At 44.5% G+C, this 144,179-nt stretch overlaps 2 protein-coding genes and 1 long non-coding RNA gene across 4 annotated transcripts; 1 reads left to right on the forward strand and 2 right to left on the reverse strand.

Annotated features, from left to right (window-relative positions):
* Positions 1 to 260: 260 nt before the first annotated feature.
* LOC142071381 (uncharacterized) lies at positions 261 to 4,210 on the reverse strand. The gene is made up of 2 exons (XR_012667413.1): positions 3,719 to 4,210; positions 261 to 1,256 (listed from the first exon to the last, which is right to left on the reverse strand). It is a non-coding gene; the product is annotated as an uncharacterized LOC142071381 (long non-coding RNA).
* Positions 4,211 to 7,168: 2,958 nt separating this feature from the next.
* MEP1A (meprin A subunit alpha) lies at positions 7,169 to 29,870 on the forward strand. The gene is made up of 13 exons (XM_048846249.1): positions 7,169 to 7,235; positions 7,342 to 7,395; positions 8,593 to 8,633; positions 8,759 to 8,834; positions 9,901 to 10,018; positions 12,926 to 13,101; positions 18,446 to 18,667; positions 19,339 to 19,488; positions 22,425 to 22,640; positions 24,882 to 25,355; positions 26,601 to 26,774; positions 28,932 to 29,136; positions 29,723 to 29,870. The coding sequence occupies exons 1-13, from the start codon at positions 7,169 to 7,171 to the stop codon at positions 29,868 to 29,870; spliced, it is 2,121 nt and encodes a 706-aa protein (XP_048702206.1).
* A 16,882-nt stretch (positions 29,871 to 46,752) lies between these two features.
* ADGRF5 (adhesion G protein-coupled receptor F5) lies at positions 46,753 to 104,428 on the reverse strand. Of its 2 annotated transcripts, none has more exons than XM_075126377.1 (21): positions 104,317 to 104,428; positions 98,631 to 98,772; positions 81,724 to 81,787; positions 80,985 to 81,152; positions 78,872 to 79,051; positions 76,885 to 77,000; positions 74,465 to 74,523; positions 73,964 to 74,100; positions 73,096 to 73,308; positions 72,455 to 72,670; positions 69,509 to 69,670; positions 69,127 to 69,339; positions 68,159 to 68,371; positions 65,648 to 65,797; positions 62,616 to 62,821; positions 60,903 to 61,082; positions 58,383 to 59,774; positions 56,426 to 56,467; positions 56,267 to 56,326; positions 52,940 to 53,024; positions 46,753 to 47,562 (listed from the first exon to the last, which is right to left on the reverse strand). In XM_075126377.1, exons 1-21 carry the CDS (start codon positions 104,370 to 104,372, stop codon positions 47,483 to 47,485), a joined length of 4,134 nt encoding a protein of 1,377 aa, XP_074982478.1. In that variant the 5' UTR covers positions 104,373 to 104,428; the 3' UTR covers positions 46,753 to 47,482. The 2 variants fall into 2 exon arrangements, with proteins under 2 accessions (XP_074982478.1, XP_074982477.1); XM_075126376.1 differs by having other exon boundaries at positions 80,985 to 81,155.
* Between the last annotated feature and the right edge of the window lie 39,751 nt (positions 104,429 to 144,179).

A 144,179-nucleotide genomic window follows, 5' to 3' on the forward strand; every position in this document is an offset into this window, starting at 1 on the left:
ACCTAGGCCTAAAGGAAAATGGATGAGTTTTACTTACTAGGCTGGGAGTAGTGCAAGCAGTATCATACTGCAAAGGTTCACTGACATCTTGATAGTAACATACATATGTTGATTCATTTGCAACACAGCTGAAAGGCAATATCCCGGAAATAAATGCAGGTAAGCAAAAAAGAGGGGTGTTGCCGGCACGCAGTGCCGAGAGGCAAAACAACAGCAGAGGTTCGTTACCTGGCGTGTTTCACTCAATAATCACAACGGGGTGGAGAAGCAGAAAAGTTTATTTGAAGCTTCAAAAAAAAGGTACAGGGAGAATAAAATCTCAAATCCTGCACACCAGAGCAGGTCATTACACACACTTTTATATTCCTTAATGCTACTGCACTACACATCAGCCAATTAAAACTTTGCACAAATACTCTGCCTTCCTTATATGGGTTACAACAATGTTTATTTCCTGCAACCTCTTACAAGCATTCCTAGCAACTTAAACAACCAGCACATCCTGCCTGGCCTTGTAACTATCTCCTATTATTTTTAACTTGGCGTCAGCAAACCTTACACTATAAGGCATTATCTGCGGCTGCAACATTGTTTTAAGAGCAAAAGAGCTTACTCAAACCAGCCAGGCCTGAATTCTATTAAGGGGGGTTAAGAAGAAGCCCTTAGGCCTTCAGCAGGGAGACTTCCTCAACCCTTATGGCCTTCCATCCCCTCGACTTAACTAGTGGCCATGCCCTGGGGTCTCCAACAGGGGGAAATAAAAATAATACGGCAGTGTGATGAAAACTAACATTAGATCAGAGCTTGCTTTTGGGACCTACAAAACCTGCAGCCAGGAGGAGGACAGACAGCTCCTCCAATATGTTGGAAAATCCCACATTTAACACAGATGAAGTAGGTCCTGCAAAGGAGATGAAAATGTGTGTGATGTTTATTGGCTGCTTCCGTGGAGAAAGGAGAAGATCTGACCTTTCAGTCATGGTAAAGGAGAGCCAGTAAGGACGATGTAGAGCTAAGAGAAGAGGAGGAAGGAGAGGTTGACAGGGAGATGTTGGTTTAAAGGCAATCGGAAGCCCTCCAAGGATAACCATGCAGGGAGCCCATCACATCGTAAAGTTTGCTTCTCTAAGAGTACTCCTGGGCAATTAGTGGTCTGCAGAGCCTGTTCATAGATGTCCACAGAATGAAACCGCAGCCTGAGGATTGGAGAAATAGTCATGTGGGTAGTCCAAGCATGGGGTCTGTTCTAAAGTGTCCTGCAGAATGAAATGGTAGGGGAACCTTGTGGGGTGAATCTAATTTAACATCTATTTAGCTCATGAATTTTACACTTACATGTATCTTAAGTAAGTTACTTGGTATTGGACTCTCCTTTGACAGAGATATAGGCATGAATCTTTCTGCAGCTTAAATATCTTCAGCCCTGCACTGGGACTTTGCTCACACTCTTATTGTGAGAGAGATTTTCCATTTCCTGCCATCGCTTGCTATCTATCTTTTGTGGTGTGCCTGGCTTCCTTACTGATGGAGGATGTTGTGCTAGTTCTTACAGTCTTCTCTTGTGATATTTTGTTTATCAATGTGAACATTTTAAAAGTAGGGCTGTTAACTAAGAACATAAGAATGGCCATACTGGGTCAGACCAAAGGTCCATCCAGCCCAGTATCCTGTCTACCAACAGTGGCCAATGCCGGGTGCCCCAGAGGGAGTGAACCTAACAGGTAATGATCAAGTGATCTCTCTCCTGCCATCCGTCTCCACCCTCTGACAAACAGAGCCTAGGGACACCCTTCCGTACCCATCATGGCTAATAGCCATTAATGGACTTAACTTCCATGAATTTATCCAGTTCTCCTTTAAACCCTGTTATAGTCCTAGCCTTCACAACCTCCTCAGGCAAGGAGTTCCACAGGTTGACCGTGCGCTGTGTTAAGAACTTCCTTTTATTTGTTTTAAACCTGCTGCCCATTAATTTCATTTGGTGGCCCCTAGTTCTTATATTATGGGAACAAGGAAATAACTTTTCCTTATTCACTTTTTCCACACCACTCATGTTTTTATATACCTCTATCATATCCCCCCTTAGTCTCCTCTTTTCCAAGCTGAAAAGTTGTAGCCTCTTTAATCTCTCCTCATATAGGACCCATTCCAAACCCCTAATCATTTTAGTTGCCCTTTTCTGAACCTTTTCTAATGCCAGTATCTTTTTTGAGATGAGGGGACCACATCTGTAAGCAGTATTCAAGGTGTGGGCATACCCTGGATTCATATAAGGGCAATAAGATATTCTCCATCTTATTCTCTATCCCTTTCTTAATGATTCCTAACATCCTGCTTGCTTTTATGATTGCTGCTGCACACTGCGTGAACTATCCACGATGACTCCAAGATCTTTCTCCTGATTAGTTGTAGCTAAATTAGCCCCCATCATATTGTATGTATAGTTGGGGTTATTTTTTCTAATGTGCATTACTTTACATTTATCCACATTAAATTTCATTTGCCATTTTGTTGCCCAATCACTTAGTTTTGTGAAATCTTTTTGAAGTTCTTCACAGTCTGCTTTGGTCTTAACTATCTTGAGCAGTTAAGTATCATCTGCAAACTTTGCCACCTTGCTGTTTACCCCTTTCTCCAGATCATTTATGAATAAGTTGAATAGGATTGGTCCTAGGACTGACCTTTTGGGAACACCACTAGTTACCCCTCTCCATTCTGAAAATTTACCATTTATTCCTACCCTTTGTTCCCTGTCTTTAACCAGTTCTCAATCCATGAAAGGATCTTCCCTCTTATCCCATGACAACTTAATTTACATAAGAGCCTTTGGTGAAGGATCTTGTCAAAGGCTTTCTGGAAATCTGAGTACACTATGTCCACTGGATCCCCCTTCTCCACATGTTTGTTGACCCCTTCAAAGAACTCTAATAGACTAGTAAGACTAAGACATGATTTCCCTTTACAGAAACCATGCTGACTTTTGCCCAACTATTTATGTTCTTCTATGTGTCTGACAATTTTATTCTTTACTATTGTTTCAACTAATTTGCCCGATACTGACGTTAGACTTACCGGTCTGTAATTGCTGGGGTCACCTCTAGAGCCCCTTTTAAATATTGGCATTTCATTCGCTATCTTCCAGTCATTGGGTACAGAAGCTGATTTAAAGGACAGGTTACAAACCATAGTTAATAGTTCCGCAATTTCACATTTGAGTTCTTTCAGAACTCTTGGGTGAATGCCATCTGGTCCCGGTGACATGTTACTGTTAAGTTTCTCAATTAATTCCAAAACCTGTTATAGTTACCTCTTGGACCAGATCCTGCGCCCCACTCAGGACTAAATCGAGAGTTGCCTCTCCCCTTGTGGGTTCCTGTACCAGCTGCTCCAAGAAGCAGTCATTTAAAGTATTGAGAAATTTTGTCTCTGCATTTCGCCCTGAGGTGACATGTACCCAGTCAATATGGGGATAATTGAAATCCCCAGAGTTCTTTATTTTGATAGCCTCTTAATCTCCCTTAGCATTTCATAGTTACTATCACTGTCCTGGTCAGGTGGTCAATAATAGATGTTATACTTATAAGAAGCACATGGGATCTTTATAGGGGAGAAGGCAGCATGCTGCATTTATTGAGAATACAACAGTTAGCATATGCTTTTCAATCACACACACACACACACAATGCACACAGTCCTGCCAACTGATGTTTATAGTTACCAGTCCAGAGTCTGGATCAATCTAATGGCCAGCCAGAATGGTCGCAGGGGGGAGCAGGGCTCTGTCAGTCACGATCCGATGCTCCTGGAGTGTGGCAAGATGAACCCAAAGTCCCATGACCGAGCATCCTGTTCTTATAATCTTTTTTCTCTGTTGAAGTCTATGGATTTTGCTGTGTCAGTTTGTGACCGGTTACTTCTTAATTGGTGTTTCTTTTGATGTTAACATTCCAAAACACCTCTGAGAGGGTCATCCTGTCCTGGTTTCAATTTAATCAATTGTCTTGTCTTTAGGGGTGCCAGCCTCCACCTCAGGGTCGTCAATCTGCCCTTCCTTCATTATGGATGCATGTTGATGGTTCTCTGATGTCAAGTCTCTTCACTCCTTCTTCCTTGACCATCTAGCTATAACAATGACCTTCACGCCTTATCTTTTCCTGATGCATGCATTCCTCATTCACACAAACAGTCTTTTACAGAGACCTTTGAGAATACAAACAGTGTCAGTTTATACTGAGCAAAAGACATTGTAAATTAAGCCTTCCTAAATCTTATAATCAAAACAATTCACATTGGGGCCCAGACCTTCAATGTTCCTCTAATCTCCTTAATATAGACACAATATAAGATCCTGTCTCTTACTTACTAAATCTTAAAACAAAGAAATGTATATTTAACTAGAGTGCCTAATTTATAATACATGTAGGAAACCATAGTAGACATTATAACTTATCCTAAAACAAAAGGGTGACCATAATCAGTCATAAGGATTGTTCTGGTCTGTCCCTGCCTTAACATCAGTACAGACACTGGCAGTCTGTCAGAAGCATTTCTACCAATGTCCCAGAGGGTCATTCCTTTCTGCTATTCAAAAAAGGTGGCTGGCAGGATGATCAAATCATACATTAATTCTTATAGTACAAATATAAAATCCTGCTCCTACATATATCCCTACTGTTATATTGTTGTACCAATAAATTAAAAACCAGCAGGATCTTATTAAAGGGAAAAAGGCAAAATACCACATTTATTGTGAATACAGAAAGAATCATAGTAAGCAGTTAGTTATAGCTATAACATTCCATTCAATTTCATATTTATTCACACATTCATTCATACACACACACACACACACACAGGTTCTGCAAGGTTGTTATCATAGTTACCAGCCTTAGAGTTGCTCATGCCAAGCCACTGGCCAGGTGGCCTGGACATGAGGAGAGAGCAGGGCCTTGTCAGATGCTCATCTGATGCTCCTGGAAGTTGGTTTGCAGAATCAGACCCCAAAGTTCTCACTTTTTAGAGTCTCTTTTTATAGGAATTTCTTCCTATGCCAGTCTATGAATCAATCAGCAGATAGCACATTCCTGACGGCTCCATGCAGCTAGATGTTATCTTGTTCTTTGGTTCTCCCATTCTTGAGGCTGTTGGGTGGATTCCAGTCTGCCCTCCGGGGGGGGGGGGGAGGGGGGGGGTCCTCTGGTTATTTCCACTTGACGCCTTCTTCAGCCGATGGACACTGGATTCTTAGGCTGGCACCTCCCTGATCATTCAGTTATTATCCACACCAAGCATCCATCCACATACATCCTCTATTTCTATTTTAATCACAATTGTTAATACAACAAAAGGGCGGGGAGTCTCTGGGTGCTGTTTCTGTTGTTAGAGTATTGCTTTGAGTCTCTCTTTCTGTGAATTGCTTTGAGAACAGACTGTCTTAAAATGTACTAACACAATTAGCAGCTTGCAAGTTTCACACATAGAGGGAGAGAAACAGTACCAAAAACCAAGAGACCTCCTAATTAGTAATACCCTGGAATTTAAACTATGGGGACTCAAACTCATTTGTGATTTTAATACAGAACTTCTTTAATATGATCCAACAACAACGGATTTCGATTTCACTGTAAAAAGTGCACAGAGCAAGAAGTGGCCAGTGTGGCTTCTTCAGGGACTTGCTCCAAGATTTTGTTTGAAATATTTTTTATTGGTTTTCAGTAAAAAGGAAACTTTTAACCAAGTTTAAATAAATGTGTTTGCCAGGCCCTAAGACAAGTTTGCCAGACCCTTAAATTCCATAAGAAGTCAACACATAAAGAGAACCTCACGGAACCTGAGTCTCCGTTCACTTACCCCAATTCTATACCATCTAACACCACTGATTTAAACTGAGTTGTTTTTGGCTCAGTGTGAATGACAGGAGAATCAGAGAAACCTGAAGAAGAGCTCTGTGAAGCTTGGTCCTTTCCACCAACAGAAGTTAGTGCCATAAAAAATATTACCTCACCCACCTGCTCTCTCTTAGGAGAATCAGACACATTTATTTCAATTCACCCTCACTCGGAAATCAGACCTGGAAAAATTCAATTCGGAAGGTTGAAAGCTTCAGAAAGCCGTGAGAAAATGAAAAAGTGTTAGAATGTACACATTTAGGGAACCTTAACTATAGCTATCACTGATTCTTTGGCTATAATAGACACATTAATTGACAAGTACAGAGCAAAGAGTCTGCAAGAAGAAGAAAGAGGTAGCTTGGGAAGCCAACCACTGTTGTATGAAGTTTGAGCCAGGAGCTCATCATACATACATTTTCCACTGTTTGTGTGCAGACTGTCTTAAAACAAGGCTGTTGTTGTTATGTTACAGGTATATTATATCATCCGGTGGTAAAACCTATAGGGAGAGACAGAAGGACCCTATAGGGGAGGGATAGCTCAGTGGTTTGAGCATTGGCCTGCTAAACCCAGGGTGGTGAGTTCAATCCTTGAGGGGGCCATTTGGGGCAAAAACTGGGGATTGGTCCTGCTTTGAGCAGGGGGTTGGACTAGATGACCTCCTGAGGTCCCTTCCAACCCTAGCATTCTATGACCAGGAAATGCCACAAAGTTCACCTTGCCGAGTTTACAGTGCATGTTTCTTGAGCATAAAGCAAATGGAGCTAAATTGGATTTTTGCTAGAGTAACTGAGATTAGAATTGGCCCATAATGTTGACAGAGTGAACTGCAGTCAGCAACGAGATAACTTCCTTAATCTCTGGGCCGAATTCAGACCTGGAAGCCATACTTGAGATCGGAGTCTGGCCCTTCAGCTTTTGGAATGAAGACAGAAAGATATCAGGCTGCTCAGTTACGTGTTCTTGCAAATAGACTTAGGTGAACAATGATCATGACACCATCTCATGTCACTGAAAAAATCTTTACTATTTTAATAATTCTCCTGGTGAAAAGGATGGGTTCAAAGTTTCTTTCCTGATGATAAGTGCAAAGTTCAAGGAACTGCTCTATAAAATGTGAAAGTTGTAAATTGTAAATTACTCTGTTTTCTCTCTCTGCTGCAAGAATGGTTTCCACTTACTTTTCCTCATGCCTATGTCTCATATTATGCTTTGCCTATTGCAGTACATTCTCGGTAAGTCTAACTCTTGTATTGCCAGATCCTCTCTTTCAGCACATGTTACACAACTTCTACAACATGTACTTTACTCTCTTTCAGGTTAGACACCTTCCGAAGGGAGAAGGTAAGGACTCGGTAAACTATTTCTAGGGTTGAGATATTTTCTTTTATTTTTTGTGGGTGGAGCGGGGGATGCATAATGTTTTCTTCTTAATTTGCTTTTCTTACAGCACGCGATGCTGATGCTGGTGAACTGAGGGAGGACATTCCAGCAATAAACTTAGGTGGGTTGCATTTCTAATTCCCATGCAGTCCTTTTGAGATGGTTGTAAGCAAAATGCTGGTGCAACCTTCTAATATTTAGAAGCTTTAATTTTTTTTGTAGTCTTTTTTTTTTTAAACTGGGTGACATGGTCAGGCAGGGCAGGCAGTCAGATCAATGGACATAAACAGACATAATGAAGGCAGGCTGGGACTGACCATCCTCCTGCACCACCAGTGTTCCTGCATCTTAGCCCTGCCACAATCCTGCTGTCCAAACCTTGGGCTTCTCCTGCATGAAAACCAGAGGTCATACTGACCTGTGTGGTAATTCTGTGATGTTAATGAACAGCCACTAGGGCTGAGAGCCTTTCTCTCCTGAAGACTCAGAGCTATTGGGCCAGATCTATAGCTGAGGGGAATTTACATTGAAGTGAATGATACTATTCCAATTAACAGTATGGCCCAGAGTGGGGTGCCAATTAGGAATGGCTTTAGAAGCCAGTTAGCACTCCCCCCCCACCCGCCATAACAGCTGGTTCTAGAGAGTCGGCAGTAATTTAGTGGTTTACTGTGTTTCTGTCTGAACTGTATAGAAATTACATGGAAAAACACGTAGCAAAATGAACCCACCTCATTTAATTTTCTATTTTTTGTAATCTGATTTTGATTATATATATATAAAATCTATTCCGTTCTTGTCAGTGCAGCAGCTTACCGAAGGACATAGTGGATTCTCCATCATTTCAAGTCTTTATATCAGAACTGGATCTCTTTCTAAAAGAGATGCCGAAGCCCAGACACAAGTTCTGAGCTTGATGCAGGAATCAGGGGGTGAAATCCTATGGCCAGTGTTATGAAGGAGGTCAGACTTGATGATCGGAATAATTAGAATAGTTTCCTCTAAACTTGAAATCTATGAAGCTTATATGAAGATTATAGTGAAGCAAAGACATTGGAGCATAGACAGCCATAAGGCAGAGTAAACCTCTCGTAACATGTGTTTTAGAAACCTGTCAAATCAGGTAGCAGCATCTGCTGTTAATTTAGGGACAGAGCCATTACTTCAGTGAGACTAGAAACAGGCCCTTCATAATTATCCATAAATGTCGCTTGTGGACTTCAAACTTCCATGATTCTATAAACTCAGCATTTTTCAGGATATAAGATACAGTATTTGAGATTCCATTTAAATAATCTGTTCCTAAATTGCTTTTCAGCTGCTGGCCTGAACCTATTTCAGGGGGATATCTTACTGCCAGTAAGTATTTTGTAAATGCATGGATGTAATTCGTACACATCATATTTGCAGTACTACTATTATCCCTCTTCCCTATTCCAAGGGATGCACCACTGACTGTTAATCTTTCCCTCTTGTTTCAACAGAATGAGCGTAATGCACTGAGAAATGAGGCCTACAGATGGAAGTTCCCCATTCCCTATATTCTGGGTGATGACTTAGGTAAAGCAGACTATATTTTATTCTTCAAATTTTACGGCCAAATGCTGGTCTCATTGGAGTTAACATGATACCAGAATTTGACCCTAAGAGAAATGACATTATGACATTCAAAGCTTTAAAAAATACACTAATAAGCAGGCCCATCAATTACACTTAAGATCAAATTCCACAGCATCACAAAGATATAGCAAAAAATGTAATTTAAAGTGTTTGTCTCTGACTGCGATATAGCATAATTCAGTGGCTTTCAAATTGTGGGTCGCGACCCAGTACTGGGTTGCGGAATATAAGGCTCTGGTCAGCACCGCTGACTGGGCACTTAAAAGTCCTGTCAGCCGTGCTGCCCAGCTAAGGGAGGCTAGTTCCTACCTCTTCTGATACCGGAAGCGGCCAGCAGCAGGTCCGGCTCTTAGGCAGGGGCCGATAGGGGGGCTCCACACGCTACTCCCACCCTGAGCACCGGCTCCACACTCCCATTGGCCGGTTCCTGGACAATGGGAACTGGCGGGAGGATGGGGGGGTCTGTGCCTGTGGGCGAGAGCCACGCGGAGCTTCTTGCACGCCTCCGCTTAGGATCCAGACCTGCTGCTGGCTGCTTCCAGGGTGCAGTGCGGTCCGCGGTGCTAGGACAGACAAGAAGCCTGTCTTAGCATCCCGGCTGTGCTGCTGACTGGGAGCTGCGAGAGGTAACCCTCCGCCCCAACCCCGTGCCCCAATCCCCTGTCCCAGCCCTGAGCCCCTCCCCAAACCGAGAGCCCCTTCCTGCACCCCAAACCTCTCATCCATGGCCCCACCCTAGATCCTGCACCCCGAACCCAGAGCCCTGACCCCCTCACACCTTCACCCCTGCACCCCAACCCTCTGCCCTAGCCCTGAGCCCCTCCCACACCCCAGACCCCTCATCCCCAGCTCCGTTGGGTCACGGGCATCAAGAATTTTCTTCTACTGGGTCACCAGAAAAAAAGTTTGAAAACCACTGGCATAATGTATGTACAGCATATAGCTTATCTCCACAGACAAGTGATCTACAATATATTAATGGTACTTTTTGAAATATATTTTCCAGATCTGAATGCCAAGGGTGTCATACTTGAAGTGTTTGAAATGTTCCGTCTTAAGTCTTGTGTGGATTTCAAGCCATATGAAGGAGAGCGCTCCTATATACGATTTCAAAAATCTAATGGGCAAGTATTATGATAACCTCCTAGATTCTTGTTTAATTTTCTTTGGGTAGATTTGCTGCACACCCTTAAACAGTCGCCACCTTCTTCCCCAGAGATGTTTCCATTTCAGTGATGGGTGAAGTGATCCCTATGTACGCTCCTTACCTATTTTGCAGGGGTGTTGGGAGGCAGAATTTGGGCTTTGAAATCTTTGGAAGAAAAGATGCCATGAAAGCTCAAGTTATTGAAACACAGTTTTTATTTCCTGTGTATAAACTATCCCCAGATCACTGAGTACAAAGGAGGCAGCTAGAAAAAGATAAGAATCTTATCCAGTATATCACTTATGTATGTTTCTTTTATCTCATGGTTTCTTAAAGGACTTTTCAGAGTCAAAAAGATTATTATATTTTCCCCTGTCCTTCACTCTGCCTTGGCTCATTTATCCTCCAGACTGAAGAGACTTTTTCTGGATCCCATCAGGGCCAATTCTGAGTCATCCAGAGAAGTCACCAGTGAATGACATAAAGTGTTCCCTTCCCTTAAATGCTGAGCATGCTGCCTCTGCAACACTCTTAACTCCTGCTGGCCCAATCAATAGCTCAGATCCCAGCACATTACATACTCCCTCATAAGATGCCTAAGTGCCTCTCATCCTAAATCCCACTAGTGACAAATTCTTTAGCACAAGAGGTGGAAGGTTCAGTCTTCACTGATGAGGATGGTGTCTGTATGTGTAATCCAGTCTGGCCATGTGTTTCATGGCAAAATGGCACCCATAATGGGACTATAGGAGGAGAGATTAAAAAGATTCAGACTGTTCATTTTAGGAAGGAGACAATTAAGCGTTGTGTGTGTGTGTGTGTGTGGGGGTATGATAGAGGCCTATACAATCAGGAATGGTGTGGAGAAAGTGAATAGGAGAGCGTCATTTACACCTTTGTCATAACACAAGAACTAGGGGTCACTTGATTAAATTGATAGGCAGTAGCAATAAAACAAACATAAGGAAGTACTTCTTCACACAGCACACAGCCAACCTGTGGATCTCGTTGCCAGGGGATGTTGTGAAGGCCAAAAGCATAACTGGGTTAAAAAAAGAATTAGATAAGTTCATGGAGGATACATCCATCAGTGGGTAGTAGCCAAGGTGGTCAGTGACACAACCCTATTCTCAGGGTGTCCTTAAACTTTCAACTGCTAGAAGCACCTGGCATTGGCCACTATTGGAAGACAGGACACTGGGATAGATGGACCATTGGTCTGACCTAGTATGTCCGTTCTTATGTTTTTAACTCTCGTAGACCTAAGACAGGTTTCAGAGTAACAGCCGTGTTAGTCTGTATTCGCAAAAAGAAAAGGAGTACTTGTGGCACCTTAGAGACTAACCAATTTATTTGAGCATAAGCTTTTGTGAGCTAAAGCTCACTTCATCAGATGCATACTGTGGAAAGTGTAGAAGATCTTTTTATATACACACAAAGCATGAAAAAATACCTCCTCCCACCCCATTCTCCTGCTGGTAATAGCTTATCTAAAGTGATCACTCTCCTTACAATGTGTATGATAATCAAGGTGGGCCATTTCCAGCACAAATCCAGGGTTTAACAAGAACATCTGAGGGGGGGGGGTAGGAAAAAACAAGGGGAAATAGTAAGGAGAGTGGTCACTTTAGATAAGCTATTACCAGCAGGAGAGTGGGTTTGTGTGTGTGTGTGGGGGGGGGGGGGGGGGTGAGAAAACCTGGATTTGTGCTGGAAATGGCCCAACTTGATTATCATACACATTGTAAGGAGAGTGATCACTTTAGATAAGCTATTACCAGCAGGAGAGTGGGGTGGGAGGAGGTATTTTTTCATGCTTAATGTGTATATAAAAAGATCTTCTGCAGTTTCCACAGTATGCATCCGATGAAGTGAGCTGTAGCTCATGAAAGCTTATGCTCAAATAAATTGGTTAGTCTCTAAGGTGCCACAAGTAGACCTAAGACATTGTGAATGAGCTTGTCTAACAGGCATAACTTGTCATATACTGGCCTCCTGTGATAATGTCTTCAGAGCCAGGGACTGCCTTTATTCTGTGTCTTGGTCAACACTGAGCACATTGTCAGCACCGTAACAAATAATAAATAATAACATTGGTTATTTAGTTTATTTGAGCATAAGCTTTCATGAGCTACAGCTCACTTCATCGGATGCATTCAGTGAATGCATCCACTAAATGCATCCGATGAAGTGAGCTGTAGCTCACGAAAGCTTATGCTCAAATAAATTGGTTAGTCTCTAAGATGCCACAAGTCCTCCTTTTCTTTTTGCGAATACAGACTAACACGGCTGCTACTCTGAAACCTGTCATTGGTTATTTAAATATTTATGTGAACATTTTTTTCAACATCATTTTGGATAAAGTAAGTAAATTGAGTCCTTAAATACAGACCTCCAAACTCTTCTCAAGTGACAGCAACAAAAATGATTAAAGGTCTAGAAAACATTACCTGTGAGGAAAGATTGAGAAAATTGGGTTTGTTTAGTCTGGAGGAGAGAAGACTGCAGCAGGACTTGATAACAGTTTTCAAGTACATAAAAGGTTGTTACAAGGAGGAGGGTGAAAAATTGTTCTTCTTAACCTCTGAGGATAGGACAAGAAGCAATGGACTTAAATTGTAGAAAGGGTAGTTTAGGTTGGACATTATGAAAAACTTCCTAATTGTCACGGTAGTTAAGCACTGGAACAAATTACCCAGGCAGGTTATGGAATCTTCATCATTGGAGGTTTTTAAGAGCAGGTTAGACAAACACCTGTCAGGAATGGTCTAGTTATTACTTAGTCCTGCCTTGAGTGCAGGGACTGGACTATATGACCTCTTGAGGTGCCTTCCAGTCTTACACTTCTATGGTTATATGACTGTGCACTCTCTCTCTTTCTCAGGTGCTGGTCCATGGTCGGTGATCGGCAGACAGGACAAAACCTTTCCATTGGGCAGTGGTGTGACCATAAAGCTATTGTAGAACACGAGCTCTTACATGCGATGGGATTTTATCATGAACAGTCGAGGACAGATCGGGATGATTACGTGAACATCTGGTGGGATGAAATTCTTTCAGGTCAGTTTTAAATATCAATACAGATTTTGGGAAGTACAGAGAGTATTTTATTTTTTTCACTAATACACTAAGATTTTAAAGCCTCTTGACATGGAATTTTAGAGCCAGATGAGAGTCAAGGGTGCAGCGTCAGACATCTCTAAAAGCTGATACTCGTGCAGGTTTAGATGTAGTAGATAGTCCGACATCATTTTATCTCAGCTCTGCTTTTTTTTCCCCCCCTGAGGGATAACACAGATCAGAGAGGCAGCATTGCCTAGTGGATAGGGGACTGGCCTAGATGTCAGGAGCCTTGGGTTCTGCTCCTGGCTCTGCCAGTAACCTGCTGTGTGACCTTAAGCAAGTCATTTTACCTCTGTTTTCCCTCTCCCTATTTCTCTGTATTCTCTTTTTGAATTAGAAGCTCTTTGGGGCCGGGGCAGTGTTTTACTATGGAGTTATACAGTACTTAGCACATTGTGGTCCTAGTGCTAGAGGTTAATGTGATATAAATAATAATAAGGAAAGGAGAACGCACACATAAAAGTAGAAGAATGGAAGAATTGAGGTTCAACAATAACCTGTCCCATGTGACCATGTAATAAATATCACCTCCATTGGCATCCTTATTGCTAATCTCAGCATCAAGACCATGAGCCACTCTTTTACTCTTAGAGGAGGTTCTTTTTGCTCAGTGTTGAGGTACATTGGTGGGACTGTATAGGGAAGCTTGCGGTGTTGTTGCCCATGGCATATGTGATAAACAGATGACTTCAATGTTCAGGGCTATCCACTCACCACCTTTCACAAGCACTAAATAAATGCAAGACAAACAGAAAGAAAATGTACCAAAATAATTCAGTTATCTAATTAACTGATGGTAAAAATACTCTCTTCTGTCCTCCAAACTGAATAGCTGTCATTTTGTACTAAACGGATAACAGTAGTATATGCATGCTCTCTCAGCTCTGCCCCAACATGTGTCTGACCCGTGTGGTGGCAGAAAGGTCTCTGGAAGCGAGAGAGGAGTTGAACATCCATGCCAATTCCTTCCTTAACGTCTGTGTTGGGACTGCCAACATGGCATGACTGGGATGGGCAACTCTTGATGTGGGCTTTACATACCATGTTTTTCATCATTAAACTGAACTAGGAACAACTCGCCTCACTTAGATCACCAGTCAGTCATCAGATGGCAATAATTTTCAGACGATATTAACTTGAGCTGGATTTAAATATAAAATACAATAATAATATTAAATGTAGGGCCTACATGCCTCAGCTGAGTTTGGGGTTCCACTGTGCCAGGTGCTGAACAAATACATAGTAAGAAACAGTCTCTGGTCCTTACAATAGACAAGACAGAGAGTATAATTATCCCCATTTTTCAGATGTGTTGAAAGGCTCCACAACCCATTACCAATAGTAGAATCATAGAAAGGCTGGGCTGGAAGGGACCTTGAGAAGTCCTTTAGTGCAGTCCCCTGTGCTGAGGCAGGACCAGGTCCTAGACCATCCCTGGCAGGTGTTTGTTAAACCTGTTCTTAAACACCGCCAGTGATGGGAATTCCACAGCCTGCCTTGGAATTCCACAGCCTCCCTATTTCAAACTGAAATATCCTTATAGTTAGAAAGTTTTTCCTAATATCTAACCTAAATATTTCTTGGTGCAGATTAAGCCCATTGCTTCTTGTCCTACCATTAGTGAACATGGAGAACAACTGATCACCATCCTTTTTATAACAGACTTTAACATATTTGAACCTTAGTCTTCTTTTCTCAAGAGTAAACATGCCCAGTTCTTTTACTCTTTCCTCATAGGTCAGGTTTTCTAAACCTTTTATCATTTTTGTTGCTGTTCTCTGAATTTTTCCAATTTATCCACATCTTTCCTAAAGTGTGGCACTCAGAATTGGACCCTACTCCACCTGAGGCCTCACCAGTGTCACACAGAGCAGGACAATTACTTCCCTTGTCTTACATATGACCCTTCTGTTAATAGACCCCGGAATGATTTTAGCCTTTTTGGCATCTGCATTACACTGACTCACATTCATAGAATCATAGAACCATAGAAGATTAGGGTTGGAAGAGACCTCAGGAGGTCATCTAGTCCAACCCCCTGCCCAAAGCAATTTGTAATCCACTATAACCTCCAGATCCTTTTCAGCAGTACTGACATCTAGCCACCATTTTGTGCATGTGCATAACAATATCCTAGTTATTTCTCATTTTGTAGTTTACATTTGAATTTTCCTTCCTAAGTGTAGTACTTTGCACTTGTCTTTATTGAATTTCATCTTGTTTCATTCAGACCAATTCTCCAATTTGTCAAGGTCATTTTGAATTCTAATCCTGTCCTTCAAAGTGTGTGCAACCCCTCCCATCTTGGTGTCAGCCACAAATTTTATAAGCATACTCTCCACTCCATTATCCATGTCATTAAAGAAAATATTGAACCACACAGGACCCAGGACTGAATCCTGTGGGACCCCACTAGATATGCCCTCCCAGTCTGACAGCACACCAGAGATAGCTCACTTTGACTATGGTCTTCAATTGGTTGTGCACCCATTTTATGCTAATTTAATCTAGACCACATTTCCCTATTTTGTTTATGAGAATATCATGTGGGATTGTGTCAAAAACCTTTCTAAAATCAAGAGATGTCATAGCTACTGCTTCCCCCCTAGGCCAGTAACCCCATCAAAGAAGGAAATTAGGTTGGTTTGGCATGATTTATTTTTGAAAAATCCATTATGGCTATCCCTTATAACCCTATTCTTCTCCAGGTGCTTACAAATTTATTGATTAATAATTTGTTCCAGTATCTTTCCAGGTATCAAAGTTAGGCCGACTAGTCCATAATTTCCTGGGTCCTCTTTGTTCCCCTTTTTAAAGACAAATGCTGTGTTTGCCCTTCTCCAGTCCTCTGGGACCTCATCCATCCTTCATGAGCTCTTGAAGGTAATTGCTAATGGTTCTGAGACGGCTTCAGCCAATTCCTTAAGTACCTTAGGGTGAGTGTCATAAGTCCCTGCTTACTTGAATACATCTGATTTATCTGATATTATTAACCTGTTCTTTCCCTAATTTGGCTTGCATTCCTTCCCTCTTGTTGTCACTATTAATTGTGTTGAGTATCTGAATGCCATTAACCTTTTTAGTGAAGACTGAAGCAAAATAGACATTAAACACATCAGCCTTCTTGATCCCTGGAGCCAGCCAGTCATCAGTTTTCTTTATTCTTTTCACATGATCAATAACACCCCTCTCTGCCTCCTCTCAGCCCAAATATGACACATGCAATAAAATGGTAATTGACTGGGAGCATTATAACATTCTCCTGCCTAATGCAAAAAAGGAAAAAATATAGCAAGTGCATGTTAGCGTAACTTTACTGCAGGTACGATGTTCTGCAGGTGTCATTACAAGCTATAGATCCCACTTCCCGCTGGGATAAATCCTGCAGGCCTTACTGAGGGAAAACACTTCTTAAAGTTTCTTAGGGGAGTTGAGAGACTGCAACTCTAGCTGGGCACTGCACGGGGGATACAGTGGAAGGTTCCGCATGCCCTCCTCATATCTTGCATCTGCATAAAGACTGGATAATCTCTGGCTCTGAATCACTGGCAATATTTGTGCAACCTGCCAGCTGCTTCTTCTATTGGCAGCTAGTGCCATGCTCGTCTTAGAACGGATCTTCATCTAAAAGTTAGAACTGATTTTCTCGTAGACTACCTGCCTCCAAGCTATAAGAAGCTATAGTGCTACCCTGGGAGGAGTGACATCCTTTCTGATAATTAATCCAGTCAAAGTCTCAATTCAAATCTCTAAAAGGAAATAAACATAAACTTTCAGATAATCCTCAGCCTTGAATCCCAGACCATTGTGTTGAGCATGTAGCTGCTTACCCCAGTAAGCTACACTGGGAAATAGTACAACTGAGGCTATTTAGTAATAATTGTTCATTCAGTGCGGCCACATGCTATTTCTAATTAAGAAGAATAAGAAATTTCATAGCAGTGAGAAGCAGCCAAAACATTCACAGTATAGTTTGAAATGTTAATTTTTTCCCTCTCTTTCCCTCAAACTCTGCAAGCTTGAAACTGGTCCCTTTTGTGAATTATTTGCACTAAATAGAGACTATTTTCATTGAAAAAATAGGTCTTTCCTTTTTTTATAGCAACATTGTTTTTAGGAAAATGATGGAAATGTTACGATTTCATGTGCTTCTGCAGCCAAATTAACGTTTTAGTGTCATAGGGATGTGAAAATGGATAAAATTGCAGCAAATGTTATATCTAGTGTGGCAAAACTGCATTTTCACTCAGCTCTAAATGGAAGATGTAATTTGTCCCACAGGCTAGCGGGGGCTGGGAGCACTCTACAGACTAAGGGTGCATGTTGCATCCATCCCCCTCCTGAGAAGAAGTACCCCTGGTTGTTCTACAGTGAACCGAATACCCAGGCAAACATTTGCATCAGTAATTAAAGACTCCAGAATGAGGCATGCTCATCATTCCTTAGGGCTTAATCCTGCGAGGTGCTGAGCACTCTGGCCCCAATTCTTGCAAAGCACTTAAGCTTGGGCTTAACTTTTAAGTGTGTGAGTAGTCCCACTGAGGTCAACAGATTTACTCACATGAGTAAAATGGAGCAGTTATCTGCATGCTTTGCTGGATTGAAGCCAGAGAGTTTCACACTTTGCAGGATCAAGGCCATAGCTAGAAGAAGACTAGCTGTAATGTGAGGCATAAAGGAGGCAGAGAAGGGAAGCAAATTAGACAGAAACAAGGAGATGCCTGAGGACCTTCAGAAAAGGAAAAAACATTCAGAACCACTTTTTCAAAATGTGGCCTTATATATACGTGCACCATTTCTGAGCACTGTTACTAGTGCATGCCATCTCATGTGCTCAAGTCCAGACTCTGCTCTCACTGAACTAGTTTACATAAGTGTGAGTTAGGGAGAAGTTGGCTCTTACGATCTATTTACAGGTGCAAGCTGAGTGACCGTCAAGCACAAATATAGTTCATGCATGAAAATTCCATCATTTGCCTTCACAAGTGAAAGCTCTCAAAAGCTGAATCTGGCAGTTATTTAAATGTGCACAAGCAGAAGACACGTGAAATGAAAATTGGGATCTAAAATATGAGGACTTTGTTGTCAAAATTGCTTCATAAACCAATAATGTAAGATTCTAATTCTAACCATATGGTATTTGTCTTTGAATCCACCATATCCGCTCTGCATTAATATGTTGTAACTTTTGAGCTTTAGTATGTCCATCTCAGGGACATTTTTGCCTTGGGAAAGATTCTGACCATTTTAAAAATGAATCACTCATTTGTTCTTTCACCAGGCCAATCTCACAACTTTGTGAAGTACGACGACATGTTAATCTCCGACTTGAACACCCCCTACGATTATGACTCAGTAATGCATTATGAGCCGTTATCCTTTAACAAAAACGAGAGTGTCCCAACAATCACTGCGAAGATACCAGCATTTAATGACATTATTGGGCAGCGCTTGGATTTCAGCGCCGTTGACTTAGAAAGACTCAATCGCATGTACAACTGCAGTAAGTCCATACTGAGCCATTGTCAAGTGATCCACATTTTTGGACTTTAACAGGATTTCTTTGCTCCCCCTTCATTTTTATGTCTAAATAAATAAATAAAAAGATGAGAGAGCCAAATTGGGAGGAGCTATAGAAAACTTGTCCTCAGTTTACCTTACTGTGGGGATGAGTGATGTGTGGAGCAGGTTATTTTCCCCATCCCAATCCCTTTCTAGGTCTCTGCTAGCCATTACTGCTTTTGAAGCAGTCCAGCAAGTGAATGAAAGACTTACACTCATCCAATTCTATGCCTCCTTTCATGTGTGCTTTATTCAGGGATCCCCCTCAATGAATTAACCTCTTCGTCCTTCAGATCCTTGCAGTTGTGATAACTCCAAGAAATCAGCCAATTGTCAGGCTGTGCATCAGTCAGGGATAGCTGATTTTATTTGCTACCTTCAGGAACCAACAAGTTGTGTAATAGCTCCCTAAGGAATGATTTTGACTACTCAGGGAGGGTAAAGGTTGCAGGATTGTATATGGGCCGTATGATGTGTTGCATAGAAATGTATCCCTCAGGAAAAGCGTACAGAAGGGAAAAATAATTTGAACAGCATTATCCCAGTCTTCCTTAAAACACATTTTATTTACTAGAGTCTTCTTTGGATTTAACCATATGCATGTTCTTTCAGCTTCAACTCACACCCTTTTGGACCAGTGTGCTTTTGAGTTTGCCAATATCTGTGGCATGGTTCAGGGCACCGGAGATGACGCAGACTGGGTCCATAAGAAGAGCAGCCTCATGGGACAAGAAGACCACACGCTCCTCGGACGCTGCAAAGGTAAAATAAAAAATAAATACGGACCTGAGTACAAGTTAGGGACCCCAAAGGTCACTTTGTTCATGCCTTAGCGAGGGTGACAGCTGTGTTTTAAAGACAGCTTCAGACTGATGGTAACATTGCAGCCAACACTTGGAAAAACTTGGCAGCTGATCAAACTGAAAGGTACTTCAAAGCCAGGAAAAGCATGACTATCTTGGAGGATCCTGTTCTAAAGAAGGCTTGTTTGTTATGACCCTGACCATGCTAGCACCCTTTTCCCTTTTCCCAGCACCTTGGCAATGTGCTTCCTTTTGATAATGAGGAACAAAGGTGCTGATATTACCAGTGCCAAATCAGAAGCTTTTTGCAACATACACTGCATTCTCTAGACCATATCAGCAATATCAAAGAGGACAAAGAACACTTTTTATGGTTTAACTAGAGGCATAATAAATATATGCTGGAATGTGACCTACCCTATCTACCTCTGTTTGATTAACAGTGATTTTAGCACAACATAAGAGTGAAGAGTTGCACGCAAATCTCTGATAACTGTTACATTTGAAACATAAACGAAGTGTGAGGTGTGTTGAGGCTGGTACAGTCTCAGGTCAATATTTGGTTTCCTAAAGAATCAAACAACAATGATTTTTAAGGTCCTTCTATTCATGTGTTGAATGACAATTTTACACAAAATCCCCAGTTTTCTGTTTTTCAAACGAGTGGCATCACAAAAAAATGCAAAGTCAGTCCCTAGCATGAGCCAGTCACAGAGCCCGGCAGTGTCAGTCCAGGAAGAATTTGCTCACACATTAAAGTAAAGAAAAATTCTCAAAGGCTTGTTTGACAACTAAGGACCTGATTTTCCATTACGTAGTCAGGCAGAACTCCCTCAGACTTTGGGAAAATATGACTTCAGCGGGAATTTTGCCTAAGTAAGAAGTGCAGGTGTAATGACCCTAAGCATGAGCCGCTATCATTTGAGCTAAAGGAGCAATTCCATTTGCTGGCAGCTGTGGTACACTCTTATCCCCTTATGTGGACCAGCCACAAAAGTGAAGAAGACACGGAGACTCACACTCTCTCAGGAATGGTTACACAGGATCAGATACAATTTAAACAAGGAATGGGAAATGATACTTGGAAGCAATCTAAGGGTCACCAATAGAACAGCCTGCAGGCTTTCTTTGAATTCTTTCCCCTCCTGTGACAATCAATGTCCAGACACCCCAGGAGAGAACAGGGGGCTCTGAACCCCAAGGGATAAGCAATTGAATCAGCGGGTTCTACACAATGTTACAGAGTAGAACTGTAGGTTAAGTAAGTGTAGGTTAAGTAAGGTCTTTCATGAAAAGCATGTAATGTCCGAAACTTGATGGTCATTAGGAGGTCAGCGAGGAGTCCAGTGGCACCTTAAAGACTAACAGATTTATTTGGGCATAAGCTTTCATGGGTAAAAAACCCACTTCTTCAGATGTGAGAGGGGTAGCCATGTTAGTCTGGATCTGTAAAAGCGGCAAAGAGTCCTGTGGCACCTTAAAGACTAACAGATGTATTGGAGCATAAGCTTTCATGGGTGAATACCCGCTTTGTTGGATACCACAAGTACTCCTTTTCTTTTTCCGACGAAGTGGGTATTCACCCAGGAAAGCTTATGCTCCAGTACGTCTGTTAGTCTATGAGGTGCCACAGGACTCTTTGCCACTTCTTCAGATGGTTATGAATGTATGCGTGGAGATATGTATAGAACATTGTCCTAGTAACGAGGGTGCAGCTGCCGTGTCGCCTCCCACCAGGCAGGCAGGCAGGGCACCTCCCAGGCTAGCTGTTTACATGAAACTAACTCCAAGATGATGGTTGGTGGACTAAGGCAACCTGGAGGGAGTTTCCCCACTCTCTGTAACCATGAATTCTCATAGCCTGAAAGGAAGAGGAAAAAACTGCAAACCCCCCAGCTAAAAGGGAAGGAGTTTGAAGTGCAGGCTATGCAGAAACGCAGGGCCAGCATCTAAGCAGGGTGCTGTTCCTTAAAAACTGGATCCCCTCTAGGACAGAGAGCATGCTGGGAAACTGTTCAGCGGCAATAGGTAACTTGTGTTAGAGAAGGGGATTTCGCTAATATTGAAGTGTAAAGTCTGAGGTTGTGTCTCTATGGTTAAGTTCTGTGTAACTCGTTATGTGTTTTCTTTTCCTTGTGATTTCATCTCTGAATCTGTGATTTTTCTATTAAATAAACTTTTTATTTATTTTTACCCTGAGCAGTTATCTGTTGACTGGGTCCGGTTGCGCTCCTTCTGGGATGATGATCCCAATGGAAAAAGTCCAAGTGTCTGGTTGTTAAGAACTCAGGGGATGGATATGGGGAGGCTCGGGAGCAGACGGGCTATTGGGGTCACCCTACAAGGAGTAACTAGGTGGGTGGAAGCCCTTTATGCTTGAAGGCTGGCTGCTGGTATCGGAGTGCTGAGCTATTGCAGCATAGCATTAAGGCACCCAAAGTTATAAGGCAGGCAGTGACAGAACCCTTTTCCTGTCTGTGTGATCCCCAAAATGTCACACCCCTATTTTTTATTTCACAGGTGTAACTAAAGGGACTTTCGCTGTGTGACAGTACAGTCTAGTGACTAGAGAAAGTATCCAGGGGCTGGACCCCAGTCTATTCCTGGGTCTTCTGTGTAGCCTCTCTGTGCCTCAGTTTCCCTGTTGGTGACATGGGGATATGAGATAATACCTAAAAAGATGATGGCATTGTGAGGCTTAAGAAAAGCACCACTAACTGTACATGCAGCTGTTTTATCTGCACTGCACATACATTTATGCAATCACAAGTCATATGCAGCAGGCAGAAAGATTAAGAAGAGGCAATAATTAATAATTAATTTATTATGATTATGTGTTAATTAATAACTAATTAATTAATAATTAATAATAATTAATACTCACTTTCTCTGTAGATGCTGGTTCTTTCATGTACTTCAGCACTAGCTCTGGCCAGGCAGAAGATATGGCTCTCCTAGAATCCCGGATCCTTTACCCAAAGAGAACTCAGCAGTGTCTCCAGTTCTTCTATAAGATCTCCGGAAGCCCCTTGGACAAGCTTGTCATCTGGGTTAGAAAGGATAATGGCACCGGGACTGTTAACATGCTGGTTAAAGTCAAAACCTTTCAAGGTATTTTTGAAAATATTAGACTACAAAAAATTGGGGTGGGTGAGGGATACCATAGTGTGTTCAGAAATGAGACAAACTGGTTCAGAAACACAAGAGTTTTCCTAAACCAATCAGGTCAGCATCTTGCTATCCAGGTAGGTATTCTGGTATCTGAGCACAACATACCTACTACGTGGATGGCTGTATGTAAGCCCTGGATGGTGAAATTCGGATGGTCCCAAACAATATAGGACACCATTTTAATGCTTTGGGTAAGAGCAAAGCAGGACTGTAAAAGATTTACATTTGCACCATGAGGGGTAATTAATCACTGTTCTCATGCAAATAGGAGCAATGATCCTTGGCATTGTTAATGCAAATAAGACCTTTCATTCCTGACAAGTTGCACATGTATTTGTTTCTAGAGCATTTTCCATGCAGAAAATTCATTAACTCCTTATTGCTTGCCAGTAGAACATGGTTCCAATGATTCACTGAATTTAAGTGGTTTCAGAGTAGCAGCCATGTTAGCCTGTATTCACAAAAAGAAAAGGAGGACTTGTGGCACCTTAGAGACTAACCAATTTATTTGAGCATAAACTTTTGTGAGCTACAGCTCACTTCATCGGATGCAGTGAGCTGTAGCTCATGAAAGCTTATGCTCAAATAAATTTGTTAGTCTCTAAGGTGCCACAAGTACTCCTTTTCTTGTTGTGAATTTAAGTGGCACCATCTAATACAAGTGCTTTGACATCAAACTTTAAACTTGTGTCTGAACAGAGAACACTTAGAGCATCCTGGGGTCAGCCTGGAATAATAGGGAAGGGTGAAGGGTTAGCTAACGAATGGTCTCAGAATGGACCACACAAAGTCAGAGACCTAGTAGTCCATATTCTGATAGTATGTCAGTCATACTAAATAACACCTGACTTCATGAGCAATCCTGCTGATTTCAATGCACCTGACACGTAGAAATCAATTGGACTTCTCAAGGAGTCTTGTGCTTCTCAGTGTGAGTAAAGGTATCAGAATCCGGCTTTCCTACAACAGAAAGGGCAACATTCAGCCCTTGTGTCACTCTAACGACTGCCATAGAGTCACCTTGAGAAAGGATCTGACCCTGATGGTTTATTTTGAGATCACTTTAGACCAAGTTAAAAAAATGCAAACCCAAACATTGTTGAGAGTTGCCACTTTTTGTGGGTTTGCTCAACAGCACAAACTCAGCTATCGTGAAATGGTGCTGTTGTGGTGGCAATACCCAGGGAGTTTGGGGGACCTAGAAATATCCTGCAGGTGGGATTTTCAGGATGAAGGACTGTACCTTGGCAAAATCAGGGTGATATTGGGACAGCTGGTGCCAGCCTCCCTGAGCCTCTTGTTTGTCTCATTGACTTCTTATCTCTTGTCTTTCAAAGTGTAAGCTCTTTGGGTTAGAGTCTACCATTTACTAAATATTTGTATGGCACCTAGCACAATGGGCCCCTGGCCTAGCTGAGCTCTGGTGATACTGAAATATAAATGTATAATAGCAACAACCTGAGATCTCCACCCTGAGGGGTTATGGGGGAATCCACATGTCTTAGTATGCGGTTTAAATAAGTGGTTGGAGAACAATAAATGTGCTACTAAAGACTTGTCCATGCTACAAAATTAAGTCGACTCAAGTCACTGTATAGATACCACTGTAATTCACGTCCACACTTCTTCTGTCGGTGGTGCGCGTCCTCACCAGGAGCGTCCACTGACTGAAGTGGGGCATTGTGGGACACTGTCAGCTGGAGTCTGGCAGCCCTGCATGGGGATAATATCTGTCCCCTGCCCCCCACATCACCTTGGTGCTGATAGCCCAAGCTGTCAGTTGGATGCCAGGCTCACAGCTGGGTCCCCTCCCTCACTCCAGCACTGACAGCTGCCTTGGCACTGACAGCCCGAGCTGTTAGCCGGGGACCAGGTGAGCCATGTGCTTGGCTGACAGCTCAGGCTGTCACGCCAGGGTGTGGGAGGAGGCGACTGACAGTCAGTGGTAGGGCAGGGGTGGGGCCCTAACTACATCGACATAAGCACTGTGCCTCTTCTGGAGGTGGAGTCATGATGTTGGCATAGTGGGCCACTTACTTTGGCGGAAGCAGCATTCTAGTGTAGACATTGACATTATTAGGTCAATGTAAGCCACCTTGTGCTGACCTAACTCTTTAATGTAGACCACGCCTAAGGTATATTGTTATTAATTGTGTCCCTTTTTCTCATTTCTTCCGGTAGGAGATAGCGACTACAATTGGAAAATTGCCCATGTGACCCTCAATGTTCAAGAGAAGTTCAGATACGTCTTCCAAGGACTCAGGGGCAATCCCAGCAACTCATCTGGTGGAATTTTTATTGATGATGTCACCCTAACTGAGACACCATGCCCCCATGCTGTGTGGCTCATTCGGAACTTCACCCATATTCTCCAGACTTCTGTTTCAGGCTCTGTGATGCGTAGTCCCCGGTTTTATAGCCCTGAGGGTTATGGTTACGGTATATCTTTGTATCCTCGTGGCACATCTAATTCCTACTTTCCAGATTACACCCGCATTTCTTTTCACTTGTGCAGTGGAGAGAATGATGATGCTCTGCAATGGCCTGCTGAGAACAGACAAGCTATTTTAACGGTGCTAGACCAGTACCCTGACATCAGGAACAGGATGTCCTCAAGCAGGACCTTCACAACAGACAAGAGCCAAGTTTTGGCAGGTAAGTGGCTTTTGCATGAAAATGACTGAAACAGCATGCACAAGAGAAAGGGAGTGTGATTCAGTGGAGAGGGCATGGGACTTGGAGTCAGGAGGCCTACTTTCAATTCCCAGCTGTTCTATTACTTGGTCAGGTGACCTTGGGCAAGTCCCTTCCCCTTTTCTGTGCCTCAGACTCCTTATCTGTAAAATGGGAATAGTGATACAAGCTCACCTGGGATAACAATGTGCTCTATAAGTGTTAGGTGTTTATTAATAATTATTATTTATTATTATAGGGGCGAATGAGCCCAGAGATATATGAGTTTGACTCTAAATATAAAGTTCTTCAAAGCCAAGTCAAGACCCAGAATTCTGCCTGTGTTCTTAGAATGGGCTCAGGGAGATCAGAATACTTCCAAGCTAGTGACAGGATCTGATGAGTGGTGTGTCAAAATGTGACATTGCAACACCACAAGAGCATCACCTTCCCGCGATGCACCTGACCAACTGAACATGCAGATTTTGCGGTTTGGCAAACTTGAATACAGACAGCTTGGTTGCATTTAGATTGTCATCCAAAAACCATCATGCAAAGCATCCAAAACATTTTATTTAACGAATAAAGTAGTTGGAAATCTGTGGGAGTTCTGAGTTACCATCATCCAGAGCACATCCAGTAATCCCCCGCCCCATCCATATCTCTGTCTCCATCAATTGCCTCTTGCCTTACACTTAGATTATAAACTCTTTGGGGAAGAGTAACAGCCGTGTTAGTTTGTATTCGCAAAAAGAAAAGGAGTACTTGTGTACTCCACAAGTACTCCTTTTCTTTGGGGAAGAGGCAGTCTTTCTGTTCTATGTTTGTACAACACCCAGCTGGTCCATGACTAGAACGTCTATGTGATATTGTAATAAAATTAAAAATAAGAACAATAAAGAGTTTGATGGTAAAGTAAAACCGCAACAGCTGAGTCCCCATCTCTCCATACCTTTCTCAGTATGATCTTTTCTATATTAATGTTTTTAATTACAAAGATTTTTCACAGAACAATAATGATGGATAAAATCCAGAACCTCTAAACTCTCACACCTCTAAACCTCTAAACTTTCAAAATCTGAATCTTACTTTGTGGCATGACTTCACCACTAGTTTTTTAATGCAGAAAAAGTCCTTGTAATGCTTTAACATCTATCGCTGAATAGCATTTGGTTCTAGGCTTTTTGCTGATTAAAACAAGTCATGCATAATCCTATTATTTTGCAGATAAAAATGATACTTCAATGTGGGATAAACCATCTGTTGTCGGAACATTCGACCCTTCATGCAACTGTAATAGAAGCTTAGACTGGGGGTGGAGTAATTTCATCTCTCACAAACATCTGAGACAGAGGAATTTCCTGAAAAATGATGATCTCATTATTTTTGCAGAATTTAAAGGTGCAGAATCTTTTCTTTCTCTTCATAGAATCATAGAATATCAGGGTTGGAAGAGACCTCAGGAGGTTATCTAGTCCAATCCCCTGCTCAAAGTAGGACCAACCCCAACTAAATCAAACTGAACAGGCTCTTCCTTCAATGTCAGTTCAGATGGCTATTCCAATAATGATTGTCATCAATCCCTGAGCCCCTTCTATTTTGCAGGGCCAGATTTTTAATGGTGTTTAGGTACCTAAAGATGCAGGTAGGCACCTTGTGTGATTTTTCAAGAGCTCCTAGGTGTCTAACTCCCATTGATTTCAATAAGAGTTAGGCACCTAGGCATTTTTGAAAATCCCAGTGGGTGCTTATCTGCATCTTTAGGTGCCTAAATACCTTTAAAAATCTGGCCTGCTGTGTCTGTTTGGAAAAGGATGTCTGGAATTGAACACAGTATTCCAAGTAAGGATGCATAATTGATTGATGTAATGAGCTAGTATATTTTCAATAATCACCCCTGCTCCTAATTTCCGTTTTATGTCTTGATTGCTTATTTTTGGCTTGGGTGTCCATTTTTGGAAGGATATCTCTTTGATTGAATAACCTCTTGAACTTTGCCATTTAATCTTCTGGGGTAACATTTTCAGAATAGCTTAAGTGATTTAGGAGTCTAAATTTCATTTTCGAAAGTGACGGCATTTTAGATCCAAAGTCCCATTGACTTTCAATGGAAAGGAAATCAAAATCCTTAGAAGACAAAATCATTGACTTTCAATGGGACGTAGGCTCCTAGGCCCCGGATCCTCAAAGGTATTTAGGCACCTAATGCCTACCAATTTCTGTGGGAGTTGGGTGTCTAAATGCCTTTGAGGTTCTGGGCCCCAGAGTTCTAATTTTCTTGAAAATGAGATTTAGTCTCCTATTTTGCTTGGACACTTGAAAATTTCATCCCCAATCTTCTCTTACATGCCTGCATGCTTCCTTTTCTGTTGAGGGGTATGCTTTCCTTCTGGGACACTCTGCGCAGGTTGCTTGAATAGCCTCCATCATGAGTCTAAAGATTTTAATTTCCATTCTTTTGTCTTGGGCGGTCAGCTAACTTCTTTACCCATCTCCAGTGTATTACTAAGGGCTTGTCTACACTTGAACGCGACAGTGCACCGCTGCAGTGTTTTAAGTGTAGACACACCCTACGATGAAACTAGCCTCTCCGCCTCTGTTCTTGTCCATTCTCTTTCCAAGAAGCAATCATTTAATATGTCGAGAAATTGCCACTCTAAACCGTGTTCCATCAGGACATTTGATCTGTTTATGCCCAGCTAACTGAAAGCACCGTTGATTACTGTTTATTGGAATTCATTGCTTCTGTGGCCTCCCTCAGCACTGCGCACTCCGTTCTAACCTTTCCCGGGCCTGGAAGCTGGAACAACAACCCTGTTAATATCTTTCTGTTGTTATTACCTGGGACTTGTGTCCATACAGATTTGATGTTGGTCACTCCACCATGATTCCGCAGAGCCCTTTATATTCCAATTCACCTATTTCTGCTTTAAGGTCTTCCTTTAAAACTCCATCAACTCCAAACTTCATCAACTTTCTGTGCCAGCAGTCTGGTTACGCTTTTTGGTTAATGTGGAGCCTGAAAATTCCCCAGTGCCTAATAAAATGAAACTCCTCCTGCTTATGCCATCTTGGCATCCATGTATTAAAACCTTGAAGTTTCCCCCTTTTAGCTAGCCCCATGTGAGGGCATTTCAGAGAAAGCTACCCATAGCAGCCTTGCACTGAAGTCATTTGCCAAGTAATCTCTATTATTGGTGAAGTGATTCCTATATGTGTTAGTGGTGGGTTCAGACTGTAAAATGTGGATCTGGATTTCAAGCATCCCAGGCTGTGAGGTTTTAGTTTGGTCCATTCTATAATATATATATACAAATATACATATAGAAAGTATATGTATATATACATGGATATATATTATACGTATCAATGTATATAGCAGGGGCATGTTCTCCTCTTTTTATACATGCAGAGCTTCCTCCAATACAAGTGAGAGCTCCCTGTGTGGAGCAAGGAGAGATAATATGCCATTGCTGAGATCCTTTCGGATGAAAAGTGCAATGTATAATAATGTCAGTCGCTATTAACCACTGTCTCTCTTTTTTTCCTTTTCAAAAGATCTCACCTATCTCAAAAAGACTGAAGTCCCTATTAAACCTGCTCAATCCATCACCAAAGACCTTATTCTTGAAAGGCAAAGGAGATCAGCTCTGAACACTGGCTCCCTTGAAGACTGGCCATCCTACATGAGAGACCCGTGTGACCCAAATCCTTGCCAAAATGATGGCGTCTGTGTGAATGTGAAAGGGAAAGCAAGCTGCAGGTACCACAGGCCCCTTTCATGCCAGCCGCAGATTTCTCATGCACTAGCTGATGCATCTAATAGACATTCAGCTCATGAGAAGATAAGACTCTCCGTTCACTGCTACAGACATTAGTATCAAATCCTCCACATTGTCAGGCACAGTGATAGGAACACAGCACTCCTTTGCTCAGCTTTTGGGAATTCTCTTACTAGCAGTCCTCAGGGCAGTGCAGGGACTGCTCCCTTTGTGGGTGCTCCCAGGGGACATAAATTACCCTAAAGGAAGTGGGGATGATGTGGGAGACTTGGCCTGAACCCCTCTACTGGGAACTGCCCCATGCAACCCAGCCATCTTGGTGGGGAAGGAGCCTCCTTGAGCTCCCTCTCCTTCTCAGCTCTGGGAGGGGATGGTTCCCCATAGGACCCTGCTCAAGGCTGTGTCTAGATGGAACATCCTCTCTCAAACCAAACAGTCCTCAATCCACAGCAGACAGGCCCCTTAGTTCTTTCAGGAGTTCTGAATGTAGATGGATGATCTTGCAATGTCCCTGCAGGGCAGGAAAATACACACCAAGCCTTTACATTTGTTGCCTTTTATTCCCAGGTGTCCCTCAGGCAACACCTTCTTCTATACAGGTGAGAGATGCCAGGCTGCACAGGTCCATGGGAATCTCCTTGGAATGATGGTTGGTGGAGCCGCCGGAACAATAGTATTAATTATCGTAATTGTTTCCATGCTAACTAGAAGATAAATGCTTCAGCATGATTTTTTTCCTGGAGCTTGAGAGCATTTGGTTTTTAATTAAAACAGATGCAGGAATAAAATATGTAGAAACTCTCAAGATATGGATATAGAAATGTTCTACTAAAATCTCAGTGACAATGCGTTTGCTCTGCAGGGCATAGCATTTAAAGATCCTTCACCTAGAACTTCTGTTTAATAAAGGTTTATAACATGAGAACAACCTGGAGAATCTTTTCTGCATGTTCTTTTATCAGATTGTTGTTTCTTCTAAGACAAGCAGGAATGAGGAGATCCCATGTATTTGATCTACCCAGTGGAAAATAGCCAATGTTCAAACTCAGGTAAAGTAGCTGGAAGAACTTTTTAAATGACTGAGATAAATTCCCTTGTGGAAAAAGCCCATAGAATTCAACAGGAACAGACCCAATGGGCTTCTTTAGAAATATAATGAACCTCTATAGCAATTACTCTAAAAACTTATTGGCCTAAATCCTCAGCTGATGTAGCTCCACTGATTTCTATGGAGCTATGCTGCTTGAAACCAGCTGAGAAGCTGGCAAACAGCATGTAATACAGCATAAGCTCCTTTCTAGGAATCTTTGAACCATTCTATGGATTCTATATCAGGGATGTAATTTTATATTAAATTCTAGTTATCATTTTATATTAAATTCTATAGGACCCTTCCATATGGAGTTATCAAATATTTCAGTGCTGGTCTGCTCTGTGGGCCCAATCCAATGCCCCTTGAAGGCAAAGGAAAACTCTCAATGACTTCAGGGGGCATTGGATCTGGCCTTAACGAGCAAAACACAGCATTAAAACATCAACAGAATGGCAATAGGGATGGATTGGCCAGGGTCTCCAGCAGGGGGCCTCAAAGGGTCAGGTATACCCCATCACATTTCCCCTTAGCTACAGTTACTCTATCGGGTGTCCGATAAATATTAGGTGGTGTCATTCCGATTGCTATTGTCTGAGCTTCCATTGTCTTCAAAAGTTCTGTATTCTGCCTACATGAAATTGCTCTCGGATGAAACTTGGGAAATAAAGTCTCAGATGTAGAAAATAACTGGAACCCCGCCTGATAATATATGATCCTAGTTGTTACTGAACACTTCCTACCACCATCAATAGGAACTAAGGGTGCTCAGCATTCACCAGATTCACTCAGCACCTCCCAATATCAGGACCCACAGTCTCCTTTATAAAACATTCCCACCCCTCTTCCATGAGTTCCATAAGACAGTGACTTTGTTGTGTATTTCCATGTGCATTTGAATTTAGCACTAAGCGTTGAAAGGCCAAATCCATCCCTATTGCCATTCTGTTGATGTTTTAATGCTGTGTTTTGCTCGTTAAGGCCTGATCCAATGCCCACTGAAGTCATTGAGTGATGTTGCTCTAGGGATCCTCTTCCTCCGCAAAGATCTCTTTTCTCTTGTTATTCCCTCACTTTCTCCTACCTCCCTGATCAATACACTCAGGTGAAATTCACCCCATGCAGAGAGCCAGCATAAAGGCCTATGAAGTACCACTAGTGATGTTCCACCAAAGTAAGGCCATGAGTATGATTTCATTGGTACCTTGGCCTTATGCTGGGCTTCTACACAGGGAGGAATTTCACCCTCAATCAGTAACAGGCACCAAGTTTCCATATTGGAAAGCACTGTCATTGGCTGATTACACACAGAGGGCATGATGCTGCTGCTAGCTATGGGTGGGAGCCGCAGCCTTACAAAAATTAATCCTTTCAAGGATGTTATGTGTACCATAACTTACAAAATTCCCAGTACGATGATGTGACCAAAAGGGCTAACCCCGTGATCATTGGATGTACAAACAGGGGAATCACTAGTAGGAATGGAGAGGTTATTTTACTTCTGTATTTGGCACTGGTGAGACTACTAGTGGAATACTGTGAGTTCTGCTGGCCACAATTCAAGAAGGATGTTGATTAAATTGGAGAGGGTTCAGAGAAGAACCATGAGAATGACTAAAGGGTTGGAAAGCCTGTCTCAGTTATAGACTCAAGAAGCTTAATTTATTTAGCTTATCAAAGAGAAAGTTAAAGGGTGACTTGACCACAGTCTGTAAGTACCTACATGGGAAGAAAAAATTGACAATAGAGGGCTCTTCAAACTAGCAGACAAAGATCCAGTGGCTAGTAGTTGAAAGCTAGACAAATTAAGACAAGAAATAAGTGCAGATTTTTAATAGTGAGGGAAATTAACCATTGAAACAACCTACCAAGGGTTGTGGTGGATTCTCTATCACTGAACATTTTAAAATCAAGTTTGGATTTTTTTTAAAGTTATACTCTGGTTCAACCACAGCTATTGGACTTGAAACACGAATTAATTCGGGGGAGCTGTGTTAAACAGGATGTAAGACTAGATGATCACAGTGGACCCCTTCTGGCGTTAAAACTCTATGAATCTATGAAAAATGGACTTGTAACTTAGCACTGGCAGATAACAATCAGTTACTTCGCTATGATGGGTTAAGTGGGAAACAGTAAACAGGGACTAGTGCACATCAAGTTGTCAATTTCATGCCATCAGCATTCCTGTCGGAACATCCTTTTTTAAAATGAAATTCACGCTGTAGGGCAGAAACTCTCCTGTGGACCATATGGAATTTTATGGCTCCCTCACTGTATGTACAGGAGGAATTTCAGATCTGTGCCTTATTGGTTGACTTAGGGTGAGTTGACTAAACAAAAAATAACCTATGGTGCTGAGCAGCTAGGAATGGGTTCAATAGATAGAGGAAAAGAAATTAACATTGTAGACTAGGGGAAGGAATGTGTTTCGAGGGAGGGGGTGAGAACTGCTCTGCCAGTCCGGGGCTGAGGAGCAGTAACGTGAGAATTTTGTTCTCAGTCCATATAAATTTAGTGCTGGCATGACAGAGCTGGAGGCCAAAGTCTTCTACTGAGCCAGAAACTGACTAAAGCAGAGGGGGAGGGGGGTCACACTGGTTTTCCCCACAAAGTCCCTGATTGCAGGGACTACCTCTAGGAAAGAGACTGTAGTTCAGTCTCCAAATACTGATACCTAGTTGTTATATAGTTCTTTTAATCAGTAGATCTCAATGTGTGTTACAAAGGAAGGTCACCATCATTTCCCCCATTTTACAGATGGGGAAACTGAGGCACAGAGAGGGAAAGTGACTTGCCCAAGGTCACCCAGCAGAGCAGCGGCCAAGGCAGGAATAGAATCAGGTCTCCTAAGTTCCCGTACAGCATGATCAGCCCTGCTGAGTCTGCCAACAATCGCGCCCAGTCATTGTGGAGGCTTCTGTGATATTGCCATGTGTCCATTGGGAACTGGACGGAGACCACTACGCTGGTTGGAGTTGGAAGGAGGCAGTGCGGCAGGCTTGCTTGCTTGTTTTCTCTGGTAGGCAAAGTGTAATTTGACTGGTAACCATAGAAGGAAATGTGAGGCTCCCCTGTGCTTTGCATTCTGTCCCATTTTCGTAAGAGGGGAGGTGAAATGTGTCAGGTCACACTCCAGGCCTGCAATACCCTTTGGAATCACTCTGGCAATGCAGAGGTGCTCTAACTTATTCAGCACTGCACCACCCTCTTCCAGGCTCCTCATCTAGGGAGCAAGTGAGGGATATGTTGGGGTGGGAACTTGGCCAGAGGGCACTGTGTTCCAGCAGTTCCTTGAGGGCCATTACAAGATGGAGTCAGTTAGAGCAGCCTGTGGAGGGTTTGATTTAAATTATAGATCAATAAGCCATCAGATGACTCAGCTCAATCAGTTTATTAACGCCAAATAGATCAGCACTATACAGAAAGGGATAATACTTGACCCAATCTGGGAACAGGTTTGCAGCTTACATTTTCACTGTTCCAAAGGTATGAGCTCATTTTGGCTCATGTTTATACCAGATTTCACTGTCTTATTACAGACCTTTATTTTCCTTTCTCTTATCTAGTTCCCCAATGATTTCTAGTACCTGCACCAATTATTTGTTTCCTACAGAAACCAGGAACAGAGGTCATGCACAGTTTACTGTAAGCCTGGCATGCGTTCAAAACACACTGGGAGTTTGGTTTATAGTTAGCATAAAGCCTTCTAGAAATTTGGATAACAAGCCCCAAGGATGCTTGTGACATACCAAGGTACAATCCAGCTTAATGAGCAGCTGTGTCACTCCTGCCCTGCAACGTTGGGTGCTTTACAGTGCCTTGCTGAAGTAGCTCCCACCTGGGCTGCTCACAAACAGCCTTCCAGCATGCCAGCCACACCCAGAGTTCTGTGGGTAATGGCAACCTGCCAGCCACACACAGGTTACACTCTGTTCTCACCAGCCTGGGTTATACTGCAGGGTGACCCCAACACAAACCCAGTCCTAGTTCGCCCCCCACCCCCCCCCGCAAGAAATGTATGTCCTGCAATGCCCAGCTCTCTCCTGGACAGTACAAAATATTTTGAGTCCGTTATTCTTTAAAGGGAATAATATGCCATTTTATCTCAAATAATTATTGAGATGCTTCAATTTAAATACACTGGATTAGATAAAACAGTAAAACAAGTTTATTAACCACGAAGAGATTTTAAATGAGTACAAGGAATGAGGCCTAAGTCAGAAATGATTACAAGAAAAAAAAGGACAAGACATTTACTAATACCTAACTTAAACTACAGTGGAGCTGATCCATTTATCTGATCAAACTGGGACCAGGGCCAGATCGGATCATCAAAAATGTGGATAATCAGGAGAATGGGTGGGGCTCAGGCTGTTAGTCTGAGCCCGGCTGCCTGGTTCGGTTAATAGGGAGAGCTGGATAATGAAGGCTCAGATAAACTAGGTTCTACTGTATATTAGAGTCAAGCAAAGGTTCTCCCCACATGCTTTGAGCAGTCTTACTAACCAAACCCTCTAGGTCAGGACCCAACCCCTAAAGTCCAATGAATGCTTCCTTTGCCACATCATGAGCAGTGAATGCGATGGGCGTGATGTGGGGGAGAGGGATACCTGGGGTGCTTGTCCTGCTTTTTTATAGTTTCTTTCCCTCTCTTGGAAAGACATTTCCAGCTGGGCACTAGGAATCTATGTGGAAGGACGTTTCCTGCTGGATTTTTCTCACCTGTTTGGCTTTTGTTTGTTTCCCTTCATGCTTGATGACTCTGTCTAGTGATTAAATGCCAATAAGCAGAGCGCACATTCCTTTGTTTAGGACAGACCTGTTTGCCAGCCTCTGTTTGGACAGGGCTGTGGGGTTTGGAATGTGTGTTACTAACACCAGACATTGGCATGTTATAACTTCACATATAATGTTGCCACACACATTTTGCCAGGACAGTACCAGCAAATTATGTGTTTTCCAATGATACTTTACAAGGCATACTTTGTACAAAGATTATTATAATAGTGTGTAGGGTGAGGATCCAGGGGTACATTCTGTCACGGTGCTCTAATTTATACTGGGGGCCAAATTATCCCCTGATATCCGAAGAGCTCATGGGGAGGACAAAAGTGGCATTCAGCCACCTTTGCCACCCCTCTTCAGGTCCTACATCAAGAGCAGCTCAGCCCCACTTGAGGATCAGGACCTGTGCTGTGAACTCTGCCTTTTGATTCAGCTGCTGAACTGGGAGGCACTTGTTACCATCAACATTCAGAGCCCCAAAGTGAAATGTTTAGTGCGGAGCAATGTGCATGAACTAATAACCATTTGGCTAAGAGCAAGGGCATTTCATGACATTAACCTGCTTTATTCTGGTACCCTTATGTTAATGAATATATCCATGGACACTCCCTTGAGAAAGGGCCTGGAAACCTAATGAGGAGCCTATAACCAAGGTGATTTGGCCTCTGTTTTCATTCCTTTTAACTGTTTCTTCCACACTGATACAAGTCACGGTAAAGTCAAAAGTTCCCCCCGTTGCTATCAATGGCTCTGCTGCAGTGGGGGAAGCATTTTTATAGGTAAGCTTTTTAACCAGTATGTCATGTAGACCTGCTCTGAGGCTTACGATGCCGGTGGCTGCCTGGAGACTTGTTTACGTGGGTGCTCCCACTGTTGCTAGCACCAATGCAGTGATAGCTGTGGTGGGAAATTTTTGCTGTGTAAGCCAAATACAGAGACCCCCCCCCGATAGTATGCAGTCCTGGTGGTTAGCCTGAGATAGAATTTTGGGTTTGATTTTTTTTTATATTCTTACATCCTTACTAATATGTGTGAGCAAAGAACAAAGACACTGTGTGTTGCTTCTGGCCAAGCAGATGGGTTTGTTAGTATAATCAGAAAAGAGAAGGACTAGAGCTAAAGTGTTGCTGGGTAGAGTGGGAGTTTAATAGATGAGAGTATACCTGAAGGACGGTCCTGCCTCAACTCCTCTCCCACGATAAGGTCAAGCAACCAGTCGGGAGGGGTGAGGAGGATGTGGGGGAAGGCATAAGAAACACCAAAAGCCAAAGAAAGGCCAGTCCCTGACCAAAGCACAATCTCACTCGTTATCCCTCCCGTGGGATACAAAAGAGGTGGTACCAAAGGATCCAGACTCACGAGCCTCCAAAATGGAGCATGACCATAAATGGTCAGGGGTGGGACCGGGGCATGCATTACAGGTATAGTTATGCCTGCTAAGAAGGAGGAGGTGGGAACGGGGACCCCGATAAAGACTCTGTGGCATCAGAGCTATGGATAGGCTTGCTTGAAACTAACCCAGTAAACATCACATTGCCTGCACTTTGCAGTTCCAGGCTTCTGATCTCTGTCTGCGTGACAAGAACCAGGGGAGGGGTGAAGAGAAAGCCCCTAACAAGGATCTGAGCCCCTGAAGTTTAGGAAGGCTAAGGCAAAAATTAACACACAGGGAAGTGAGACAGAGAACTACTGCTTCAGACCAATAGTTCACCGAGTTGTGGGAAGACACTCTTCAGTAATGTTGCTAAATCTTGTTTAATTGAAATGGTGATGGGAAAAATGAGTTCTTGCTGTTACACTATCAGCCTTAATAATGCAGGTGTGACCTATGATAACTTTTAAAGCAGCTGAAGGAGATAAGCTATGTAGAAAGTTCTACTGTGGACAAAGTCTACGTGATCAGTCACTTTCTGATATCTCACATACAGCTGCTGATCAGACAGGATATTACATGTGGCTCAGAGAGATAGGATCCCAGCTGTAACCTGATTTAGCACCTACTTGGTCTTAGGTCATGGCTACACTACAAATCAAGGCTGACACAAGTTATATGGGAATATAGCTGCCACTTGGGCACATGCATACTTGGTGGCTTCTGTTGGAACCACATACTCACCAGGTGTCAATTTAAAGCATGATGCACCACACCTAGGTATCTCAGTGGGCCACACACCAGCTTCGGGTGCAATACCTTTTGGGACACTTTCACAGTGTTTTATGGGACAGTAATGACTCGCCCTGGGATCTCTGAGAGCTAGGAGTCAAGTTCCCAGTATGTAACTTTGTCCATCCCATAAAACCATCCATATCCCATAACTGTCATGCCATTTTTTAAAAACACCCATAAACCCGCATGGTGCTTTTCAGTCTCTGTCACATCTGGCAGAAGCATGGCGTATGCAGAGGTATGCACTGTTCTCATGAATGTTGCAAACACAGGACACATGATTCTCCTGTATTTGCAGACTCTCAAGAAGAACTGCAACAACTAGGGCCATGAGGATATCTTCGAGGACAGTTTGCTGAGAGGCATAGTGGAAAAACAACTCAAGGTTGTTGGTGGTGTTCACGGAACAGTTGCAGCTGGTTGAGCGCTGCTTCTGGGCCTGAGAAGTGAGCACTGACTGGTAGCCTTGCATCGCAATGCAGGTTTGGGATGACGAGCAGTGGCTGCAGACATTTCAGATGCGAAAGGCCTCATTCCTGGACCTGTGTGTTGAGCTTGCTCCAACCCTCCAGCGCAGGGACACCAGAATGAGATCTGCATTGATGGGAGAAGTGCGTGGTGACTGCACTCTAGAAGCTTACAATGCCAGATTGCTTCTGGTTAGTGGGAAATCATTTTGGAGTTGGAAGGAAGAGCCATATTGGGGGCTGTTGTCATGCAAATACAGGGCCATTAATTGTCTTCTTCTGTGGAAAACTGTGACTCTTGGCAATGGGCAAGTAATAGTGGATGGATTTGCAGCAATGGAATTCTCATACAGCATTGCGGTGACAGCTGGCACACACCTTTTGGCACCAACCCACCTTATCATGGAGTATATTAACAGAAAGGGCTAGTTTTCTATGAGAGCGACAAGGTAGGTGAGGTAATATTTTTTACTGGACCAACATCTGCTGGTGGAAGGTACAAGCTTTGGAACTACACAGAGCTCTTCTTCAGGTCTGGGGAAGGAAGCAGAGTGTCTCTTCTAAATGGAAGTAGAGACAGATTGTTAAGCAGAAAGGGTATTACATGTTGGAGGTGGTCAACTGAAACAAAGTGGGCAACTGGGGACAGATTGTTATGCATAAAGGGTTTGAAGTTGGTAAATATAGGTAGCAGGCAGTGTGATGTGTTAAATTGTTGTAATGAGCCAGAAAACCAGTGTCTCTGTGAAGTCCATTGGTTTGTTATGTTATGAATGTAAGTTCCCAAGCTCACCTTTGAAAGCTGCACAACACCTGTTCTCCCTCCTCTTCCTGCTCCTTGTTGTTCATCCAGGCATTTCTGTCTCAGGTGCCTCCGAGACACTCATGGTGGTCTGCATAGGCAGCGTGTGAGTCTTCTGTTTGGAGAGGCTTACACGCGAGTGCCAGAAGCTCCCTAGAAGTAGGGGGGCACCAGTACCTGGACCATAGCCCCGTCCCCTGGACCATGGCTCCATCTCCTCCCCTGAGACCCCCCTCTGCCGCCGCTCCGCCTCTTCCCCTGAGGTGGAGAGGAGCGAGTGGTGGGTGGAGGGTGCCTCGGGGGAAGATGCCGAGCAGGAGGGGGGGCCTCGGGGTGGAGCACGGGCGGGGCTGGTATCCTCCTCAATGCTGGGGAGCTTCGCTTCCTGCGCTCCAAAGGGAGGTCACACATACATAAATAGGTCGATGTGAGGTACCTTGCATCAACCTAACCTTGTAGTGCTTTGTAGACCAGGCCTTGCTTTGTAGACAAGGCCTTACTTTGTAGACCAGGCCTTAGTTACAGCCTTTGCTGTTTTCTCACAGTAGCTATTTCTGCATCTACCGGCTCACAGAAGCACAAGTCTGTTCCATCAATCCGTTCAGGGGCCAGATTTTCAAGTGCTCAGCACCCACCATTGGGACGTGTTCAAAAGAGCTAAGCTCCCATTTCAAAACCTAAGCAATGTTCAGCATTTTTGATTGTCTTCCCTGTTCTCTACTTTCATTTTCCCACAAGGTGGCAGTAGAAAGCCACAGCTGAAATATTCAGGTCATGTGTCTGAGATCCTACGCTTGTTCCAGATGCTCCCTGAGATGCTCATCCATCTGGCTTTCACTGCCATATATTTCTGCACTGCAATATATAGTGAAGAGATATTAACAGGCTGAGACCCTAACCGCTGCCTCTTGCATAGTTTTCTGTTTTTGTCAGAATTGACCTGGAATAGGGTGACCAGATGTCCTGATTTTATAGGGACAGTCCCAATATTTGCGGCTTTTTGTTATATAGGCGCCTATTACCCCTTACACTCTTTCCTGATTTTTCATACTTGCTATCTGGGCACCCTAACCTGAAACCACTAGAATCCTGCATCCAAACCCCTTTATTATGAAGTATTAATATTGCCCTAGAGTGCCGGGATCCATTCCTTCTCCTGTGGTTCTGAGTCCAGCTCAGATCCAAGACTCAGAAGGATCCGATTGTCCAGTTTATTTTGGAGGGGGCAGAATCTTTTGAGCTAGCTGTGCTGTTGGATCTGAACTGCAGCCCTGATTCAGGACCCGCAACCTCATTTTAACCCTATTCCAGAGCTGAAAGCTTCCTTTACAGCCCATCTCTAGAGGAAGCTGCTCTGTGCAAACTCAGATGCCCCTCCCCCAATCCGCCAGGCAAGCATTATGGTATCAGCCCAAACAATTCTGGGGCAGGGTGGTTCTTACGAGCCACGCGCTACACCTGCTGTTATGTACACTAGCATCAGTCATTAACCACCCACACTGGAAAGGCTCCAACGTGGTCTCAATTTAATATGCCTTTGTCAGAGGGTACAGGAGTGATACAAAGTCTCCAGTAAACAAAGGGTTAACTCTGGCTGCCATCCCCTTGCTCAGGATCAGGCTGCTGTGAGAGGGAGAGGCAAAATGGCTGTGGGACAGCAGGGTCCACGCACAGGTCCTCCCAGTATGGATTAATCTCAGGCTTGGAAGGGGTTTCTTGGTTATATTTGTCTGGCTTAAGGTAGACCCTGCTGCAAACTGCTGGGTTATCTCATCAGCTTACATCACTCTGCGGAGCTGGATTTATAGCCTGTCTTCGTAGAGAGACCGATTCAAAGATCTCTGTGTGTTTCCCATCCCTACCTACTAGGATCCTATCTATGCAGCATGAGGAATAGGACTCAAGCCTTCCATCAAACCCCTAGAAAGGGCCCTGGGTCAAAACCCTGGATCCAGACTCCCCTGCACTGTATATTTCAGTATTGTGGACCAGGAACATTAGACACAGTGGTGGAGAATGAGGGCGTTACATGTAGTATTTTTGATAAGGAGTCTATGCCCCTCAGGTTATGTTTCATACTCACCTGCCTGAATGCCAGGAGTTAAATCACAGGAGACTGTTGAGTGAGAAGCCCACCGAAAAGGAAACAATGACACAGATGGGTGTCCTGGAGGAAACAACGGAAGAACAGTTTACTGGGCAATATCCCCCATCCAGCTCCATCCAGGCTGGTGTGATCTGCGCTTTCCAAGGCTGAGTTTGGGATCAAAGGACCCTAAATCTACAAAATGCTGGCCGGAGGAGGAGAGGAAGGTGAGGTATCAGTAAATGAAAGCTGACACCTTCCTTGAAACACGGGGAGCATGTTGTGAGCAGGAGAGGCTGGCTCTCCCAGCTCAGAGACGGGAATAAACTGGACCTCCCTGAGCTATGGATAGAGAGAGGCTAAGCTTAGGAAAGGAAATCTGTGTCTAAGCCTTTTCTTGAATTGACCCAATTTCCTAAATGCTTTGTACCGTTGAGGAATGAATAAATAATGCTTTGGTTTGATTATGCAGTTTCATTGTCACTGCAAATGGATGTTGTAGCGGACTCCTGAAGGGGAACTCTTACAGGGGCCAAAACTGAGTTGGGCCTGGTTCATTAACAGGGTTGGGAACCAGAGGGGCTGCAGCCCAGAGATCCAGTCTGAGAGTGATTGGACAGTGTGGTTCCACCCAGAGAGAGATACAGGGAGCCAAGTCTGTCACCTATGGGGCACACTCAAGAGGGACTAAAAGGGGTCTAAGGCACAGTTCACCTAGTAGCCCTGACAGCTGTCATCTTTAAATAACACCCATCTTTCCTTGAGTTACAAACATGGGACCAGTGCTTTCCTGACAATAGTTTACTTTTATGATGCTGAACGTTCCAAGACAACACACGCCAGTCTCCTTTGAGCTATATGCAAACAGATTTTATTAACAATTAACAGTGAAAGATATAGATGTGCACAGTAAGCATGCATGCTTTTGCGTTCTTTTACACTTTTGAGATATAAACTGTAAACAGTAACGCCTCGCTTAACACTGTAGTTATTATAAAACAGTATAAGTTTTAAACAATTTAATACTGTACACAGCAGTGATGATTGTGAAGCTTGGTTGAGGTGGTGAAGTCAGAGGGTGGTATGAACTAGCCCTCAAAGGTGAACATGTTGTTAATGTAGCCTCACACTCTACAATGCGTTGCCTAGGGAGGTGGTGGAATCTCCTTCCTTAGAAGTTTTTAAGGTCAGGCTTGACAAAGCCCTGGCTGGGATGATTTAGTTGGGGATTGGTCCTGCTTTTGAGCAGGGGGTTGGACTAGATGACCTCCTGAGGTCCCTTCCAACCCTGATATTCTATGATTCTATGATTCTAAGGCAGCACGAATGGAGGGAGGGGAGACAGCATGGCAGAGAGAGACAGAGACGCGCATTGCCCCTTTAAGTATGCTGACCCCAATCTAAGTACATTGCCTTTTTAAGTAGATTATCAAATTGAGACAGCAGCTGCTGCCAGCAAGCACCCTCCGTCCTGAGCCCTGTAGAGTCGTGTCCCCTCCCCGCCCCCCAGGGGAGATACGGTACAGAAGATGGGGGTACAGGAGTGGGGGAAGGGGGGCCACCTGACATTAGCATCCCTCTTCATCCTCACTCTGCAAGAAAGCAGGAGGCTCCGGGGAGCAGCTCCAAGGCAGAGGGCAGGAGCAGCACATGGCAGTGGGGGTCAGGGACAGCTGAACTGCCCGGCAATTAATAGCCTGCTGGGTGGGGAGCTGATAGGGGGGCTGCCAGTCCACCCTGGTTCCAAGCCCCACCAGCTAGCTCCAACCGGCTGCTCTTTCTGTAAGCAGTGGACAAAGCAGGCGGCTGCCAAATGACGTTAAAAGGGAGCATTGTGCAACTTTAAAGAAGCACGTTCCCTAATTGATCAGCAACATAACAACGAAACAATGTTAACCGGGACGACTTTAAGTGAGGAGTTACTGTATTAGGAAGAAAATCATAGTACAAAAATAAAGTGCTTTCATTTGTAAAGTACTATAGATGTTATCCTACAAATGGAAGACATTAACAATCACTTCTTCTAAAAAGGAAGGGTTGTAAAATAACACTGAAAGAAGCTGCATAGAAATTATCAGAATTTGCCCCAAAGAAAAATCTTTTAAGCAATAGAATGGGAAGTGGTTAAGGGAAATTCCCCTAGATTTTGAATACACTTTATTGTACGTTTTTGAATTCCGAATCCCCATCTAGGGAAAGAAGACTGGATTATCCAGACAGATGTTAGATAATGTTGTTTAGATAACCCGTTAGCTTATGTCAATCCTTAAGAGACTGTGTGACTGTTAAACATGGGGTTTATTTTTCTTGACAAACTTACCTTTCTAAAATGCAGCTGTTGCATAAATGTATCTTCCTTGGGGCAATGTAACAAGCCTACTCTAAGCTGTGATGGCTAGCACATGACAGAGTCATGAAAAAATCATGGCACAACAGTTTTCGTAGTTCACAGAAATGAAATGTGAATTTTACAGTGTATAAACTCCAGAATTGTTGAGCAATTACTAATTCTGCAAGTCAATTCTATGTAGGGAAATGTCAGCAATCACAGTTATAAGGCTTACATTTATCATATGTGATGTAGCGCCTTTGGAGGATCTCAAAGCATTTTACAGATATAGGCTAAATCTGCACTTTAGGCATACGCAGGTAGCACTGGGGAACACAAAGGATACCCCTCTGAGTCACAATTCCCTCCTTTGCCACCCTTCGTGTGCTGGCTCTGCTACTGTGGCCAGCAAGTTGGAGCGGTAGAACCAAGGCTCTGAGCATTCGAGGCCACCTGCTCCAGAAAAGGAGGGAGAGTATAATACTGCTTGCTCTTATGCATTTGGACCCAGACTGCAATCAGCCCATGTGCAGGCCAAAGGGAGTTCTCACGACCCCTTTCTCCCTTGCACAGCCATGTAGTGCAAATCAGAATTGTTCCCTCCACTCCACCTTCCCAAAGGTCCTGGACCATTAATCAGTGAAAAAGCATTTTGATCCCATGCTTAACCAGGCATATGCAGCTGCTCTTGCACACTCAGATTGATGAGGGCATCGGGATCTGCTATAAAGTCCCATTCCCAGTGGACAGAAAACCCGTATTACACAATCCACCTTGCAGAGAGGCTGCGGAGGAACTGGCGAGGGGCACATCTCGAGGTGGATGTGGTTATTGACAGCCGTTCAGTGTCAAAAATTTAGCACCACAGGGCAGGGTTGATGCTTTCACTAGGGCCACACCTTGGCACTGCTCTTGCATAGGGGAAGTGCTCAGCTGCCCGTTTGAGACAGCTTTAGGGAATTTAGGCAGGGCTGAGAATCTTGACTGCAGTCTTATCGCACATCCTTGTGCTGGGTGTTAGGATATAGATTGTCAGGCCTGTCTGTAAAGGCCTATACTCTAAGAATTTAGGTGTATTCTTATCACTTAGCTAGTTATAGAGGTATAAAAGAAAGAATCAAAATCACTGTCTGCCGGTGTAAGGGCCTTCTCTTACTGTGACAGACTGAGGCCCTGTTCTTAGGCTAAGCAGCAGAGGCAGCCCTAAGCTGGGAAGCGACCAGTCACATCCTCACATTTCAAACTAGTCACATTGAAATCAGGTGCTATTGGGCTGCTAGGACTACAATCCTGTCCTGATACTGCCTATCACCTCCAGAGAAAGGGAAGAGCCTAGAAGATGTAAAAGGAAACTTAGTTTGATAGCATCCTGTCTGGCAAGAACTCACTTATCAATAGCTGGGATGTGAAATCCTCACTTCTGTATTGTTTTGTCATTATAATTCCCACTTTGCTGTTGTTTATTTGCATGGTCTCTGTCTGGTTCTGTGATTGTTTCTGTCTGCTGTATAATTAATTTTGCTGGGTGTAAACTAATTAAGGTGGTGGGATATAATTGGTTAGCTAATCATGTTACAATATGTTAGGATTGGTTAGTTAAATTTCAGGAAAATGATTGGTTAAGGTATAGCTAAGCAGAACTCAAGTTTTACTATATAGTCTGCAGTCAATCAGGAAGTAAGGGGGGGAAATGGGAACAGGGAATGGGGGTGGGGAAATTGGAATCATGTTTTGCTAAGGGGGGGAATGGGAACAGGGACATAGGTAAGGCTCTGCGTTGGGAAGGGGGACACTAAGGAAGGAAACTGGAATCATGCTTGCTGGAAGTTCACCCCAATAAACATCAAATTGTTTGCACCTTTGGACTTCGGGTATTGTTGCTCTCTGTTCATGTGAGAAGGACCAGGGAAGTAAGTGGGTGAAGGAAAAAGCCCCCTAACACTGGGGATGTGCTTGTTACGTATTCCCCATTAGGTCCCTTTTCAGCAAAGCACTTAAGCACGTATTTAAATCTGTCCCTGCTCAGCAAAGTCCTGAAACACATTGATATCAATGAGACTGAAGAAAGCCCCTGAAATGAAGCACATGCTTTGTGCTTTAGCAGCATAGGGATGGACTCCTCTGAAGTAGGATCTTTGTCCTCATTCTGAGGCCGGAGTCATTCGGCAAGCACACCACAGTGCTCTCATTACTGCAGGATCCATTTCCTGTTAGCCATTGAAGCTACAACCCATTTACAATATCTCACACCTATCCTAAGCTCTGAGAATAAGGAGGTCATTTCAAAGAAGAACTTTCACACTGGAGGAGACTTTAAAGCAAAAATAAATTGCTGGCAGTATAAAGAATTTGCTTGACCAATACTTCTCTATTTCCCTTCTGCTACCATCCCACACCCTTGTAACAGTGACATCTCTCTCCCCACAACACAGGTTTCATCCTACAGTGCAGTCACAGGACCAAATTTGCCCCATGCACACGTGGGCCTAATTCCACTGAGGCCAAATGGAGTTGCACCCATTGATAATGGTGGTGAATCTGGCCCCTAATCCAGAACTGGGTGAATTTGTGAAATACCTTATGCCAAATTTTGCATGAAGAGTTCCTTTGATTGCAAACAATGTTGTCTTTGGCCATGACTGTTTTGCAGGCAACTCTCATAATCCTGTGCTTAAGACATCAAAATCTGCAGCCCTGGAAACAATTGTGAAGCTACAAATTCAGCACTGTAATAATAATTTACAAACCTTTCATCCTGCCTGGCACTCAAAGTGTTTGACGGTAGTACTGATCCTGCAAGCCCTCCGAGTTTGGGCCTACCATTGTTGTCAATGGAAGATCTCTGAGCGCTTACATGATGGGACCTTATATACATAAACCACAGGAATGCAGCCACCTGTAGGGTGGAGTGCAGCAACCAACCATCTCTAATACATAATATACCAGTGAGAAAGGGGGAATTTTAGCTAAGGATATAAGGTAAGCCATCATGTTCTTACAAAAGTCCCATAGAGGCCCTTCAGTGTTAAACCAGAGCAAGAAACACTTAGGTTGTTAAGTCACATCTGACAGACCTCCCTGTAGTAATCATCAGGGTACTCCAGGTCTCAGAAGGTCAGCACTCTGAGCTAACCCATCTGGGGTTTGAACCTGTCATTCCAGGAAGTCTAGATAGCTCAAGCAAGAAATGTAAACTACTAAACCATCTGCCCCCTTGTCATAAATATAAAGGGAAGGGTAAACCCCTTTGAAATCCCTCCTGGCCAAGGGAAAGCTCCTCTCACCTGTAAAGGGTTAAGAAGCTAAAGGTAACCTTGCTGGCACCTGACCAAAATGACCAATGAGGAGACAAGATACTTTCAAAAGCTGGGAGGAGGGAGAGAAACAAAGGGTCTGTGTCTGTCTGTATGCTGGGTCTTTGCCGGGGATAGACCAGGAATGGAATCTTAGAACTTTTAGTAAGTAATCTAGCTAGGTATGTGTTAGATTATGATTTCTTTAAATGGCTGAGAAAAGAATTGTGCTGAATAGAATAACTATTTCTGTCTGTGTATCTTTTTGTAACTTAAGGTTTTGCCTAGAGGGGTTCTCTATGTTTTTGAAGCTAATTACCCTGTAAGATATCTACCATCCTGATTTTACAGGGGGGATTTCTTTATTTCTATTTACTTCTATTTTTTATTAAAAGTCTTCTTGTAAAAAACTGAATGCTTTTTCATTGTTCTCAGATCCAAGGGTTTGGGTCTGTGGTCACCTATGCAAATTGGTGAGGCTTTTTATCCAACATTTCCCAGGAAAGGGGGGGGTGCAAGTGTTGGGAGGATTGTTCATTGTTCTTAAGATCCAAGGGTCTGGGTCTGTAGTCACCTAGGCAAATTGGTGAGGCTTTTTACCAAACCTTGTCCAGGAAGTGGGGTGCAAGGTTTTGGGAAGTATTTTGGGGGGAAGGACGCGTCCAAACAGCTCTTCCCCAGTAACCAGTATTAGTTTGGTGGTGGTAGCGGCCAGTCCAAGGACAACGGGTGGAATATTTTGTACCTTGGGGAAGTTTTGACCTAAGCTGGTAAAGATAAGCTTAGGAGGTTTTTCATGCAGGTCCCCACATCTGTACCCTAGAGTTCAGAGTGGGGGAGGAACCTTGACACCCCTACACGAGCAAGTAAGAGAGAGAGGGCTTGGATGTATATATGCATGCATTTGGCATCATTCAGAAAATTGGCAAAGCGAAACTATTAAGACCATGTGAAGTTTAGTGTAGTCTCATGGCTCAATCCTGTACAGTGCCAAGCACCTCCTCGTTGATGCTGACCGCCTTCAACTGTCACTGAGATTAGGGGGAGCCCATCATAGGATTGGACCCTATGTGGAATATTTTTAAATTTCTTTTAGCATTAGTGGTCTCTTTAACATTCCACATCATGAACTTTCCATACATGTTAAATAGAAGGGATGCTTGTTAAAAAACACGCCAAGGCACAGTGCAATCTGGGTGATATCCACTTCTCTATGATTCAGAGTATTTTTTCATTCTTTTGATGTATGGCTTGCAAAAAGACGCAGGTCCTTTCTCACATTCTTGGTTCAACATTTGCAACACATCAGTGAAGCAGAGAATATGTGTTGGAGGTGGGCTCACTAAATGAACCTGTTGTTTCTGTGGAAGAAATTTTGTATTTTCCTGAAAAGAAAAAAAACATGTTTTGGAGCTGAACACACAATAGCCTTGAACTGGTTGATTCCGTCTGGACTGTGGCTACATCATGGACCACAAAAACAACATGACTTGTGATTTGTATCACATGCTAACACATATAGATTATGTTGACTTGCATTAGATTAGATTGTTTGACAGTGACCCCTGACTTCCATTACAGAGTTCCAGATGCTGATGTAAATTCTGTTCTCCGTTATGCCTCTGCAAACCAACTGAGGCCTGGATTCTAAAGTCCGTGCTCAACGATAAACTCGTACATTCATATTCAGGTAGGTCTAGATGATCTAATTGTCCCGTCTGGCCTTAAAATATATGAATACTTAGGTAGCTAAAGAAGTGACTCGATTTTCAACGTGCTGAGCACCCAGCAGCTCCCATAGAAAGCAATCAGGCTACTTATTGAGGGGCCTGAATACGAATGTGGGAGTATGACTTTAAACACCCATTTGGGAAAATCGCGGCCTGGCTTTTTAAAAATATCGGACAAATTCTGTTCGGTTGTCCTGATGCAATCTTTTTGGCTTCAGTAGGTTCTGGCACTAGATTTTGCCCCAATATGTGGTTAAAAAGACACTTTTAAAGCATAATTGTTTTCTATCTATTAAGATCCCTCATTTGCTGCTTTCAGCCCAAACCTTTTCTCATCTCCTCTGAGCTATAGTTGGATTAAAAAGACCACAGCTATAGGGACCAATTTATTCTGAGTTTAATTTAGAATGATACCTCCCTAAGTATCAATTAATAAGTTAGCCTTAGTAAAACAGCTACCCCGTGCCAACAGGTGCTGCTTTCAAGCAACAGCTCAGATCTTCTCACTCCTAGGTGGTACAGTGTAGTTCAGAACTATACTAATTGTGCCATGTCATGAGCATAAAAATGGCCATGCTGGGTCAGACCAATGGTCCATCTAGCCCCATATCCTGTCGATGATTTTGTGTCATCTACAAACTTTGCCACCTCAGTGTTTAGCCCTTTTTCCAGATCATTTATGAATATGTTGAACAGCACTGGTTCCAGTACAGATCTTTGGGGGGCCCTGTTATTTACCTATCTCCACTGTGAAAACTAACGATTTATTCCTACTCTTTGTTTCCTGTCTTTTAATCAGTTACTGATCCATGAGAGGACCTTCCCTTTTATCCCATGATTGCTTACTTTGCTTAAGAGCCTTTGGTGAGGGACCTTGTCAAAGGGTTTCTCAAAGTCCAAGAACTCTCTGTCCACTGGATCATCCATGTCCACTTTTGTTGACCCGCAAAAGAATTGTAATAGATCGGTGAGGCATGATTCCCTTTACAAAAGTTGTGTTGACTTTTCCCCAACATATCGTATTCATCTATGTCTGATAATTCTGTTCTTAACTATAGTTTCAACCCATTTGCCTGGTACTGAAGTTAGGCTTACTGGCCTGTAATTGCCAGGATCACCTTTTTTAAAAATTCAATGTCACATTAGCTATCCACCATCATCTGTTGCAGAGGCTGATTTAAGCAATAGGTTACATACCACAATTAGTAGTTCTGCAATTTCAGATTAGAGTTCCTTCAGAACTCTTGGGTGAATACCATCTAGTCCTGGTGAATTATTACTGTTTAATTTATCAGTTTGTTCCTGTATTGACACCTGAATCTGGCACAGTTCCTCAGATTTGTCACCTAAAAAGAATGGTTTAGGTGTGGGAATCTCCCTCACATCCTCTGCAGTGAAGACCGATGCAAAGAATTCATTTAACTTCTCTGCAATGGCCTTGTCTTCCTTGAGTGCTCTTTTAGCACTTCGATTATCCAGTGGCTGTATTGACCGTTTGGCAGGCTGTTATCATGTACTTAAAAAAATTCTTGCGGTTAGTGTTCGTGTCTTTTGCTTGTTGCTCTCAAATTGTTTTTTGGTCTACCTAATTATATTTTTACACTTGACTTGCCGGAGTTTATGCTCCTTTCCAGTTTCTTCAGTAGGGTTTGACTTCCAACTTTTTTAAAGGATGACTTTTTGTCTCTAACCACCTCTTTTACTCTCTTGTTTACCCATGGTGACATTTTTTGGTACTCTTACTGTTTGTTTTTTTATTTGGGGTAATACATTTAATTTAAGTCTCTATTATGGTGTTTTTTAAAAGTTTCCATGCAGCTTGCAGGTATTTCACTCTTGCAACTGTTCCTTTTAATATCTGTTTAACTAACCTCCTCGTTTTTGTGTAATTCCCCTTTTTGAAGTAAGATACTACTGTGGTGGTTTTCTTTGGTATTTCCCTCCTATAAGGAGGTTAAATTTAATGACATTAGGGTTGATATTACCAAACAGTTCAGCTACATTCACCTCTTGGATCAGATACTGTGAGTCATGTAGGACTAAATCAAGAATTGCCTCTCCCCTTGTGTGTTCCTGGAATAGATGCTTGAAGAAGCAGTCATTAACGGTGTCTAGAAATTTTATCTCTGCATCCCATCCTGAGGTAACACACACAGTGTGACATTATCTGATTACAATGACCATATAGATCATTGTTGCAACCACCGTTATATATTTGCAGTAACTATTGTACAAAGTTTGTCAAGTAAGGTGACTATGAAAAGGTTCTGATTTGCTGGTTATGATTATGCTATCTGTATGCACGCATCATTTTTGTATGTGAAGTTATAAGTATTGGCTCTATACTTGGATTTCAAATATTTGCCCCTTGGGTAACACCCATGAAGTAATTAGCCAGCAATTCTTGGAGGAACTATTCAAATTGACAGGTTTCAGAGTAGCAGCCGTGTTAGTCTGTATTCGCAAAAAGCAAAGGAGTACTTGTGGCACCTTAGAGACTAACAAATTTATTTGAGCATAAGCTTTCGTGAGCTACAGCTCACTTCATCAGATGCAAAAACCTTTAACTGACAATGACCATGGAAGACGCCTTTCTACAGGTAATGGAATTCCCTGCTGTGACTAGGCGAAATGCATGAACATGTGACTTGCCCATGTGACTCCGAACTCCATCTTGTTGTTGTAATTTTTCACAGTAAGAACAACGGGATGCCCTTCACAGGGCAAAAGCCATAAAAGGCCCTGGAAACACCTCCATTTTGTCTTCAATACTGCTTCTGACCTCTAGAGGAATTTTGCTACAAACTGAAACTCTGAACAATGGACTGAATGACCCATCCAAGCTGTGGATGTATTCCAGAGGCTTGACTTAAGCCAGCAGTTTATTCCATCACTTTTATAAGCCTAAACCAAGAACTTTGCCATTACTGTATGTAATTGATTCCTTTAACCAATTTTAACTCTCATCTTTCTTTCTTTCTTTTTATGAATAAACCTTCAGATTTTAGATACTAAAGGATTGGCACAAACGTGATTTTCGGGACAATCTAAGTTATATATTGACCTGGGTGTGTGGCTGATCCTTTGGGATCAGAAGAACCTATTATTTGATGAGACTGGTTGAAAAGACCCACTCATCTCTGAATCCAGTGTTTCTAGTGGTGATATAAGAACTGGACTGCCTGAGGAAACTGCCTTTATGTTTTCTTGTTAGCCAGTGTGGTGAAATAGGAGTTTAATTTTGTGGCTGGTTTGGCATATCTTATAAAAGAATAGCCACCAGTTCTGGGTTGTGTTTGCCCTATTCCTCAGAAGTTTGCCCTGAATTTGGCTTTCTCAGTTATGATCCACTAAGGCACGGTTACACACAGACAAATGGGAATAGTTGAAATCCTCAATATTATTGGGTTTTCTGTTTTTGTAGCCTCTCTAATCTCCCTGAGCACTTCACAATCACTATCACCATCCTGGTTAGGTGGTTGGTAGTACATTCCTACTGCTATACTCTTATTATTCAAGAATGGAATTTCTATCCATAGAGATTCTATGGTACTATTTGGTTCATTTAAAATTTTTACTATGTTTGACTCTGTTTTTTCACATATAGTGCCACTCCCCCAGCAGTGCAACCTACTCTGTCATTCCTAAATATTTTGTACCTTGGTATTACCATATCCCATTGATTATCATCATTCCTCCAAGTTTCTGTGATGCCTGTTTATATCAATATCCTCATTTAATACCAGGCACTCAAGTTTACTCATCTTAGTATTTAGACTTCTTGCATATGTACACAAGCACTTATAAAATTTAGCAGTAGTTAGTTGTCGGGCTTCATGTGATGTAATTGAATGAGACTGTTTTTCATTTGACTGTTTCTCTTCAGTTTCTACCTGTATTTTATCAACTTCTATCCTCTCCTCTTATCTAGGATATAGAGCATCCCCTTTAATAAATCCTCCCCTAAGGGATGTGTCTGTCTGAACCATGTGCTTCTCTGCACCTGTCGGCTTTCCCTCAGGCCTTACTGTAAAAACTTCTCTATGACCTTTTTAATTTTACATGCCAGCAATTGGTTTGAGTGGAGCCCATCATTCCTGTATGGGCTCCTCCTTTCCCAAAAGGTTCTCCAGTTCCTAATAAACCTAAATTCCTTCTCCAAACAATTGAGACCCTGCAGTTCTGCCTGTCTAAGTGGCCTTATGCATAGAACTGGAAGCATTTCAGAGAATGTTTCCATGGAAGATCTAGACTTTAATCTCTTACCTAGCAGCCTAAATTTGTCCCCATTACCTTTCTCTTACTTTCCCTATATCATTTGTACCTACCTGTTCCACAATCACTGGCTCCTCCCCAGCACTGCACATAAGTCTGTCTATATATGTTGAGAGGACTGCAACCTTCACACCTGGCAGGCAATTCACCATGAGATTCTCCCAGTCATCACATACCCAACTACCTATATTTCTAAAATCAAATCCCCCATTACTATTGCCTGTCTCTTCCTAATAACGGAGGTCCCCTCCCCGGAAGGGGTATCCTCGGTGTGAGAGGATACCATGGCTTCATCTGGAAGGATGGTCCCAGCTACAGGATCAATTCTCTCTTCTGCAGCTTGATGTTCTCCTTCCATAAGAATTTCATTCTCCTTAACAGCATAGACACTGTCAGACTGGGGGTGGGACTGTTCTACTGTCTCCCACAAAGTCTCCTCTATGTACTTCTCTGTTTCCTTAACTTCTCGAGTTCAGTCACTCTGGTTTCAAGAGCCCGTACTCTGTCTCTGAGGGCCACTAACTGCTTGAGATGACTGAGTTTTTTAGAAAAACCTAATCTAATGAATTTTTAAACAAACTTAATAGGCCAGCTCTAGCTCCCAGTTATACTGCTGTAAATCTAGTCATTCCACTGCCTTCAGCTACTGGAAAATGGAACTACCATTTTAGAGAGAGAGACACTATTTGAAAAGGATTTGAAAGGACACAAAAATCCTGTCTGTTGTCCTTGTTATCATGTAGCCATTGTCACATACCTGTTTTGCCAAATAAGTTGTTTAGTGCTCCTGAGACTTGAGAGCTCATGGAGAACACGGGGGCAGAATCACCCAGGGACATTGACTGTAAGATAGAAACTGGTTTTAGTTAAAAGTCAGGAACATTTTCTGCAGCTACATTTTAAAAGAGATTGTGTGAACAGAATGCTGTTCAGTGGAGCACACAGGAGGCATATAAATGGGGTGTTGGGCAGGCTAGATAAAGGAGCTTTTTAAATCAGTGGTTCTCAACCAGGGGTACACTATCCCTGTGGGTTCACAGGGGTCTTCTAGGGTTTACAGCAATTCATCTAGATACTTGCCTAGCTTGACACCAGGCTACATAAAAAGTACTAGCGAAGTCAGTACAAACTAAAATTTTGTACAGACACTGACTTGTTTATACTGTTTTACATGTTATACACTGAAATGTAAGTATAATATTTATATTCCAATCAATTTATTTTACAATTATTTTGGTAAAATGAGAAAGTCAGCAGTTTGTCAGTTACAGTGTGCTGTGACACTTTTGTATTTTTATGTTTGATTTTGTAAGCAAGTCGTTTTTAAGTGAGGTGAAGCTCGGGGGTACGCAAGACAAATCAGGCTCCTGAAATGGGTACAGTAGTCTGGAAAAGTTGAGAACCACTGCTTTAAAGCAATCTATTGCAGAGGGAATAATGACGCTATTGAGGCATCCAGTAGCATTCAACCTATCAGCACAAATTAGAGCCTTCACTTCTCTCTGTGTGTGCTTTCTTGTGGCTTGCTCTGTTTGGACTGGATTGTGGTTTTAGATTGAATTTTTTGTGTGTGTGCTGTCACTCTATTATTTGTCTGGCATATTCTCCAGCCAGGAATATGTACATTTATGGTAATGATCGTGGACAAGAGAGAAGCAGACAGATTAAACTTAAAATAAAGTACAAGACACAGCCACAAACAGCCTCTGCTTAAATAGCGCATATGATATATGGGGTTAGACTACAGGACCTTTCACTCCAGACAGCACAGGGCTTCTGCCACTTGTGCTGAAGGAGAATTCCCATTAGCATGGCCAGTAACACTAAGGCTGACATCCTCTTTAGGTTTCAGAGTAGCAGCTGTGTTAGTCTGTATTCGCAAAAAGAAAAGGAGGACTTGTGGCACCTTAGAGACTAACCAATTTATTTGAGCATAAGCTTTCGTGAGCTACAGCTCACTTCATCGGATCCTCTTTAGGTCAGTCCTCAGCAGATGAGATTACACAAGCATTTCAGCAAATCTGATTCCATCCACCAGAGGGCAGGTGGAACACAAACTATAAAACAATGATGTAGCTCATGAAAGCTCATGCTCAAATAAATTGGTTAGTCTCTAAGGTGCCACAAGTCCTCCTTTTCTTTTTGCCAATACAGACTAACACGGCTGCTACTCTGAAACCTATAAAGCAATTGGTACTTTACACAGGGGCAGGGAGAGAATGAGTTTATCTTGCTGGAGACGAAGGAAATTTCCTTTATGGAAAAGTCCCATAGAATTCTATAGGGCTGGAACCAACAGGGTTCTCCAGAAATAAAGAGGGGTTCAATAGAAATACTCTAAAAGCCTATAGAATTTAATGAGATCTCTGCAATAGATTGGTTTAAACTTTCTATAGCAGGGTCCTCATTCCCTATTAAATGTGATAGTGTTTTTATAAGGTTTGTCAGACTGAGTCACTATGGAAAAAAGGGTGCAGTTTAATAGATGTGAAACACAAGTTCATAAAGTGATCAAGGAAGAAGATGAACGTGAATTAATTATTTTTAAGAAGGATGATCACACAGGGCCCGATCTGCTCTGCTTACTCTCTGCTTACTAGGCAAAACTCCCATTGAAAGAGGCCAAAATCTTGAAGGGTGCAACGTCCACTGATGTTGCTGGGCGTTTGTGTTGGCCTAATGGGGGCTTTACCTGAATAAGGAGTGAGTAAGGAGTGTATAATTTTAGTTAGGCTAGTCATTTCTGATTGGAGTGGCTCACTGGATGAGTTTCAGATCGAACACTATTACCCAGTCGTAACAACAACCCAACCAGAGGCTGCAGATTAGCAGGCACCAGATGAACAATGACATATTTTCATGGAAATGTTCCCAGTCTGACAGGAGGCTGACAAACGCTGTTTGCAAAGAGTCTGTAGTGAAGGTGTGTTGGTGAAGTCCTCTGTCAAGCCACGGAATAAGTCCAGCACAGGCAGGCACAGAGCAAGCTTTCCTGTACTGTCTGGACAAAGTGCCTTAACCCTTTATGTGGCGGCATCAGCTCTGGGACGGCAAGTGTATTTCATCCTGGGATTCTAACGTGCCCGCCAGTAAGGGTGCTAATCTGTATCAATTGCAGCAGTGGCTTCACGACAGATATAAATCATTCTTCTGTGCATAAGCTCCATTGTCTCTCATAGGCCCATATTTCTATGAATTTAACCATTTAAAAACGTCAGGGCCACAGGAATGGCCATACTGGATCAGACCCATGGTCCGTCTAGCCCAGTATCCAGATGGTACAGAGAGAAGTGGAGGAAACCCTGCAGTAGGAAATTATGGGATAAACCTGCCTCCAGAGGAAGTCCCTCCCGACCCCCAATAGTCAGGGCATGTCTACATTGCATCTGGGAGTGAGCCTCCCAGCCCAGGCACACAGATTCATGCTAGTGGGGTTCTCATAGTTCTGTAGACCTCACAGCTTGGGCTGGAGCAAAGGCTCTCAAGCTTGAAGGGGAGGAGGTTGGAAGGGGTGGGCACGAGAACCTGAGCTCCAGCCTGAGCTGCACTGTCAAAGCAACATCCACACAGCTGTTTTTAGCATGCTAATACGAGCCCCGCTAACACGTGCCCTTTGAAGCTGTCTTATGCCCAGAAGCAAGTGGCTTTCTATCCCTTCCTGTTTGTAGTCAGTGGGCACTCCCCCCAGAATCAGGCACCCCATTTGTTTCTGTGGTCCTGTGTGTGTGTCAATAGTAGAGCTGGTTGAAATGTTTTGAATTTCAAAAATATCAACCAAATTTCAAAGTTTCAAAGAAATTTTGAATATAATTTTTAAAAGTAAAAATATTGATTAAATTTACGTAACTCCACCTCCCACATTTTTGACCAACTATAGATCAAAATATTTTGAATTTTGAAAAAAGGAGGAGATTTAAAAAAAATAATAATTAATTTCTCCCAGCTCTTTTCTTTTTTGAGTAGTTCTAGTAAATAAGTAGGAATATAAAATATGATTAATGATTAACATTGATTAAAAATACATCTGAGGCACTGCAGAGTATTAATAAAGTAACTATGAAATCCGTTCTTAGAGAGGATTAACCTTTGTTTGCTGCATACTCCATCTTGTAAATGAATATTTGTTCAGCAAGGCTTCTAATACCTGTGGTTTGCAAACAAAGTAAATCAGTAAATCCATGCAGTCAATTCAAATAATAAGCATATCTTTGTATCAGGTGTAAGACATTATCTGAATTCTTACCTTCTTGTCCCGGAGAGTTCCAAACACCAGAATGAATAATCCCTATAAAAATATGATATTTAAATATAAACAATATATGCATTTGTCCACATTCAACCACACTAGAGCATTCCCCTACACCATTTGTCTGTCTTGACTATTTAAATCATAAGCTCTTTAGGGCAGGAACCGTTTCTTGCTATATGTTTGTAAAGAACCTAGCACAATGAGGTCTTGATCTTGTTTGAGGTCTCTAGGCATTGCTGTAATATAGATAGCAATAATAGTTCAGCTCACAGAGGTGACACAAACCAACACAGACAAGGAATTTCCAGGTTATGGATGTCATTGTGTCTTTAAATCATCCCATTGTTCCTTGGTACTGCATGAGAAGATGGCGAGCAGTTAAATGCCCTGTTCTATAATGCAGTAGTGCTTATTCAGTGTTTCCACAATATTAACTACCATTCTTTTCCAGGCTGTTACCGTGTGGTTAACATGTTGCTATCAAAAACTAATATGCAAAGTGACTAGGCATGTACAATTTAGAAGACGGGGGGAAAAAAAGCATTTTTTTCTCTTTTTGTTTCAGAAAAGAAATGAAATTTTGTGAAAAATTGAAATATCTGCAGTAGTTACTTGCTTACCAAAACTAAACTTGATTGACTTCTTTAAGAATGAGAAACGTATTATGTATAATTTAGTTAGCCTATAAAAATTACTGTTTGGTATACTGATGAAATAAAGAAGTATACAGTTTATTGTTTTGATTCAGATAATAAGAACAAATACATCTAGCATTAGGGATGAGCTGCAGCTGTACACTTAGGTACTTAGGTGCATTTTTTTGCCTAGAGAAACATTTTGTTCATGTAAAATACTTATTAGTTATTATTAGAAAATATTTTGAAGGCAAGAAGGGCAGCAGTAACATTATTTTAACATTACTCTACAAATTATTTCACTGAAATGTTTCATATAACAGTTCCTTTTCAATTGTCCCCCCAAAATTGACAATTTTTCCATACCGGGCAAAAAAATGGACCCTCCCCCCTCAAATATCTTTTCCAAATGTTTCCTTTTCCCCCCAGACCTGCACCTTAGTGACACAATAATTCTGATAGTTATTTTCAATTTTATAAAGCATTTCACCCAGGAAACCTGAGTGGTTTACACATGTGAATTATTATTTGTTAACAGAGCTGGGTAGAGAAAGGTAATTCCATTTTATGGAGAATTTGATATTTCAGAATTTGTTGGGTGTTTTTCTCATCTGCAAAGAAACCAAAAATTTCAACATTCTCAGTGAAAGGGAATATGGTTCCAGCTCTAGAGCCGTCTGCCTGATGGGATGCCATGGAGCTATAGAACCTGAAAGCCCTGGGCAGAATGAAAAGCAGAGAGAGGACTAGAACCCAGGAGTCCATACTGCCAGGTTACTTCATTAACTGTTAGAACTCATTCTGCAAGTAAAAATCTTAGCTCATGATTGGCAGAAAACAGGGTTGGTCCATTTCAGTTGTTTACTTCCCACTTATTATTATTATAAATTGATGAGCAATTATTAGTATTGCTCATCAATTTATTGTGTCTTTGATGCCTTAGACTTGGACTGCTGTCCTACAATCCCTAATTATTTGGAAGTGATAACCTGCTAAAATAACACTGGAGGAGACAGAATCTGATGGTATCTCAGGCTGTGTAATAAATGGGAATACATCCTTCACCATAGTGAATCTTGATCCCATGCACAAAGTACAGCTGTTTGCGCAATTTGGGGAAAGAATTGCCTCACAACTTATTGGCAGAGACCTTGGGAGTAGGGGTGTCACCTGCATCTGTGACCAGTCAGTAAGAAACACAATCTATTTCCTGTAACTTCAGGAGCATGAGCATCTTTAGTCCTTCCTGTCTTCTTTTTCTATGAGTCTGTGTTAAGTGGTCATGAAAAATAAAGCAGTGCATACATGATACTCACTTGGAAAGCATTGAGGAGAGTAAATAGTATATGGAATACTATTGAGCTGTCTTTGCTAAGGGTTGCGAGTCCAAATCCCCAGGTAAGGCCTAATAGTGGCGTCAGAGTGGCAACATTTTTGATGGCTTGAATCAAGGAGCTCCTCTCCTGCTTGCTTGGCTTCTCTCCAATGGCAGGCCTTAGTATTCTGACTAGGATTACAACCGCAATGATTGAATTCACAGCCACAATGATCAGCGCGGGTACAACGAAGGCAAGGAGAGCTTTGCTTTTCTCCCAGTTGAGCCAGCAGGCATTTTCCCTTCTGTAACCATCATGCGGTTGAGTGACAGCTATGGTGATGACTGATATAATAAGAGGGGACCCATATCCCAAAGAGAATGCTACAGCTTTCTGGATGGTCTTGCTAGTGTCATGTAAAATGAAGACCAGGCGATAGAAGATCATGAGGCCCAGGGCAAGCATCCAGAAAAAGACACTGAGGTAGAACAAGTGGATGAAAAAGGTGGCAGCTATGCAGACATTCCCATTCACTAGCTTATTTGTGTCTTGTAGGGAGGCAGTGACAATGAACCAGATGTCTGCAATCAGAAGAGACACAGCTATGTTCAATATACAGACGTGACGCATGTAGGAGGTTCTGTTTTTGGTCACATATTTCCATACCAGGGATTCAATTAATATGCAGATCATCAAGCTCGCTATGGAAATGCTCAGGCCGATGTAGGTAATGTAATCTAGTGGGGTTCCAGGATGGGTCAGCTTCAGGTTGGGCGACATCAGAATTGAGAACGAAGTCAAGTGACTGCAGGTGCAAATGATATTGTCTCCTTCATCCTTCAGGTGACAACCGGTGTCATCCCATTCTCCTGCATTACCAGAGAGAGAGAAGTTCCAAAAGACACACTGGGGCTTTTCCAGGGAAGAATTGCTTTTGGCAAATGTCAGAGAGATCTGGAAGTCCGGAGAGAGCGTGCTGTTCGTTGTTGTTGTCGTCATCACCAAACCATTCACAACCTTACCTGTCTCGTTGGGCTTGGGCAGAATATCTTTGAGGGTTGAGAAAGCCACGGTGATGATGGTCGAGTTTGGTTTCAAGTTCTCAGTTTCATTTCTTCTAATTAGCACATTACCGCTGAGGTTTGCTGAACTGGGGAAAGTAAAGTTCTTATTATAGTCCAACATGCTATTTTCTGTGATAATGATACCTTGCAGCTGAAGGTTGGTGTTGGTGATAGAAGGAATGATATTATTAGCTGGCTGGAGGGACCGGGAAAATCTCTCCACTGATTTCAGTAACAGAGAACTTTTCTCTGTCTGCTGATTGTTCAGATCTTTCCAGGCAGGTATTGTGGAACTGTTGACAATAATGTCCACTGTAGAGAGGAAATTCTGTAATAAAGACAAACATCTGGTATTAAGTTCTTTACGATCATTGCTACTATCAATAATAACATCTGAAATTTATCTTTCTAGCCTGGCCTCTCTCCTTTTGCCCAGTCTCAAGCAATCCCTCAGACCTTTCCCCCAGGATGTCCCGTCTCCAGTCAGGGTCACTGAAAGCAGAGGTGCTCATCTTTCCTTCTAATACTGCTACACTTTTGCCTGGCTCCAGTCCTGGCTCCCAGGTTTGCATCCTCTGTGTTATCTCTGACTCCAGTCTGCCTGCTGCTCAAACATCCAGTCCATTTAGCTGGTGTAAATCAGCAAGTCTCTTGTTGAAACTTGCCATTTCTTCCAGCTAGATCTATTACTAAAAATCAGCCCTGTCCTCTCTAACTCCACTTCCTGACTATTCCTTGTTCATCTCTTGCACTTCACCTGTTTTATTGCCAATTCGTTTCCCTTGCCTGATCACAACCCCTCCACATTTATCTGCTTCATTTTTCCCGTACCTGCTCCTAACCTGTCATTCCTCAACACCCACCTCTGCCATTCACACATGCTCTTCACCTCAGCTGCCTCCCCCGTTTCCATCATCTCGGTTTCACTCACGCCCCAGATAACTCATAACCTCTCTATAAACACCATAATTTATTAAAGAAACAATATCCCAAGTCCTTCCTTTATAACTCTAGGGGAACCATCTTGATTTGAGTAACTCTGTGACCATACCACCGTAACCTCTGTACTCCTCCTTTTCTCCACTATCCCTACTATTTATCAGACTCACTTATGTATCATGTCTAAAATGAAGACCAGAAGCTCTGTGGCAGAGACTGTCTTCTATGTTCTGTAAAGTTCCTAGCACACTTCTAGATGCTGTACAGATAATAATCTGTTGTTCCAAACATGTCACCCTTTCATAAATCCTTTCATGTAAAAGCAAAGCTCCTGGTCCTCACCTTCAAGGCCTTTCATAATCTTGCCTTCATCTGTATCTTTGTTCTTATTTCCTCTTACCTTATCATTCCCTCAACTCCTCCCTAATCCACGTACTAACCAATCAGGGAGTATATTCCCATCTGATGCAAAGGCCAAAGAGCCAATCAGCTTCTATACGGCTTAACTGTAACTTACTGTCATTGTGTGTGGATCTGCATCTGTTGGGATGGTTGAAACCAAATCCAGAATGGTAATTACTGCCCCCAGGTTTGCAGATGAATTGTTTATTTCTTGTTGTTCCTTTATTGTAACATTATGAAGAGTCTCAAGATATGTGGCTAGCTGTTCTGCTGGCTGGGGACCAGACACTAAAGACTAGAATGGAAATTAAACACGATGTTACATATATGCAATGCACCTTCAGTCAAGATACACAATGAGTCCATGGGGAAAGACGTGTAACTCCTGCACTGGTCTAGTTGAACGAGGAATATGGTGGCTGCAGGTGATTTCTAGAAGGGAAGACAAAGGATGCAGCAGCAGGACTGTTGTTGTATCCAATGGACAGTGCAGATTAGAAAGGGGGTTATGACAAAAGCAAAAATGGGAGTGGTCCTACCAACTGCTCAGCCAGGCACCATGCTGTGGGAATTATTCCAAGCCGGGGACTAGCTGACAGCAAGGGATGGCTTGTGCTCTGGAGCTACCTGTGAAGCGATGCCATATGCGTGGGGTGTGTCTGCAAATAGAGGGCCACCGTTATTGAGCAGTGTAAAGGCTATGGCAGGACAGAGTCGTGGTCACCATCCGGCCATTGAAATATGAACAGGGGGCAGGAGCATGCTCATGGGAGTTGCAAGCCAACGATGCTCACCGACAGTGCTACAGGAGAACCAGAGGCAAGAAGCAAATGTTGTGCTAGTATTGGACAGCTCTGGAGAGAGGCTTGACTTGGTCCTCATTTCCCTCCTCGCTTCCTGTGAAGGCTCTGTGTTGTGGTGACCCTCCCTCTGGCTGTGGAGTGCCATGAATGCTCCCTTCAGAGCTAGTCATGGTATGTGTACTATATACACTCACCTACGGTAGACAAAAGCCCTACTACGTCTAACAGCTAAGGGTTATTCACCTTTAAGGCAAGTGGTAGAAGCCTGTGCTTATGGTCCCAAGGTTGGTTATGTGTGATATAGCACACACATTGTGATGATGAGCATGGGATAAAGCCTTGATTCAGGACAGCACTTAAACACATGCTTACCTCTAAGGATGTGCTTAAGTCTCATTGACTTCAGTGGGACTTAAACACATGCATACTTTTAAGCACACACTTAAGTGCTGTCCTGAGTGAGGAATGCTAGTGAGAGAGCTGGACAGTAATGTCTGCACAGTAAGTAAGTATCATGCAGACTAAGCCAATGTTTTCAGGTTGGTGACCCCTTATTCAGCATCACATATTTGCACTACCCCCTTATATTTACTAGGGAAACAAGCACAAAAAGTGTATCTACAACAACAGCGCTCAGACTCTATAATTTATTTGTGTGTGTGTTTCGAGAGGTTGTCAGAGAACAGTGGACCCTGCAAGCTAAGGGTGTGTGGAGAGTGGGGGAGTGAGATTTTCTTTGCTTTAGACTGTAATAGAATTTTCAGTGCCTCACAACCCTGTTCCTTCGGTTGGCTTGATAAGCACTGCAATTACTCTGCCGCACTCATAACTCCCCGTAGCCCATGGAACAGGGGGTTTATTACCTAGCTTTAAAAGAACTTTTAATTGAACAGTTGCATTTTTCCAGTATTGAATGTCTTTTTAAATGGGTAAAGCATTTTGAGCAATAGAAACAAGTTGAAAGCACCTTCTAGTCTTTATTTAAAACTACTGAAAAAAACATGAGAGGAACACAAAGTTGTTACCTCAGCACTACTGAGCAGTGTGTTTATTCGGTCAGATATGCAGCTCTTTCTAGCAACTTCCCAGTTGGTGTTGTTACACACATAGATTATAGTCCCTCTGACAGGGCTGCTCGTGCCATTCACATCTTTAGAGTCTGGGCATGGTTTTATTATCTGTGCTCCTTGCTGTCCCACACCAATGCTGTTTGAGCATGTAACTTTATTTTCTGTATTAAGAAAAAGAAATAAATGGATGACAGGGAATAGAATTCTCTAATTTCTCTGTATTTTCCTTATTACAGATAATTTTCCTTCTGGATACATATATATATATTTATATATATATGGATGTACATACATATTTCCCTAGCATTCCTCACTGTAGTGTTGTATCTGCATGCCTCACAAGCATTAATGAATGAAACCTTGCAAAGCTTGAGAGGCAGAAAAGTTGTCTTATCTCCAGGATGGAAAAATCAGCATTGAGTAATTTACCCAAGGTAATTTACAAGACTCCTGTGGCAAAAATGAAAATAGAGCCAAGATCTTCAACCTAGACCTAGGACCTTAACCACAAGATCATCCTTCTTCCTAAAACAATCACACAATTTTCAAAGCACTGTGCAAGCAAGGACAAATTTATTAGCAGACATGGGCTCAGGTTTGAAATGTTTGTATCCACAGCTGACCTATCCCAACTTAAGAGGTGTTTGGATACAGCATTTTGGTTTGGGTTTATCCTTAATTATAACCCACCCTTAGATATAAGTTTTGGGAAGCTGTTTGCCTGCAAAAGCATGCAAAGATTTGCTGTTGTAGTGGATAAGAATAAATCACAAGGATGGGTGAATCTCTCCAACCTTTCTTCTGAAGCCTGAACAGAAGTTTTTCTGAGGTTCAGCAAGATTTGGTTTAGGACCCGATCCACTCATGTTATTAATTTATTTTATTTTCATTTTCATGTACCTCAGCACTTGTGGGTTCCAGGTGGGAGCAGAAATGGAAGAGCTGAAATTCAACAGTTCTCATAGATTTCAAGGCCAGAAGTGACAATCGTGATCATCTAGTCTGGCCTCCTGTAGAACACCGGCCACAGAACTTTCTCAAAATAATTCCTGGAGTATATCTTTTAGAAAAACATCTGATTTTAATCTAAAAATTGTCAGTGATGGAGGATCCACCGGGACCCTTGCTCAGTTCTTCCAGTGGTTAATTATTCTCACGGTTAAAAATTTACACCTTATTTCCAGTCTGAATTTGTCTAGCTGCACCTTCCCGCCATTGGGTCATGTTATACTTTTCTCTGCTACATTATATTTGAACCCCATGTAGGTTCTGATAGACTGTAATCAAGTCACCCCTTAGCCTTCTCTTTGTTAAACTAAATAGACTGAGCTTCTGGAATCTGTCCAGAACTATAAGGCATGTGTTACAATCCCTCAATCATTCTCGTGGCTCTTCTCTGAACCCTCTCCAATTTATCAACATCCTTCCTGAATAGTGGACACCAGAACCGGACTCAGTATTCCAGCAGCTGTTGCACCAGTGCCAAATACAGAGGTAAAATAACCTCTCTACTCCTACTCATGAGTCCCCTGTTTATGCATCCAAGGATTGCATTAACCCTTTTGGCTACAGCATTTCACTGGGAGCTCATGTTCAGCTGATTATCCACTGTGACTGCACACATCTTTTTCAGAGTCTCTGCTTGCCATCATGCAAACTTGGCCTATATTCTTTGTTGCAAGATCACATTTAGCCATATTAAAATGCACATTGTTTGCTTGTGCCCAGTTTACCAAGAGATCCAGATCACAAGTCTATATCAGTGACCTGTCCTCTTCATTATTTACCACTCCCCAATTTTTGTGTCAGCTGCAAACTTTACTGGTGATGAAGTATTTCTAGCTCAAATGAAAGTAGGAAGTACCAAAAGTCTTATGGAAAAACACATCTTTTGAATTTCCAGCCCAATTTTGCAGACTCCTGAAAGTTTAGAAGGTTTGAATAATCATCCAAACCCCCAATTTTTAAAATTTGTCTGGGGAGGAGAACATTTCTGAATATGTGTTTGTACAACATCTAGCTGATGATGGTGTCTAAATGCTACCGGAACACAAACCATAAATAGTAATAAGGGCTTGATTGTGAACCTTTTACTCGCACTGGGAAGCAGTTACTCTCACAAATAGTCTCATTGACTTTGATAGGATCACTTGTGTGAGTAACTATTCACCAGTGTGAGTCAGTGTTCACAGTCTTCCTCGAAAGCTGTTTAAATACATGCTATATTAACAGAAGAAGAGGGGACTGAAATTTCTACTGTAATGCACAGGTTTAGTGGTAGGCAGTGCAGCTACAGCTGATCAAACAATGGAATTTCCATCCCAGGGGAAAGTCCATATGTCAACATTTGCTTACGTTCCAAATGAGAATAAAAATTCAAAATATCAAAACTTTCTGTCAAACAAAAAATTGCATAAAAACTCGATTTGGAAATGTTGAAAGTTTATTTCAGGTTAACATTAATCTGTGTCTGCCTGACCTGCTGCGAGTTGTAATTTTGGTATCTCAAGTCACCATTCTCCTGTATAGGCTGGGCTCCTAGGCCAGACTACATTTCCTACGTGTGTCCTTCTGGGTGAGCTGCTGTGGTGCATCATGGGAGTCCCATGACCATGATGCATCATGGGTGATGTAGTCTAGCCAGGGAGTCCAGCCTGTGGGGAATATTGGGGGCGTGAAGCACCAGAGCTATAATTCCTATGAGGCACCAAGGCAGCTCAGATGGCTGCAGAGATCAATGTGAAACTGAGCCAAAACAAAACACCTTGTTTTGGTTTTCAAAATTTCAGCAAAATTGACATTTTCTTATGACAACCATATTTTCTATCAAAAACCATTTAGATAGAAAATTACCAACCAGATTTAACCAAAGCACATGCTGCTGCATTTAAGAAACCTCACTGATACAATACATGTCCTTTGATTTGGCAAATACGTCAGGATTATACATGCAATTGCTGTATATAATTACCAAGATTTCTTCTTACCTGGTATAATACTTAGGTTCATAGGTAAACTTTCGACCTTATCTTGAATGCGGTTAACAAAGGTACAATATGCTACGACATCTGACGGCGGGTTGCACCTTTCTGTGTAATTGTATGTGTAGCACACTTGGTTTCCTTGTGTTTTTCTCACTACAAAGAAAGATTTTAGGTGTGTTAATGTAATCATGGGCAGCAGGTATTGAAGGCCAGTGGAGGCTAAGCCTCCCCTAACCCAGGCCGTGGCCCCACCCATGCTCCATCCCGAGACCCTGATCTCACTTCCCCCTCTCCCCTGAAGCTGGCGGGGGTTCAGTTCCAGTTGGTGGCCTGGAGCTCGGGGATCAGGCTGGTGGCCAAGGGCTGTGGTGGCCAGAGATGGCTCGGGCCAGCCCGGGGGTTGGGCCAGCTGGGGCTCCTCCAGCCCCATGTGGGGGTGGAGGCACGTGTGTGGTCAGGGCTCTGGCAGGTGGGGCTTCGGGCAGAAAGGGCAGGGCCTGGGGACTAGCCTCCCTGAAGGGGGGGCAGGTTCACCCACTTCCCGTGAATGCAATAGTTTGGTTCTGTAGCTAGAGTAGAACAGGAAGTGCTTGTGAAAACCTCCTTTCTCAGCCTCTTAAAGAACAGCTCTCTCAGCCCTTCTAAGGATTGTCTCCTACTGTTGGAGCTCATGATCTTCTGCTGCTTATGCTCATTCCTTGCTACCTTCTTATGTTGTCTCTTCTGTTTACAGACTGAGACATATAGTTTAAGCATCCTTCTGGGCTTCCACTATGAGAGCAACTTTCCCCCAAAGTCCTTTATGGTGCAGCAACAGTGGCAGGGGTAGCCACTTTAGTGCACCTCTTTCATTTCTGCTCTCCCTGCTTCTGCTGAAGCCTTTCAGTTTAGGTTAGGTTTTTAACTCTTCATCTGGTGACTCTCAGGTTCTGCACTGTTCTCAGTTTATCTTTCAGTCATCCCAAGGGTCTTCAACAGTAACCTCTCCTGTGTTGTTCTCTGCATCCTACTCACAAGCCTAATGATCCCCCACCCACAGTCTCCTCCTGCTTTACATGCCCTCCCAGAAACCTCAGGCCAGCACATTGTATCCTTTAGCAGTCTTCTAGTCAAGGAAGGTTAGATGCAATTCCCCTCAGAGCCTATCCACAGCGATGCTAAATTAATCTAAATGTCAGTCTCCAATAACTGTTTAGCTGAATTGCTGAGGGTGTATGTAATTTCTGGGAATATTTTTAGTCAAATTAATTAAACCTTTGACTTTATTACATTTCTGTTCTTGCTTATTTTAGCTACAAGCAGAGTACAAATTCATGGCAATTGCTGACTGATGCAAACAGGATGCTCTGTATCTGCATAATTAGATGGTTATTCCTCTCTCTTTTCTAATCTCATGATATTTGTTAATTTTTTGAGCCACTCGGGAACTTCGACTGTACACAATGTGCTAAATAATTGGTAGAATGTATAACTGCACTAAATTCAAAGACCTAGAACCACAGACATTTACACTGGAAAAGTCCTTTCGTCCATATGCTTGGTGAATATGGGATAGTTCCTTACATTGTATTCTTGAAAGTTTTGTCCCATTTGGTTTGTGGAGTTTTCACCACTAGCTTTGAGAGGCTGTTCCATCGTCTAGTAGACATTACTAACAGGAAATGTTTCCTCTTACTCATCTTAAATATGCTTTTGCTTAGTTTCATGGCTATTACCCCTACACACTTGAGCCACCCTTAACGATGTCTCTTTCCTTGGAGTTTACGCATTTTAAATGCTTGGGGATGGCTATCATATCAACCTGAATCATAGCTATGCATCCAGTTACATGGACCCACATGAAAAATATGATCCTAAATTTTGAATGTAAAATAAAATAAATGGCTAGAAAATGTTGGCAAACTGATGAAACCTGATATGAAAGTCACTGGTACAGAGTAAAGGCAGAATCCCTGTGGCCCACCACTTCCCGCAGCTCCCATTGGCCAGGAACGGTGAACTGCGACCACTGGGAGCTGCGGCGGGGGGCAGGGCCTGTGGACAGTCTATGTAAACAAAATGTCTCGTGGCCCACCAGCGGATTACCCTGATGAGCTGCGTGCCAAAGGTTGCCGATTCCTGCTGTAGAACTTTAACATAACCACATTTTTGATTTGATCCTACACTCATGGAAGTAAATGGCAAAACTTCCATTAACTCCAATAGAATTAGGGTCAGACCTTTTAAGACTAAATTGTGAGAGTGTGCGACCTGCACTATGGCATGAACAGAGAAATCTTGGGTTCAAAATGGTGACAATCCCAAATTAGACATGATGTAATGATTAAGGGGAATAAAGAACAAGGATAAGAAGAGGCCAGATTACAGTAATGAGACTGCACATTTTAAAAAAATACTTATAATTATTTGCTCACTAATTGTGGGCATCATAGAAGAAATGAATCTTAAGGGGGGATGTCCACAATTATCCACACATTCAATACTATTTTCAGAGTAAAGTGTCAACTTCCTTACCACCCTTAAATTCCATTTGTCGGACTGTGAACATAACAACATAGTTTTCCATTCCATTTATGCAGCACTTTAGGATCTGAGGTACATTGCATTGGATAAATCCTTGAATGGGATCCCGTACAATATTCTGCTTCAGAGGCAGAGGAACAATCTCAACTGTTGTACTAGCAGAACTTGACAAAAACTTCTGAAAGAACGTGCAAGTATAGGTGCCTGAAAGCAATGAAACAAAACTAGGCCTCAGTTGAAAGCCACGGAATGCAGACTGTGATGTGATGAATGGTAAAATAGCTGCATGACATTTTTATGAATATGGTATATGTCTCTGTGTGGTTGTTTATGGAGGCTTACTTGCTATGGAGATAGATCAAAAAGGATTGCTAAAGACACCGAGCAGGAAAGGTAAAACAACGACCCAGATCAGGAGCATCCCTGCAAACACTCAAGCACAACAGCCAGGTTAGTAGATGCCTACTGGATTGTGCACTGCTCAAAACACAGCTGGAGAAGGAGCTGGTGGTGCTCCCTTTATATGCAATAGCTGGAGTACTCATGAAGGATGTGAAAGACAGATTCTAATCCCCACTCTGCCTGCTTTGGAGGAGGAACTTGGACCCAGGTCTCCTACCTCTCAGTTGAGCGTCCTAACCTCTGGGGTTGGTTCTCTCCATCTCTCTTCTTGAAGCTGTTCCACTTTGTATGAAATACTTAAATATTAATTGTGCCGGAGACAGACCATGAGACTGACAATATAGCCTGCTGGTTAAGGCATCCACCTGGGAGATGCCAAGTTCTAACCCCTGTTCTATTGATTTCAATGGGAGCACTTGTGTGATCAAAGCTGTGCATGGGTTTAAGTGTCTTGCAGGATGGGGACTTAGGTGAAGTTCTAATTTTCAAATGATTGGTAATGTCACCCATCTTGTCATTCTGACCGAAACACACAGTGATGCGACGCCTTCACTTACCATTCCAGGCCTGAGTGGCAGCCTTCACTGTGAGCACGGACCTCACATTGCTTGGGGATTCCAAGTTACAGAGGTACAGTCCCGAGTCTATAATTTGAGACTGGATTTGCCAGGTGACATTATTGCAATTGCTCACTTTGCTGGTGCATGTTAGAGAAAAACTGTGTCCCTGAGAAACTTGAGCTTTTGTGTTTGAAGATATTTCTACATTTGCTGAAAAATATAAGATAAATGACACATTATTGTTATTTGTCATTTGCATGTGGCCCAATAGGTAGGCAGGGTGCCATATGGAGAGAACAGAGACACAGTCCCTGCCCAAGGCACTTACACTCAGCAATGTGCAATCAGATTCTATCAGCATTCTGCAAAGGCTCCTTACCTACTCGTAAATACGTCACTTTGATGGCTTTGCTTCTGAGGGCGCCGTGCCCTGTGCTCAGATCACACATGTACGTTATCTCAGGGTCAGACTTGTTTGGGCACTGAGACTGATTGGCTTGGAGAGTGTACTCAGTACAGTTTGGAGTGAAACTGACGGTTCCTGTATTGAAATAAACAATCCCAGAGCTGTCAGTCTACCTCAACCACAAGTAAAGCCTGTAGATACAGGACTTGTCCTACCTATGCAAACCCTAGGTGTAGGCACAAGTTTTGACAGTGAGACATTGTAAACTTACCCACCCTGAAGTCCACATTCAGCCTTTACTTGGGCAAAACTCACAGTGGCCTCGTAAGGACTTCAGGATTGGGCCAAAGTGGCCATATGGAGGTGGCTCTTAATACTTGCCAATTACCTAAGACACCCATTGGCCCAGTTCTACAATCCTTACTCATGCTGAGCAGCACATACTCCCACGAGTAATCCCACTGAGTCCAATAGCACTGTTTGGGTGAGTGAGGACAAGTCACTGTGAATAACGGTTTCAGATTCAGGCCTGAGAGAAGTATTTGGAGTCAGATACTCTCAGTATTGGCAGATTCAAGGTGTTTCTTACAGTAAGCAGTGGAAAGTACAAAGAGATACTGCAAATATTAAACTCATCTATTTATCTTAGGGGAAACTAACATTTTTAAGGGCCACCCTGTAACTGTATTTTGGATGTCAAGAGAAGAGGGTTAGACATAATGGGGCAAATTTACCAAAACTGCCTGTCTAAATCACATACACAGAATCTGAGTGCGCATCTATTGTGCAGGCAAAACTCATGGTCGAAATCCTGACCCCACAGAAGTCAAAGGCAAAAGTCCCATTGACTTCAGTGGGCCAGGATTTCACTCTGTATGTCTGAGTAATTCACAAGCGCATAAATCCCTGGGTCCAAGTGCAATTCTTTGAGGAGGTCAACAAGACTGGGCCCAGTGTAGACCCCAGGGGGACACCACTATTTACCTCTCTCCATTCTGAAAACTGACCATTTATTCCTACCCTTTGTTTCCTATCTTTTAACCAGTTCCAAATCCATGAGAGGTCCTTCCTTCTTATCTCATGACTGCTTACTTTGCTTAATAGCCTTTGGTGAGGGACCTTGTCAAAGGCTTTCTGAAAATCTAAATACACTATATCCACTGGATCCCCTTGTCCACATGCTTCCAACTATACATATAAAATGATAGGGTCTAAATTAGCTGTTACCATTCAAGAAAGAGATCTTGGAATCACTGTGGATAGTTCTCTGAAAACATCCACTCAATGTGCAGCGGCAGTCAAAAAAGCTAACAGAATGTTGGGAATCATTACGAAAGGGATGGATAATAAGACAGAATATATTATATTGCCTCTATATAAATCCATGGTATGCCCACATCTTGAATAGTGCATGGAGATGTGGTCACCCCATCTCAAAAAAGATACATTGGAATTGGAAAAGGTTCAGAAAATTGCAACCAATAATGAGTAGGGGTATGGACCGTCTGCCATATGAGGAGAGATTAATAAGACTGGGACTTTTCAGCTTGGAAAAAAGACGACTAAGGGAGGAGATGATAGATGTCTATAAAATCATGACTGGTGTGGAGAAAGTAAATAAGGAAGTGTTATTTAGTCCTTCTCATAACACAAGAACTAGGGGTCACCAAATGAAATTAATAGGCAGCAGGTTTAAAACAAACAAAAGGAAGTATTTTTCATACAATACATAGTCAACCGGTGGAACTCCTTGCCAGAGGATGTTGTGAAGGCCAAGACTATAACAGGGTTCAAAAAAGAACTAGTTTAGTTCATGGAGGATAGGTTCATCAGTGGCTATTAGGCAGGATGGACAGGGATGGTGTCCCTAGTCTCTGTTTGCCAGAAGCTGGGAATGGGCGACAGGGAATGGATCACTTGATGATCACTGTTCTGTTCATTCCCTCTGGGGCACCTGGCATTAGCCACTGTCAGAAGACAGGATACTGGGTCAGATGGACCTTTGGTCTGACCCAGTATGGATGTTCTTATGTACCTTTGTGCATTTACAGTTACTTAGTTTGCCGTCATACTTCATATTAAAGTTCCATTTCTATACAGTTAATAAAAGGCTAGTAAATGATTAATAGGTGTTTTAATAAATGGTTACTCCTTTGCTATAGGTTGTTATAGAGTCCAAAAGGGCAACTGGTTGCTTAAGACTTACAACCATTTATAACACCACCTACTGATGTGCTTATACAAATCTATACCATGTTCTGCTGGTGTCTGTAGCATGTTTATGCTATACACGTCTATTCATTATTTATAAATCCATTTGAAATGGAACTTTAATACCAAGCATGATTCATTTTGCACAGGACAGTTCACACTTGCATGTGGGGTTTTGGCCCCAATCTTTAGCTGTGCTGCAGCTGTTTTGTGCCACACCGTTTGCTTGCCAAAGCTGAGTACATGGCCCATGGAAGGTACTCTCAGTATAAGGGTGACCCTGAAGTTGTGGACAACCAATAAAGGGACTTCTACACCTCATACCCACCTTGCTGTCAACAAAGCAGGAAAAGGGGGAGATGCACTTTCTGAAAGATGACTAGATATCAGCAGGCTGCACTGATCCTGGGATAGGTTTCCAGCTCTCTGTGGCAGTTATGGGGTGGCAGAAGTTAGAGCAGCCCTCACGCGGCTCTAACAGTGCACAGCAATGGCTACAGTGGCACTAAGACAATGCAAGTGGGAACTTCATCTTGGCTTGGCACAGCACCCGCTGACTTGTGGTCTAAGCATCTGGGGAGTCCCCGAGGATATGGCCCTTCTGTGCATGAAACAGCTGCATGTGCCTCTTTTTAGCTGCAAATTAGGAGGAGAGATTTAGGAAAAAACTGGCCCATAGTATGTGAGACTGAATATTTTCTGTCTTACCCAAAATATTTGTTGCTCTATTTGGTCTCCAGTTAGTAGTAAAGTATTGTATATTTCCATCAACGCAGCAGCTCAGCGTTACTTTGGTACCGTCACATACAACTTCAGTGTCTCCTGATTGTACAACGTTTATTGGAGCTACTGTTATATTTTGTGTTTCTTTAAATGACAATGAGTAGTCCGCACTGCTGCTCATGAAAACACAAGTATAAGGACCTGTAAAGGAAATACAATATTACTGCTGAGAACTCATTCTGCCTTAATCCCCTAAAGCAATGAAAAATAGATTCAGCTATTCACCCACTAGACCTAACCTCCCAGTCCAGTCCATGTTACCTGGCTCCTTAATACTGAGCTCTAATATATCACCTCTTTTCAAAGGGGTCTCCAAACATTAACAATTTAATTTGCTATGGAACTCTAAGCTGTTACTTTTTATTATAATATAATAAATGCACTCTGCTGGCATCACCATTCAGAAGCTAATTCATTAAAGAAAGTCATAGGAAAATGATGGGGGGAAAGGTGCATTTGCCCTTCTGTTTTAAATAAATAGAATCATTGCATTCTTCTTTGTTCCTTTGCCTATTGTAAACAATACACTTCCATATACAGATTTTGCAAGAGGGACACAATCGTACCAGTATCATGCTGTGTAACACTGGTAATTTCCAGAACTGACTTTGTAATTTCTTCTATAGTTATTGTACGTATTGAATGCCGGATGCTATTCAAGATTTCATGTCCAGAATGATACCAGGTCACGTTCCCTGTATCCACCCATGTCTTACAATTCATTATTACTGTATCCCCCTGGAAAATGTCCTCAGGGGACACAGAGACGTTGGTTTGACCTGGAAAGGCAAAGAGAAACCTGTAGTAGTATTTATTTATTTATTTTATTACTTCAGCTGACATTTACCTAGTGCCTCCCATCTCAAAGCATTTCACAAATTATACACATTCGGTGTCAATGATATGCAGCCACCTCTGGGGTGCAGGGCATCAGCTATGCAGATGACTGGTGCATAACACGCTGCCCAACAGCAGAGTGGAAATTCTAGTCAAGAACACTAGTGCAAACCTCAGCTCTCATTACAGGAGCTGTGAGATTTGCAATGTGCAAAGAGTGGACAGGTGCTTGGGGCCTGAGATGTTGAGCAGCCTCAATTCCGATGGGCCTTGGTTTGTAACGTCTTGCCTCATTGATCCCTTGCAATGAACAATACAATGTTCAATTTATCTCTCTGGGAGAGGCTAGCTTGGGCTTCATTGCTGTGGTGACAGGGTTCTTGTTGTCAATAGGAGATGCGATGCAGCACAGTGTAGGACAACTGGCTCGTTCATTTCCTCCATGGGAGCTGAGCTGTTTTGAAAGTCTGGTCTCAAGTGTTCAGTAGTGTTAGGCAGCTCTACAAATGGTTGTTACTGTTATTGTTTGTATTACAAACGATTGTTCACAAACTTTAAAGCAAATTCATAGCATGCATAATAGAGCTTAAATCTTACCTGTTATTTCTAATGAATCAGGGATTAACATATATGATGCATCTAGCGAGTGTTGAATGTTTCTGCTGGCACTTTTGATTTGGGAGACTGTTGCTGGGGCAGCTTTGATCTCATAGTCCACAATAACACTTCCAGCCCTAAACAGAGCCAAGAATTTAAAAAAGAGTTTTGATTCAAGAATGTACTAATACCTGGCACTGTATGGATGAATTTGGCCCTATTTTGAGAGCTAAAAGTGCTGCACAGACATACGCACAGGGATGAATTTCACCCACAATGCTTCATATTCACACTCATTTAGGGGAATTCCATTTGTTTGTGTTTTAGTGGGCCTGTCATACTATTATCCCAATGCTGTGTATGGATTCCAACCACAGTAACTGTGGGCCATCTCATTCCTATGCCTCGTTTTGTGTCTCCTGAAAGGGGGAAAAACAACAAGAAGAAAGAAGGGCTCACATCTTCTGAAAAAGAAAAACAACCCAAAGGCGGTTTCCTTACCTGAAACTGGTGACTCTTGCTGATACGAAGCCAGGCAAAGATTTGTAGCTAGCTGTAAACTGAAAAGGAAGAAATATATTGTGCCATGTGAACCCTCTGGACATTTTTGCTGGAAGTCATTCGTTGGTAACTGAAGAGCGGGCTTGATTTCAGCAAATAGGAACGCGGAATGTAAGCTCTGATACAGTGGGCCCGAGACTCTTTTCACTTACACTCTGTGATGGAGATTAGCATGAGGACAAATAATCTGACATTTTTAGTCCCCGTTATCCTGAAAGATCCCTATAACCACTTTATTGTAGATCTACATAAATGAAGTCGATAGGAATTTTGCCATAGATTCCCAATGGGAGCAGGAACCGGCCTTCTCTATCTGCCTTATGTGTTTATGCGGCCTGCATTACTGTCGTATCAGAGTCTTTAATGTATTTATCCTCAGAGCGACCCCAGGAGGTAGCAAGTGCTATTATCTCCATTGGACAGACAGGAAACTGAGGCACAGAGAAGCTAAAGGCCAGACCTTTACAGGTATTTAGGTTCCTCAAGGTGCAGATAGGTGCCTAATGGTCTTTCCAAAAGTACTGATTTCAATGGGAATTGGGCACCTAAGTGCTTCTGAAAATCACACCAGGTGCCTAGCTGCATTTTTAGGAGCCTAAATACCTTTAAAAAATCAGGTGCTAAGTGACTTGCCCAAGGTCACACAGGCAGTCTGTGGAAGAGCAGGGACTTGAAGCCCGGTTCAGGATAGTGCCCTAATCACTGGGCCGTGCTTCCTGGCCCTATACGAATAATTTGACATTCTATTAAATGCCATCACTTGGCACCAGCAACACTATACTAAGCTTTTCAGGAGGAGAAGGGAAGAGCAACTTCTCCAACTGAAACTGTAGGCCACCATTGTAGGGAGGCTGAAGGTACCTGCCCAGACTGGAATTTGACTCGAATTAATAGTTCTACTCTTGTGAAAAGTTTCATTAGACCTTTCATTCACTGGGACCTCCATTTTATCTCTCTTCTGGAAGGTGGCACCTCTGGCTGTGCAGTGTTTCCTTGCACCATGCCGGGGCACTGGCTCAGTGCTGACTTCGGATATTTCTACACGGCAATCCGAGACATGACTGCAGCTTTGGTAGGCACACCTGCTAGCTTTACCAGAAGCGCTGTCTTTCTAAGCTGCGGGGAGGGGGAAGGGGGGGTGTGCTCAACCCCCCGCTCTGCCCCAGCCCCTGCACTCCACCCCTTCCCACAAGCCCCCACCTGGCCCCACCTCTTCCCAGCCCTGCTTTGCCCCATTCCGTCCCCTCCCCTGAGAGCGCCCCACTCTCACGCCTCCTTCTCCCCCCAGCGCCTCCTGCATGCCACTGAACAGCTGACAGCAGCGGGCGAGAGGCACTGGGAGGGAGGGGGGAGTGCTGATCAGCAGGGCCGCTGGTGGGTGGGAGGCGCTGGAGGGAGGAGCTGATCGGGGGACTGCTGGTGTGTGCTGAGCACCCACTGTTTTTTCCATGGGTGCTCCAGCCCCAGAGCACCCACAGAGTCGGTGCCTATGAGCTTTACCCATGCTGCCATGCCTAAAACTAGCAGCACAGAGGTGGAGACATGGGCCTCCCCGATGAGAGACCATTAACTGACTTCTATAAGCCACTAAACAACATTCAGTCCCTGCACCAAATAAAACTCTGGATCCAAACACACCCAAACCATTGGGTTGTTTGAAATGCAAATGCGGATTTGGAGCTGAATGTTTCAAATGGCCTTTGTCTTCATAAGGGGTTGGAAGAAAGCCCTGGCTCTGAACTCTTTCAAACTTTGTGTTATTCTGGATTGGGACATTGGGACTTGGCCCTCGTCTCTGCCACTGGACCAAGCTAGGGATCATCCAAACCAGCAGAATACATCAAATGTGAAAGGCGCTGTCATCCATTACCAGTCACCATACATATGTCAAGGGCAGATAGAGTGGCTTAGCTGATAGAACACTGGACTAGGTTTCAGGAGACCTAATTTCTATTCCTAGCTCTGCTTCTGTGTGACTTTGGCCAAGACGCCTCATCTCTGTATGCTTCAGTTTCCCTATCTGTAAAATGGTCATAATGACTCTGACCTCCTTTGTGAAGTGCTCTGAGATCTACAGATGAAAAGGGTCGGATAAGAGCTAGGTTTCACTATTATTATGTCTGACCAAAGCCGGAGTATGTTCCCTGATTGCTGGTCTTTTGTACATCTTACAGATTTGTTGTGAACTCCCTTAGCATCAACCAGTGCAGTAGTGTCTTCCTTCTTTCCCACCTACCTACGAAAGATGTTCCCATCACTCATCCCACAAGCAACCCACACTCATTTGGACATGAACAGCCCACAGATTGTATAGACAATGGTTCTGCAAATTAGATTGTTTTTAAAAGCCAAAGACGTACTGCATTCTCCAAGTCTTTTTCGTATGTCTTATACAGTTCAGAAGAGGAATTCTTGAGAGTATCCTGGAAAACTACACCAAGTCTGACTGATAATTTTAATGTGATGGTAGCAATGCCTGCAGCAAGAAAACAAAACTACTTTGAACAAGAAAATATTCACAATCAAATTCTTTCAAAGTGAGGTCTGCCCCAAACAGAACTCTGGATCCAGACACATCTGAACCTTTGGAATGTTTGAAATTCAGACCTATGGATTGTCTACATGGGATGTTTCCGCATAGCAAGCTTGGGTGTGAAGCTACCGCACATTAGCTTGCTGTATAGCAATGTCTTGTGTGGACACTGCTACAGTGCACTGAGATGCACTTTGGCTACTACGACGTGTAAAGCATAGTAAGTCAACGTGTCCTCCAGGGTTTGTAGTGTGCTGTAGCAGTATACACATGAGAAGTAGGGCAAGCTGGCACACTGTAGATTTACACCTTGGCTTGCAGTACAGTAATGTCCCACATAGACAAGCCCTTAGATATAGCTCCATATATCTCAAATAGCTCCTGTTTTCATAAGGGATTGAACCACACCCTGGATCTGAACATTTCCAAACTTTGGGGTTATTCTGGATCTGGAGATGAGATTGGCTTACAAATCATGAAATTGAAAAAGATTCATAGATTCATAGATATTTAGGTCAGAAGGGACCATTATGATCATCTAGTCTGACCTCCTGCACAACGCAGGCCACAGAATCTCACCCACCCACTCCTGCGAAAAACCTCTCACCTATGTCTGAACTATTGAAGTCCTCAAGTCGTGGTTTAAAGACTTCAAGGAGCAGAGAATCCTCCAGCAAGTGACCCGTGCCCATGCTACAGAGGAAGGCAAAAAACCTCCAGGGTCTCTTCCAATCTGCCCTGGAGGAAAATTCCTTCCCGACCCCAAATGTGGCGATCAGGTGAACCCTGAGCATATGGCAAGATTCACCAGCCAGATACCAAAGGAAGAATTTTCTGTAGTAACTCAGATCCCGCCCCATCTAACATCCCATCACAGGCCATTGGGCCTATTTACCATGAATATTTAAAGATCAGTTAATTGCCAAAATCATGTTATCCCATCATACCATCTCCTCCATAAACTTATTGAGTTTAATCTTAAAGCCAGATAGGTCTTTTGCCCCCACTGCTTCCCTTGGAAGGCTATTCCAGAACTTCACTCCTCTGATAGTTAGAAATGTTTGTCTAATTTCAAGTCTAAACTTCCCAATGGCCAGTTTATATCCATTTGTTCGTGTCCACATTGGTACTGAGCTTAAATAATTCCTCTCCCTCTCCGGTATTTATCCCGCTGATATATTTATAGATAAACATTGGGTTCTTCTTGTTTGCCTTCTGGGTTTTTTGAGCATTTAGGGCACACTCTGGTCTCATTTTCAAGCTTTCCTCTGTAACCACAAGGACTACAAATTTACTTTTTGTAATGAAAGCTGACATTACCACATAATCTACCTGCTGCAAGAAGCTGGAACTATAAAAAAAACACTAAATAGCCTAAAAAGAATGAAGAGTCCTTGTGGCACCTTAGAGACTAGCAAATTTATTTGGGCATAAGCTTTCGTGGGATATAACCTGCTTCATGCCCAAATAAATGTGTTAGTCTCTAAGGTGCCACAAGAAGTCCTCGTTGTTTTTACTGATACAGACTAACATGGCTACCCCTCTAAAATCTGTCACTAAAGAGCCTGAGATTCATGATAAAATCATGAGTGTTGGCAAGATTGCACCATGATCTGAATGGGGCCACTTGGAGCTTTGCATGCTAGGACATGTAATTCGCAGGAAACACTTTCCTATTAAAAATAACAGCTACAGTAGTCCCCAAAGTATTGTGCTTGGTCCATGAGTCACATTTTAGCCAGCCCCACTGATGTGTAAAGATCACTCTCTCTCCTGATTAAATTTCATACCATATGCTACTAAGCGCAACTTACCTCCAGGCTGAAGCTGACAATAGGGTCCTTGAGAAGGCAACTCTGTGATACAGTCACAGATCTCCTCTTGTGTTGGGACGGTACCAGGACAGATTGACTTGGCACTGCACACTGCAGCTGGCCATCCGTACCCACTTTCACAAGAACAATGGGTCTCATTATTACTGATGAGACTGCATACTAGTATAAAATAGAAAGTCTGTGGTAATGATGCATTATTCATAATATTTTTCATAATATTTTTCCCTTAAGTATATTTACCCTACTGGATGTGTATGCAAAAGTTTATACAATATGCTGTGCATCTTAGATGTTCACTAGCAAGATAGAAGCCTGAGTATCTAATGCCCTGAGAATCCTGTTATATGAATCATGAGCAGCTAAATAAGAGGTGGTGATACTCTCATTAGGGGCTAAGTTTGATTCATTACTCTAAGGGCTTGTCTATACTACCCGCTGGATAGGCGGGCAGCGATCGATCCAGCAGGGGTTGATTTATCGCGTCTAGTCTAGACATGATAAATTGACCGCCGAGCGCTCTCCTGTCGACTCCGGTACTCCACCGGAGCGAGAGGCGCAGGCGGAGTCGACGGGAGAGCATCAGCTCTCGACTCACTGCAGTGAAGACACCACGGTGAGTAGATCTAAGAACATTGACTTCAGCTACGTTATTCACGTGGCTGAATTTGCATAACTTAGATCGCTCCTCCCCTCTAGTGTAGACCAGGCCTAAGAGTTTTTTTTTAAATATAGAGCATGGACTGAAAATTACCCTGTTCCAATCTCTTGGGTTTCTTGTGTTTAGTCTTGGATCAGAGTGTTGAAATAGCCCTGCTGATCTATGATAGCAAGGATATTGCAGTCAGAGATTTCATAAACTACTGGGCTAAAAGCAAACACCGCATAGCATCAAAACTGGTTTCAATTACGTGTTGCAGTGTTTGTTTCGAGTGAGACTGAACCATAAAATGACCCCATTCTGATTGCTATCTTGAACTTTAGAATGCAATGTCATTTCAAAGGGCACTATCAGAAAAATGCTGTTGACACATATACTTCATATCATCTAAAATCTTTAAGTCCTAGTTTTCAAACAGCATAAACCCATTTTCTTACTGTTTATGAGACACTGGCTGCTAAATCAAAGTTAACTTTCAATGACATAGCATGAAGTATTGACAAAATGTTTTGAATAAACTAGCTCACAGACAAGAAACACTTGGCAAGATGAACACACGTGTTTAGAACCAGTACGCACATCCTTCCACTGCTCCTGGATCAGCGATTTAAATAAAAAAAAAAACAGGTCCTGAACTTTTGTAAATACATGTGGTGTTTATATATTGTTTCATATTTTAACTATTCAGAATACTATATAGCTGCAATTTTGTATAACAACAAGTGGAAAAATAAAGGTTCTTCAATTCTTTGCCCTTTAATAATGTCCTTTGGAATTATATCAGAAAGAAAATTAGCCCATGAAGTGTGTGTCCACATGCTAGGGACAAAGCATAGCCTCTTAGAGTGATTTACATTCCAAATGTCATTAGAAGAAAGTAAACACTTTGAAAATCAGCGCTGCAGCTTCCTGAAACATAAAAGTAAATCAGACTGCTATTATTATTGTGGTAATAAAGCCATAGCAGAACATTTTAGCAGAGGGTTTCTCAGGCTCCCTCCCTTCCTTCGGCACAGAGAAGCATTCAGGCCTCTCCTAATATCAGTGTTTTGTAAGAAGGAGAGGTGTGGAATGCAAAGACCAGAAAGTGCTGTTATCTATGAATTTTTCTGTCTTGCTGGGTCCTTCCCACTCAGTAGGTAACAGAGACAGCTCTGGATTTGTAAGCTAGGCTCTGTCCCCCTCTAGTGGCACCTAGCCCTGCTAGAGATTGATGAGTCTACTACAGCCTTAGCTAGCTAAGAGCCATATGGCTTTTAGTTCATGCAGTAGAGGCTCATATGCTAAGCTTCAACGGTCTCAGGTTTAATCCTGCCCGCTGACAAGTGGAGTCTGTCGGCGTTACGTGTTCACTGATCGCTATGTGAAAATGTGAAGGCAATAGAATTATTGACAAGCCACTGCATCGTGCAGGACATCAAAAGACCTACTCACCTGTAGTAATATTGAGGCTTGAAATGTTCATTGCTGCATCTGAGGTGTTTATTATGACTGGAAAACTAAGATTCTTGAAATAATCTTTGAGGGATTCCAAGAGAGATGAATCTGTAGAAATGATCTCAATGTCAACCTTGTAGTCCACAGGAGAAAAGCCAAGTGCAGCTACTGAAAAGAAAAAGGATGGATGTGTTAGGGTTTATGATAATAACTGAAGACTTCCAGACTAGCACCTGTGCTGTCTATTCAACAAGAGCTAATGAGAGGCTTCACTGAGCCAAGAGCCAAGGTGGCAGCTGGGCTTCAGGCGAGGAGCTACATGAAGAGCTCTCAGTCCCCCCACACTGCCTCTCTTCAGTTGGTGGACGCGCTCCTGATGTGGACACGCCCACCGACATGAGGAGGGGAATGTGGATATAAATTAATTAGTGTGGTGGCTGAAAGTTAACTGAACATAGGTCGACTTAGGGCTGTAGCGTAGACATGCCCTTAGTGTGCAGTGGAGATATACACCAAGTGACCAAGGATAGAAAAGGGAGGTGGCATAAGCCATTCCTCAGGGGAGGAGCTACATAGTAAAATGTGTTCAGACACTTTCATCTTTGATTGGCCACAGGTTTGCACCACAGTGATTCACATGCTTGATCATTGCCACTCGCTATGTCTAGGAATGACCCAAGAGACCTGTTCCCCTGCTACCTAAAGGAAACCTGCTGTAACGCCAGTGTTAACATACCCCGTCGCTTCTGCCTGTGCAGGTCTGTTGGGATGTTCTCTTCTATTCCATTTTTGCTGCCAGGCTGAAAAAAGAAGGCAGTTGTATGAGCTTTATTTTATTTTATTTATTATACCTGAGCTGGTGAAAACTGAGAGGACAATTGAACTCTGCCAGTTTGTACCAGCTAAGAGTTTGGTCCATCATCTTTTGTACATGCTGACACAGGTCAAAAGCAGCCAGTGATTTCATGCTAATGCACTTACATCTCCTTATTTTCTTCTTGTTATTACTGATTACTTGTACACTCCCCATAAGTGTGTCCCAGGGTGAAATTCACTCCTCTGCAGAGGCCCAGCACAAGGCTTCTAAGATGCTTGAGTCCAAAGACTTTATACATACATACTTTATAGAATGGATACATGGAAATTATCCCTGTCTCAAAGAGTTCACAATCTAATTTTAAACGTGACATGACCAATGACAGTACCACACAATCGGGGGGATGGGGCAAGGAGTGACAAGGGTTACAGTAATAAGATCATGCTGTTACTCACTATGTGATTATATTGAAGGGTCCATTCATTTTACTCTCATGATAATTTAACCCATTTTTTGTAGGTAAATCTTAGATCATTTTTGGTCATCATGATTTCTGATAGCAAAGTAATACTATGTATTAAAAGGTCAATGTGAGTAGGCTTGCTCCTGCTCTCATTAAAATTGATGGCAAAACTCATTGGCCTCACTACAAGGAGGGCTGGGCTCATAATTATATGTGCACTATCAATGGAAATGTTTATTAAAGGGATATTGCAACTATGAGCAACCATGCAAGAGTTGTTGTTTTGTAACCTGAGAGCCTCCAGACTGTCAGACAATGAGAGACAACCAACACACAGAATCCCATCTCATTTTTATTACAGATCAGCTCAAACCAGCTCCTGTCCATCACCTGGAAGCTTTGTGAAAGCAGAACAGTAGGGAAGGCTGTACCCGCACTCTAGGGACAAAATTGGGTGAAAGATGTCAACTTAGGGTTACAGAACTTCAAAATAAGCCTCCCCACTTATTTTTCTAAGGTTCTTCTACGGTTCTGGTATCTGAGCACCTCCCAATCTTTAATGGATTTCTCCTTACAACAGCCCATGAGGTACCAGCATTTTACCAGTGGGGAGTTGAGGCACAGAGACACTAAGTGACTTAAACAAGGTCACACTGGAAGCCTCCGGTAGAGGAGGCAATTGAATACAGGGTTGCCAAAGTCCCAGGCTAGTGTCCTAACCACTGCACTATCCTACCTCTTGCCACTTTAACATTTGGCCATGAGAGTTTGAAACGCAAACAGTCATTTGTCTAAGCTGCTAGGGGAGCATGTGGATCAAGCAAGAAGACGCTGCCTATGAGATCCTCCCACCGAGTCTCCCTTGGGCTATGGATTCAGAAGATGTGTTAGGACTGATCCTGCTGTAGGACCTTTGAGGCCTGGTCTACACTACAGAGTTAGGGCAATGTAAGGTAGCCTACGTTGACCTAATGTCAGTGTCTACACTACAAGGTCCCTCCTGCTGTCGTAACTTGCCTGCTATGTCAACTGAGGGCTGATCTACACTACACAGTTAGGTCAACATAAGGCAGTTTATGTCGACCTAATTATTTCAGTGTCTACATTACAGCCTTGCTCCTGTCCATGTAAGTGCCCTCCTACACTGACATAATAACTCCACCTCCATGAGGCGTAAGCCTTATGTTGGTGTAGTTAGGGCGATGCAATGTCTGTTAGACACTGTGTCCCTTACATTGGCTGTTGGCTGTCTTGTCAATTTCACGGTGGGAGCCCCACTGGTTTCTCTACCACCCCCCCCAACCTCCCGCCAGCTGGGCAGCCTTGTCAATTTCATGGCTCACCAAGCTGTGAAATTGCTGATGCTGCCCTGCTCCCCAGGGAGAAGGCTGGGTGGGAGGAGCCAGAGCAGCTGGACCATGCTTTCTGGGGGTGAGAAGCCCCGGGTGGCTTTCCCCACTCCCAGCAAGTGGAAGGGGGGCAGCCCACTGGGAGCCTGTGAGCCTGCGGGGCTGCAGGGCTCCTGGCAGGGAGCTGCCAACAGAGCTGAGAGACCCACCTCTCAGCTCCACACACTGCCCCTCTTAGGTCAGCGGAAGCGCCCCTGGTGAGGATGCGCACCACTGACCCAAGGAGGGCAGTGTGGACATGCACCACGGCAGTAATTATTGCTGTGGCTTTAAGTCAACCTAATATAGGTCAACTTACATTTCTAGTGTAGACGTACCCTTAATAACTCCACCTTTGTGAGAGGCATAGCGGCACAGGAGCTAGCAAACAGAGCTGTAAACAGGGGAGTTTCAGTGGGAATTTGTAAGGGGAGTTTGTCTTGTGGTGCTTGTTTGGGGTTTGAGTTTGCTGTGGGTGGTGGTGTTTTGGTGTGGTTTGTGTTTCCCAGATTAACAGGATTTAGGTGGGAAGGCTATGACAGATACAGAGGCAGAAGTAGGAGTGACTCATGTAGTGGAAGACACAATGAAGATGACTGGATGTGGAAGCTGCGATATGTACATGATCCTGGAGGGGGTACCTGGTAAGAGTTTTGTCTGCATGAAATGCCGTCTGATAGAGCTGATGGAGGAAAAGATCCGAGGTTTGGAAATGCAGGTGCAAAGTCTGGTTGAGTTTAGAAAGGGGTTTGAGCAGATTATGGAGCAAAGACATGAGGTTTCGGAAGGGAAAAGCTCAGACTTGCAGATGGAAGCAGGACTGAGGAATTCTGAGGGGAGACTGGGTGAGGAAAGTGGTCAGTGGAAGCATGTGACTAAAAGAACCATGCAGAGGAAAAGACGGGCTAGTGAAGGAGAAAAAGAGCTTAAGAACAGGTTTGCAGAGTTGGAAAATGAAGAAGGGGCTCAGCAGGTAGTCACTGAAGGTGGAAAGGCAAGAAAGATGAGAAGAGCGGCTAGTCCTATAGGAAAAGGGGAAGAGTCAATGGAGACTACACCAAATATGAACCCCAGAAGGATACAGGATGGGTTGAAGAGGATTACAAGGGAGAATAGGAATGGAAAGAACTTGCAGCCAGAGGGAACAGGGGATAGACTGGAGAATAGCACCGTCACCAGGAAAAGGCAGGTCTATATGATCGGGGACTCTTTGTTGAGAAGAATAGACAGGCCTGTAACCAGAGCTAATCCAGAGAATAGAAGGGTGTGCTGTCTTCCAGGTGCTAAGATACGGGATGTAGACCTGAGGTTGAAAAGGATCCTAAAGGGAGCAGGAAAGAATCCCCTAATTATCCTTCATGTCGGAACAAATGATATGGCTAGATTCTCGCTGGAAAGTATTAAGGGAGACTATGCTAGGCTGGGGAAGACGCTTAAGGAAATTGAGGCTCAGGTGATCTTTAGTGGGATTCTGCCTGTTCCTAGAGAAGGGCAACAAAGGTGTGACAAGATTATGACTATCAACAGATGGCTTAGGCAGTGGTGCTATAAAGAGGGCTTTGGGATGTATGGCCACTGGGAGGCATTCATGGACAGAGGACAGTTCTCTCGGGATGGACTTCATCTGAGTAGGGAAGGAAGTAGACTTCTGGGATGGAGGCTGGCACAACTGATTAAGAGAGCTTTAAACTAGGAATTTGCGGGAGATGATTGGGAGATGTCCAGGTAACCTCCACGCTGGATTTTAGCATTGTGAGGGAAGAAAACGAAGTAAGAAAGGATACAGCCGTGGGTAGGAGAATGTATACAAGGAGGAAGGGCAGTGTGGATTTCAGTCTAATAGGTTATACTGGCTGTAGAATGACCATGCCTAATAGGGTACAGAATGTGAGGGAGGCCAAACAGCAAAAATTAAGATGTTTGTACACCAATGCAAGGAGCCTAGGCCCTGGTCTACACTAGGACTTTAGGTTGAATTTAGCAGTGTTAAATCGATGTAAACCTGCACCCGTCCACACGATGAAGCCCTTTATTTCGACTTAAAGGGCTCTTAAAATCGATTTCCTTACTCCACCCCTGACAAGTAGATTAGCGCTTAAATCGGCCTTGCCGGCTCGAATTTGGGGTACCGTGGACACAATTTGACGGTATTGGCCTCCGGGAGCTTTCCCAGAGTGCTCCATTGTGACCGCTCTGGACAGCACTCTCAACTCAGATGCACTGGCCAGGTAGACAGGAAAAGAACCACGAACTTTTGAATCTCATTTCCTGTTTGGCCAGCATGGCAAGCTGCAGGTGACCATGCAGAGCTCATCAGCAGAGGTGACCATGATGGAGTCCCAGAATCGCAAAAGAGCTCCAGCATGGACCGAACGGGAGGTACGGGATCTGATCGCTGTTTGGGGAGAGGAATCCGTGCTATCAGAACTCCGTTCCAGTTTTCAAAATGCCAAAACCTTTGTCAAAATCTCCCAGGGCATGAAGGACAGAGGCCATAACAGGGACCCGAAGCAGTGCTGCGTGAAACTTAAGGAGCTGAGGAAAGCCTACCAGAAAACCAGAGAGGCGAACGGCCACTCCGGGTCAGAGCCCCAAACGTGCCGCTTCTATGATGAGCTGCATGCCATTTTAGGGGGTTCAGCCACCACTACCCCAGCGTGTTGTTTGACTCCTTCAATGGAGATGGAGGCAACACGGAAGCAGGTTTTGGGGACGAAGAAGATGATGATGATGATGATGAGGTTGTAGATAGCTCACAGCAAGCAAGCGGAGAAACCAGTTTTCCTGACAGCCAGGAACTGTTTCTCACCCTGGACCTGGAGCCAGTACCCCCTGAACCCACCCAAGGCTGCTTCCTGGACCCGGCAGGCGGAGAAGGGACCTCCGGTGAGTGTATCTTTTAAAATACTATACATGGTTTAAAAGCAAGCATGTGAAAGGATTACTTTGCCTTGGCATTCGCGATTCTCCTGGATGTACTCCCAAAGCCTTTGTAAAAGGTTTCTGGGGAGGGCAGCCTTATTGCGTCCTTCATGGTAGGACACTTTACCACTCCAGACCAGTAACACGTACTCGGGAATCATTGTACAACAAAGCATTGCAGTGTATGTTTGCTGGCGTACAAACAACATCCGTTCTTTATCTCTCTGTGTTATCCTCAGGAGAGTGAGATATCATTCATGGTCACCTGGTTGAAATAGGGTGACACTCAGAGGAGCCCGTTCCTGCTGGGCTGTTTGCCTGTGGCTGAACAGAAATGTTCCAAGCTGTTAGCCATGGGGGGGGGGGGGGTTTGAGGGGGTAGCCACGTGGTGGGGGGAGGCAAAATGCGACCTTTTAACGAAAGCACATGTGCTATGTATGTAATGTTAACAGCAAGGTTTACCCTGAAAGAGTGTAGCCACTGTTTTATAAAATGTGTCTTTTTAAATACCGCTGTCCCTTTTTTTCTCTCCACCAGCTGCATGTGTTTCAATGATCACAAGATCTTCTCCTTCGCAGAGGCTAGTGAAGATTAGAAAGAAAAAAAAATACACTCGAGATGAAATGTTCTCCGAGCTCATGCTGTCCTCCCGCACTGACAGAGCACAGACGAATGCATGGAGGCAAATAATGTCAGAGTGCAGGAAAGCACAAAATGACCGGGAGGAGAGGTGGCGGGCTGAAGAGAGTAAGTGGCAGGCTGAAGAGAGTAAGTGGCGGGCTGAAGAAGCTCAAATGTGGCGGCAGCGTAATGAGAGGAGGCAGGATTCAATGCTGAGGCTGCTGGAGGACCAAACCAGTATGCTCCAGTGTATGGTTGAGCTGCAGCAAAGGCAGCTGGAGCACAGACTGCCACTACAGCCCCTGTGTAACCAACCGCCCTCCTCCCCAAGTTCCATAGCCTCCACACCCAGACGCCCAAGAACGCGGTGGGGGGGCCACCGGCCAACCAGCCACTCCGCCACAGAGGATTGCCCCAAAAAAAGAAGGCTGGCATTCAATAAATTTTCAAGTTGTAAACTTTTAAAGTGCTGTGTGGCATTTTCCTTCCCTCCTCCACCACCCCTCCTGGGCTACCTTGGTAGTCATCCCCCTATTTGTGTGATGAATGAATAAAGAATGCATGAATGTGAAGCAACAATGACTTTATTGCCTCTGCAAGCGGTGATCGAAGGGAGGAGGGGAGGGTGGTTAGCTTACAGGGAAGTAGAGTGAACCAAGGAGTGGGGGGTTTCATCAAAGAGAAACAAACAGAACTTTCACACCGTAGCCTGGCCAGTCATGAAACTGGTTTTCAAAGCTTCTCTGATGCGTACCGCGCCCTCCTGTGCTCTTCTAACTGCCCTGGTGTCTGGCTGCACATAACCAGCAGCCAGGCGATTTGCCTCAACCTCCCACCCCGCCATAAACGTCTCCCCCTTACTCTCACAGATATTGTGGAGCACACAGCAAGCAGTAATAACAGTGGGAATATTGGTTTCGCTGAGGTCTAAGCGAGTCAGTAAACTGCGCCAGCGCGCCTTTAAACGTCCAAATGCACATTCTACCACCATTCTGCACTTGCTCAGCCTGTAGTTGAACAGCTCCTGACTACTGTCCAGGCTGCCTGTGTACGGCTTCATGAGCCATGGCATTAAGGGGTAGGCTGGGTCCCCAAGGATACATATAGGCATTTCAACATCCCCAACAGTTATTTTCTGGTCTGGGAATAAAGTCCCTTCCTGCAGCTTTTGAAACAGACCAGAGTTCCTGAAGATGCGAGCGTCATGTACCTTTCCCAGCCATCCCACGTTGATGTTGGTGAAACGTCCCTTGTGATCCACCAGAGCTTGCAGCACTATTGAAAAGTACCCCTTGCGGTTTATGTACTCGGCAGCTTGGTGCTCCGGTGCCAAGATAGGGATATGGGTTCCGTCTATGGCCCCACCACAGTTAGGGAATCCCATTGCAGCAAAGCCATCCACTATGACCTGCACATTTCCCAGGGTCACTACCCTTGATATCAGCAGATCTTTGATTGCGTGGGCTACTTGCATCACAGCAGCCCCAACAGTAGATTTGCCCACTCCAAATTGATTCCCAACTGACCGGTAGCTGTCTGGCGTTGCAAGCTTCCACAGGGCTATCACCACTCGCTTCTCAACTGTGAGGGCTGCTCTCATCTTGGTATTCATGCGCTTCAGGGCAGGGGAAAGCAAGTCACAAAGTTCCATGAAAGTGCCCTTACGCATGCGAAAGTTTTGCAGCCACTGGGAATTGTCCCAGACCTGCAACACTATGCGGTCCCACCAGTCTGTTCTTGTTTCCGGAGCCCAGAATCGGTGTTCCACAGCATGAACCTGCCCCATTAGCACCATGATGCATGCATTGGCAGGGCCCATGCTTTCAGAGAAATCTGTGTCCATGTCCTGATCACTCACGTGACCGCGCTGACGTAGCCTCCTCGCCTGGTATCGCTTTGCCAGGTTCTGGTGCTGCATATACTGCTGGATAATGCGTGTTGTGTTTAATGTGCTCCTAATTGCCAAAGTGAGCTGAGCTCCATGCTTGCCTTGGTATGGCGTCCGCACAGAAAAAAGGTGCGGAACGATTGTCTGCCGTTGCTCTGATGGAGGGAGGGGCGACTGACGACATGGCTTACAGGGTTGGCTTCAGGGAGCTAAAATCAACAAAGGGGGTGGCTTTACATCAAGGAGTATTTCAGACAGGACTTCACCGAGGGTTCCAATAAGAAATGGTGCACCTAAGTTATTGTTCTTATTGGAACAAGGAGGTTAGTCTGGCCTCTGATTGATACATGGCTAGATTTACCTCGCTGCACCTTCTCTGTGAGTGACTACAGTGTGACCTAGAGGAATGAGTCCCCTAGCCAGGGGAGGGGGGGAAGCAAATGAGTATAAAACAAATCTGGTCTATTTCTTGTTTTGATCCACTCCATCTATCTTTTACATCTTTGGCTGGCAACAGACGGTGCAGAAGGACTGCATGCCATCCACATCTCATGGCTGCTCGGCAGAAGATGGTACAGTACGACTGCTAGCCATCCTCATCTCTTGCCTGCCTGGCAGAAGATGGTACAATACGACTGCTAGCCATCCTCATCTCTTGCTTGCCCAGCAGAAGATGGTACAGTACGACTGCTAGCAATCCGTATCGCCTGCCTGCTCACCATAAGACAGTTCAATAGGACTGACTGCAGGACTAAAGAGAATGACCTGGTCAAGTCACTCCAAATTTAGTCCCTGCGCCCATGTCTGCCCAGGCGCTCCCAGCCGACGTGGCCAGGAGCACCTCGGACAGACGATGACAGCTACCAGTCGTATTGCACCGTCTGAAGGCAATGGGTTGCTGCTACTGTGTAGCAATGCCATACCGCGTCTGCCAGCACCCAGGAGACATATGGTGACGGTTACCTGAGCGGGCTCCATGCTTGCCGTGGTATGGCATCTGCACAGGTAACTCAGGAAAAAAGGCGCGAAACGATTGTCTGCCCTTGCTTTCACGGAGGGAGGGAGGGAGGGAACGGGGGCCTGACGATATGTACCCAGAACCACCCACGACAATGTTTTAGCCCCATCAGGCATTGGGATCTCAACCCAGAATTCCAATGGGCAGCGGAGACTGCGGGAACTGTGGGATAGCTACCCACAGTGCAATGCTCCGGAAGTCGACTCTAGCCTCGGTACTGTGGAAGCACTCCGCCGAGTTAATGCACTTAATGCACTTAGAGCATTTTCTGTGGGGACACACACACTTGAATATATAAAACCAATTTCTAAAAAAACGACTTCTATAAATTTGACCTTATTCCGTAGTGTAGACATACCCTAGGTAACAAAATGGAGGAACTAGAGCTACTGGTGCAGGAAGTGAAACCAGATATTATAGGGATAACAGAAACATGGTGGAATAGTATTCATGACTGGACTACAGGTATTGAAGGGTATGTGCTATTTAGGAAAGACCGAAATAAAGGTAAAGGTGGTGGAGTAGCATTGTATATCAATGATGAGGTAGAATGTAAAGAAATAAGAAGCGATGGAATGGATAAGACAGAGTCTGTCTGGGTAAAAATTACATTGGGGAAGAAAACTATTAGAGCCTCCCCTGGGATAGTGCTTGGGGTGTGCTATAGACCGCCGGGATCTAATTTGGATATGGATAGAGCTCTCTTTAATGTTTTTAATGAAGTAAATATTAAAGGAAACTGCATGATCATGGGAGACTTTAACTTCCCAGATGGAGGACAAGTGATAGTAATAAAAATAGGGCTCAGATTTTCCTAGATGCCATAGCTGATGGATTCCTTCATCAAATAGTTGCTGAACCGACTAGAGGGGATGCCATTTTAGATTTGGTTTTGGTGAGTAGTGAAGACCTCATAGAAGAAATGATTGTAGGGGACAATCTTCGTTCGAGTGATCATGAGCTAATTCAGTTCAAACTGAACTGAAGGATTAAGAAAAATAAATCTGCAACTAGGGTTTTTGATTTCAAAAGGGCTGACTTTCAAAAATTAAGGAAATTAGTTAGGGAGGTGGATTGGACTGAAGAATTTATGGATCTAAAGGCAGAGGAGGCCTGGGATTACTTTAAATCAAAGCTGCAGAAGCTATCGGAAGCCTGCATCCCAAGAAAGGGGAAAAAATTCATAGTCAGGAGTTGTAGACCAAGCTGGATGAGCAAGCATCTCAGAAAGGTGATTAAGAGAAAGCATACAGGGAGTGGAAGATGGGAGGGATCAGCAAGGAAAGCTACCTTATTGAGGTCAGAACATGGAGGGATAAAGTGAGACAGGCTAAAAGTCAAGTAGAGTTGGACTTGCAGAGGGAATTAAAACCAATAGTAAAAGGTTCTATAGCCATATAAATAAGAAGAAAACAAAGAAAGAAGAAGTGGGACCGCTAAACACTGAGGATGGAGTGGCGATCAAGGATAATCTAGGCATGGCCCAATATCTAAACAAATACTTTGCCTCAGTCTTTAATAAGGCTAAAGAGGATCTTAGGGATAATGGTAGCATGACAAATGGGAATGAGGATATGGAGATAGATATTACCATATTTGAGGTAGAAGCGAAACTCGAACAGCTTAATGGGACTAAATCGGGGGGCCCAGATAATCTTCATCCAAGAATATTAAAGGAATTGGCACATGAAATTGCAAGCCCATTAGCAAGAATTTTTAATGAATCTGTAAACTCAGGGGTTGTACCATATGATTGGAGAATTGCTAACATAGTTCCTATTTTTAAAAAGCTAATGCGGTCTTGGGATGCATCAGGCGAGGTATTTCCAGTAGAGATAAGGAGGTGTTAGTACTGTTATACAAGGCACTGGTGAGACCTCACCTGGAATACTGTGTGCAGTTCTGGTCTCCTGTGTTTAAGAAGGATGAATTCAAACTGGAACAGGTACAGAGAAGGGCTACTAGGATGATCCAAGGAATGGAAAACTTGTCTTGTGAAAGGAGACTCAAGGAGCTTGGCTTGTTTAGCCTAACTAAAAGAAGGTTGAGGGGAGATATGATTGCTCCCTATAAATATATCAGAGAGATAAATACTAGGGAGGGAGAGGAATTATTTAAGATCAATACCGATGTGGACACAAGAACAAATGGATATAAACTGGTCATTGGGAAGTTTAGACTTGAAATTAGACAAAGGTTTTTAACCATCAGTGGAGTGAAGTTTTGGAATAGCCTTCCAAGGGAAGCAGTGGGGGCAAAAGACCTATCTGGCTTTAAGATTAACGTCAGTAAGTTTATGGAGGACATGGTATGATGGGATAACATGATTTTGGCAATTAACTGATCTTTAAATATTCATGGTAAATAGGCCCAATGGCCTGTGACGGAATGTTAGATGGGGTGGGATCTGAGTTACTACAGAAAATTCTTTCCTGGGCGTCTGGCTGGTGAATCTTGCCCATATGCTCAGGGTTTAGCTGATCACCATATTTGGGGTCGGGAAGGAATTTTCCTCCAGGGCAGATTGGAAGAGGCCCTGGAGGTTTTTCGCCTTCCTCTGTAGCATGCGCCGTGGGTCACTTGCTGGAGGATTCTCTGCTCCTTGAGGTCTTTAAACCACGATTTGAGGACTTCAGTAGTTCAGACATAGGTGAGAGGTTTTTCGCAGGAGTGGGTGGGTGAGATTCTGTGGCCTGCATTGTGCAGGAGGTCAGACTAGATGATTATAATGGTCCCTTCTGACCTTAGTATCCATGAATCTATGTTGACATAGCTAGGTTGATGCAGTGGCAGAGTAGACACTGTGTTGCTTGTGTCGACTTAAGTGGTCTCCAGGAGGCAACCCACAATGACCCACTGTGACTGCTCTGGTTGCTATTTTCAACTCCTCTGCCCAGCAGCTAGGTACACAGGAACAAGCTCCTCCCCCCTTACAGGACTGCTAATTTTTTAATTTTCATTTCCTGTTTGGTCAGTGTGGAGAGCTCACCTAGCAACTGCCCAACTGAGCATGCCAGGCCCATGCTCCAAATGCACTCCAGCCTAGAGTACACAGGAGTTGGTGGATCGCCCGGGTCTGTGGGGAGAAGAGCCTGAGCAGACTCAGCTCAGATCTAGCTGTAGGAATGTGGACATTCACAAGCAGATCTCTTGGGCTGTAGGGGGAGAAGGGCTACTAGGGCTACTCGCAGCAGTGCCGAGTGAAAGCCAAGGAGCTGCGTCAGGCCAGAGGAGACCAGCACTGAGCACCCAGAGGCCGCAATTCAGCAGCATGCAGCATCTCCAGTGCGAGCCCTCTCCCGCCACCCGCTCATGCTGCTGGGGGACAGAGACTCATCAGGCTCTGGCAAGGGAGTGGGGCCAAATGGATGGAGCCGGGGCTGGGAGTCTGGACTCCTGTGTTCTCTCCCTAGCTCTGGGAGGGGAGTGGGATGTAGGGGTTGGGAGGGGGGGGTATATCATTCAGAGATCATAGAAAGAGGTGCATTTGCAATGCTACATTACTTCATTCACAGCATGGTTCAGACCAGGGTGCCAAAAACACAGTGACAGGCACAACACAGGAAAGCAGCATACATCGCTGAGGTGTCATTATTAAAACAGTCTTTCAAAGCCTTCCTGAGCCGTATAGCTCCCTGCTGAGTTCCTCTTATAGCCCTGGTATCTGGCTGCTCAAAATCAGCAGACAGCTGTTCCACTTCCACCCTTCAGGCGGCAGAAACTTCTCTCCCTTTGTTTCACAGATATTATGAAGCATGCAGCAGGCAACTATAACCATGAGAATATCTTTTTTCACTGAGGTCTAACCTAGTGAGTAGACTGCTCCAGCGCTCCTTCAAACGGCCAAAGGCACATCAACCATCATTCTGCACCTGCTGAGCTGATTGTTGAAGTGCTTCTTGCTGCTGTGTAGGTGTCTGGTGTCCAGCTTCATGAGCTGCGGGAGTAAGGGATAGGCTGGTTCTCTCAGGATCACTATGGGCATTTCAACATTTCCAGTGGTGATTTTTGTGGTCCGGAAAGAAAATCTCTGCTTGCAGATTTCTGAACAGGACTGTGTTTTTAAAGATATGCGCATCACGCACCTTCCCGGCTCATTCCATGTTGATGTTGGTAAAAACATCCCCAGTGAGCCACCAGTGCTTGCAACACCATAGAAAAGTATTCCTTTCTGTTTATGTATTCTGTGGCAAGGTGGTCTGGTGCCAAGATAGGGCTATGCATGTCCTCTATTGCCCCACTGCAGTTAAGTAACCCCATTGCAGCAAAACCATCCAGTGTCTCCTGCACATTGCCCAGAGTCAGAGTCCTTCTTAGCCACACTGTTTAGTAGCCACACTAAAAATAAAACTGTTTGAATGACAGACTTCTGTTGATTGGGCCATCCTCTGGAGTGGAGTGGCTGGGTGTCTGGAGCCTCCCCCTCCATGTTCTTGAACGTTTGGGTGAGGAGGCTATGGAACATGGGGAGGAGGGTAGGTGGTTATGCAGTGGGGGTCTGTGCTCTTGTTGGCTTTCCTGCAGCTCCAACGGACGCTTCATCATATCCGTTTGCTCCCCCAACAGATGCTTCATCATGTCCGTTTGCTCCCCCATTAAGCTCAACATTGCGTCCTGCCTCCGCTCTTTGTGCTCACTTAATTCTTTCCTGGCCTCTGCAACTGAATGCCTCCATGTATTAAGCTGTGTCCTATCAGTGCGGGAGGACTGCATGAGCTTAGAAAACATGTCATCGCGAGTGCGTTTTTTTCACCTTCTAATCTGCAATAACCTCAGGGACGAAGATGATAGGGGGAGTGTAGAAACATTTTATGCTCTACGATTCTGGGGGGACTTCATGGTCACCTGTGCTGCTGAGTTCGCCACGCTGATCAAACAGGAAATGAAATTCAAAAGTTCCTGGGCCTTTTCTTTTGTAGCTGGCTGGTGCATCAGAGTTCTAAGTGCTGTCCAGTGAAGTCACAATGGAGCACTCTGGGATAGCTCCTGGAGGCCAATACTGTCGATTTGCGACCGCACTACCCCAAATTCAACCCAGCAAGGACAATTTTAGAGCTACTCCCCTTGTTGGGGAGGAGTACAGAAGTCCATTTTAAGAGCCCTTTAGGTCGACGGAACAGGGTTGGTTGTGTGGATGCAGTCATTTTTAAATTGACCTAACACAGCTAAATTCAACCTAACCCCGTAGTGTAGACCAGGCCCTAACTACTGTGGTGGCTGTATGTCGACTTAAGTCGACGTAATTTTGTAGTGTAGACATACCCTGGAACAGGAATGCCAGCCAAGGTCTGAGGAGCCCAGTGGGGGACAGGGAGAGGGAACTGGAGCTGAGGATATGGGCACTTAGCTGAATTTTTTTAAAAACCTTGGGGTCTAGTTTCCCCCACCGAATAGCAGGAGTGCAGGGTTTTATCAGCTCTATCTGGATCCCCTTCAGGGGAAGGACGGGTAGCATCCCAGTCAATTGAAAACTCAGCTACCTATTTCTCAGGCCATCACTAGCATGCTTTAGGCAGGGGCATGATGGCACAAGGGACACAGAGTAGCCGAGTTCGTGCAGGGGGCTGCCAAGTAGAGTACAGCATGTGTTATTTTTATATCAACCCTAGAATGCACTGGCACCGTTCCTAGTGATGGGCCAAAAAACACAAGTGGCGACACAGAGGCAGGAAGTTTGCATCTTCGCCAGTTTGTGGAACTTAATTCAAACCTTTATTTACAGTGCTGGTGAATAGCTTGGCACCCCTTAAGACACCTCATCACACAAAGGAGCCACACGGTGTGTGATTAGAGCTGCTTCCTCCTCAGATTACATCAGTCCTGATTGTAAAGATTCCCAATGCATATTTTGCTGCACAAATAGGGATGCAAGCCTTTCTCCTGGCCAAATTTCAGCTTGAACAGTTACATGATGCTTACAAGTATCAGAGAGGTAGCCATGTTAGTCTGCATCTGTAAAAGTGACAGAGTCTTGTGGCACCTTATAGACTAACAGATGTATTAGAGCATAAGCTTTCGTGGGTGAATACCCACTTCGTCGGATGCATGTAGTGGAAATTTCCAGAGGCAGGTATAAATATGCAAGCAAGAATCAGGCTAGGGATAATGAGGTTAGTTCAATCAGGGAGGATGAGGCCCTCTTCTAGCAGTTGAGGTGTGAACACCAAGGGAGGAGAAACTGCTTTTGAGCTTTTGATGCTTACCTAAGTCCACTTCCTCCCTCAGTTTGAAGCTGTAGAAAGAAGTCTTAAGTTCCTCTCCTAAATGATTGTGGTTTTGCTGTTCACTGTTAAACAACTGCCACGTTGCGCCAAGAAGTGGCTGCAATTCAAGACCTGGTGAAGTTGGCTTGTTTGCAAAGCATTTTGGGACCCTTCTGGATTGCAGATGCTATATAAATATTAGGTGTGGTGTATTGAAAAGTGGGTAAAAATTGCAAGCTGTCACATTAAATCCTAAAGGGTTGCCTGGTCCTACTTGCCCCTAAGGAAAGTGTGTGATCTATGTCCTCTGCAGAAAGCCAGCCTAGAGCAAGGTGCGGTGAGTTGGGCCTCTCTGCTTTAGGGAGCAGGTGGCTTTGTCTCTCGCTGTTTTGAGGTTCTTGTCTTAGGGTTCTGGATTCTAAAAAGTAAAGCAGTGTTACATCACAACCTTCCTGAAAGAGCACTTTATGGTTTTTATCTATCTTTTTTGTGTGTATGCTGTGAACATAACCTAGGATATCAGATATTTTTGTTCAATATATGCTCTCCACCCAAAGCTCTGTGGTTAAGGAACGGCTTGCAAAAACAAAACAAAAAGAGACACTTTCTCCCTCTTAGTCATCAGCTGTAGGAAGTGATGTGCTGATGGAACCAGAGAGCTGATGCTTTTAGCTCCTGATCTTGGACAACCTATTAACTCAGTAAAGCCGCTAGAACAGAAGGGGGGGGAAATCACTCCTCATCACACTAAGGTAATCAGGTTTAGTGTGGGGAAATATGTAGGGTTCAGGGGGAGAAAAACAATGCCCCTACCCAGTCCACCAACAGCTGTCTATGATAACCCCTCTATGCAGAGATTCCCAAACACTAGTTCCAGCCATTGGCTCCTCCTCCATCTTGTTCCCTAGGTTCCTCTCTGCTCCATTGTATTCAGTAACTGGTGCATAGTCCATCTCAGTGGTGCAAAGGGGGTGGAGAGGTCGGTCTCGCTCTCTCTCTTTCTCTCTCTCCTTAAAACTGCTCCAGTGAAAAACAAACCCTCTCTCTAGGCACTCTTTCTCCAAAACACAGTGGGAAAGGCAGGTTCCCATTGCACATAGGTGATCTGGAAGTTACAGGCCGACACAAGGGGCTTCTGTGCCCTGTGTGTGGTGCTGAATCAGATGAGGATCTGCACAAGAATGTGTGCTGCGGGGTGTGTGTTTGTGTGTGTGGGGGGGTCTATTGGCCGAGAACCCTACAGTGGGGTCACAACTGGCCACAACTACTTCTCCCTGTGGGCTATCTTCATCTTATTATTTATTTCTAGTGCAGCTGTATGTTGAGGCCCCACTGGAGATCAGGACCCCATTGTTCCAGGCCCTGTAGATACACAGACAAAGCAAAAGGCAGCATCTGCCTTAAAGAGCTTATAGTCTAAAGAAAGGAAATATTATGTGGTCTAATCATTAGCATACTGGACTGGCAGACATGGGTTATAGTCCTTCTCCCTACCCTGACCAGTTGTGGGACCTGGGGCAAGTCATTTCACTTCACTGTTTCTCCTCCCACCCTTTGTCTTGTCTATTTAGACTGTAAGCCCTTCGGGGAAGGGGCTGCCTGCTACCATGTGTATGTCCAACACCTAGCACACTGGGGGCCTGTAGGTGCTGCCATAATAAATATTATCCCTATTCGCCAGGGGGGAAATGAGACACAGTAAAAAGACATTTTGTACAGGAAGACAATGGAAGAGGTGAAACTTGAACCCAGATCTGAGTCCCAGCTCTGTTTTAAACAGGAGACACCATTATCACAGCAGCTGATGCTTTTGTCCAGAGATTACCCCAGCGCCTAATTTCAGGGTACCAGGAACCGGATTTTTGTTCACAGAACTATTGACATAATTCCCACCCAAGCATAGCTCACGGAGCGAGCATTTAAACCAAGCTATCTAAGCCGCTGATAGCCTAACATGGTAAGAAGGTAGGAAATATGACATCTTGCTCAGTTTACACTGAATGTGTTGAGTTAGGGCTTCACTTACTGGTCGCAGTGGGTTATTTCTGCAGTCAGTGGAGCAGGCCATTTAGCTGTCTATGCATTTATAAAGGATGGCTACATTGCAAAATCCAGCAGCTCCTCAAGTTGTTCTCATTTGACCCAGTGGACAGGGCACTATAGGAGACCTATGTTCAGATCCTGGGTCTCCTGGCTGACCTTGGGCAAGTCTTTATGGGGATAATGACACTGATCTCCTTTGAGGCTGATGGAAGGAAAAGTGCTATATAAGAGTTAGGCATTATTATAAACCAACTGAAAACCACCATAAAAGTTACTTACTAAGTGATGGATGAATGGATCAAAATTAAGTTCAAAATTAACTTCCATCGAAGCGTGGGTAGATGTGGTGACAATTAGAAGTAGGAAGCAGAAGACTTTAATGCCCAGGGACAGCATTTCACCCAATACTTTATTGCAGAATCTGAATGAAAAATATAGCAAAAGGTTAGGAATTTTTCTATCTCCTACCACATGACTTTGTCCTTCAACTCCCTTTCCCAGGGTATCCTAGCCCTAAAAGGCTCCCCAGCTTTTTTTGTGCTTGTAGTACTTCTCCCTAAAATGTGCCCAGCTCTGAGAGCTCTGCTTCCTGCCAAGGGAGAGAAAGGGAATCCTTTCATTGTTGTTATGCATACTGGGGAGCACCTAGAGGTGCTGTTCAGGGATTGGCAGGTGCTGTACACAATGGATAAAGGAAAAAATGGTCCCTGCCCCAAAGAGGTTACAGTCCCAGGACAAGACGGAGCGTCTGGTTTTTACCAGCAAAGTGCTATGAGTGCCATTCTCATGATCAGCATAGCAGTTACTAGCTTGTTGAGACAGTGTGGTCTCCTGGCTAGAGAAGTTGAGTGGGACTCAGGACTGCTGGGTTCTATTTCTGACTCTGCTGTGCACCCTTGTCTGAGTCACCTCACCTCTTGCTTTGCTTCTGTTTCATCTGCCACTCTTTGGATATGTCTATACTACCCACCGGATTGGTGGGCAGCGATCGGTCCAGTGGGGGTCGATTTATCATGTCTAGTCTAGACGCGATAAATCGACCCCCAAGTGCTCTCCCATCAACTCCTGTACTCCACCACCACGAGAGGTGCAGCCAGAGTCGACCAGAGAGCGGCAGCAGTCAACTCACCGCAGTGAAGACACTGCGGTGAATAGGTGTAAGTACGTCGACTTCAACTATGTTATTCACGTAGCTGAAGTTGCATAACTTAGATCGATTTCCCCCCACCCCGAGTTTAGACTGGCCAAGTCTTGTTTATTTAGACTGTAAGTTCTTCAGGACAGAGACTGTTTCTTACTGTGTGTGTGTGTGTGTGTTTGTACAGCACCTCGCACAATGGAGCCTCTAGGCATTACTGTAATAACAACAATAATGTTCAGGAACAGTGAGGAGTTTCAAAAAGGTCTCAGCTTCAAGCTAGAGTTTATATTCACCCCTACGTACAGGATGAACATAAAGCCGATGCACCACTTTCAACGCGGTATGTGTCCGGATCTTCTTCCTGGACAAGGAGGAAATGAGCCAGCTTTCCTAGAGAACCCATTTGTAAAATAGAGAAGGATGGCATTGTGAGGGGCAGGAACAAAACTCACTCCCAGTACAAAGGGACAGGATGTGAATGAAGATACAAAAATTAAAACCCAGCAATTTTTCAGATTTCTAACACCAAGTATGTTGGGTTCATTTAATCAAAAAATTGGAAAAACGTCGAGAAATTTTTTTTTGTACAAACGTTTGTTTCCTTCTAAAGGCTCTTTTCATGGGGGTGGGGGCAAAGCTTTTCTATGAAAAAAATGAGCAACTTATTTTCTTGCTTACACCAGTTTACATCTATACTAACTCCACTGACTTCAATGGCCTTACTCCTGCTCTACACTGGAGTAAGCAAGAGGAGAATCAGTGTAATTGAAATGAGTTTGGAGCTATTGGGCCAAATTCTGCTCTTTTGTTGTTGTTGTTTACTATTTGCATTACTGTTGTACCTATGAAGCCCAGTCAGGGACCAGGGACCCATTGTGCAAAGTCATGTACAAACACAGAAAAAAAGACAGTCCCTGCTCCAAGGGACCTATTATCTAAGTATAAGAAAAGAGACAACAAATACACCTCTACCCCGATATAACGTGACCCGATATAACACGAATCCAGATATAATGCGGTAAAGCAGTGCTCCGGTGGATCAAAGCAAGTTTGATATAACATGGTTTCACCTATAACGCGGTAAGATTTTTTTGGCTCCCGAGGACCACGTTATATCAGGGTAGAGGTGTAGATAGAGCCTGATGGGGGAGCCCAAGGAAACAATGACAGGCAGTGATCTCTGCACACCAGCAGCCTAGCAGTTGTTAGCATCAAGGCAAAAGAGATTTCTGAGGAGAGAATTGAGGGTGGATAATGAGGTCGCTTTGCAAACGTTTACGGGGCACCTCTCCCAAGTGCGAGGATCAGTGTGGGATAAAGTACGAAGGCACTTGTTTGATAATTTAATAAGTGGGCAATGGACATTGGCATCATGGGCCAATTGGCAGCAGGAGCTGACATTTCCATAGTAAATGAGAGATGGTAGGTAGGTTAAGGATAAGCTGTGAAGGGGGGGCCCTGAAAGTGAAGTCAAGTAGCTTATGTCTGACCCAATAGAAAAGGCCACCCAGCAGAAGGATGCAAGAGAGGGGAGACATGGTCAATGTGTCAGGCTACATAAATGATCCTTGTAGCAGCCTTCTGAGTGGATGTGAGAGGGGCAAGATTGCATTTGGCAAGGCCAGAGGGAAGGATGTGGCACTAATTGCAGTGTCAGATGATGAGAGCCTGGAGGACAGTTTGAGCTGTGTGGATGTATAGAAAAGGCTGTATCTTGGTGGTGTTCTGCAGAAAGAAGATTTAGACGTAGCCTGGTATAATGACAGAGATCTGAGCTGAAGATGTGGCCCAGGTGATGGGCCTGAGTGACAGGCAGGATGGTGGTGCTTTCCATAGGGCTTGAGAAAGGAGGATGAGGGAGGGTTTGGGGAGAAAGATTACAAGCTCTGTTTTAGCCATGTTGAGCTTGAACTGACATCCCGGAGGAGAAGTCAGCGAGACAGGCTGAGGTTTTAGTTTAGATAGAAGGAGGCAGGCCTGCAGTACAGAGGTAGATCTGTGAGTTGTCAGCACAGAGAGGGCAGTTCAATTTGTGTTGTGGATGACATTGCTCAGAGATAATCTGTAGATGGAGAAGAGAAGGGACCAAGGGCAGAGCCCTGAGGAATCCCTACAGAAAGCTGGAGGTGGGGATAAGGAGGAACCTCTGAAGCATTTGATGAAGGAGTGATTAGAGAGGTAAGAGGAGAACCAGGAGAGGATTGAGCCACAAAAGCAAAAGGAGAACAAGATTTCAAGAATAAGACCATGGCTGGCTGTGTTGAAGTGACTGACAGGTCAAGGAGGATGAGGGTGGAGAACGAGTTCTGAGATTTAGCTAGGAAGAGATCATTACAGCCTTTGGTGAGAGTGGTTTCAGTGGAGTGCTAGGGTTAACAGCTGCATTAGAGAGGGTCTAAGATGGAACTGGAGGAGAACTCCAGACAGTGATTGTACGTAGTGCAGTCCATGAGCTTAGAGATAGAAGGGAGATGGGGAAGTGGTTGGCAAAGCAAATGGGGGCCAAGGGAGGTTAAGATGGGAGGACTACAGCATGTTTGTATGGGGAGGGGAAAAGCCAGGGGAAAACGAGAGGTTCGGAAAAGAGTATGGGAGCGGATGCGAGTGGGCATGGGGGAGACCAGGAGACAGGATGGGGTCACAGGGGCACATGGACAGATTACAGTAGGAGAGCAGCCAAGAAACTTCTGTGTCTGTGATAGGGAAGAAGGAGGAGAGAGTTGTAGGAGGCGAAGGAGGAAGGCGGGCAAGTGAGGGGAGGGGGAGATTGTGTCCTGTTTTGCCCATTTTCTCTTGGAACAAATTGGCGAGATCCTGTGTGGAGAGAAAGTGGAGGCAGGAGGAGCAGGGGGTTTGAGGAGTGAGTCAAAGGTGGTAAAAAGGCAGCTGGGATTGCAGGCATGAGATCTGATTAAGGTGGAGAAGTGGACTTGTTTAGCTAGGAAGACAGCAGAACTGAAGGAGGAGAGAATGAATTTGTAGAGTAGGAAGTCAGGCTGGTCATGGGATTTCTGCTTGAGATGCTCCTCGGTGTGAGGGCAGGAGCAGAGGAAATGGATGCTGGAGGAGAGCCAGTCACATTGATGTAAATCCAGAGTAACTCCACTGGAACAGCTCATAATGGGGTTACTTTGGTAAAACAGAGGTGGGGCCAGTGATGCTCAACTATATGGACCCACTTGCCATTCTGTCCTATGGATGGCGAGGAGCTGCTCTCCCGAGTGAGACAGTACAGTGAGGTGTACGTTTTAATTATACAGTATATCTAAACAGGTTTCTAAATTTATCTTTTAATTAAACAAATTGTTTCAGTGCAGGATGGTACAAAGAGCTTTCATATGCTTTCTTGCTTGCATATGAAAGTGTAGTAAGAAAGATTATTTTCCTGCTCAACAAGTGCATTGTTTTGATATTCTCTATTATGTTTCCTTCCAATACATTACATTTTACAGCATGCCATTAATAACCATAGATCGAAAATTCCCGGGATTACACCAAATCTGAAATTAAGCAAAAATTAAGGCAATGGTATACAAGCAAGTTAATAGTGCTATTGGTTATCACAGCAAAAGTTGCCTGTCACATCATATCTTTTGTGCTGGGATAGCATGAAATGAAACTTAGCACAAAAGTATTATTTCTGCAAAACATGAAGCTTCTCTCTCAAGCAGCCTGTTGGGTCTGTGGTAATGCCTCTGTAGGTTTGTGTTTCAAGGTAGCTTTTAAGTGATCTTAGCACTGATGGTGTTTTATATGTGCATTGTAAAAAAAACAGTGGATAAAGGTAATAAAACTTTTCTGAGCCACTGTGTCAGCATGACACATATAATGAAAGAGACTAGTGCCCTTGGAGACTGAGAGCATGATGGGAGAACATAGTAAACTTCAGTAATTTCTTTCAGAGGAACAGCCGTGTTAGTCTGTATTCGCAAAAAGAAAAGGAGGACTTGTGGCACCTTAGAGACTAACCAATTTATTTGAGCATGAGCTTTCGTGAGCTACAGCTCACTTCATCAGATGTATATCTGATGAAGTGAGCTGTAGCTCACGAAAGCTCATGCTCAAATAAATTGGTTAGTCTCTAAGGTGCCACAAGTCCTCCTTTTCTTTTTAGTAATTTCTTTCTTTCTTCTTTCCCCTACCCCAGACATTCCCTGACCCCCGGAGTTGTTTAGATCTAACTCTGCTTAGTCTTGCCCCAAGGCAATTAAAACAAGGTCTAAACAATCTCTAACTCCTTTAATTTTGGGTTCCCTAGTCCTTCCTACTTCCTCTCACAAACTTTATTTCTGTGTTTCTCGTATTGTGAAGGCAAGCAACTAAAGTCCTAACAGAGTTGGGCAGAAAGTGATTTCTTGAACAAAATTTCTGCAAAACCAAAAAGTTGCATCTGTCAGAATTTCCAGCAAAACATGGCAGCTGTTCACTGCAAAACCGGGAACTAGAAACATGAGCTCCTTTTTGATTTTCAGCAACCAACACTGATAATCCAACAACAAATCCAACATTTTCAAGAAAAGCCAGACAGTTTCCACCCATTAGAACAAACCCCCAATTTTAGGTTGAAAAAAATTTTGGTGGGAAATATTCAACCAGCCCTCACCCCAAGGTTGATGCAGATGCCTTGGCTGGAAAGGTGTCTGTACTCTTTCATCCACACCATCTGTAAGCTGCAACAGCTCATAAAGCAAGAAAGACCCAACGTTGCTGCTAGCTCTGTCTCCTGCACTACAGCATAGAGGTTTGCTGTCAAGTCACTGGCTGAAAACAAATTTGGCTTGAGGATACAAAATAACCGTAGAAATCATACACCAGGGAACCAACCTGAGCTGGGAGAGGATAGTCTGACTTTCCATGAGCTGAGAGCCGCTCTTCTTCATTCCCAACTTCGGAGAGTTTGTCAGAAGCGTCGCTGAGTCTTTAAAGTGCCTCTTACAAACCCAGCCTAATGTTTCTTTTAAAGGCTGTAAATGAAACCCAGGTGTGTAATCTGCTTTACCTGTCCGGTTTTCCCTGTGGAAAGCTCCCTGAATTCAACTCACGCTTCCACTAGCTGTCTGCCTGCTCCCAATGCAGGATGTTCAATGAACTGGCCGAGTTGTCATTACTGCATGGAGCATGGCTGGGGTTTGTGGCTGGGACTCCTTTCGAAGCAACCTGAGTGGCATTATTATAGTAGACAACACACCAGGCATTTTAAGGCGTTGTTTCCTGGTACCTCTTACCAAGTAACTATTATTTTTTTCCCTACACGTGACCCAAGTCTCCAGCCCCTTTTCTGCACATTGCTCCAGCAAGTGGCCTAACTTGTTCTGACAGCATTACTCATACTGTTTGTTTGGATTAAACAGTGTCATGAAAGTGGTTACTAACCTGACAAACATGAGGGCTGGCCAGCTGCCCTTGGGTGCTCTTCTTTATGAAATTGCAATGGAATGATATTTACCACCTTTGATTTAATCACCAAGGGGAAAGAATATGAATGTTACTCTGATATGCCAGCAGGCTGGTTGCTTTTCAGAGATTCACAGAGTTTGAGCAGCCCCATATGTAACAGGAATATTTACAGGTACCTGATACATAACAGCATAATTGCAGGCTGCGATGCACTACTGTCAGCAAAGCCTATGTTTAACAATGGCCTAACCCCAGCCTTCCCAGGGGCTCATGCTTTTAGGGAACAGGTTGCCAGGTGCTTACAAAGCTCTGCCTAATGTATACACAAAATGCAACTTTGTAACTGGACTCCAAGTTCATTTCATAAGCACCTGTGAAAAAAACTGCACCATTAAATCCAAAGTCAAAGCATCGGGTACGTACTCAACAGGAGATGCCAGGGCTGGTGGCCAGTCACGCCTCCTAATCAGACTGCTAAGTGGTTTTTTCCTCGCCTCATTCATAATTTACAGTCACACCGCCGGAGGCTGTTATCATGCCAGATTTTACAACTTCAGACAGATCTGGCTGGGTCACTATTTGGATGGGGGAAGCCAACAGAAATTTCATGCGCTGCAGGAAGGGTTGTTAATGAGTCAGTAGGTGATAACCTGGTCTCTGAGTCAGCTGGTATTATTTGTAAGCATTTCTGTAACAGTCACAGGGCCAAAGATTATAAGTGGTCGTGCTGGGTGCTGCACAAACAGAGATAAAGTGACAGTCTCAGCCTTAGAGAGCGTAAACTGAAAAAGTGCAAGCACAGAGGAAAGGCTGGGGCTGCGACATACCAGCAAGTGAGCATGGAGTGGGTTAGCCCAGCTTTGTTAGTTTCACGGTGTGCTGGTGTTGGGAATTAATAGTGAACGGAATGCTCAGCATGGCATTTGGGAACACAGCGCTGCCGACAGCCCCTACCTTCACCACTGTGCAAACCTGGGGCAGTTTCACTGTCGGGAGCAATAGTAACCTGCCCTCCATGCTCTGTGAGCCCAGTCAGAAGGGTCAGGTGGGCAAATTGCAGCATGGCCGCTGTGACTGCAGGGTTGCCAGGGGCGGAGGAGGTTAAGGAACTGGTCTAGAAGGGCAGCCAAAGTGGTTGCTCGGAGAGCTGTAAGGTTGGGAATGGCTTTCCCCATGAACATTTGGGTACCATACATGGGCGAGAGGCCCCGTTGCTTGCCCCCAAGGGTGGTGCGTAACGGAGGCTGAGAGAGGCTAAGCCTCCACAAACCTCATATTGCCGGGAGGGGGGGCAGTGGAGGATTTGGGGCCCCTGGAAAAATCTCCTGCTTCCCACCGTGGCCCCAGGGCTGCAGTGGGGTCACAGAGCTTTTCTGATCTCGGGGGTGCAGCACTGGAGCAGGGGGAAGGAGTGAGCAAGGGGCGGGGTCTCGGCGGGAAGAGGCAGAGTGAGGGCGGAACAGGGATCAGAACAGAAGCAGGGCCATGGGGGAAGGGGTAGAATGGGGGAGGGACTCCGGGCTCGGCACTCCACTTTCTGAGGGGGAAGCAAAGGGAAGCCACAAAGGCAGTCATGTAACCTTCCCCAGCAGTATGTTCTGGGTGCCCAGGGCAGCCAGCAGAGAGGTCAATCTCTGTGAGGGAGGGGGCGGGAGTGGGGAAGACCCGGCTGGTGGCTCCTACCCTGTGCTGGGCTCAGCTGCTAGTTGCAGCTGGGCTGGGGAGGATGGGACTTCCTCTTCCCCTGCACGGCATCCAGGGCCAGGTCAGACCCACCCCCAGATTTCTCCCCCAGCTGCAGGAAGCTCTTCAAAGTCCCCCACCACCACCATCCCCGCATGCTTCCTGCACCTATCGTTCCTCAGCTGCAGGGGGAGGGATCCCCGTACAGGGAGCTGCTCCTGCATCTGCTCAATCCCCATGCATCCAGATCATAGAATCACAGAATCACAGAATATCAGGGTTGGAAGGGACCTCAGGAGGTCATCTAGTCCAACCCCCTGCTCAAAGCAGGACCCAATTAAATCCCCAATTAAATCATCCCAGCCAGGGCTTTGTCAAGCCTGACCTTAAAAACTTCTAAGGAAGGAAATTCCACCACCTCCCTAGGTAACGCATTCCAGTGTTTCTCCACCCTCCTAGTGGAAAAGTTTTTCCTAATATCCAACCTAAATCTCCCCCACTGCAACTTGAGACCATTACTCCTTGTTCTGTCATCTGCTACCACTGAGAACAGTCTAGAGCCATCCTCTTTGGAACCCCCTTCCAGGTAGTTGAAAGCAGCTATCAAATCCCCCCTCATTCTTCTCTTCCGTAGACTAAACATCCCCAGTTCCCTCAGCCTCTCCTCATAACTCATGTGTTCCAGTCCCCTAATCATTTTTGTTGCCCTCCGCTGGACTCTTTCCAATTTTTCCACATCCTTCTTGTAGTGTGGGGCCCAAAACTGGACACAGTACTCCAGATGAGGCCTCACCAGTGTCGAATAGAGGGGAACGATCACGTCCCTCGATCTGCTGGCAATGCCCCTACTTATACATCCCCAAATGCCATTGGCCTTCTTGGCAACAAGGGCACACTGTTGACTCATATCCAGCTTCTCGTCCACTGTAACCCCTAGGTCCTTTTCTGCAGAACTGCTGCCTAGCCATTCGGTCCCTAGTCTGTAGCGGTGCATTGGATTCTTCCGTCCTAAGTGCAGGACTCTGCACTTGTCCTTGTTGAACCTCATCAGATTTCTTTTGGCCCAATCCTCCAATTTGTCTAGGTCCCTCTGTATCCTATCCCTCCCCTCCAGCGTATCTACCTCTCCTCCCAGTTTAGTGTCATCTGCAAACTTGCTGAGGGTGCAATCCACAACATCCTCCAGATCATTTATGAAGATATTGAACAAAACTGGCCCCAGGACCGACCCTTGGGGCACTCCACTTGATACCGGCTGCCAACTAGACATGGAGCCATTGATCACTACCCGTTGAGCCTGACAATCTAACCAGCTTTCTATCCACCTTATAGTCCATTCATCCAGCCCATATTTCTTTAACTTGCTGGCAAGAATACTGTGGGAGACAGTGTCAAAAGCTTTGCTAAAGTCAAGGAACAACACGTCCACTGCTTTCCCTTCATCCACAGAGCCAGTTATCTTGTCATAGAAGGCAATTAGATTAGTCAGGCATGACTTGCCCTTGGTGAATCCATGCTGACTGTTCCTGATCACTTTCCTCATACTCAGCCCCTCCCATCGTGCCTCACCTCCCCCTGCACTCAGACACCCCCTCCAATAAGCCCCACTCCCCCTGTACCTCGACCACCCTGACAAGCCACCCACACCCAGATCCCCACCCCACTGAGCCCCAACCAGCTGAACCTGGATCCCCACTCCACTGAGCCCCACTCCACCAGCATCTGGAATCCCCACTGAGGTCCCCCCCCAGACCCCATCCTGCTAAGCTCTATCCCCCCCACACACACACTCGTGGTGCATCTGCCACAGAGGGGCATGGCCCTGGGGTGTTTCTCGGGCAGGCCTGGTCCTTGCACTGTATCAGGGTTGGGTGCAGCATCACCATTGAGTCTGTGTCCCGGGGCGGGAGGAGCTGCACAGTGATCTCCCACCTCTGTGCAGCCAGTGGCCTGTGCTCCCCAATACCATGCTGGAGCCTCCACATTTATTTGACTAATAAATTTTGCAAAATTTTGCAGAATTTTAAAATATTGTGAGCAGAATTTTTAATTTTTTTTGGTGCAGAATGCCCTCAGGAGTACTCCATGCAGTCCTTGCACCCAGAAGAATGCAAGAACTATGATTGTGATGGGCCCTTACATGGAGGTTGTATGGCGAGCGACTGTTTCATGCACCTCTCCAAGTATACCCCACATCCCCACAGTGGATCATCATAATCTGATAAAGTGAGGGTATAGCCCACTGACTCACCCTACTCCTTCTTCCTCACTGAGAACACTTCAATCTCCCTGGACACTCAAAAACAGACTCCAATAAGAAACTGCAGAACTGGAATTAATTTGCAAACTGGACACCATCAAATTAGGCCTGAATAAAGACTGGGAGTGGATGGGTCACTACAAAAAGTAATTTTTCCTCTGCTGATATTCACACCTTCTTGTCAACTGTTGGAAATGGGCCACCTTGATTGCATTCGCCTTGTTAGCACTACAAAAGTAATTTTCCCTCCCTTGGTATTCACCCCTTCTTGTCAATTGTTGAAAATAGGCCACTTCCACCTTAATTGAATTGGCTCGGTTATCACTGACCCCCCACTTGGTAAGGCAACTCTCATCTTTTCATGGGCTAGAATATATATTCTGCTTACTGTTTTTTTCACTCCATGCATCTGATGAAGTGGGTTTTAGCCCACGAAAGCTTATGCCCAAATAAATTCCTTAGTTTCTAACATGCCACAAGGACTCCTCGTTGTTTTTAGTGTTGTCTGAGTAGCCCTGGAACATTATGAGCTCATTCCTACAAGCACCGAGTGCCCTCATCTCCCATCAGCCTCAATAGGGATTGCCAGCATTCTGCACCTACGCCAGCAGTCTCAGCTATGCGAACAGTGGCCAATGTTCTGATTTCAATGAGGCTGTCCATTCATTATCGGAGATGCCCATCACCACGTATCTGGGCCCCTCTCGGCTACCATGCTTCTTGCCCCAGCAGTTATTGAGCTATTTTCCCTCTCAGACACCTATGGGGAAAAGTCTATGGTGCCAGCACCTGAGGGGAAAGAAAAGCAGGGAGAAAGGAATTAGGAGAAGCTGGAGACGTAAGGCTAGATTTTTAAAGGCATGGCAGTACCTAAACATGCAGATAGGCACCTACAAGGTTTTTCAACAATGCCTCTGTACCTAACTCTCCAAGAAATTGAAAAATTAAAATAATCACACTAGGCGCCTAAATACCTTTTAAATCTGGCCCTTACTACACAAAGGGTTGTGACGGGGGGGAGGGGATTGGGGGGGGGGGGGGGGGCAAAAAATTTTAGCTGAAGCTTTTCTCTTGCCTAAAAATGCAGGTTTGGGTTGACTGCAACATTTCACGTACAGGTGCCAGGTTGGGGAAATTGGCTTAGTTAAAAACCAACACACCAAAAGTTTTCGAAATATCAGAATGACCCAGTTTGATGTTTCTAAAATGAAATGTTTTGATTTTCCAGGCTAGCATCATAAGGGGACGTAGGCACCCTCCACAAAAGCAATGAGGTGAAAAGAGTGGATCCCCTCTTATCGTCAATAACACTGCAGTTAGGACACTCAGGGGATGTGGGAGATCCTGGTTCAAGTCTGTGCCCTAGAGTGTGGGTTTAACCCTTTGTCTCCCACATCCCAGCTGAATGCCCTAACCACCGGGCTCTTGGGTACAAGGCGCACATGGGCATCACTTCCTTCTTAATTTCCTTTCTTTTTCTTTTTTTTTTAAGCTAAAAATGCCTGAAATTGACGTTACATGTTTCATTTTGGAACGAATGAAACCTTACTTTTGTGCTGAAATGAATTTTGTTCCTACTTTCTGAGTCACTGAAAAAATTAAAAAAGAAGGCCTTGTGGCACCTTAGAGACTAACAAATTTATTTGAGCATAAGCTTTCGTGAGCTACAGCTCACTTCATGCTCAAATAAATTTGTTAGTGTCTAAGGTGCCACAAGTCCTCCTTTTCTTTTTGCGGATACAGACTAACACGGCTGCTACTCTGAAACCTGAAAATTTTTAAAAAATGTTAGTTTGGGGTTGACCCAAAACTTTTCTTTTTTAATATAAAGTTTGGACTTGCCCGTGAACTGAAAGATCGGTTAGTCACTCAGCGCTTGCTGTAACTGGCCATTGGATATAGAGATCGGATTTACAGCTGGTATAATTCTGCGTAGCTCATTTGGTGTCAGTGGAGGTACACTAGGATCTGGCCCAAGGTCTTTAAATCTACCAGCGTCAACTTTGCATTTGTTCTAAGAGACCAGATTTCCGGAGCCTAAAGCCATAATTTAAGTGCTAACTTTCTTTAGTTGTCCACAGTTCTTTCCTGTCTGCCAGTATGGAGTGGCTTTGCCTCCATGCTATTATTCATTGCCCAAAACATGACTTTTGACATGGGTAGAATATGACTGGTGAGCAGATGTTTGTTTCAAACAGAAAACACACAATGACTGTAAGAAACACACGCCCATGTACAACAATAATTCATGGGAGAATTTGCTGCAAGGGTAGGTGGGGGAAATTGCACTGACTTTAGATAACGCATCTCAGTGAGACTAACATAATATAAACAAATATTAATCAAGGATTCCAGACTCAACCACTTGATGATAAGGATTCAGGGGGTAAAAAACAGGCTGTGACTCACTTTTCTGCTCTGACTTTTTGCAAATGAGCACATGGGATCTGATTATGACTCTAAAAGAAAAGGAGTACTTGTGGCACTTAAGGAGTACTTAGAGACTAACCAATTATTCCAGTTTTATGCCAGTGTAATGACAATTGCCTGCACAGCCCTGTAGTGCAATGCTGTGGCGAAAAGGGCTAATGCGATCCTTGGGTGTACAGAAAGGGGACAGTCAAGTAGAATCATAGAATAGACCTCAGGAGGTCATCTAGTCCAACCCCCTGCTCAAAGCAGGACCGATCCCCAACTAAATCATCCCAGCCAGGGCTTTGTCAAGCCTTACCTTAAAAACCTCTAAGGATGGAGATTCCACCACCTCCCTAGGTAACCCAAGTAGGGAAGTGATCTTTGCCTCTGAACATATCATGGATAAGCTGCTAGTGTGTCCAGCTCTGGTGTCCACAATTCAAGAAGGATGTGGAAATACTAAAGAAAGTTCAAAGGAGGGCCACAATAATGACCCGGGGGCTGGAAAACAAGGCTTATCATGTGAGGCTTAAGGAGTTTAAGCCATTCAGCTCATCAATGAGAAGCCTGAGATGTGACTTGATCACTGTTTGTAGGTCCTTACACATAGAAAAGAGATCTGATAGCAGGGCCACGGTGGGGTGACAGAGGAGGAGAGCGTCTCAACCTTGTTGACAAAGGCATAACAAGATCCAGTGGCTGGAAGCTGAAGTTAAATAAATTCAACCTTGAAATAAGACAGTTTCTTAGCAGTGGGAGCAATTAAACATTTGAACAAGGAGGAACTGAAGTCATCATCATTTGGAGGTGTTAAGATGAGATTAGATATCATTTACTTTAATGCAGTTTCTGGAAGAAATTCAACAGCCTATGTGTGTGGGCTAGGATAGGAGGGGGTTTGGGCTGGATTTGTTTTCACCTCCTTCTAAAGCACCAGAGCTGCCCCAGTTGGAGTTGTGACACTGGTCAGGGTGGGCCAGTGCTCTGTAGTGGTACAGAGAATTCTCTTTCTAGATGCTTGGCTGGTGCATCTTGCTCACATGCTCAGGGTCTGACAGATTGCCAGCAATCTGAACAAATTTCCACCCAGGTCAGATTGGCAGGGACCTTAGGGTTTTTTTCACCTTTCTCTGCAGCATGGAGCATAGTTCTTCTGCTGGGATCATCTGGGCATAGCTCACCTAAACAATTCCCAGGCATTGCAGGGATTATGGACACTGACAACACCTCAGTCTCTCCCTGTGGCACAGTATAGTTTTGTCTCTGGAGGTCTGAAATGCTTTAGTCTATTGAAAGTCATTGGACTTAATAGGCATGTACCTGTGTAAAATGTAATGGCCTGTGAAGTCAGATTACACGACGTAAGGCTGCTTCTGGCCTTAAACTCTGTGGAACTATAAATTATTGAGTTATTTAGTTAATTATGCCAGTGGAACAGCAGCAATTTAGACAACAGACTTAGTTTGAGAAGTTATGCTGTCATAAACCTAGTGGTGAATCAGGCCCCAGTGTTTTAGGAATATGCATGGTGAGTATTAAACAAGACCATGATGACCACGCATGGTGCTGCCCAGACCCAGTATTCATAGTGCTACTCAGCAGGGACAGGCAGTTGAATTTGCCAAATTCTCAACTCAGCATGTACGCTGTGGCTTAGAAAGTTTCTCTTCAACTTGCATATGGAGCTGGGAAGGAAATGATTTTAGAGATTTTTGCAAAAATTTCCCATTCCAGATCAGGCAAAAAAGTCAAATTCATAAAAATGTTAGTGAGCCGATATCGAAAAAAAACAGCAGTCAGATTGGGGCCATTAAACCATTTCATTTTGCTGTCAAAACATTTTGTTTTGATAATTTTTTTAACTATAAATTAGTTTCCTTAAATTTCTAAACTAAAAGAGTAGTTTTGACCCAAAACCCAACACTTTTTCATTTAGAAAATGTCAAAATTTTCCATCTAGGCAATTTTGAAGCTTTTTTCTCAATTTCTCCAAAGAGGAAATTCATCAGAGTTGACCTTTTCCCACAGACCATTTTGATTTTGACAAATTGGCACTTCTGGATGAAAAAACAATAAGTTGAAAAGTTCCCAGTCAGCTCTACTTGCGAGTTATTGGGCTTATTTTCCATTGAAGGAGACTGTGAAAAAAAGAGCAGGGAGGGGAAAAAAACCAAACAAAAATAGGATGAGAAATGGCAGGCATTATTCTATCCTATTTAGGTTCTTACACCTTGCCCCTCACCATGGTATCTGAACACAACGTGTTTGGGAGCGCTCTAGAAGAGCACGTCATCCGACTTTGGCACAGGCTCTTCTCTGCTGGCTATTGTGATTGGAGAGATGTAACTTTCTCTTCCCCTCCTTGTAACATTCTGGGGTTTCTAGAGGTGTTGTCTGGCCCGGCATCTCTCAGTCCTTGTGCTCAGGGAATGTAAAGACTGGGAGCATCATGGCCCACGTGCATGAGCACAAAGAAGTTTGAGAACCTCTCATTCTCTCTCCCCTCATGTGCACACTGAGGGCCCTAATCTAATAATATCCACTGAAGTCAAACTTCCATTGACTTCAGTGTGTGTTGGCTCATGTCCCTGTAGTGAGCAAGGCACAAGCTACTCCTACACACTGGAGTCCTAGAAAGCCCAATGACTGGATGCTTCCTGCTTGTTGAGCCTTTTTAACCGTCTGTTTATTTTCCTGTTATCCCCACGGGAGGTGCTGAAATGATACAAATGCAGCTGGCTCTGGCTAGCTTTGTAGGAAGTGGCTGAATTGGCTTGATTTTTACATAACCTACTCTGAAGGGTGGAGGAGTTTCCTGCACAAAAGAGCAGCCTGTTACTCCTAGCAACCAGAATTAAAAGTCCAAAACATTGTCCAGTGCCTTCCACATACTCAAGTTCTGCCTGAAATAGTACAGAGTAGCTTGGATATGTTGAATACGGTCACAGCATTTCCAATGGGTAAAGCCAAGGCTGTTGTATTCTCATGATCTTTTTATGCTATCAGAGCTGTTGGTTCCATCTTAGTCATTGGCCTTTGGTACATGGTTAGCTAGTGATTCACCACTGTGTTACTGTAGTTTTATGCCAACGTAACACCACTGAGAATAAGCCTGGTTCTGGAACATAAGGCCTGTCTACATAGTATGTCAGTGAGGGCTACTGTGGTGGGATTTCTAAAGTGCACTCACATATTGGGCACTAGTTGGGCTGTGTAGACCCTGCTGGTGTGCACTAAACGTTCACTAGTGCTCTTTAACGTAGTACTGTTTGAAAAGGAATGACATTAAGGAGTGCTAGGGAATATTTAGTGCACACCAACAGGGTTTCGGTGGAGCAATTAGTGCCCAGTATGTTAGTGCGTGTTAAAAATCACACTCCTGTAGTGCACATTACTGCACCATGTAGACAAGCCCCCAGGCTCCCGTGGAGTAAAAGTGCAGGAGTTTAAAAGGCAACATCTTTGTGTGAAGACCACCATCTTGGCCATCACAGCATTGACCCAGGCACCTCCAGAGCTAAAAGCATGAGCTGCTTCAGCTGTACCTGGGGCTAGACCAATTCATGACCTCTGTGGATTGGGGATCTCTAACACACACTCACCAGTGGGTTACATTTGCTCTTTGTAAAGGGTTTGAGTCAGCAGAGTCCTTGGAATCTGAACAGAGCAAGCCAATGACATTACTCTGTTGTAAAACTGGAATAACCAGTAGTGACCAAACTGCTCATTTCATTTATGTGGGGCTAGATCTTCTGCTGGTGTAAAGGGATATCACTCCAGTCAGGCTGCCTGCTGCTAAGACTGGTGCAACTCCACCTGCATTAGTGATATTGGGAGCCCTAGCACAGACATCTGGCTGTAGGCACTACTTAAAGCCTGGTGGCAATTAGACCGGCTATGAGCAGAATTAGAGATCAGGGTGCTTAAAACAGTTCTGGGAGCCAGTAGTCCATCAACACTAGGGGTCCTAGCATTGCCCATCACTTTGACCATCTCAACCCTCTCTTTGCATCCCTCCGCTGGCTCCCCCTCCTCCAGCACATCAAACATTAGCTGCTTGTCTTCATTTTAAGGCCCCTCATGACTAGGGTTCTACCAAATTCACAGCTGTAAAAAATGGACTGTGAAATCTGGTCTCCCCTGTGAAATCAGGTGGTTTGGGGGCTTTTACCCTATATAGAATCATAGAATATCAGGGTTGGAAGGGACCTCAGGAGGTCATCTAGACCATCCCCCTGCTCAAAGCAGGACCAATCCCCAATTTTTGCCCCAAATGGCCACCTCAAGGATTGAACTCACAACCCTGGGTTTAGCAGGCCAATGCTCACACCACTGAGCTATCCCTCCCCCCTCATATACTATGAGGTAAAGTATACAAAAGTACTAGGGCTGTCAGGTGATTAAAAAACTTCATCATGATTAATCGCAGTTTTAATCGCACGGTTAAACTATATTCAAATACCATTTATTTAAATATTTTGGGGTTTTCTATATTTTCAAATATAGGGTCAGAGCTGGGGGCTCCAACGCCCATCGGGGTGAGGGCCTCCAGCCACTCTCGGGATTTAGGGCGTGGGGCTCCAGCCCCTCCTTCCACCCAGGAAGCTGAGGACTGCTCTAGCCCCTCTGCCACCTCCAGAGCTGGGGCTCCCCCCACCTCCCTGCTGCCAATACCTCCTGCCCCACCATTCATTTTGATTTCAGTTAATTGCAGGTGTTAACTGCAATTAATTGACAGCCCTGAAAAGTACACAGCGTTTCTCAAACTCAACTCAGAAGGGGGTCACAAGCCTATTGTAGGGGGGTCATGGTATTGCCACCCTTACTTCTGCGCTGCCTTCAGAGCTGCATGACCAGAAAGTGGCAGCGGCTGGCCGGGCGCCCAGCTCTGAAGACGCAAGGGTGGCATAGTGGGGGGGGGTCATCACTTTTTGGGGGACGGTTGTCACAGCCTGAAATATTTTCAAAGGGGATCCCAGCAAAAAAAAAAGTTTGAGAACCCCTGATTTAGCAGACTCCCTTATCCAGGGCGACTTACAAATGTAACCGCAGTAGTAATATGCTGTATGCATACAGTATGATCACATCTGTGCAATTTGCTATTTATGCCATGACTAACTCACGAAAAATGTGTGATTGCTCTGTCATTTAAGTAGATCCCAACTCACGACCTATCTCCACCCTAGTTATCATCTCTTATTCTCCACTGAGAGGTCTGCTCCCGCCTCTGATTGGCAGGACCGGCTCTAGGCACCAGCAAAGCAAGCTTGGGGTGGCACAATTCCAGGGGCGGCCATCTTTTTTTTTTGATTGGGCAGTTTGAGGTGGCAATTTTTTTCCTTGGGCCGGCAAAAAGCCTAGAGCCAGCCCTGTCCCTATCCACTTGTAGAATTTTCAGCCAAACACCATTGTGCTTTCTCCCAGGCTGCCCTTCACGCGCCGCAAAAATATCTGCCAAGCTAGTGCATTATCCTCCTCCGAAAGCCTCCTTAAAACTCTCCTTTGCTGGGATTCCTCTAAAAACTTGACACCAGTCAGGCTGCTGCTGTGTTGAGACCCAGCCTCTCATGCTGACCAAGAGTGTCCAATTGTTTCCTTGTCCCCCATGGGTCACCAGCTGTTGTCTCTTGTCTTATACTTAGATTGTAATGTCCTTGGATCAGGGACCATCGTCTTACAAGAAGTGGAAGGTTGGACATATAACCAGGGAAGAGTATAAAAATATTGCTCGGGCATGTAGGAATGAAATCAGGAGGGCCAAATCGCACCTGGAGCTGCAGCTAGCAAGAGATGTCAAGAGTAACAAGAATGGTTTCTTCAGGTATGTTGGCAACAAGAAGAAAGCCAGGGAAAGTGTGGGCCCCTTACTGAATGAGGTACATTACTGAATGAGGTACATTACTGAATGAGGTACATTACCCCTTACTGAATTGAGTACATTAGCTTTTTCCACATCCTGTGGATGTGGAAAAAGCTAATGTACTCAATGCTTTTTTTGCCTCTGTCTTCATGAACAAGGTCAGCTCCCAGACTGCTGCGCTGGGCATCACAGCATGGGGAGTAGATGGCCAGCCCTCTGTGGAGAAAGAGGTGGTTAGGGACTATTTAGAAAAGCTGGACGTGCACAAGTCCATGGGGCTGGACGAGTTGTATCCAAGAGTGCTAAAGGAATTGGCGGCTGTGATTGCAGAGCCATTGGCCATTATCTTTGAAAACTCGTGGCGAACGGGGGAAGTCCCAGATGACTGGAAAAAGGCGAATGTAGTGCCCATCTTTAAAAAAGGGAAGAAGGAGGATCCTGGGAACTACAGGCCAGTCAGCCTCACCTCAGTCCCTGGAAAAATCAGGGAGCAGGTCCTCAAGGAATCAATTCTGAAGCGGAGGAGTGGAAAGTGATCAGGAACAGTCAGCATGGATTTACCAAGGGAAGGTCATGCCTGACTAATCTAATTGCCTTCTATGATGAGATTACTGGTTCTGTGGATGAAGGGAAAGCAGTGGATGTATTGTTTCTTGACTTTAGCAAAGCTTTTGACACGGTCTCCCACAGTATTCTTGTCAGCAAGTTAAAGAAGTATGGGCTGGATGAATGCACTATAAGGTGGGTAGAAAGTTGGCTAGATTGTCGGGCTCAACGGGTAGTGATCAATGGCTCCATGTCTAGTTGGCAGCCGGTGTCAAGTGGATTGCCCCAGGGGTCGGTCCTGGGGCCGGTTTTGTTCAATATCTTCATAAATGATTTGGAGGATGGTGTGGATTGCACTCTCAGCAAATTTGCAGATGATACTAAACTAGGAGGAGTGATAGATACGCTGGAGGGCAGGGATAGGATACAGAGGGACCTAGACAAATTGGAGGATTGGGCCAAAAGAAATCTGATGAGGTTCAACAAGGACAAGTGCAGAGTCCTGCACTTAGGACAGAAAAATCCAATGAACCGCTACAGACTGGGGACCGAATGGCTTGGCAGCAGTTCTATAGAAAAGGACCTAGGGGTGACAGTGGACGAGAAGCTGGATGTGAGTCACAGTGTGTCCTTGTTGCCAAGAAGGCCAATGGCATTTTGGGATGTATAAGTAGGGGCATAGCTAGCAGATCGAGGGATGTGATCGTCCCCCTCTATTCAGCATTGGTGAGGCCTCATCTGGAGTACTGTGTCCAGTTTTGGGCCCCACACTACAAGAAGGATGTGGATAAATTGGAGAGAGTCCAGAGGAGGGCAACAAAAATGATTAGGGGACTGGAACACATGAGTTATGAGGAGAGGCTGAGGGAGCTGGGATTGTTTAACCTGCAGAAGAGAAGAATGAGGGGGGATTTGATAGCTGCTTTCAACTACCTGAGAGGTGGTTCCAGAGAGGATGGCTCTAGACTATTCTCAGTGGTAGAAGAGGACAGGACAAGGAGTAATGGTCTCAAGTTTCAGTGGGGGAGGTTTAGGTTGGATATTAGGAAAAACTTTTTCACTAGGAGGGTGGTGAAACACTGGAATGCATTACCTAGGGAGGTGGTAGAATCTCCTTCCTTAGAAGTTTTTAAGGACAGGCTTGACAAAGCCCTGGCTGGGATGATTTAATTGGGGATTGGTCCTGCTTTGAGCAAGGGGTTGGGCTAGATGACCTCCTGAGGTCCCTTCCAACCCTGATATTCTGTGATTCTCTGATTCTTCAGTGTTAGTACAGCACATAGCACAATGGGACTGGGGCTCCTAAGTGCTACAGTAATCATGATAATTAAGGCTACGTTTTAGTCATGGGTATTTTTAGTAAAAGTCACGGACAGGTCACGGGCAGTAAACAAAAATTCATGGCTCATGACCTGTCCGTGACTTGTACTATATACCCCTGATTAAATCTTGAGGACGAGGATGGCCCAGGGGTGCCGCTGGTGCTCAGGAGGGGCAGCCTAGGGATGCTGCAGAGACTGGGGGGGCAGTCCAGGACCTCTGCTGGTGTGGTAGGCGCAGCCCGGGACCCCCGTTGGTGCTGGGAGGTGGGGCATTGGCAGGTCTGGCAGGCTCCCTACCTGTCTCTGCGCCTCCCCGGAAGTGGTGACATCCCACTCCCTCAGCTGCTAGGCAGAGGCGTGACCAGGCAGCTCTGCGCACTGCCTCCGCCAAGAGCGCCGGCTCCACAGCTCCCATTGGCCACAGTTCCCAGGCAGAGCTACCTGGCCACGCCTCCGCCTAGGAGCTGAGGGGAGGGATGTCGCCACTTCCAGGGAGCCCCCCAAGGTAAGTGCCACCCAGAGCCCACCTCACCCTGTCCCGTGTCCCAACCCACTGCTCTCTCTCACACCCAAACTCCTGCTGCTGCTGCTGGGTGTGGGTGGGGGGGACAACAGCATGGTGGCCCGAGACTGCCCCAGTAGCAGCCGGTGCCACTGGCCCAGGGGCTGCCTGAGCTGCTCAGGCAACCCCCGGGCCCGGTGCACAGGCCGCTGCAGAAGTCACGGAGGTCACGGAAAGTCACAGATTCCATGATTTCCGTGACCTCTGTGACAAACTTGGAGCCTTAATGATAATTAATAATAGCTAACACAGGTGGAGCTCAGCCAGTGTCACCAAGAGTGGGACATAGTTGATACATTTCCCTAATCATGATTCTTTCCTGTATTACAGATGCATGTGAAGGCTCCACACTGAGATCAGGACCATGGCATGTTAGGTGCTGTAAAAACACACAGTAAGAGACAGTCCCTTCCCCAAATAGCTAAGACAGGACGGATGGGAAAGAAAGCATTATTGGCCCCATTTCACAGAAGGGGAACTGAGGCATACAGGGATTCCTGACTTGCCCAAGGTCACCCAGGAAGGTTGTGGGAGAGCCAGGAATGGAATCCAAATCTCTGGCATCATAGTCCAATGGCTTAACCCCAAGACCCTCCTTTGCCCCGAAAGGACATGTACGCCAATTTCAGAAGCAAGAGAGAGCTGTATGAAGAACCTGTAATAAAGCATGTAGGGAAGCTTTGTGAAATATTATTATTGTATTTAGTGCCATAGGAATGAGATAAAGCAGGAACTCCAGTAAAGCTTTTCCTTTCTATTTTAACAATGGGAGGAAGCCCTGCTTTATACGAGGAATTTCTCAGGGTACTAAATTGGACACTAGAATTCCACTCTATTAAACTTCTCTGGCAGGTATTTTAAGATAAGTGCTCTCAAGTAACATTTAAATGAGGATCAATGGAGCTCAGAAATTGCCGGGCTTCAGCAAACCCAAAGTGCCACAAGATCTTCTCCGGTCTTGAAGCTCTGGATATGTTTGAGTGGTTAAGCAGAATTGTCCCTCCCTGAACAGAGAAGTTTTAGCACCAGGGGCAGATTGGGAAATAAGATCTGTTCCTGGCACCTGTCTTGCACCCCTACCACCTTCCATAGCCCTCTTATAAGATGATTGACAGGTCTGGCAACGTCATCTGCAACTAGAAAAATTAAGCAAAACCATCCAGCTAGCCAGAGGTTCTGTGGAGAAGGTACTTATGCAGCCCTCCCCAGCAAAGGAACAGAGCACCTCCCAAACAGGAATTCATTCATCTTCCCACCACCAGCTATGTGTGTCAGGAAGGAAACTTTATTGCGGTAAAGAAAGGGGAGCTGAGGCAAAGAAACGGGAAATGACATGCCCAAGGGCACCCAGGAAATCTGTGGCAGAGGCAAAAATGGAACTTGGCTCTCCTGAGTCACAGCTCAGGGCTTTCATCACCAGCCCATCCACTGACTGGTCTGGTGCAGCTGCACTAGTGGCAGAAGGGAGGACAGGAGGCCCTTTTACCCCATCTGCCTCCATCATGCAGTACGTTGCCAATTTGGGTGCAGCACGCAGGGATGTGGAGCTAGTTGGTGCTGCTGGCAGTGGTTACCAGCTCAGAGGGGTGTACTAGCTCAGGGGCAAGGCAATGGCCCTTGTTCTCTCCTGCACATCAGCTGGCAGCTGCAAGCATGCAGTGGTGGAGACCGCACTTTTTGAAAGGTATAGCAAGACTTGCTTCTTCCCCCGCTTCCCCAGGGCCCCAGAGAGTGCATCCCTCTAGTGCCATGGCTGGGACATGACTTAGCACAAAGGTGTTTGCAAAAAGAGCAGGCGTCTTCCTGAGGTTCTTCCCCTCCCTCCCCCCAGCAGTTCCAATTACTGCCCGGTGAGACAGGAAAGAGGCAAAGAATAAGCAGCGCAGAGCTGTTGTGTCAGAGCTGGTGTTCGTCACCTCTGCGGGGAGCTAGGTTAGCAGAAGGGAAGACACAGGGTCTTGTGGTGAAGCACTAGATGGGGGCTCAGGGCACCTAGCTTCAATTCTCAGCTCCACCACAGCCTCCCTGCAGGACCGTGGGCAGGCGACCTACTCTCTCGGTGTCCCTCAGTTCCCCATCCGAAATGGGGGTCGTGGGATGTCCCCACCTCAGAGGGTGTGCCGGGAGGATAATCCCTCAATGTTTGGATGCCCACAAACTGTGATGCTGCAGGGGCCATATAAGCGCCGGACTGACAGGAACTCAATTCGCTACAGCTTCAGTGCCACAGAGAGCCGAGCAGGAGAATGCTGAGAACTGCCAGCTCCAGGTGACCTTTGAGCTCCACCTAACAGGAACGTTCATTAATATATTAAAGTGAAACAGGGAAGCAACAAGCTGAGCCTGGGAGTGGAAGAAACCACTTCTCCTTATTCAACAGCAGCCCAGCACGACTCTGGGATCTAGCCCTCCAGCTGGTAAGATGGTGGCTGTGATGAGCCGGGGAAAGGCTTCGAGGAGGAATTAGTTACAGATGTTGGCGGGTCAGCTGTAGCTCAAACAGAAGTGATGGGCTTGATGCAGAGATAACCGGATAAAGTTCTATGGCCTGTGCTATACAGAAGGTCATACCAGATGATCATAATGGGCCCTTATATCTCTGTGCTGAGGTCTCCTAAGGCCAAGGAATTACCTTCATCATAGAATCATAGAATATCAGGGTTGGAAGGGACCTCAGGAGGTCATCTAGTCCAACCCCTGCTCAAAGCAGGACCGATCCCCAATTAAATCATCCCAGCCAGGGCTTTGTCAAGCCTGACCTTAAAAACTTCTAAGGAAGGAGATTCCACCAACTCCCTAGGTAACACATTCCAGTGTTTCACCACCCTCCTAGTGAAAAAGTTTTTCCTAATATCCAACCTAAATCTCCCCCACTACAACTTGAGACCATTACTCCTTGTTTTGTCATCTGCTACCACTGAGAACAGTCTAGAGCCATCCTCTTTGGAACCCCCTTTCAGGTAGTTGAAAGCAGCTATCAAATCCCCCCTCATTCTTCTCTTCGGCAGACTAAACATCCCCAGTTCCCTCAGATTCTCCTCATAACTCATGTGTTCCAGTCCCCTAATCATTTTTGTTGCCCTCTGCTGGACTCTCTCCAATTTTTCCACATCCTTCTTGTAGTGTGGGGCCCAAAACTGGACACAGTACTCCAGATGAGGCCTCACCAGTGTCGAATAGAGGGAAACGATCACGTCCCTCGATCTGCTGGCAATGCCCCTACTTATACATCCCCAAATGCCATTGGCCTTCTTGGCAACAAGGACACACTGTTGACTCATATCCAGCTTCTCGTCCACTGTAACCCCTAGGTCCTTTTCTGCAGAACTGCTGCCTAGCCATTCGGTCCCTAGTCTGTAGCGAGCGGTGCATTGGATTCTTCCGTCCTAGGTGCAGGACTCTGCACTTGTCCTTGTTGAACCTCATCATAGATTCACAGATTCATAGATATTTAGGTCAGAAGGGACCATTATGATCATCTAGTCTGACCTCCTGCACAATGCAGGCCACAGAATTTCACCCACCACTCCTGCAAAAAACCTCACACCTATATCTGTGCTAGTGAAGTCCTCAAATCGTAATTTAAAGACTTCAAGGAGCAGAGAATCCTCCAGCCAGTGACCCGTGCCCCATGCTACAGAGGAAGGTGAAAAACCTCCAGGGCCTCTTCCAATCTGCCCTGGAGGAAAATTCCTTCCCGACCCCAAATATGGAGATCAGCTAAACCCTGAGCATATGGGCAAGATTCATCAGCCAGATACTACAGAAAATTCTTTCCTGAGTAACTCGGATCCCACCCAATCTAATATCCCATCACAGGCCATTGGGACTATTTACCATGAATATTTAATTACCAAAACCATGTTATCCCATCATACCATCTCCTCCATAAACTTATCAAGTTTCATCTTAAAGCCAGATAGATCTTTTGCCCCCACTGCTTCCCTTGGAAGGCTATTCCAAAATTTCACTCCTCTGATGGTTAGAAACTTTTGTCTAATTTCTAGTCTAAATTTCCTGGTGGCCAGTTTATACCCATTTGTTCTTGTGTCCACATTGGTACTGAGCTTAAATAATTCCTCTCCCTCTCCGATATTTATCCCTCTGATATATTTATAGAGAGCAATCATATCTCCCCTCAACCTTCTTTTCGTTAGGCTAAACAAGCCAAGCTCCTTGAGTCTCCTTTCACAAGACAAGTTTTCCATTCCTCGGATCATCCTAGTAGCCATTCTTTGTACCTGTTCCAGTTTGAATTTATCCTTCTTAAACATGGGAGACCAGAACTGCACACAGTATTTATTCCAGATGAGGACTCACCAGTGCCTTGTATAACGGCACTAAAACCTCCTTATCCCTACTGGAAATACCTTGCCTGATGCATCCCAAGACCACATTAGCTTTTTTCACGGTCATATCACATTGGCGGCTCATAGTCATCCTATGATCAACCAATACTCCAAGGTCCTTTTCCTCCTCCGTTACTTCTAATTGATGCGTCCCTAGCTTATAACTAAAATTCTTGTTATTAATCCCTAAATGCATGACCCTACACTTCTTACTATTAAATTTCATACTATTACTCTTACTCCAGTTTACAAGGTCATCCAGATCCTCCTGTAGGATATCCCTGTCCTTCTCTAAATTGGCAATACGTCCCAGCTTTGTATTATCCGCAAACTTTATTAGCACACTCCCACTTTTTGTGCCAAGGTCAGTAATAAAAAGATTAAATAAGATTGGTCCCAAAACCAATCCCTGATGAACTCCACTGGCAACCTCCCTCCAGGCTGACAGTTCACCTTTCAGTAGGACCTGCTGTAGTCTCCCTTTTAACCAATTCCTTATCCACCTTTCAATTTTCCTATTGATCCCCATCTTATCCAATTTAACTAATAATTCCCTATGTGGCACAGTATCAAATGCCTTACTGAAGTCTAGGTAAATTAAATACACTGCGTTTCCTTTGTCTAAAAAATCTGTTACTTTCTCAAAGAAGGAGATCAGGTTGGTCTGGCACGATCTACCTTTTGTAAAACCATGTTGTATTTTGTCCCATTTACCATTGACTTCAATGTCCTTAACTACTTACTCCTTCAAAATTTTTTCCAAGACCTTGCATACTACAGATGTCAAACTAACAGGCCTATAATTACCCTGATCACTTTTTTTCCCTTTCTTAAAAATAGGAACTACATTAGCAATTCTCCAATCATACGGTACAACCCCTGAGTTTACAGATTCATTAAAAATTCTTGCTAATGGGCTTGCAATTTCATGTGCCAATTCCTTTAATATTCTTGGATGAAGATTATCTGGGCCCCCCCATTTAGTCCCATTAAGATGTTTGAGTTTCGCTTCTACCTCAAATATGGTAATGTCTACCTCCATATCCTCATTCCCATTTGTCATGCTACCATTATCCCTAAGATCCTCTTTAGCCTTATTAAAGACTGAGGCAAAGTATTTGTTTAGATATTGGGCCATGCCTAGATTGTCCTTGACCTCCACTCCATCCTCAGTGTTTAGCAATCCCACTTCTTCTTTCTTTGTTTTCTTCTTATTTATATGACTTTAGAACCTTTTTACTATTGTTTTTAATTCCCTTTGCAAGGTCCAACTCTACTTGACTTTTAGCCTGTCTCACTTTATCCCTCCATGTTCTGACCTCAATAAGGTAGCTTTCCTTGCTGATCCCTCCCTTCTTCCACTCCCTGTATGCTTTCTGCTTTTTCTTAATCACCTTTCTGAGATGCTTGCTCATCCAGCTTGGTCTACAACTCCTGCCTATGAATTTTTTCCCCTTTCTTGGGATGCAGGCTTCCGATAGCTTCTGCAGCTTTGATTTAAAATAATCCCAGGCCTCCTCTACCTTTAGATCTATAAATTCTTCAGTCCAATCCACTTCCCTAACTAATTTCCTTAATTTTTGAAAGTCAGCCCTTTAGAAATCAAAAACCCTAGTTGCAGATTTATTTTTGTTAATCCTTCCATTCAGTTTGAACTGAATTAGCTCATGATCACTTGAGCCAAGACTATCCCCTACAACCATTTCTTCTATGAGGTCCTCACTACTCACCAAAACCAAATCTAAAACCTCAGATTTCTTTTGGCCCAATCCTCCAATTTGCCGAGGTCCCTCTGTATCCTATCCCTACCCTCCAGCGTATCTACCTCTCCTCCCAGTTTAGTGTCATCTGCAAACTTGCTGAGGGTGCAATCCACACCATCCTCCAGATCATTTATGAAGATATTGAACAAAACCGGCCCCAGGACCGACCCTTGGGGCACTCCACTTGATACCGGCTGCCAACTAGACATGGAGCCATTGATCACTACCCGTTGAGCCCGACAATCTAGCCAGCTTTCTATCCACCTTATAGTCCATTTTAATTATGCACTGCAAAGAGAAATATAGTTCCAGATACTAGTGTGGCTTTGACTGAAATGATTCACATCCATGTTCCCTCATTACAATCCTGCCTTACTCACAGCACGCCAGAGATGTCATCCACAGGCAGAGATGCTGGGGCCGCTTTTCTCGCTCTAGGTGAATGGGTTAAAGAGTGCAGAGACTCTAGTAAAGCTTCAGGCTTTTTAACAATCAGAGGAAGCTCTGCCTTGATTGAGGAATTTCCCACGCCTCTAGTTCAGACATTAGAAAACGGATCTTTTCAGCTAGGAAGAGATAAAAGAATAAGCAAATGTAAGGGGACCAGAGTAAACATATTTAGTTACAGCTCAGCCATTTCAAGAAGGGGGTTTTTATTTGTTATCAAAATCACAGGAGCCAAACTCAGGCGATAAGATCTGGGGAAGTTTGATAACAACAAATGCCAGATTCACAGTAAATTGTACTCCTAGGATCAGGTCCTCTGCTAAATCAGCTTTGCTCCATCCACTTCAATGGAGCTTCATTGTTTTGCACCAGCTGATGATCTGGCCCTAATTTCTTCATTTCACTTTTCATTCAAGGGCTTGGTACAAAACATTGCAAGATAATGGAAGTGAACAAAATGTTGAAAAAGTTTCTTGGTAAGCAGAAAATCTGTGGATTGAAAAATGCACCTTCTAGGGTATAATAGCAACAGATAACTCATTAGAAAAAGAAACTCTAGCCTTCCACAAATTAATACTGATCTCCTTTATAGTTCTGATCCACTGCTTTCCATAGTTACAGACTTGTTTTTTCTGATAAAACGATGATAAAAACAGAATTCATAATAATATTTTTCATTTATATAGCACCTTTCTTCCCAAAATTGAAACGCTCTTTACAAACATACCTGAACATTATTGTCTCGCTGATGGGGAAACTGAAGCACAGAGGTGAAGTGACATGCCCAGGGTCACATAGCAGCCCAGTAGCAGAATCAGGAATAAAATCCATGTCTTTTGACTTCCAGTCCCCTGGGCTAACCACTAGATAATGCTGCCGCATAAATGTAATAGCGCTTGGAGGGTTTAATCTTTGCTAAATCAATGCTTACATGAGACTACAGTGTTGGAGTCAGGATCATCAGATCCTTCCACAAGGTGCATGTCAAAGGAAGGTGATCTACCCTGAAAGCATCTGTGCTTTCCCACTGACTCACAACTTGATACTGATGAAAAGCCAACACAGGATGATGGCTGCTTTTCCAGGATACAAATTAACGGCAGATAAACGAGTTACTAAAAACCCAGAGAGAGTAGAAAAAGTGACGGAAAATAAAGATAACTGTGAAACCCAAAGGACGTCCCATGCTAAGGTCTCCTGTGCTGCACTTTGTATCCAAGGTCCTGCGTATCCAAGGTCCTTTAAAACCCTGCTTGGTCTAATATGAAAGTGGCAGAGCCAGACTGCAAGAGATCATGCTTAAAATAAATGATTATGGCATAATCTGAATGGAATATGTCACATTTATCTACACTGCAAACCCCAGCCGAAGGAGAGATTTAGCAAGGGGAACGTTATTTTGTCATCACCAGGCTGAACAATCAAGTTCTTTGTATAGTTCTTGCAATTTCTCAGAGGTTGATAAGTAACTGTAGGAACATGTTTAATTTTGTTTTCTACATAAAACCAGTGCCTCCTTAATACAGCACCTCCTATCATCTCTGATGCACTGAATTTTATCTAGCTTAGTCATAGTTGCTGTTAAAACCTACCCAAAAGGACATAGCAGAAGGTTACTTAGTTTAGTCCCCACTGCCACAAGCTGAAAATATCATGCTGGGAGCTGTCATCTTATCACCTTAAAATGAAACATTTCTTTTGACAATTATGCTAGTGTAAATCTGCACAGGGTCCCATGGACTCTGACTGAGTTATTCTAGGTTTGCACCATGAGTTTAGAGTCAGGCCCTGAAAACTTTCCTGATTCAAATGATTTCACGGCATGAGGGGAAATGACTGTTGTTACAGTCAACATACTTAGTCCTTACCTGAAGGAAAGCAAGTGCCTGGCTTCTCTGAGCAATCTTTCTCCTGCAATGGGTAGGACACTTCCTGGCCAAGTGTGAGCTTCAGTCTCAATCTCTGTCCTTTGTTTTCCCAAAGAATCCTCTATAGCTCAGTGACATCAGGAAGACACACCTGTTTTTTAACCATTTGGGAAAAATAGTAGAACAGCCTGAGAGCAATTTTCAGAGACACAGACAGAGTGAGAAAAAGCCTTTAGATTTAAGTGAACAAACCAAACTAACATCCAACAAAGATCCCAACTTCCACTTTCTGTTGCCAATAAGGATCTATCCTATCATTCACAGTTCAGGGTGGAACGCCAGTAAATACCACATGGAACTGAATGGCTCTCTGCCATATGGGCAGGGCCGATTTTCCCCACAGTCTCAGTTCTCACAGTGTCTAGAGAGCAGAGGTGTGTTGCCTTCTCCTGCTGCTGTTGGTCTGAAACACTAAGCTAGCATTTGGCTAGGAGAAAGGGAGAAAGCCCAGGGAAATGTAAGAGTGAAAACCTTTTCCATGGGATTTCCTGTGCTTGGGGGAAAGTGAGGCAGTGTGTGGGGCAGGAGGGGGAGTTGCCTATGGAAGTGATGGAGAGTTTAATTTCAACACAAGGCAAACCCTATTTTACCTGTTGCTTCATTTTTTGACAGTTTGTGGCACTGAAAGTTTTTGGAAAGCGTAGGGGACAATTTCCTGGTGCAAGTGCTGGAGGAACCAACTAGGGGCAGAGCTCTTCTTGACCTGCTGCTCACAAACCGGGAAGAATTAGTAGGGGAAGCAAAAGTGGATGGGAACCTGGGAGGCAGTGACCATGAGATGGTCGAGTTCAGGATCCTGACACAAGGAGGAAAGGAAAGCAGCAGAATACGGACCCTGGACTTCAGAAAAGCAGACTTTGACTCCCTCAGGGAACTGATGGGCAAGATCCCCTGGGAGAATAACGTGAGGGGGAAAGGAGTCCAGGAGAGCTGGCTTTATTTTAAAGAATCCTTATTGAGGTTACAGGGACAAACCATCCCGATGTGTAGAAAGAATAGTAAATATGGCAGGCGACCAGCTTGGCTTAACAGTGAAATCCTTGTGATCTTAAACACAAAAAAGAAGCTTACAAGAAGTGGAAGATTGGACAAATGACCAGGGAGGACTACAAAAATACTGCTCAGGCATGCAGGAGTGAAATCAGGAAGGCCAAATCACACTTGGAGTTGCAGCTAGGAAGAGATGTTAAGAGTAACAAGAAGGGTTTCTTCAGGTATGTTAGCAACAAGAAGAAAGTCAAGGAAAGTGTGGGCCCCTTATTGAATGAGGGAGGCAACCTAGTGACAGAGGATGTGGAAAAAGCTGATGTACTCAATACTTTTTTTGCCTCTGTCTTCACGAACAAGGTCAGCTCCCAGACTACTGCACTGGGCAGCATAGCATGGGGAGGAGGTGACCAGCCCTCTGTGGAGAACGAAGTGGTTAGGGACTATTTAGAAAAGCTGGACGTGCACAAGTCCATGGGGCCGGATGCGTTGCATCCGAGAGTGCTAAAGGAGTTGGCGGATGTGATTGCGGAGCCATTGGCCATTATCTTTGAAAACTCATGGTGATCTGGGGATGTCCCGGACAACTGGAAAAAGGCTAATGTAGTGCCCATCTTTAAAAAAGGGAAGAAGGAGGATCCTGGGAACTACAGGCCAGTCAGCCTCACCTCAGTCCCCGGAAAAATCATGGAGCAGGTCATCAAGGAATCAATTCTGAAGCACTTAGAGGAGAGGAAAGTGATCAGGAACAGTCAGCATGGATTCACCAAAGGCAAGTCATGCCTGACTAATCTAATTGCCTTCTATGACGAGATAACTGGTTCTGTGGATGAAGGGAAAGCAGTGGACGTGTTGATCCTTGACTTTAGCAAAGCTTTTGACACAGTCTCCCACAGTATTCTTGCCAGCAAGTTAAAGACGTATGGGCTGGATGAATGGACTATAAGGTGGGTAGAAAGCTGGCTAGATTGTCGGGCTCAATGGGTAGTGATTAATGGCTCCAAGTCTAGTTGGCAGCCAGTATCAAGCGGAGTGCCCCAAGGGTCGGTCCTGGGGCCGGTTTTGTTCAATATCTTCATAAATGATCTGGAGGATGGTGTGGATTGCACCCTCAGCAAGTTTGCAGATGACACTAAACTGGGAGGAGAGGTAGATACCCTGGAGGGCAGGAATAGGATACAGAGGGACCTAGACAAATTGGAGGATTGGGCCAAAAGAAATCTGATGAGGTTCAACAAGGACAAGTGCAGAGTCCTGCACTTAGGACAGAAAAATCCAATGAACCGTTACAGACTGGGGACCGAATGGCTCGGCAGCAGTTCTGTAGAAAAGGACCTAGGGGTTACAGTGGATGAGAAGCTAGATATGAATCAACAGTGTGCCCTTGTTGCCAAGAAGGATGATTTAATTGGGAATTGGTCCTGCTTTGAGCAGGGGGTTGGACTAGATGACCTCCTGAGGTCCCTTCCACCCCTGATATTCTATGATTCTATGAAACAGAAAAGGCGACTGGCTTAAGAGCCCAAGTCCCATTGTCAGATGTGACCTGGACTCTTTTGGGGATGGGGGGCTCGATACACAAAGGAGACTTACACTCAGTGTTGCAACATCAAATGTTCGGGCACCCTGCTGCCTCTTGGAATGCCCAGCTCCCGGGTTGGGCACCCCCTAGAATGCCTGGGGAGAGATAGACACCTATGAGCAGGAGAGGGTGAGTGGCGTAATCCCTACCCCTCTACTGAGATCGGTGCCCAGCTGTCAGTCAGGGGCAGATGCTTCCCTCCACTCAGATTTCACAGCAGGTAACCCCTGCCTGGAGGCAAGCACCTAAGTCAGGTCAGCTCTTTAGCCACTAGTGGTGCCCTGCTTATATCCAAAATCCCAGTGGCTGAACACTCACCCAGGATGTGGTAGACCTGGGTTCAAATCCCTATTCTATCTGATATGCACTAGGGACTTGAACCAAGCTCGCCTGCTTCCTAAGCGAGTGCCCTAACCACCCGGCGGTAAACTATTTGGGACTGGGGAGGTGAGAGAAGCTCTCAAACTTTCCTGTTGAAGTTGTTCTACTCTCTTACCAGGTCAAGAGGAACTGACCACAGAACTATAAATTAATGGTAGCTTAGGTACAAGAGATCATAACTTGATCACATTTATAATTTGCAAGCAGAGTAAAGTCCAAACCAGCTATATGGATACACGTGGTGCTTGAATAGGGCCAATTGCACAAAGCTGAAAACAATTATAAGCCAAATCAGCTGGGAGGAAGAATATAATCACAAAATGTGAATGATAATTGGGAATCATTTAAGAACACTTTATTAGATTCTCCAAAAGCCACATTCAAGGAAGAAGGCTGTACTGGCTTAAAAATAAATGACCTGGTTTAGAGGGGAAGTGAAGGCAGCTATAAAAAAATAAAAACATAATATATAACAAATGAAAAAAAGGGGAAATTGATAGTGATGAATATAAATCAGCAGCTCAGCGTTGCAGAAAATTGATAAGTGAAGCAAAGGGACACAATTTATGGCCAGAAGAGTCAAGGACAATAGGAAGCAGTTTTTTGAATGAGCTCTCCCCTGACATCTAGTGATGAGCAAGGAGGGAAGACTTCAGGACCAGACTGTATTTACATGAACACACCTACTCTGACTAGGTATCCAGCAAACACAGCTGTGTTGCCAAAGTGACCCATTTTGGCAGGTATTGGGTTACAAATCCCTTTAGTTCTCAACACTAGGAGGAGGAAAAGCGGCAACAGGCCAATTCCTCAGCAGTTTTACAGCCTGAACCTGCGGAGATTGAGCAGTTGGAAGCACAGCAGCTGATGGTGAGGGCTGCCACACCATGGCAAGCTGCTTGGATGGAGGACAGCCTCCTTTGACGACATTGATCTCCTCAAAGAATCAATCAATCAAGGACCTGTCTGCAGAAGTCGTATCTGGGAGGAAGGGAACTCAGAAGAACACGCCGACTGCTCACAGAAGTCCTGTATCGAGCCATAACAAAGACAACATCCGAGAAGCCAGGAGAAGGAACACCAGCCAGGATCCAGCAGCTCTACCGGTCAAACCACCCTGAGGCGAGGAGAGCAATCCTCAACAGGCCCCCATCTTACTCCGCAATCCCATCCGAGAGACTATTCTCATACTTCAAGGTATGTTTGACCAGGTAGCTCAGAACGATGAGCCATGTCCATGGCTTCATCCTTTACCCTGGAAAAAGGCTAATGTAGTGCCAATCTTTAAAAAAGGGAAGAAGGAGGATCCTGGGAACTACAGGCCAGTCAGCCTCACTTCACTCCCTGGAAAAATCATGGAGCAGGTCCTCAAAGAATCAATCCTGAAGCACTTGCATGAGAGGAAAGTGATCAGGAACAGCCAGCATGGATTCACCAAGGGAAGGTCATGCCTGACTAATTTAATCGCCTTTTATGATGAGATTACTGGTTCTGTGGTTGAAGGGAAAGCAGTGGATGTATTGTTTCTTGACTTTAGCAAAGCTTTTGACACGGTCTCCCACAGTATTCTTGTCAGCAAGTTAAGGAAGTATGGGCTGGATGAATGCACTACAAGGTGGGTAGAAAGTTGGCTAGATTGTCGGGCTCAACGGGTAGTGATAAATGGCTCCATATCTAGTTGGCAGCCGGTATCAAGTGGAGTACCCCAAGGGTCGGTCCTGGGGCCGGTTTTGTTCAATATCTTCATAAATGATCTGGAGGATGGTGTGGATTGCACTCTCAGCAAATTTGCGGATGATACTGAACTGGGAGGAGTGGTAGATATGCTGGAGGGGAGGGATAGGATACAGAAAGACCTAGACAAATTGGAGGATTGGGCCAAAAGAAATCTGATGAGGTTCAATAAGGATAAGTGCAGGGTCCTGCACTTAGGACGGAAGAACCCAATGCACAGCTACAGACTAGGGACTGAATGGCTAGGCAGCAGTTCTGCGGAAAAGGACCTAGGGGTGACAGTGGACGAGAAGCTGGATATGAGTCAGCAGTGTGCCCTTGTTGCCAAGAAGGCCAATGGCATTTTGGGATGTATAAGTAGGGGCATAGCGAGCAGATCGAGGGACGTGATCGTTCCCCTCTATTCGACATTGGTGAGGCCTCATCTGGAGTACTGTGTCCAGTTTTGGGCCCCACACTTCAAGAAGGATGTGGATAAATTGGAGAGAGTCCAGCGAAGGGCAACAAAAATGATTAGGGGACTGGAACACATGAGTTATGAGGAGAGGCTGAGGGAGCTGGGATTGTTTAGCCTGCAGAAGAGAAGAATGAGGGGGGATTTGATAGCTGCTTTCAACAACCTGAAAGGGGGTTCCAAAGAGGATGGCTCTAGACTGTTCTCAATTGTAGCAGATGACAGAACGAGGAGTAATGGTCTCAAGTTGCAGTGGGGGAGGTTTAGATTGGATATTAGGAAAAACTTTTTCACTAAGAGGGTGGTGAAACACTGGAATGCGTTACCTAGGGAGGTGGTAGAATCTCCTTCCTTAGAGGTTTTTAAGGTCAGGCTTGACAAAGCCCTGGCTGGGATGATTTAACTGGGAATTGGTCCTGCTTTGAGCAGGGGGTTGGACTAGATGACCTTCAGGGGTCCCTTCCAACCCTGATATTCTATGATTCTATGATTCTATGATTCTACCCCCAGGTTGACTACCCAGTGGGACCTGGAACAAGACTTTACGTCACAGGAAGTAATGAACAGACTTACAAAGACAAAAAACACAGCCCCAGAAAAAGATGGCATTCGCTATAACTTCCTGAAAAAACGAGACCCGGGTTGCCTGGTGTTAACTGCCATTTTCAACAAATGCAAACAGTTCTGCCATACTCCTAATTCCTGGAAGAAGTCTATGATAGTGCTTGTTTACAAGAAAGGTGAGGGGAACAACCCCAGCAACGGGAAACCCATCTCTCTGTTCCACCATGTACAAACTGAATGCCAGCTGCCTCGCAGCTAGGATCACAGACTGGTTGGTGAACGGAGGAGCCATCAGCTCCATCGAGGAGGGCTTCATGTCATGCAAAGGCTGCTGTGAACACAACTTTGTTCTTCAGATTGTCATCCACATGCCCAGGAGGGCATGGAGGCAGTATGCAGTAGGGTGGCTCCACCTGGCTAATGCTTTTGGATCAATGCCCCTGCCAGCACATTTTTGCCATGCTGCAAGAGTACAGGATGTCTGGAAACTTCCTCCTACTGGTTGGGGAACTGTATGAAGGCTGCACCACTGCCATCCGCTCCATGGAAGGAGAGACATCTGAAATTCCTAGGCTTGAAGCAAGGCTGTCCCCTCAGCCCCATCATTTTCAACTTAGCCATGGAGCTGCTCATTTGAGCTATCTCCAGCGGTCTAGGCGATTTTGACCTGTACAGCAATAGAGTGACTATCCTGGCCTATGCAGATGATCTGGACCTGATCGCAGACAACCCTGAGAATCTCCAACAAATGCTCGATATCACCAGCCAGGCTGCCAACTGGACGGGACTCTGCTTCAATGCCAGGAAGTGCGCATCCCTGCATATCGATGGCAGTAAAAGTGACTCGGTCCAGATGGTGCTGTTTCAGATCCAGGATGGTCCCATAATTTTCCTTGAGTATGGACAAGCATACCAACATCTCAGCACGCCGACAGGTTTCCGCATCCAGCAGACACCTGAGGAGATCCTATGAGATGTGGCCAGGATCAACTCCTCCGTACTGGCACCGTGGCAGAAAATCAATGCCTTGAATACCTTCCTGATCCCCTGTATCTCATTTGTCCTGAGGGGATCTGCCATGGTGAAGGTACCTCTGAACAAGGCAGACACCACCATCAGGCAGCTAGTGAAGAAGTGGATGTTTCTTCCCCTGACAGCCAACAATGAACTGATGTACATCTCACACAGGCAGGGCGGCACCAATGTCCCTCGTATGGGTGATCTGTGCGACGTTGCAGTGATCACTCACGCCTTATGCTTTCTGATGCTCTCAAACGCCATGGTGAGGAACATCATGGAGAGTGCTATGCATGATGTAATCAGGAAGTGAATCGACAGGACCATTCCAACCAAGATGTCGCCACCTACCTGAGCGGCTCCCTGGAAGGTGAATTTGGAAGAGATGGGGGAGACTTTGCTTCACTCTGGACTCGTGCCTGCAATGTTCCATGGTGACTGGAGAAGCGTATCAGCTGCTGCTGGATATGGTGCAAGGAACGCCAGGAGCTGGGAGTCCTGGTGCCGCAGGTGAAGAACACAGAGCAAACCATCATCACTCTGAGAGCTAGAACCATGCTGGAGAGGACCCTGAAGGATGCCATCCGCTGCCAGTACATGGAAAACCTGAAACGGAAGCCAGACCTGGGCAAGGCCTTTGAAACAATACAAGTGGGATGCCAACAACCACTTCCTCCCGGGGGGTTGGGGCAGCTTCACGCAATTTGCTGACTGGAGGTTCATCCACAGGGCCTGGCTCAACTGTGTCCTGCTGCACGGAGCCGTCCGCTATTGGAATTGGGACAAGCAATGCAGAAAGCATGGCTGTGCCAATGAGATGCTATCCCAGGTCTTGTGTAGCTGCAAGTCCCATTCCAGAGCCTGGCAGCTGCACCACACCGCCATCCAAGATTGCCTAGTCAGAGCCACCCTGCCACCTGTGGGGAAGGTGGTCATGAATGCCGCCATCCCCAGAACGAACAGCCAACTGCGACCGGACATTGTCATCACCAACGAGGACCAAAAGAAGATCGTCATGGTGGACGTCACAATGCCCGATATCAAAAATTGGAGAAATAAGTCCCTCTGGCAGACACCTTGTGAGCTAGGGGTTACCAAGTTCAAACGGACGCGCTGATCGGCGGAGTCCTGGGCGCACGGGACCCCAGCAATGAGTGAGTGTTGCAGGAATGTGGAATTGGTCAGTGCTACGCTCAGCTGACGTGGCAACTCATGGTGTTGGACTCCATCAGGTGGTTGAGGGACATCTACCTAGAACACATCACCAGACATCGGCAATACCAGGAGAGATGAGCTAGAATGCCGATGAGAAGCATAGTTGGGAAAGTAACTGAAATACTTCTCTGATGGATTGTATTTTCTAATGGTCAACCTATCCTGTATTACTGAGGGACAATCTTCACCCATTGATATATTTGCTTTCCACAACCAACTCTCTGTATACCTTTTCATGATGTACCCAAATATTTGGATGCTAATCTCTAAATTGTATCATTAAATTTTTAATCTTATTTGGGTTATTGCTGATTATGTACTATATGTATTGTATTACTTTTAAACCAATCCTTTGTACTTTTGGATAATTTAAGCACTATACCCAGGTGTACAGACACTCTTTCCTTAACCTGTGTCTTATATAATTTTAACATTATCTTTAATAAAAATTTGAATGTGGGGGTAACATAGGCACTGACTCTGCGGGTGCTCCAGGGCTGGAATGCCCACGGAAAAAAATTAACGAGTGCTTAGCACCCACCGGCAGCCAAGCTCCCCTCCCTCCCTTCCCCCTCCACCCCCCGCCAGCACCTCCTGCCCACCGGCAGCCCCTCCAATCAACTCCTCCTCCTCCTTCCCAGCACCTCCTACGCACCATGGATCAGTTGTTCCGCAGCAAGCACTGGAAGGGCGGGGGAGGAGCGTAGGGTGACCATATAGAATATCAGGGTTGGAAGGGACCTCAGGAGGTCATCTAGTCCAATATGTGCTGTTTTGGGCATGACCATCCCTTTTTTAAGCCCTATCTTGGCCGTCCTGACTTTTTTGGCAGTCGCCAAGAGCAAACAGGACAAATGCCCACTTTTGCCAAAAAAGTGGGGTGTGGTGCAGAGGAATGTGCAGGCAGGTGAGTGGCATTGTCAGCCTCACATGGGGGGGAGGCAGGGCTCATGCAGGGGGCAGGCAGGGCTCAGGCAAGTGGCTCGGGCCAGCTCTGCAGGGGGTCCATTTTTCCTTTGGGAAATATGGTCACCCTAGAGGAACAGGGATGGGGTGCACTCGGGGCAGGAGGCAGAGCGGGGGGGGGAAGAGGTGGGGCAGGAGTGGGGGCTTTGGGGAAGGGGTGGAAGGGGGCCACGTCCTGGGGCTGAGTGGGTGTTGAGCACCCCCGAGGCAAGTTGGAAGCCAGCACCTGTGAGGGGTAATGAAATGTTCTTTCCCTTATTGTATGAGTAAAGGGCAGCAGGACTGTACTTAGCCTGTCCGGATAGAGGGGGGTCACCGTCAACTGAACTAAACTTGGAAAACAGAGGATTTGGATGCCAGATCCCAGTGGAGGAGAAAGAGGGTAGGGGAGAGCTGGCTGTATTTTAAAGAATACTTATTGAGATTGCAGGAACAAACCATCCCGATGTGTAGAAAGAATAGTAAATATGGCAGGCGACCAGCTTGGCTTAACAGTGAAATCCTTGCTGATCTTGAACACAAAAAAGAAGCTTACAAGAAGTGGAAGATTGGACAAATGACCAGGGAAGAGTATAAAAATATTGCTCGGGGATGCAGGAGTGAGATCAGGAAGGCCAAATCACACTTGGAGTTGCAGCTAGGAAGAGATGTTAAAAGTAACAAGAAGGGTTTCTTCAGGTATGTTAGCAACAAGAAGAAAGTCAAGGAAAGTGTGGGCCCCTTACTGAATGAGGGAGGCAACCTAGTGACAGAGGATGTGGAAAAAGCTAATGTACTCAATGCTTTTTTGCCTCCGTCTTCACGAACAAGGTCAGCTCCCAGACTACTGCATTGGGCAGCACAGCATGGGGAGGAGGTGACCAGCCCTCTGTGGAGAAAGAAGAGGTTCGGGACTATTTAGAAAAGCTGGACGAGCACAAGTCCATGGGGCTGGATGCGCTGCATCTGAGAGTGCTAAAGGAGTTGGCGGATGTGATTGCAGAGCCATTGGCCATTATCTTTGAAAACTCATGGCGATCCGGGGAAGTCCCGGACGTCTGGAAAAAGGCTAATGTAGTGCCCATCTTTAAAAAAGGGAAGAAAGAGGATCCTGGGAACTACAGGCCAGTCAGCCTCATCTCAGTCCCCGGAAAAATCATGGAGCAGGTCCTCAAGGAATTAATTTTGAAGCACTTCAAGGAGAGTAAAGTGATCAGGAACAGTTATCATGGATTCACCAAGGGCAAGTCATGCCTGACCAACCTAATTGCCTTCTGTGATGAGATAACTGGCTCTGTGGATGAGGGGAAAGCAGTAGAGGTGTTATTCCTTGACTTTAGCAAAGCTTTTGATACGGTCTCCCACAGTATTCTTGCCAAGAGAATCACCATTGACAAAGTTTGCAGATGACACAAAAAGTGTGGGTGCTGATTGATAATGAAGAGGAAATGTCACTGTTTCAGAGTGATCTGTATTGATTGCTAAACTTGCCACAAGCAAACAATATACATTTTAATATGGCTAAATGTATACATCTAGAAATAAAGAACGTAGTTTTTACATACAGGATGGGGAACTCGAACTTGGGAAGCAGTGACTCTGAAAAAGATTTGGGAGATGTGGTGGACAATCAGCTGAACATGAGCTCCCAGTGTGATGCTGTGGCTAGAAGAGCTAATGCGATCCTTGGATGCATAAACAGGAAATCTCATGTAGAGAGGTTATTTTACCTTTATATTTGGCACTGGTGTGACCACTGCTGGAATACTATGTCCAGTTCTGGTGCCCAGAATTAAAGAAAGACATTGATAAATTGCAGAGGGTTCAGGGAAGAGCCATGAGAATGATTAAAGGATTAGAAAACATGCCTTAAAGTGACAGACTCCAGGAGCTAAATCTATTTAGCTTAACAAAGAGAAGATTAGGGGGTGACTTGGTTACAGTTGATAAGTATCTACATGGGGAACAAATCATTAATAATGGGCTTTTCAGTCTAGAAGAGAAAGGTCTAACACCATCCAATGGCTGGAAGTTGAAGCTAGACAAATTCAGACAGGAAATAAGTTGTACATTTTTAATAGTGAGAATAATTAACCATTGGAACAATTTACCAAGAGTTGTGGTGGATTCTCCATCACTCACAACTTTTAGATCAAAACTGGATGTTTTAAAGATCTGCTCTGGGAATTATTCTGGGGCAGTTCTGTGGCCTGTGTTACAAAGGAGATCAGACTAGATGATCACAATGGTATCTTGTAGCCTTGGAATCTATGAATCTATGAATTGTGTATGAAATACTCAAATATTCATTGGGGCAGAGAGAGTATTAGAGTGACTCTATAGGCTGGTGGTTAAGGCACTCATCTGGGCAACCCCACATCTAGTCCCTGCTCCAATGAATATGAGGTACGAGGAGGAGCACCTAGTTTGGGAATTGTGCTGGGGCTTAGGTAAGTTAAATGCCAACTAGTTCAGTGTTATCAGGACCTAGGTACTTTTGTGCATTCCCCTGGGCAGAAATTTAGGGGACTTTACCTGTGGAAATGTGGGCACCTACAGGATTATGCAGCAGGTGAGGGCCTTTTTGAGGATCTAAATTTTGGACTCAAGCAACTAAAGTGGCAGTATGGGACCTAAATCCCATTTTTGGATCTAGCCCTTAGGATTCTAAGTCCCATTGGCTTTCAATGATTTAAGCACATTTGAAAATGTTGCCCATGGCAAAGGATGCCAAAAAACTTTGCAAATATTTACAGGAGTACTTTAATCACTAAAATGCAGCCACATCTGGGATGCAACACAGCTGTTAAACAGCACCCAGCAACACTCCAAGTTTCAAAAATGAAGTTTAACGCTAGCGCTAAGCAGCTGGACTCTGCAGGAACTGCAAAGGCCCAAATAGCTTGCTATTTGGCTGAACGTGAATAATTCCAGATATCTCAGTATCTGTGCTCATGAACTTCAAGAATTGGAATAACAGCTAGCCAAAGACTCAAAAAAGTAAGAGCAAAAAAATTGCTAAGTACATCAGAAATGGGAAGCCTGCTAAAAAACCTGTGGAGCCACTGGACGATTGAGATGCTAAAGGAGCACTCAAGGGGGATAAGGACATTGTGGAGAAGATATTTTTTGCATCAGTCTTCACTGCAGAGGATGTGAGGGAGATTCCCACACCTGAGCCATTCTTTTTAAGTGGCAAATCTGAGGAACTGTCCCAGATTGTGGAGGTTTTGGAACAAATTGATAAATTAAACAGTAATAATTTACCAGGACCAGATGGTATTCACCCAAGAGTTCTGAAGGAACTCAAATGTGAAATTGCAGAACTACTAACTGTGGTATGTGACCTATAACTTAAATCAGCTTCTACAGCAGATGACTGGAAGATAGCTAATGTAACAGCAAACATTTAAAAAGGCTCCACAATAGGGAAAAAGCTAATGTACTCAATGCTTTTTTTGCCTGCACGAACAAGGTTTGCCTTCAATGTCTTCACGAACAAGGTCAGCTCCCAGACTACTGCACTGGGCAGCACAGCATGGGGAGGAGGTGACCAGCCCTCTGTGGAGAAAGAAGTGGTTCGGTACTATTTAGAAAAGCTGGACGAGCACAAGTCTATGGGGCCAGATGCGCTGCATCTGAGGGTTCTAAAGGAATTGGCAGATGTGATTGCAGAGCCATTGGCCATTATCTTTGAAAACTCATGGCGATCGGGGGAAGTCCCGGACGACTGGAAAAAGGCTAATGTAATGCTCATCTTTAAAAAAGGGAAGAAGGAGGATCCTGGGAACTACAGGCCAGTCAGCCCCACCTCAGTCCCTGGAAAAATCATGGAGCAGGTCCTCAAGGAATCAATTCTGAAGCACTTAGAGGAGAGGAAAGTGATCAGGAACAGTCAGCATGGATTCACCAAAGGCAAGTCATGCCTGACTAATCTAATTGCCTTCTATGACGAGATAACTGGTTCTGTGGATGAAGGGAAAGCAGTGGACGTGTTGTTCCTTGACTTTAGCAAAGCTTTTGACACAGTCTCCCACAGTATTCTTGCCAGCAAGTTAAAGAAGTATGGGCTGGATGAATGGACTATAAGGTGGATAGAAAGCTGGCTAGATTGTCGGGCTCAACGGGTAGTGATCAATGGCTCCATGTCTAGTTGGCAGCCGGTATCAAGTGGAGTGCCCCAAGGGTCAGTCCTGGGGCCGGTTTTGTTCAATATCTTCATAAATGATCTGGAGGATGGTGTGGATTGCACCCTCAGCAAGTTTGCAGATGACACTAAACTGGGAGGAGAGGTAGATACGCTGGAGGGTAGGGATAGGATACAGAGGGACCTAGACAAATGGGAGGATTGGGCCAAAAGAAATCTGATGAGGTTCAACAAGGACAAGTGCAGAGTCCTGCACCTAGGACGGAAGAATCCAATGCACCGCTACAGACTAGGGACCGAATGGCTAGGCAGCAGTTCTGCAGAAAAGGACCTAGGGATTACAGTGGACGAGAAGCTGGATATGAGTCAACAGTGTGCCCTTGTTGCCAAGAAGGCCAATGGCATTTGGGGATGTATAAGTAGGAGCATTGCCAGCAGATCGAGGGACGTGATCGTTTCCCTCTATTCGACACTGGTGAGGCCTCATCTGGAGAACTGTGTCCAGTTTTGGGCCCCACACTACAAGAAGGATGTGGAAAAATTGGAAAGAGTCCAGCGGAGGGCAACAAAAATGATTAGGGGACTGGAACACATGAGTTATGAGGAGAGGCTGAGGGAACTGGGGATGTTTAGTCTGCCGAAGAGAAGAATGAGGGGGGATTTGATAGCTGTTTTCAACTACCTGAAAGGGGGTTCCAAAGAGGATGGCTCTAGACTGTTCTCAGTGGTAGCAGATGACAGAACAAGGAGTAATGGTCTCAAGTTGCAGTGGGGGAGGTTTAGGTTGGATATTAGGAAAAACTTTTTCACTAGGAGGGTGGTGAAACACTGGAATGCGTTACCTAGGGAGGTGGTGGAATCTCCTTCCTTAGAAGTTTTTAAGGTCAGGCTTGACAAAGCCCTGGCTGGGATGATTTAATTGGGCATCGGTCCTGCTTTGAGCAGGGGGTTGGACTAGATGACCTCCTGACATCCCTTCCAACCCTGATATTCTATGATTCTATGATTCTATGGTTGCCAACTTGCTAATCGCGCAAAACCGAACACCCCTGCCCTACCCCCTGGCCCGCACCTTCCTCGAGGCCGGCCCCTGCCCTGCCTCCTCTCCGAGGCCCCTCACCCTCACTCACTTTCACTGGGCTGGGGCAGGGGTTGGAGTGCAGGAGAGGGGTGAGGGCTTCGGCTGGGGGTGTGGGCTCTTGGGTGGGAATGAGGGATTTGGGATGCAGGAGAGGCTCCAGGCTGGGGCAGACATTTGGAGTGTGGGGTTGGGGGTATGGGCTCTGGGGTGGAGCCAGGAATGAGGGGTTTGGGATGCAGGAGGGGTCTCAGGGTTGGGGCAGGGTGTTGGCGTGTGGGTGGGGTCTGGGCTCTAGGAGGGAGTTTGGGTACAGGAAGGGACTCCGGGCAGGAAGGGGTGTGAGGTGCGGGGTCATGGTGATGCTTACCAGGTCTCCTAGGAGGGACCAAGAGGTCCCTGTGGAGCCTAGGCAAATGGGCAGCCAGGGAGGCTCCATGCACTGCCCTTGCACCTGCAGGTGTCCCCCCTGCAGCTCCCATTGATCGCAGTGCCTGGCCAATGGGAGCTGTGGATCTGGCACTTGGGCAGGGGAGGCACAAGTAGCCTCCCTGGCCGCCAATGTGCCTAGGGGTCACAGGGACCTGGCAGCCGCTTCTGGGAGCCACGTGGAACCAGGGCAGTTAGGGAGCCTGCCTTAGCCCCGGGACCCCGCTGTGCTGCCGACCGGACTTTTAATGGCCCTGTGAGCAGTGCCAACCAGATCCACCAGCGTCCCTTTTCAACTAGGTGTTCTGGTTGAAAACCAGACGCCTGGCAGCCCTACTCCACAGGTGATCCTGGCAATTGCAAGCCAATAAGCCTAATTTCAGTACCAGGCAAATTGGCTGAAACTACAGTAAAGAACAGAATTATCAGACATATAGATGAACACAATTTGTTGGTGAAGAGTCAACATGTTTTTTGGAAAGGGAAATCATGCCTCACCAATCTATTAGAATTCTTTGAGGGGGTCAACAAGCATGTGGACAAGGGTGATCAAGTGGATATAGTGTACTTAGATTTTCAGGAAGCCTTTGACAAGGTCCCTCATCAAAGGCTCTTAAGCAAAGTAAGCAGTCATGGGATAAAAGGGAAGGTCCTCTCATGAGTTGGTAACTGGTTAAAATATAGGAAACAAAGAGTAGGGATAAATGATCAGTTTTCAGAATAGAGAGGAGTCTATACTGGGACCAGTACTGTTCAACATATTCATAAGTGATCTGGAAAAAGGGGTAAGTACTGCAATGGCAAAATTTTCACATGGTACAAAACTATTCAGCATAGTTAAGCCCAAAGCTGACTGTAAAGAGTTGCAAAAGGATCTCACAAACTGGGTGACTGAGCAACTGGGCAACAAAATGGCAGATGAAATTCAATGTTGATAAGTGCAAAGCAATGCATATTGGAAAACATAATCCCAACTATACATATAAAATGATGGTAGGCCCACATCTTGAATACTGCATGCAGATCTGGTTGCCCCCATCTCAAAAAAGATATGTTGGAACTGGAAAAGGTACATAAAAGGGCAACAGAAATTATTAGGTGTATGGAACGGCTTCTGTATGAGGAGAGATTAATAAGACTGGGACTCCTCAGCTTGGAAAAGAGATGACTAAGGGGGGATATGATTGAGGTGTCTATAAAATCATGACTGGTGTGGAGAAAGGAAATAAGGAAGTATTATTTACTCTTTCTCATAACACAAGAACTAGGGACCCAATGAAATTACTAGGCAGCAGGTTTAAAACAAACAAAAGGAAGTATTTCTTCACACAATGCACAGTCAACCTGTGGAACTCTTTGCCAGAGGATGTTGTAAAGGCCAAGACTATAAAAGGGTTAGGGTTCAAAAAAGAACTAGATAAATACATGGAGGATAGGTCTATCAATGGCTTTTAGCCAGGATGGGCAGGGATGGTGTCCCTAGCCTCTGTTTGTCAGAAGCTGGGAATGGGCGACAGGGGTTGGATCACTGGATGTACCTGTTCTGTTCATTCCCTCTGGGGCACCTGGCATTGGCCACTGTCGGAAGACAGGACACTGGGCTAGATGGACCACTGGTCTGA

Source organism: Caretta caretta, chromosome 3 (assembly GCF_965140235.1).
Source record: "Caretta caretta isolate rCarCar2 chromosome 3, rCarCar1.hap1, whole genome shotgun sequence".
NCBI classification, from domain to species: domain Eukaryota; kingdom Metazoa; phylum Chordata; order Testudines; family Cheloniidae; genus Caretta; species Caretta caretta.

Bases quoted from the DNA above. Each gene is read 5' to 3' on its own strand.
- MEP1A (XM_048846249.1), top strand. From the start codon at position 7,169: ATGTTACACAACTTCTACAACATGTACTTTACTCTCTTTCAGGTTAGA. The intron at 7,236-7,341 runs GTAAGGACTCGG...CTTTTCTTACAG, and splicing joins ACACCTTCCGAAGGGAGAAG to CACGCGATGCTGATGCTGGT. The intron at 8,835-9,900 runs GTAAAGCAGACT...TATATTTTCCAG, and splicing joins TATTCTGGGTGATGACTTAG to ATCTGAATGCCAAGGGTGTC.
- ADGRF5 (XM_075126376.1), bottom strand. From the start codon at position 104,372: ATGAAGAAGAGCGGCTCTCAGCTCATGGAAAGTCAGACTATCCTCTCC. The intron at 98,773-104,316 runs GTTGGTTCCCTG...TTTTTCATTCAG, and splicing joins ACTATCCTCTCCCAGCTCAG to ATTCTGCAATAAAGTATTGG. The intron at 61,083-62,615 runs GTAACAACTTTG...TTTCCATTCTAG, and splicing joins CACTGCTCAGTAGTGCTGAG to TCTTTAGTGTCTGGTCCCCA.